The 144,179-nt window shown below is 39.6% G+C and overlaps 1 protein-coding gene and 1 long non-coding RNA gene across 2 annotated transcripts; both read left to right on the forward strand.

Moving 5' to 3' along the window:
- The first annotated feature begins 33,531 nt into the window (after positions 1 to 33,531).
- RpL17 (ribosomal protein L17) lies at positions 33,532 to 108,907 on the forward strand. The gene is made up of 5 exons (XM_067137080.2): positions 33,532 to 33,586; positions 33,806 to 33,896; positions 64,453 to 64,587; positions 89,497 to 89,692; positions 108,690 to 108,907. The coding sequence occupies exons 2-5, from the start codon at positions 33,816 to 33,818 to the stop codon at positions 108,833 to 108,835; spliced, it is 558 nt and encodes a 185-aa protein (XP_066993181.1). The 5' UTR covers positions 33,532 to 33,586; positions 33,806 to 33,815; the 3' UTR covers positions 108,836 to 108,907.
- On the forward strand, positions 85,931 to 87,196 carry LOC137497008 (uncharacterized). The gene is made up of 3 exons (XR_011017585.1): positions 85,931 to 86,035; positions 86,139 to 86,288; positions 86,385 to 87,196. It is a non-coding gene; the product is annotated as an uncharacterized lncRNA (long non-coding RNA).
- Positions 108,908 to 144,179: the final 35,272 nt, after the last annotated feature.

A 144,179-nucleotide genomic window follows, 5' to 3' on the forward strand; every position in this document is an offset into this window, starting at 1 on the left:
ACCCTAATGGTGCGTGGTGTGACTATCCAATCCGCAATTTCTATCTTTCTAATTTTCCTTATCATATCTCCCGAACACAACACTAGGTCGATCACACTTCCCCCATTAGCTGCTATATATATATGTAAATTTCCCATTTCTGTCCCCCTCGCAGAAGCCATTTAAAATATAGAATTTCCTTCCTCACAAAACTCCATTAGCAACCCTCCATGACTGTTTCTTTCCTTGTCTTTGTTTCTTTTTATTACCTTTAAGCTTAATTCATCTTCTTTGCAAAACATTGGTTATAGTTCCCCTACCATGGCGTTCCAATCCCCAAGTAGTAATATTCCATCTTATTCGAACTTCCCCCTGATCATACTGGTTTCCAAGAGTAGCTCCTCCAAGAGTTTATCATTAGCGTACGGAGATCCCTTTAGGGCGCCAATAAATGCAAGCTATATGTATATATCTTTATCTCTTTTCCGTCCTCCCTTCCTATGTTAAATCTTAAGCATAACGCTTCATCTAGATCGTTATCAATGTCCTCTACCAACTCATTAATTTTAATCAGCACCGCTTCTCCTCCAGGTGCTCGTCCCTTCTTCTTTTGTTTTTTCTTGCTTTGCATTTAACCGTGACCCCCGCCCCCCCCCCCCCAAGTTATCTTCGTACACGGTGGTGTCCAAGCCTCCAGTAATGAGACAGTATCATAGCCTTCCATTACCTTTATCACTTCGTTATGATTTATTTTGCTTAGCAGGGCTTCGATATTTATAAATCCTATTTTCAATCTAGTTATGACTTGTCCTCTTTTCTTCCTCACTTACCCTATCTGTTTTTACTTCTCGTCATCATTAGCCTTTCTCCGTCTACCAGCACCCCTTCATATCTTGACGATTTAGGGCGTTCTTTCTTATCTTTTCCTTCCGTATCCTTATTTTGCTTACCCCACAGGTCTTTTAATATCCTGCTTCTTCCCTTCAACAGCTTGTCTCTCCCATTTTTATCGCCCTTCGATCTACTTCCTTCCTTATTGTGCCCATTCCCCCTTTGTTTTATATGATATTTTCCTTGGGTGTCGCCCACCCTTACATCCTGGGACCTTGTGTTTGGTTCCATGCTACACTGTCCACTTGCCCTTTCGTTGGATTCGCTTCTAGTCTCGGTTACTCTCTCCTCTTCGTCTGTCGCCTGTCTTCAGTCTTGTCTTGAACCCAGGTCCCCTTCTTTCAGGTTCTCTTCCATAACTTTCAGCTCTGCTACAGTCCAGGAAAGTCTCCAATTTCCGTTGGATACCCACAACCGTTGCCCACTAATATACGCTTTCAGCCCCTGCGCTCTTGCTCGCCTCTGCTGTCTCTTCAGGATCCTTAGGACCTCACTGTCTTCTCTCCCCATGTCTCTCTTAATCCAGATTTTCATTCCTTCTAGGTTTCTCGGATTTATTATCATTATGTCCGTCATTATTGTAGAAATCAGTTGCACATTTATCGGCCTCCTGACCTTCACTTTCCCTACTCTTGCCACTTCGTCGATATCCACCTCACTGAAGTTTATTTTCATTTTGTTTTGAATAATGTCCAGTACTTTATACAAATGTCTATCTTCGATTCTGCCCCCTCTTCCTGCACTCCATATATGAAAAGGCATTTCTTAATCCTCTCCTGGGTTGAGCCCACGACCTCTCTCTTCAATAGCACCTCTTCCTCTTCATGACTTGTTACTTTTATCTTAATCCCTGAATCTCTTTCTCAAGTTTGCCTGTCTTGGTCTCCTCCCCTGCATTAATCCTTTTCACCTAATCTCTAAATTCCTCTTGTCCTTTGCTCAATTCCTCCAACTTCTTCATTACCTTTTCCGTATTGTTTTGCTCCTTCATCACCTCCCGAATTCTCTCTATATCCTCCCAATTCAAGTTTCCGCTCGGGCCGGGCTTCAATTCCACCCCCTTATCACCAACCGCACCGCTATCATCGCCGCCACCAGAAGTATCTCTCCAAACTTCGCCTTTCCATCATTACTTGCCATCTTCCACGTAGATAACTTCCACCTCCTCTGTCAGCTCCCGATAGCCGCCCGGTATTGTTCCACTCCCACCATATCTTGCTTGCACTCCACTATTCACACGTCTGCACTTGTCGCTAGCTGATATACGTCTGGGGTCAAATTCCAAATTTTTCTCCAAATCCCAACATTCGGTAATGTCTTCCGTCCCAGTGTTAACCCTTTATTGGGCAAAACCCTGGGGATCAAAATATATTACTTATTTGATTAAATGCCATGTCATTGGGGTCTTCTGTTTAGGTTTTAACCAAAATCTGAGTCAATACATTGTTTGATTATGCGATATGGGGTGGTAAGTATTTTTACCAGAGAGCATTTAGGACTTTTTTCCCATTGAGTGTGCACTGGTAAATATATTTACCACTTTGCTTACATGACTACTTTCCACTGTTTTTTTGCAAAATAATAGGTGCAAAATGCAGATGGAAAGCATGGAACAAGAAGTACATATAATTATAAATGTCACACTGGCTCTGAAAATTGCACTAGAAACATGGGGGTCATGGGGTATGTGATGAAATTGATGATAGCTTCTTCTGAGAGGCCTTTGTTCGTAAAAGACATTGCTGGAACAATATCACAGACATAGAACTAAGGCACATAGTTCTCCTTACAAACTATACGATTCAAAACAAGCCATCGTCTAAAATTAATTTCTAAGATCGTATAAGAATATCTTACAAAGTAACATAAATATGCATTCAGGCAGGCAAGTGCCTAGGGGAGCGAGGGGAATTTTGAGGTATATCCCCCCAATACTTGTCTGATTTGTCAACAGCTCCCCTGTGGAAAGCCCTGATGTCAGCCACTACATGAGGCAGTCTGTTCTTACATCCATAATAACCCTAAAATGTATATTATTATTATTACTTTCTATTTACGCCCCTGACTCAGAGGAACTGAATACGATACAGATGGACTAAATTTATGTTTTTCCGAAATACACTTGAAGTGTTGTTTGGATATAAATCCAATTTTCATAATTTAGGAAGCTAATATATCTTGTGACTGATAAAACGTACGTCAATTACCTTACATTCCTGTTGCGTGTTTTCATATTAGTGAATATAACATGTTGTCCAGAATAGTGTAGGAAAGGGCATATGTAAAACATGTAACTAGAAGCTCTGAAGTCTATTTTCCGATATTTATATTACCAATTGCATTGAAAATGAGTACGTTATTAATTTGCAAAACGAGCACACTATTTCCCCTTTCATGGTACTTTATGTGTAGACCAATGATAATTTGGACAAAATCTTCCAAAGTTAACCACAAAATATGCAATCAATGTTCACAAAACAATCAAAATTTTCAAAAATATACATTGTTGTCTTATTTAAATCAGGGAAACCTAGTATCTCGCTTAAAATGAGCTTTATTTTACGGTCAACACAATGCTTACACGAGTGAAGTTCATGTAACGCTCTCTGGTAAACATATGTACCACTTCCCGAAACGGATTCAAACAGCCGTGAAGCGCGAGTTTCGGAAAAACTGGTAAATATTATTACCAGAGAGCGTTACTAGACTAGAAAGCAGACAATTACGGCCACTTAGGGTATTACCATCTAAACAGTTTCTATGGAAACCCAAGTGGTAAATATATTTACCAGCAACCTATAAAGGGTTAAACGCGGATGAAAGTTCTTTGTTGTGATCTTCTTTCGCATCACCACGTGACACTGTTGGTGTTTCCCCGTCTTTGTTTACGTTCGAATTAATAACTTCCAGCTTTTTAGAGGCCTGATAGGATATAAAATAATTTGTTATTTTCTTCATCCTTCACAACTAACCACACATAAAAACTAACAACCTAACTCGCCACTAAACACTAGCTTACGTGCTTATAAGAACGAAACTTCCTTTTCACGAGTGTTAGAGTATGTGCAGTCAAATCGTTCCTTCAAACATTGACTTCGCAGGGAAATGCAGCGTCTGAAAGAGCGTAAAGATAAGTCAAACTGAGAGTGGAGTCAGTGCCTCAAAGCTAGGTACTTTATCACCTGACCAAGCATAAGCTATTTACATCTCGGAGTCAGCGCGCTTATCTTTTATAGGGAACGAGTCACCTACATCAATTTCAAATCCTATTGGCCGTGAACTTGCACAAAAGAGACAGTAAGTGCGAAGAATCGCTCTCAAGATTGTTTAACGTGATCTTTCATTTCCGCGTCGAGTCGACATATCTATGTTGCTCTAGCGTGAAAACTGCATTCCGTTCAAGAAATTTATCGCAACTCAGCAAAAGCCTAAATTTACTATTATCTCTCTTATTATAGCTTGTACGGAAAAACACGTTCAGACAAAATGATTAGAAATGTTATATTCTACAACTTTTGTTATGTCGTATTTTTCAATAAAAGTGCTACTAAGGCGATTATTACAAATTGTATTATAGAGCGATGTGACAATATGCACATCTCAACAGAAAACCGACTTGGCTTGATCGAAGGCCCGGTGATTGAATTAAACGCAAACTTCAAATGCACAATCATTTGGTTAGCAGTCTGCAGTCTGCAGTCTAAGAAAAGGAGCCCCAGGCAGAGATCCATCTTTTGGGTAATGTGACAGTTGTGTTATTAGAAAAAATTCTATCATGGAACAACCCATTCTTATCAATAGTTGCAAAGAGTGTGGAAAAACGTTTCTCCGAAGCTATTACAAAAGTCATGAGATGTTGCGTAAGACAACTTTTTAATGCAAACACTGTATAAAACAGTTCAAATACGCTTACAACGGGCAACGCCATGAAAACCCAAACGTTTTCAAACAGTTACTGATTTATTTTAAAAAGAACACCCCTGCGAGATATTTTTAATTCTTCGTCTGCGCCTGCTACAAGTTCGGTTACTACGCACACATCTCAAGTTAAAGAGAAGCAGTATGATAATTAATACCTCAACGTTTCTTTACCATCAAAGATTTATAATTGTAATTCATTTTCTAAGTCGACTTCATGTTCTGTCGCCCATGCAGACATATAGAGAACAACAAGAGAATGATGATTTAGACGACTACGACGACGACGACGACGACTACTACTACTACTACTACTACTACTACTGCTACTAAAGTGCTGCTTTTGAATGGCTGGTGTTGTTTAGTGCTCCGTGTATTTGCTTAATTAAGTGGTGTTTTAAAGGCTGTGTATGGATAAAATATATTGCGATTATAAGTGGAAGTGCTGCCCTTCAGAACGCGGTATTATCTCTCTTTGAAGAGCTAAAGAGGCATCCCTTTTCTGACAAGGTAAATAGGTCATTTATATTCCTTTAAATGATTTAAGGTTATGTTCTCCAAGAGAAAAGAGAGTAGAGGTACTGAGAATAGCAATGTCAAATCAAAAGAGGTTGAAATAGATGTAGAAAACCAAAGAGATACTATGTCGGATGAGGAGCTTGTCGTAACCATTGAACTACAGAGTACGAAGACTACAAACCAAAGAGTAGGATTAGAAGAGATGCTACTAGAAATTGATAAGTTAGTCAAGCATAGTGAAGACGTATTAGCATTAGTTAAGATGACTCCTAATACCAAAGCGGAGATAAAGAAAGGTATTAAAGAAATGGGACAAATGGCAGAAAACATTCATAGTCGTTCGTGGGAATGGGAACAGTTTGATGTGAATGAAGATCCAAAGGCTAGGAGTGATTTGGAACAGGGCACTACCTCCCGTAAGAAAATAACCCGTGATGTTGGGACACAGGCGCAATTCAGTGACAGAATGCTAGATATAGGGCAGACCTTCTTGGAAGCTACGTGCTTTGACGAGTTTACGAAGCTATTGGATAAGGAATGGCCTGACTGTGTTTACAGTAACACGCACGTCATCTCTGGAAATACAGGGAAATTGACTGATTAGGATATGTCAATGGTTGTAAATCCCAAACATCTTACAGAGGAGGATGAAATTATGAGAAGCATGAAGAATATGCATACAGAAATCTCTGACTTGCTGAACTCTAATCAAGGAGGAAGGTAAGGCGGAATTCCTGCGCACTGTTACGCAAACCTACACGAGTCGAAGAGGAGAGCGGGAGGATCTGCGATATGTGTATGTAATACCATATTCAATTAATCAGGATGGAGTAAATGACCTGCAGAGCCTGTATTCATGTCTCACCCACTGGAGAGAGATAATTGAGACTCATACAAGAAAGAAGGTGCTGATAACTATCCCGGATACCCTTGATCGGAATTATATAAGGAAAATCTTGGAATGGATGTTTCTTAAGAGTGATATTGAAATAGGGTGCTTGGAATCGGGTAAAACACAGGTAAAAGAGGCTACTTCTGTGGGATTAACATCGAAAAAGAAATCCATAAATGATAATACTCAGGAAACAGTTATATGCAGAGCTGCGGGCAAAACGTACGCCGAATTGCTTAAAACAGTAAAGGAAGGAGTAAAAATCGAAAAAAATGGCGTTAAAAAAACGAATAAGGAAAACAGCAAAGGATGACCTTATACTTACTGTAGAAGGCAAAGGAAAGGCTGACGTATTACAACGTGAGATAACTAAAAACGTCAAGGAAATAGAGGATTCAACAAAAAGGAAGGAGACAACAATTCTAGTGTAAGGTATGGATCCGGATTTAAATGGAGACTATCTTAGAGCAGCTCTCTCCTTTACTACATTAAAAAAACACGATACGCCTGTAAACTTCCATTTAAAAAGTAGTTAAAGAGATTACACGGTAATAGTTAACAGTCGCTGTATTGTTATTGATTATTGTCGCTCCTCATATTCAAATATTGCATTGTTGGCTTCAGTCGTGAACAAAGGGAGTAGTGTAGTCAAGTAAATATAAATAAAAATCAGCTGACCTTGTATTCCAATCATTTGTACTTCTGATTAGGTAGTTAAAGTATCCGTAATTTATATTTCGCTCCCTCGATCTTTCAGTATTTATGAGCGGTTAGCTAATAATAATAAAGTTCATATATCCCAGTAATTGCAGTTCAAGTCCCTGGAGTAGTAGGAGTAGTTTTGATAGAAATATTTGAGAAATTATTATTGTACAGAAACGTCGTATTTTTCAGTAGGCCTAATTAAGGACACTTTTATTCTCCGTCCCGTGGAGTAGGGAAAATAATAGTAATCCACCAGCTGTAATAATCACATAACCACATTTCAGTAAAATCGTAGTGAAGATAAGGTATAATATATTAGATAGTATCTTGCCCGTTATATTCGTGTTTTTCTTCGTGTACGGCAATCCTTTTGATACTTAAGCATTTAACCAAACGCAGTGTAGTGTAGATACATTGTAGAATAGATACAGTACATTTAGATAGTGCCGTATCTTGCCTGCTATATTCATGTGTTATCTTTCGTGTGTATCTATTAGACCGTAATACTAATAATAATTTGTCTAAGCATTTAGCTACGTTGGTAATCTTTGAGTACAGTATTTCTTGCAAATTTCATTTCTGTTGTGCTTATTAGTGACATGCGGTACCGTTATCGTAATTAGGATACGTCTGAAAGTAGTTTAAAAATTACTGTAGTGTACTGTACAGTAGCATACGAGTAATATCGTATTAGAATTGAGTGTGCTTATTTTATTATTGTAAAATTTTGTATAGTACTGGTGTAGTAGAGGTATCCGTAGAAACTCTTACTAAAATACTGTTGTTGTAATTAGGATAGGCTTAATTGCAGTTTGGAATTGTGTAGTTCTTGTGTATTACTTTCGATATTCAGTAATTAACAGCAGTTTTTATCCTGTTAGGTGTTGTAGGATAAAAAATAGAGCACGACTAAGTAGTATTGTAGTGTAGTCGTATGTTAATAACCTTATTGTAGTGTGATCTTTGAGTACTATCCCAGACAATATATCCCTCCGTTCATTTACTTTTTGCGAATAAGTTATTTTATTTTTAATTTTTTCCCCGTAAAGAATGGCTAAGGAGCGCGAGTGTACGAATTGTGGGTGTGACGAGGCATTGAGGGGTATGAGGGAGGAGTTAGATAGTTTGAGGGAGATAATTAGGATTCACACAGAAGACAGGAAGGATGATAGGACTCCCTCAAACAATGTACAGATTACAGTATGTGTAGAAGAGGGAGGGGTAGGAAAGGGAGGAGTTGTAGAAGAGAGGTGGTCTAATGTTCCAAGGGGAAGGAGATTGCAGGCTAAGGGCTCTATTCAGGATCAGAATTCGGGAGAGGTGTCTGTGAGAAATCGGCACGAGTCACTCCAGGTAGATCAACAGAGGGAAGATGAGGGACAGGGAACTGTTGGTGAGATGTGTGGAAGTAAGAGGAAGGGAAAATGTAGGAAAGGGAAATGTAGAGTAGAAGATAGGGAAAGACAGGTGGAACAGGGTCATGGGAAGGAGAAAATGTAGGAGGAAGTAGCTTCTTCAGCTATCAGAAAAGATAGGTCTGACCAGGAGGGGAGGGGATCAAATGAGGTGGGTAGGGTCGAGGCTCTGGTCATGGGGGATTCCATCGTGTGTGGAGGAAAAGGAACCAGGGTAGAATGTTATCCAGGAATTAGGTTGAGGCAGATGTTGAGGGAAGTAGGAGAGGGAGGAGGGGAAGGAGAAGGTGGTAGTGTTTCACATTGGTACCAACAACGTAAGGCAAGCTGATATAAGTACCAACATAGTTGGAGATGTGTAGGATCTGGTAAATGCAGCACGGGTGTTTAAGAAAGCGGAGATTGTTAATAGTGGAATACTGTGTAGGAGGGATACTGACTGGAGGGTGATTGGTGATTTAAGTGAGACTATTGAGTGGGTATGTGGGAAACTAGGAGTGAAATTTCTAGATCCTAATGGATGGGTAGGAGATAGGGATCTGCGCTTAGATGGCCTTCATTTAAACCGCAGTGGTACGTATAAGTTAGGAAATTTGTTTGGAAGGGTAATAGGGAGGTACATTCAGGGAAACGGGATGGCCTAGGGAGCGGTGATAAGGGAACAGGGAACTGGAAATCAAGTAGGGATGACATAAAATTGTTAGTGTTGAAATGTAGAAGTATTGTAAAGAAAGGAATAGAATTAAGTAATTTAATATATACATATTTATCAGATATTGTAATAGGAGTTGAATCATGGCTGAGAAATGATATAATGGATGCAGAAATTTTCTCACGGCACTGAAGTGTGTATCGTAGGATAGGAATGGTGGGAGGGGGAGTGTTCATTCTCGTGAAAGAAGAATTTGTAAGCTACGAAAACGTTAAAAATGGGACACATGAAATTCTAGGTGTAAGGCTCATTTCTAAAGATAATAGGCAACTTGATATATTTGGAGTGTACAGATCGGGAAAGGGTTAGCACTGACGCGGATTCGGAATTATTTTATAGGATAGTCAGCTATGTGGCAAACGACATGGAATTAAATGTGATTGTAGCGGGAGATCAAAATTTGCCAAATGTCAATTGGGAAGGAAATGCGAAAGACAGGAAGCATGACCAAAAATGGCAAATAAGTTAATATGGGAAGGACAGCTGATTCAGAAAGTGATGGAACCAACCAGAAGGAAAAATATCCTGGATGTGGTGCTGATAAAACCAGATGAGCTCTATAGGGAAACTGAAGTAATAGATGGTATTAGTGATCATGAAGCTGTTTATGTTGTAGTTAAAAATAAATGTGATAGAAAGGAAGGTCTTAAAAGTAGGACTCTTAAGGCCGGTCTCCACTGATTAACATTTAACAACAACATGTTAAATGTTAAAAGTGTTAAATGTTAATTGGTGACACCATCAGCATGTTAAATGTTAAATATCAAATACTGTTTCATTTAACACAGTGTCCACACTTAATAAACATGGTAAACTTGACATCCTTTGTTTATATACAGGTAGTTTATCATATCAATTTATGGTAATACAGTTAGGTGGTGTCTAGTATTTTTAAATAAGGGCAATTGACTCAGTTGAAGAGGAATTGGCCTTTGTTCTTGCCACTGTTTCTTCTTGTTATGATTTAGAAATGCAGTCTTATTAGGCACATTTCTTCCCCTCACTCTGCTCATTGCTTCAAAAGCAAACCACTTTGAAGTATAAAATTCGTTCGCTCCCGATTACCCAATTTTCTGAACTTTCTGCAATTCTCGACTGTACTGGGAGCAGAGGGACGCTAGTTTTTTTCGATTTACTCGCGGGAACAATTATAGATATTTTCGAGTTCCTGGAAACTGTCGGCTTTCTTCGCTTTATATCTGTATTCCTCTGATGAGACATCCCACAAATAAGGCCTTTCTAAAAGGCATATCATTAATTAAGTCCAGAGTAATCTCCTCGCTCTACTCCATTTCTGACGATACCGGTACATTTTAGTATAAATGCAGAGAGAACGACACACGTGTGCGTACTGTATTTGTAGCTTATAACAAAGAGAATCAGTGTTGCAGATTGTTGAAATTATAAACCTTTTTCATGAGGAGCACGTCGTTTGCGTCGTTTAGACTATGTGTTGGCATGGAATCAGCATGGAAGTTGCCGAAGCTGTGCCAACATCGCACGAACAACGAATTGACTTCTACATGTTTTCCACTCGGAGCGGAAAACACGCCAACATGTTAAAAGTGTTAACTCAACATTCTGAGTTAACATGCAAAGTCAATTGGAAGACACAATCACAATATATATGTCAACTGTAACATGTTAAATTTAACATGTTGGTGTTAAATGTTAAACGGTGGAGACCGTCCTTTAGGCAGTACCATATGGTTGATAAAGCAGGCATGAGGCGGTTTCTAAATAGTAACTATAATCGGTGGAAAACGGTAAATAAAAATGTGAACATACTCTGGGATGGGTTTAAAGAAATTGTTGAGGAATGCGAAAACAGGTTTGTACATTTATGTGTGGTAAGGAATGGTAAAAACCCACCTTATTATAATAGAGAAATAAAGAGACTAAGAAGGAGGTGCAGACTGGAAAGAAATAGAGTTAGAAATGGCTGTGGAAGTAAGGAGAAATTGAAGGAACTTACTAGAAAATTGAATCTAGCAAAGAAGGCAGCTAAGGATAACATGATGACAAGCATAATTGGCAGTCATACAAATTTTAGTGAAAAATAGAAGGGTATGCATTGGTATTTTCAGGCAGAAACCGGTTCCAAGAAGGACATTCCAGGAATAATTAATGAACAAGGGGAGTGTGTTTATGAGGATCTTCAAAAGGCAGCAGTATTCAGTCAGCAGTATGTAAAGATTGTTGGTTACAAGGATAATGTCGAGATAGAGGATGAGACTAAGGCCAAAGAAGTAATATTATTTACATATGATAAAAATGACATTTACAAAAAGATATCAAAGTTGGAAACTAGAAAAGCGGCTGGAATTGATCAGATTTCTGGAGATATAATAAAGACAATGGGTTGGGATATAGTACCATATCTGAAGTACTTATTTGATTATTGTTTGGTCGGAGGAGCTATACCAGATTAATGGGGAGTTGCTATTGTAGCCCCTGTGTATAAAGGAAAGGGTGATAGACATAAAGCTGAACATTACAGGCCAGTAAGTTTGACATGCATTGTATGTAAGCTTTGGGAAGGCATTCTTTCTGATTATATTAGACATGTTTGTGAAATTAATAACTGGTTCGATAGAAGGCAATTCGGTTTTAGGAAAGGTTATCCCACTGAAGCTTAACTTGTAGGATTTCAGGAAGATATAGCAGATATCTTGGATTCTGTAGATCAAATGGACTGTATCGCGATTGAATTTTCTAAAGTATTTGATAAGGTAGATCATGGGAGACTACTGGCAAAAATGAGTGTAATTGGACTAGACAAAAGAGTGACTGAATGGGTTGCTATATTTCTAGAAAATATATCCCAGAGAATTAGAGTACGTGAAGCTTTATCCAACCCTGTAATAATTAAGAGGGGAATTCCTCAAGGCAGTATTATCGGACCTTTATGTTTACTTATATATATATACATGATATGAGTAAAGGAGTGGAATCGGAGGTAAGGCTTTTTGCGGATGATGTTATTCTCTATAGAGTGATAAATAAGTTACAAGTTTGTGAGCAACTGCAACGTGACCTCGAAAATGTTGTGAGATAGACAGCAGGCAATGGTATGTTGATAAACGGGGTTAAAAGTCAGGTTGTGAGTTTCACAAATAGGAAACGTTCTCTCAGTTTTAATTACTGCGTTGATGGGGTGAACGTTCCTTTTGGGGATCATTGTAAGTGTCTAGGTGTTAATATAAGGAAAGATCTTCATTGGGGTAATCACATAAATGGGATTGTAAATAGAGGGTACAGATCTCTGCACGTGGTTATGAGGGTGTTTAGGGGTTGTAGTAAGGATGTAAAGGAGAGGGCATATAAGTCTCTGGTAAGACCCCAACTAGAGTATGGTTCCAGTGTATGGGACCCTCACCAGGATTACCTGATTCAAGAACAGGAAAAAATCCAAAGAAAAGCAGCTCGATTTGTTCTATGTGATTTCCGACAAAAGAGTAGCGTTACAAAAAGATTGCAAAGTATGGGTTGGGAAGAATCTAGAGGAAGAAGAAAAGCTGCTCAGGTTTCCGAACCTCCCCGGTCTTACGGACGTAATATTGATCTGAGATTCTTCAACAGCAGCTTCTCAATCAATCAATCAATCAATCAATCAATCAATCAATCAATCAATCAATCAATCAATCAATCAATCAATCAATCAATCAGTCAATCAATCAATCAATCAATCAATCAATCAATGTATGGTGTATGTTTCGAGCTGTCAGCGGATGGCGTGGAATGACATTAGTAGACGAATATGTTTGAGTGGCGTTTATAAAAGTAGGAAAGATCACAATATGAAGATAAAGTTGGAATTCAAGAGGACAAACTGGGGAAATATTCATTTATAGGAAGGGGAGTTAGGGATTGGAACAACTTACCAAGGGAGAGGTTCAATAAATTTCCAATTTCTTTGAAAGACTAGGTAAGCAACAGGTAGGGAATCTGCCACCTGGGCGACTGCCCTAAATGCAGATCAATATAGATTGATTGATTGATTGATTTATTTATTTATTTATTTATTTATTTATTTATTTATTTATTTATTTATTGGTTGATTGATTGATTGATTGATTGATTGATTGATTGATTGATTGATTGATTGATTGATTGATTGATTGATTGATTGATTGATTGATTGATTGATTGATTGAGAATATGCTGTTGAAAAATCTCCGATCAATATTACGTCCGTAAGACCGGGGAGGTTCGGAAATCTGAATGCTACCGTAATCTTGCCAACGGAACCATCGAAAATACTGTTAAAGAAAAAGAAAATAAATGTGGGATGGGCATCCTGTATGGTGTGAAGGAAAGAGTTACAGTTTCAAGGTGTTTTAAATGTCTTGGATTTGGACATAAAGCGCCACGCTGCGATGTTAATGATGACCGGTCACCGAGCTGTCTAAATTGTAGACAAGAAGGCCATTTGGTGAAGGATTGTGTGGTCATTTCGTTTTGCACCATGTGCCAAGTGGAGAGCCACCGCTCAGATCAAATGAAATGCCCTACTTACAGGAAGCTAATATTAGAGGCAAGGAAGTTGAAATTAAACGACCAATAATGGACATACTGCAGGCGAATCTCATGAGGAAATCCAAGAGTCATTACATTATGTATGCGACAGCGTTGGAAAAGGAAGTAGACTTAGTACTTGTTAGCGAGGCAAACAGAAGGCGAGTAACTGAAGGTGGTTGGTTCACGGACAAAAGATGTGATGTAGCTGCATATTTTTAAAATGATAAGGTGGAGGTGCTAAGCATAAGGCCAGAAGAAGGGTATTTGTGTATTCAACTTCAGCAATATCAGATTTATTGTTGTTATATCTCTCCTAGCATCCCTTTTGATATTTTCAAAGCTGAAGTAGATGTAATAGTTCAGGACTGTATGGCGTCAGGTATTGAATCTATCATTCTCGAAGACCTAAATGTCAAGTCGCCTCTGTGGGGGGCACCAACTGCAGATCGTAGGGGAGAATATTGGGCAGAATGGATAGCGACCCTAGACTTGATGGTTCATAACACTGGAATCTTACCAACTTTTTCCAGTGGGAGCTTAGAGTCTTTCATAGACGTCACCTGCTCAACACAGGGTATAGCATCATTCATTTTTGACTGGGAAGTTATGGAAGATGAATCTCTAAGCGACCATCGTTTTATTTATTTTCAAGTTAAGGGATCGAAAATCCTTAATGATATCACGAAAACGGTGTGGAACTACAATTGGGAAACTTTTAAAATTGCAATCGAGTGGATGTCACAAACTGTATATACAGTGCAACATACTCTAAAAGATGTAACTGCTGTTCTTAAGGATGCTTGTAGGATCAGCCGATTGAGGGGATCAACAAAATATAAAACACGAGTTCCTTACTGGTGGAACAATGAAATAGACATGCAAAGGAAAGACTGCAATCGCAAGAGACGAATTCTTACAAGATCTAGGAAAAAATCAGACAGGTCAACTTAATACAATTAGAAGCTGGCTATAAGGCATCAAAGAGGCAACTAATGAAGCTAATAAGGATGCTAAGAGAAATCTCTGGCAAAAGCTATGCGAAGATCTAGACAGTGATATCTGGGGGGCGGGATATAAGATAGTGACCGGTCGAATAATCAACAGGGTACCAGTTCAGCTCCCAGCTGATAGAAGGAAAGCCATAGCAATGGAGTTGTTCCCCTGTACTAATGACAGACATGAAACGGAATCAGATTTTTGTGTTGCAGAACCGTTTACTGTGGTTGAGTTACAAGAGGTAGCACGCAATATGAAGACTGATAAGGCACCAGGTGTAGATGGAATCCCACCAGAAGCCATCAAGTATGCAGTTGAGGTGGCACCTGGTTGGATCTTATCAGTCTTCAATGATTTATTAAAAAGCGTGAATTCCCCGATGAGTGGAAAGTAGCGAAGCTAGTGCTGTTATTGAAGGCAGGGAAACTATCATTAGATCCATCAGTGTACAGGCCACTTTGCTTATTAAACACCTTGAGCAAACTTTATGAAGGATTGATTAAAAGTAGACTGGAGAAAGAACTTGAACAACAGGTAGGACTTTCTTCGAACCGGTTTGGATTTAGAAAGGGTAGAACCAAAACCCAAGCTATTGAGAGGGTGATTCAAATACAGGCAGAAAGCAGTGAGAAATGGGCTGCCTTGATAACGCTAGATGTCAAAAATGCTTTTAACACTGCTTCTTGGAGCATTATTTTGAGAGAACTTCGTAGGATGAACATTTCTCGGCATCTACAACAAATAATCGTTAAGTACTTCAAAAGGACGAAGAATACGTCTTCATGATTTAGAAGACCTTGAAATGAGTGCTGGCGTTCCACAAGGATCTGTCCTAGGACCCACCTCGTGGAACATTCTATATGATGGTGTTTTACGCCTGCAGCTGACAAAAGGGACAACATATATTGGCTATGCAGACGATCTTGCAATAGTGGTAATAGCAGAGAATGTAGAAGAACTGACCTTCCGAGTAAATGAATAACTGAGACGAGTTAACCTTTGGATGGTAAATAATAAATTGAGATTGGCTCCGCATAAGACTGAGGCTGTAATTTTGAAAGGTTCCAGGAATTGGAAAAATGTCCGTTTCTTATTAAATGATACCGTCATTATCCCAGGGAAGTCTGTACGATACCTTGGGGTTCTTATTGACAGGAATTGCACATATGGTGCACATGTGAAGGCAGTAACCCAAAAGGCAGAGAGCCGTGCGCGTAGAGGCGCGCGGCTATGAGCTTGCATCCGGGAGATAGTAGGTTCGAATCCCACTATCGGCAGCCCTGAAAATGGTTTTCCGTGGTTTCCCATTTTCACACCAGTCAAATGCTGGGGCTGTACCTTAATTAAGGCCACGGCCGCTTCCTTCCAACTCCTAGGCCTTTCCTATCCCATCGTCGCCATAAGACCTATCTGTGTCGGCGCGACGTAAAGCCCCTAGCAAAAAAGGCAGAGAAGAAGGCATCAGCATTAGCCAGACTTATGCCTAACATCGGGGCACCAAGAACAGTTAAGAGACAGATTATGTGCTCTGCAGTATATTCCATTTTACGTTATGCTGCACCTATCTGGCACAATGCACTCAGGAGGAAGATTCAGCGAAGAGGTATGGCAAGAATACAGAGGAAAATGCTGCTCAGATTTACCTGTGCATATCGAACTGTTTCGACAGCAGCTTCACAAGTTGTAGCTGCCAGTATTCCCATTGACCTCCTCGTTGTAGAGAGAAAACTTTGGCATGAAAGGGGTGCGACTATATCTGGTGAAGAAAAGAAAGCCTTGAGCAACCAACTCTTACTAGACTGGCAAGACCGATGGGATGGCACAACCGATGTTGGCCTATGGACAAAAAAGCTAATACCCGACATAGGAGACTGGCTTAAATGTAGACATCGGCAGGTAGATTACTATCTGTCGCAGATCCTGACAACACATGGAAGATTCGGCGTATACGCCATGAAGATGGGAAAGACGCAGGGCGATGGTTGTCGGTACTGCCTGTACAATTGGATCTATCAGAGTATGCCTCGATGCTAGAGCCATTAAATAGCGCCTAGTACTCGAGAGTAACCAAGCGCCTGCCATTAAGGACGTAATGAAGAAGTTTGGAGGCATGGAATACTTCGGGACTGTGAATTCAACCTCATCATCTCATCATATACCATTGCATGCTGTGTCAAGCATGCTAACAGTGCTCATGTTCGATAACCAGGCACACATTTTTCAAAGAATTCCGTTCGGTTTGATAAACTCAATCTCTGCGCTCATCCGAGCATTGGAAAGGTACCTCACTCAATAAGTAAAAGACTTCACGATACGCTACATCGATGACATCAATTTTTGCTCTAAGATGCTAGGACACCTAGGAGGATCAATTTACTGTTGGCAGACATGGACAGATCCAATTTTTTCCAACGGAGCAAGTTATTTCTCGGACAAAATTGCAGCCATACAAAATTTTCCTAAACCAGCCTGAGTGAAGCATATCAGAGAGTTCTTAGTCTTATGCCAGTTTTTTGCAGATAATTGCATTGCTTACACAGAGACAGTATCACCTTTAAAAGAAAACTTGAAAGCGAATAATAGATGGAGATGAACCGATGTACACGAGGAGGCATTTAAGAAGACCAAGGAAATGTTGACAAATTCAGCCAAACTGGGATACCCGTCTCACAGCAGGGGATTTATCATCCAAACGGATGTCCCTAATGTTGGAATTGGGGCCGCTCTCTTCCAAGAATCACCTGAATGCAAAAATAAGATCATATATCTTGCTTTCATGAGTAGAAAATTGAGGCCTCATGAGCTGAAATTGACAACCGTGGAGCCTGATATGCTATCTATTGTAGGGGCATTAAGCCAATGGAGGAAACATATTTAAAGCTTTCCTACTATCACAAGAACATGCTATAAAGCATTGAACTTCATATTGAAATCCAATGTAGGGAGCGACCGCATTTGCCGCTGGTCACTATTTCTGTACAGCAGTTCGGTCTACCTTTAGAGCACTGTCCTGGAAAGCTAAACATAATAGCGGATGCTCTTAGCAGAAATCCTAACCCAGAATAAGCTATTATTAACCTAGAGCTATTAGATGATGGAGACCAGAACATCAATGATAGACTACAAGATACCAGTCTAGAACAGGCTAAGTACCCACCTGATCGTTTTCTGATAGATTACTTCAAGAAGGAACTCGAACCCGGAACTCCAAGGTTCATTGAGGCGCACAAGAAGGCCACATCATTTCATTACTTCAATAACCTACTACATATGTTCATTGGGGTCTTTAAAAGTGGGAAATATTACAATATGAAGATAAAGTTTGAATTCAAGAGGACAAATTGGGGCAAATATTCATTTATAGAAAGGGGAGTTAGGGATTGGAATAACTTACCATGGGAGATATTCAATAAATTTCCAATTTCTTTGAAATCATTTAAGAAAAGGCTAGGAAAAACAACAGATAGGGAATCTGCCACCAGGGTGACTGCCCTAAATGCAGATCAGTATTGATTGAATGATTGATTGATGAATTGGGGGTCACCATTGGACATCATTCCCAAACCAGATAGAGGAGTTACATTATGTGTTCAATAAAAATGTGGGCAAATGAGAAGCTCTTGCTACAAATCACCCCGTAAAGTGAATTGATAATGTGTTGTACAGCCTACGCGATTTTTAATATTTTTGTTAATTGGACTTGTTCAAAGTATACACTTGAAAGTTTATTACGAAAGTGCTACAACCCAGACTATATATCTACACATCGCGGAACATATAGAATGAACTGTCTTAGTTTCGGTTTTTAAACAGCGCCATCCGAATTTAACACAATCATCTGACAAGGGAACTTTCAAAAACAACCTATTTTGACGTCTTCATCATACATGTATCGACCCAGGAGGAGTGCATACACAATTTGCGTTTACGTCTGAAGATATTATCTGATTTTGATCTGCGTGCCAACCGAGCTTACTGTTCTTTATTTGAAGAGAGAATTGAATATTTGGGCCATATTATCCAGCATAATATCATTAATAAGTCCCCAGAAAAGGTTAGTGTTTTCAAAGACATGCCTCATCCTACAAAATTGATGAGCTATGAAAATTGTTGGGGCTAATCACATACTACTCCAGGTTTATGCCAGATTTCTCCACGATGCCATATCCATTACGGTGCCTGCTCCGCAATGGTTAACGTTACATAAGTGGACTTCGGAATGTGAAGCCGCATTCCTCAATTTAAAGGCAGAGTTGTGTAGCGATAGGGTCATAACGACCTGTGATCCATAATTACTAATAGTTCTGACGTCTGATGCAAGTCCAATAGGTGTTACCGTTGTCCTTGGGCATTTAACTGATGGAGGAGAAATGTCGATTACTTATGCGTTATGATCGCTGACTATCAGAACAGAATTATTGTCAACTCAACAGAGAGGCTTTGGCAATTATTTTTGCTCTACACCACATTTACGCCTATGTTTTTGGCAGGTACTTAACACCAGTGACTAACAATGAGACGCTAACATGTATTTTTAAGCAAAACAAAGCTCTACCACAGATGACATTTGCTCGTCTATTACGATATGGTTCGTACTTGTCAAGATTTGATTACATTGTTCAGTTTAAGAAGTGTGCAGAGAAAAAAAACGTTGACTGTTCATCTCGAATTCCCTGCAACATGCTCATTCATCAACAGATATCTCTATAGGAGGTGAAGTTATCCAGTTATGTATGCACCTCATGTTTCAAATTTGAAGCGAACGAATCACATTTCGCACTAACCAGGTTGAAACACGTAAATATCATGGTTTGAGTAAACTTGTTCTTGATTTACAGAATGTACAGATGGTTCCTGAATGTACGCTGAATGAGGGTGTGCTGTTTAGACAAGTTAGAGTTGTTATCCTTTCCAGACTAACTGATCAGGTTTTAAATGAACTTCCATAGACTCAGTTGGGCATTCCTCAATTTAAAGGCAGAGTTGTGTAGCGATAGGGTCTTAACGACCTGTGATCCATTATTACTAATAGTTCTGACGTCTGATGCAAGTCCAATAGGTGTTGCCGTTGTCCTTGGGCATTTAACTGATGGGGGAGAAATGTCGATTACTTATGCGTTATGGTCGCTGACTATCAGAACAGAATTATTGTCAACTCAACAGAGAGGCTTTGGCAATTATTTTTGCTCTACACCACATTTACGCCTATGTTTTTGGCAGGTACTTAACCCCAGTGACTAACAATGAGACGCTAACATGTATTTTTAAGCAAAACAAAGCTCTACCACAGATGACATTTGCTCGTCTATTACGATATGGTTCGTTCTTGTCAAGATTTGATTACATTGTTCAGTTTAAGAAGTGTGCAGAGAAAAAAATACGTTGAGTGTTCAGCTCGAATTCCCTGCAGCATGCTCATTCATCAACAGATATCTCCATAGGAGGTGAAGTTGTCCAGTTATGTATGCACCTCATGTTTCAAATTTGAAGCGAACGAATCACATTTCGCACTAACCAGGTTGAAACACGTAAATATCATGGTTTGAGTAAACTTGTTCTTGATTTACAGAATGTACAGATGGTTCCTGAATGTACGCTGAATGAGGGTGTGCTGTTTAGAGAAGTTAGAGTTGTTATCCCTTCCAGACTAACTGATCAGGTTTTAAATGAACTTCACGAGACTCAGTTGGGCTTCATGAAGAAGAATGAGCTGTCCCGTCGCTAGCGCTATTAGCCTGGCCGGGAATTGATGGAGGCATTGAATGCCTAATAAAAGGATGTTAAACATGTGCATTGACAAGAACAAATCCACTAAAATCTCCAGTGAATCCGTAGGAGGAATGTAGGTGTCAGTAGATCATTCTCGACGGCCTGTGCGATTTCGTGGTCTTGTTTTCTGATCCAACTCAGATACTTAGCTTTTCCTTCTCGTCTGTATTCCTTACCTGATATGTTCACAGTTTCTAAGTGTTTGCTTAAAATTCAGTGTGTAACATGAGTCTAAGTGGGGGAGACTCTAATGTATTTTCAATCCATTGAGTACGTTGGTATCATCAGCGTAAGGACACACAATTGAACACTCTCTGAAGTGAACTCTTCTTTTCATTGGAATGCCGCCGCCAGTCAGGAGGAGGGAGAAGCCGGCACTGCAGCGGTAGCACCCACCACCTCGCCTTCACCAGGTCGGGTGGAGGGACACGAAGACGTGGCCTCTTCCCCTGCCGAGAAGAGTCCACCGCCGTCAGGAAGCACACGCCGTCCCCGTACCTGGTAGAAGAAGACGGCCCATCAGGAGAGAGCTACCCAGGCACAGCCCAGTAGTGTTGGCTACTGAATGCATGATTCGAAGCAGTGTATCGATTCATTCAAGTGTCCGAATGAATTGATTCACAGGAACGGCGAACTCACGGCACACGATTCAGCTAACTCCCAGCGAACAGTGCTGAGTGGTGCACTCACGGCTCACTAGCGGGATACTGGACGTTGGCGGGGAGCCGAGCTTCCGCTGCAGCGAGACAGTGAATCGTGGCACACCAAAAGAAATGTGCGCAAGCACGGTTCAGTGAGACACAAGATACACACGGCTCCTTATCGGTACACTAGAACCTGGTGGAGAGCCGAGCTTCCGCTGCAGTGAGACATACAGTGAACCATGGCACAGCGAAAGAATCGTACGCAGTCACGGATCAGTGAGGCACAACACACACACACACAGTTCATTATCGGTAAACTGTACATTGGCGGGGGGAGGAACTTCCTATGAAGCAAGACATACAGAGCCATAGTACACTGAAAGAACCGTATGCTGAAATGGACTCCCGAGCTCAGCTCATTTGAAAATAGTACCCACTTGCATTCACTCTCCTCTTCTTACAAGGAGGTTTAAATAATGGATGGATTTGTTTGCAGTCTTAAAAGGTAGTCAAAATACAATTCCAAAGTAGCTAGTAAGTAGGTGGGCTATTATGTTATACTATTTATTATTTTAATGAATCCTAGTATTATAACTTAGTTGACACTTGACAATTAATTAAACTCGACTCTAGCTTTCCCTATGACTATGAGTCATGCTCATGACCACTCAAAAGTACCTGGTTTGTATTGGAAAGTACGGCTCAGTTCTCTCAGTTCGTATGTCACACCGTTGCACAATATTCCAATCATATGTGGACAGTAAATATCACTGCATATATAATAGATTTGTGACTTTCAGTGAACTGTAGAAAACCATAAGTTAGTGTTTATAATTTGAGTGATTATTATTATTATTATTATTATTATTATTATTATTATTATTATTATTATTATTATTATTATTATTAACAACTACGTGATTTTTTTACTGTAGTATTACAATATAGTACTGCACAACTAGCTATTTTTTCCTGCATTTCTTTTTGAACTTACCGGTACTTGTTTTGTACTTACCGTGAATACAATGAAATTTCCAAGTTCTTTGAAATCATATAAGAAACGACTAGGCAAGCAATTGATAGGGAATCTCCCACCTGGGTGAGAGCTCAAAATGCAGATCATTGATTATTGTGTGTACAGATGTTTTTATTTAATGAAGTTGTCACTGTGGGGGGAAAAGCCTTGTAACATCAACACTCGATACGAAGATGTGGCTGCAGGAGCAACCTGAACCTCAAAACTAGACGACCCATAAGAAAGGATTTCATAGTATGAAGACCAGATGGCAGCAGTGAGAACTGAATGCTGTTGCTGCTGTCTTACCAGTACATAGTACACAGATGCAGTAGGAGCGGTGACTCTAATGTGCCGTGAATCGGATCACTGTAATGATTCAGTAACGTGTACGGAATCAAATGAATCGATTCAGTAAAATGAATCGAATGTCAAATCACTAAAACACAGGACTGCTTCCAGGAATGTAGTCGAACGAGGAACCAATCAGGAGAGGATCTCAATGGGAATCAGCAGTGAAATGAGATCAAGACGTCCACTTCAGCAGCTCCTGCTATGTTTCCGCTCTTTGAAGTGGGGCCACTGTTAGCATAGGTGTGGATTCCACGTGCGTTGCAACCGCTGTGGTGGTGATCATCACTACACGTGCTGCGCCTGACTTAGGGAGGCGCCTGTGTGCGCTATCTGCGCGGTGGGCCACCCGGCAACTCATCGCATTTGCCCGGTGTGCAGGGCCACGACCCGGGTGAAGAAGGAGGCCGGGATTCATAACACGCGAACCTCAAGCGGGTCCAAGGCTCGGCGGGCGTTGTCTCATTCTCTGGGATTGGAGACTGAGTACGAGGGTCCTCAAGGTGACCCTGCGGTGCTGCAAGCCCTTGAGCTTACCACCGCAAGGCCCGTGCTAGTCACAGCAATACCCAGAAGAATTGTTCCCCTGAATAACTGGACTGGCGAGAAACGGGATAATGATTTGTGCATGATGTCTGGTCTCAACTAACAAAATTAGCTGTACCTTTCCAGAACACATCTTTGCATGTGCTATTTATAGAATGTCAGGTTTTACATGTACGCATCTTTCTATTTCTCCCTATGTGGTTTTGTCTTGACGCTTATTATCCGATTACACCGCTATTGTACCTTATAACCACATTTCGCCTGGTAGTATGCTGAGCATGTGGTCAGCAGATATCAATGCACTATCAAACTCCGAATCCTCCCTGTATTCTCCTTTTTCTTCGAACTAACGGCATGTCGGTGGCAATAGGGATTATAGTCGATCGCCACGCGGGGATGTAGGGAATGGAGGAGTTGAACGGATCCCCCGAAATCAAAAGCCTAAGTTTCAGTCCACTTCCGACCATCGAGATGTTAATAGCACCCCAGATGCCCTTAACGATTTGATCTATATCAAGAATTTATACAGAAAAGTTGGTACCGAGCTCGATAGCTGCAGTCGCTTAAGTGCGGCCAGTATCCAGTATTCGGGAGATAGTAGGTTCGAACCCCACTGTCGGCAGCCGTGAATATGGTTTTCCGTGGTTTCCCATTTTCACAGCAGGCAAATGCTGGGGCTGTACCTTAATTAAGGCCACGGCCGCTTCCTTCCCACTCCTAGCTCTTCCCTGTCCCATCGTCGCCATAAGGACTATCTGTGTCGGTGCGACGTAAAGCAACTAGCAAAGAAAAAGAAAAAGTTGGTAAATGTACCGCGACCCCGCTGATCGGGCTGAATACCACGAACTAACAATTTAAATCCGCATTAGATGGCTGGATCGCAAGGTTAAATAATGGGAAGAATTCTGCCGTTCCCACTTGGAACATGAGTCAGACGGCATTTTCAGGCATACAACCCGCAGTCTGACTCGAATGGCGTGCAATTCACGGCTGCCAAGAACTTATATTCATACCGTATGACAAAGCTGAGGCCTTTGCCGATTCCAATGAGGATAATTGTATGTCTCATGGTATTGGTTTTCAGCCCGTGTAAGGAGTCACAAGTTAAGTTATATTATAGAGTTAAGTGAGAGGTAGGGGCGGGCTTACATGTGGTCCGGCTTTCCGTCCATGTACGGGGCCGCACAGTAGTGTTAGTTTGTTAAGATGGGTGACGTCTCGCATGTGGTCTTATTATCCGCCCGTGTGAGGGGTCACAAAATAGTCTCTCATGCGAGATTAATTATCCGCTCATGTAAGAGTGGCCACATATCAGTGTGCGTGTTTGTATTCTGGTTAAAATTGTTCATCGAACTGTAATGTTTGATGTTTAAATAAACAAATACTACCAACGCGAGGTTTCGTCGCCAGCATGTTCCACCACTAACACCAACCATGATGCAGCCCGACTTTAAGGGGAATCCAACATGATCTGATCGTCAGCCGGCGATTTCCAGATTCATCGCAGCAAGTTTAATTATCATTGTTATATTTCTTTTCACTTTTCAGTAGTGTTTAATATGAAATCCTTCTTTTATGTAGAATTCGCTATTAGCTTACCGGTAAGATATTTTGCATATCTTTTCAAATGTATTAATTTTAATTGTGTTGGTCAAATGGTCATGTGTGAAAAGTAGGACTATTCTTTGAATTTTAGTGAATTTGTATATTGACAGTTTCCTTCAGGTTTAATTTCTATCTTCGGAATAATAATCGCATGTTAAAATTGAATGTCCGCTACGTCAAGAGGTTCTGATATTGTCTTAAACACAGCATATTTCATACTTAATGTGTTTTTAAATGTTTACTCGAGTTTCTGACGTGATCGTACTAGTGTTAGGTGATCCTTCAGAGTATTTCTTTCAGCTTAAGGTTAAATGTTAATAATAATAATAATAATAATAATAATAATAATAATAATAATAATAATAATAATAATACCTACGTGATATTAAAGGTGTGTTTCAAACCTGATCGCTGCTTGTTATTTAGGGTTCTCATTTACAGCTAGATGTGCGCAGAAATTCAATCTAATTCTAGTTAGTGTGTGCAATACAGGTTCACCCGTGATGGTGTTGATTAGTTAATTGATATTGTGATAGTTAAATTGGGGAGACTTATTATATGTGATCACTTGTCCGTTGTGTTGAAGTAATGAGTGATAATAATAATAATAATAATAATAATAATAATAATAATAATAATAATAATAATAATAATAATAATAGAATACATACCCAATCAGTAATATTAATCACCTAATGTGATATTTTTTAAATTTGGTTAATCACATATTGGTGCGAGGAACTTTATTCAGACTAATCTTTGAATATAATCGATGCTGCAACCCACGAGAACATTTTCTTTGTAAATTGAGTGATATCCTCAAAGCTATTCTGACCAGTGAGCTGTTAGCTTTGGGACAGTAGTGGAATAATTTTGGAAATATAACCTTCTAATTTCATAAACTACCGTAGGTTTAAAAACGAATTTAAATGTAAAGAATCGAGACCACGTGTTAAATTTTCGCCTAAAGCTCGTGTACATTGTATGCATGTGGTTGTGTGTAAACGCAGTGTATTTGTTGTACTGTGGTTTATTCTGACCAATTTTGCATTATCTATTGGACAGATTTTTTATGTTCTGTCCTGATTGATACTATGCATCGTTGGATTGGAATTTTTTTGGAAATATATCTGGAATTATTATTTGATTGGAATCTAAATTCATTTATTAAATGTTAATGAAATTGAGATAGGAATTTCATCTTAGACTTACTGGAAGATGTGAAACCAAAAAATTCCCTAATAAAATATAATAAAATCTGTAAAGTAAATGTGTGAATTCAGAAGCTGGAATTAGGTTATAAATGTCCATTAGAATGATTTAAATTCCCAAATCCGACGCGAAATTATGGTAGTCCAGTTCATGAATTAAGAGGAAAAATACCCAAATGCATACATTTATTAGTTTCCTGTAAATAGCCAGAGTAGAGAGCTAATGGTTATCAAGAACGAAGAAGCAAGAACTGTTTTATTTATGGATACAAGAAGGTGTTAGAGAAAAGAAAGTGGACCTAGTGTATTGCTCCCAGATAACCAGCTACCCAGTCGGTGAGGTGGACAGTTCATATCAGCGGAATAAAAGCAAATTAGAGCATTAAAAGATATGGAAGGATTTGGAAGTTGTAATGCAATTGCCACAGGAATACACAAAAACTTAAATACCTCTTCCTATAATCGAATATTTGCCCCTATTTGTCCTCTTGAATTTCAGTTTTGTCTTCATATTGTAATCCTTCCTACTTTCAAAAACACCACTAAAACTTATTCGTCCACTGATGTCATTCCACTCCATCTCTCCGCTGACAGCTTGGAACATACCACTTAGTCGAACAGCTCGTTTACTTTCTCCAAAGTCTTCCCAGCCAAATTTTGCAACATTTTTGTAACGCTGCTCTTTTGTCGGAAATCACCCAGAACAAACCGAGCGGCTTGACTTTGGATTTTTCCAGTTCTTGAATCAAGTAATCAAGTAACGGTAACCATCCTCTAGTCCGGGTCTTACCAGAAACTTATATGGCCTCTCCTTTACATCATTGCTACAACCCTTAAACACCCTCATAACCATGTGCAGAGATCTGTACCCTTTAATTACAATCATATTTATGTGATTACTCCAATGATGATTTTTCCTTATATTAACACCTAGGTACTTACAGTGATCCCCACACGGAACTTTGTTGCAACGTCTTCTCAATTCCTCAGCACTCACTCGGCACATCCGCACTCACTGGTTACTCAACCAAGACTGGAACGCGTAGCAAATACAGTAGAGAAAATACGATACACTTCAGGATTTAACCTTGTTAAAATGGGAGACAATTGGCAAGGGGCGCTCCTAGTGGCGTGTCCTAGAAATTCGCGCTGAATTCAAATATCAATGGAAAAGCATATACGGAAATGGATAAATAAATTACGTCCAGAAAGAAAGTGTTAAAATATTAACTTGAAAGTTGGTAAAGCAATTCTGGATAAACGAATGAAGAATGACTTAACAGGTTATTATTTAAAGACTGAAATTAGACATATAATCAAGATGTGAAACGGACTGCTGTGAAAGGGCTTGGTCTTTCATTTATGCATTACTTGTTTAGCTCTAGCATTCCTTCCTGAACTTTTACGGCTATATTTGTCTTTTTTCTCATTTAAAAACATTGTATCATCACATTAAGACACTCATCAATAAAAATATCGGCACATTCCTTACACACATGATTCAATTAATTAACATTTAGGAGCTGGACAATTTTCCTTTTAACTTGGAGCCTACTAACAGGAAGATAATATATAAATTTAGCCTCAAAAACATTCAACATTTCCCTATAAGCAATACTTGCCATTACATTAGGATAAAGCGAATTTGCATTATCATCTTGTTTCAACAAAATATGTACATTTTTTAAGTCACCCATATTTTCTTGAGTGCCTGACAACGCATTGCGGCATTCCCAATGGAATAACTTGGAACAAGCAGTCACACACATATGCACATCCATTTTCCTGAATTGAACCAAAACCCACAGATCGCACCTACAACAACACATCGGCATTGAAGGTTAGCTGCTGCAATAGACAATAAAATAAGCTTATTATATTTTAAGCCAGTTAAAATATGGGTCGCGCAGGTCGGAAGTTTAGGAAGTACTATAAACATCTCGTGTCACCTGAAGAATATGTATGCAAACACAGAAAGACCGCGAATCCTTCTGCATTTCATAGTTATTGTAGCCAAACACAGCACTTATCTTTCCATTCATGTTGAGAGGAGTTAAAAAGGAATAACACACGTTACTATTTACTTACATCAACTTACTGCAAACCCATAAATATCGCCAAGAACTTCAAAAAAGTACACGTGCTCTTATGACAGAATCATTAACTCCAGGCCACTCTGCTAGACAGAGCTATAATTGCTTTCCCTCGATATCTCGCAGAGTGTCGCGTATTGTCTCTACTGTATTTGTGCGTAGTTCAACTAGATACATAAGCGTTTGTGTTACTGATTAAATTACTGACAAACCAATTTCTGAAGAAATGTCAATAGGTCATCGCTAACTGTAAAATTTTTCTTACGAATTTTTCACGTATTGGTTTCCAAATACGGAACTTTGTGCCTAAATTTTCCGTCGATAGATTAATGCATTGAACACGATGCCCTAGCGTTGCTCGGGCTCCGTCATTTACTGCCATATACGGTGCCCGATCGGCGGTCGAGCTTGGTTTCTTAACTAATAAATAATCGCTTGCTGGAGATACATCCAGGTATCTTCCCGTAAGCATGAATGACAACATTACAGTAACGCATACTGCTGCTAAACGGGAGCACTTACGTTCGCTGGATAGAACACGAATGCTTGTTTTGAAGAGTAGCGAGAATGTATTCCGCGCGCTTTGCTTTCCAGCTCTTTGCTACAATTGCTTCACGTTGTGTTGACCCGCTCAGAGATAGTGCTATAGAAACCCTAATAAACTGTAATTCAGGATCCGAACTGGATGACAGTGATGATGATGAAGGATCCGTCAGTTATTCAGGTAAAGATACATACACAATTATAACGACAATATCAAAATATAAACAGAAATCCGCCAGTAGCATACATTCTGTTTATCAGCTAGCTTGTAACTGCATTCCGACTTACGGTTTCGATATATTTTGGTATACGGTACTTGTTATTTTTCAGGTAATGAAGATAATGATTATGAGGTTCGGGATTTCACTGAGCAGTTCGTCAGGCCATTTCGCCCTCCGAGGCGACAGTTCGCACCTGCTTACAACTGGTCGGAGGAAGATAGCAAGCAATCTCTTCCAGATTTTCAAGGATGTGTGAACGCTAATCAATCAATCAATCAATCAATCAATCAATCAATCAATCAATCAATCAATCAATCAATCAATCAATCAATCAATCAATCAATCAATCAATCAATCAATACTGATCTGCATTTAGGGTAGTCGCCCAGGTGGCAGATTCCCTATCTGTTGTTTTCCTAGCCTTTTCTTAAATGATTTCAAAGAAATTGGAAATTTATTGAACATCTCCCTTGGTAAGTTATTCCAATCCTTAACTCCCCTTCCTATAAATGAGTATTTGCCCCAATATTTCCTCTTGAATTCTAACTTTATCTTCATATTGTGATCTTTCCTACCTTTAAAGACGCCACTCAAACTTATTCGTATACTGATGTCATTCCACGCCATCTCTCCGCTGACAGACCGGAACATACTACTTAGTCGAGCAGCTCGTCTTCTTTCTCTCACTTCTTCCCATCCCAAACTTTGAAACATTTTTGTAACGCTACTCTTTTGTCGGAAATCACCCAGAACAAATCGAGCTCCTTTTCTTTGGGTTTTTTCCCAGTTCTTGGATCAAGTAATCCTGGTGAGGGTCCCACCCATACACTAGAACCATACACTAGTTGGGGTCTTACCAGAGACTTATATGCTTTCTCATCTACATCCTTACTACAACCCCTAAACACCCTCATAACCATGTGCAGATATCTGTACCCTTTATTTATAATCCCATTTATGTGATTACCCCATTGAAGATCTTTCCTTATATTAACACCTAAGTACTTACAATGATCCCCAAAAGGAACTTTCACCCCATCAATGCATTAATTAAAAGTGGGAGTTTTGTGTTCGATTGCTTTTCTGTGTTTTTCGGTGCAGACGTAATAAAATCTGTAAAAACTGAATCTACCTTATATGCCTCTGTAAGTATTGCGGAAATGCGGCGAGCTGCAAAATTCAAAGCCGTGTTCTACTTGAAATAAGTGGACCACAGTGAAATTATTTGAACTGTATTATTTTTTCGCCATAGTGCTTCATATGTGTATTGTGAAATTGCCAAAACTAAGTGATTACTGGAGTAATCATCTCGTAATTCAAACCTCTTTCTCTAGGAAGTTACTGAGCAGGGATCAATTCTTGCAAATTGTAAATATGCTGCACGTAAGCAATAATTTATACCCAGAAATAAGCCTGGCCATGATCCATTTGCATAAAATATGCCTATGTTACGATATTTTAGTTACAAAATGCCGAACTTCATTCTACCCAGAACGTAAATTGGCAATTGATGAAGGCCTGTGTCCATTTCGAGGCACAACATCGTTTCGCGTGTATATGAAAAACAAACGGCATGAATACGGGATAAAATTTTACATGGTTTCTGACGCCAAATCCGGTTATGTAGTACACATAAAATTGTACTCGGGAAGGGCCGGAATTTAATCACAACATTGGTTCGTGAACTTCTCGGTAATCTATTAGGGCAAAGTCATATCTTCTATATGGACAGATTTTCCACAAGCCCGGCGTTGTTTTGTGAGCTGTGGAAGGAAAAAATCCTTACGGTGGGTACCGTAATGAAAAATAGAAGGGGGCTTCCAAAATATCTCATGAATTTCCCACTGAAGAAAGGAGAATTTTCATTCCGTAGAAGTGATCAGTTGTTTTGTTTAAAGTGGTAGGATCCGCGTGATGTGTACGTGTTATCGACAGCACATAGCGTTTCGGCCTCGACAGTCAAGGTAATATCTAGGTTTGGTAGAACGTAAAAAGTGAAGCCAGACGTTGTCTTGGATTGCAATAAAAACAAACTTTGTGTGGACCACAACGACCAGCTACTATCTTACTATCCATTTGGTAGAAACACTTTGAAATGGTGGAAGAAATTATTTTTTCATCTCTCGACCGTGACACTGGTCAATTCCTTCACTGAAATCGAGAGACAATAATAAGATTTGTCATCTGAATGACTACATGAAAGCTCTTTCAGCTGCATTTGCGGAGAAAGGAGAATAGGAATTCAGAACTATCTGCCGTTGCCACCATCTTCTATCAACCGTCTCGCAGCTCGCCATTTTCCAACGAAAATACCATCAACAGAACATAAGGTAAGGCACGTGTGTGTAAAGTGTGCTCAGAAACATCACTAAAAGAGACTGGAAAACGATCTAGGAAAGAGACGCGATGGTATTGTGAAAGCTGCGATACGCCTCTCTGTTTACCTAAATGTTTTGAACGTTATCACACGAAGTCAAGATTTTATTAATTGGGAATCTAAGAAAAGATTATATTGACAAATAACACCCTTTTTTCTCTCATATAAGCATAGTAATAATGTACTAATATAAAAATGTTAAATGTTAAAAGTAAATATGAAAAAATATTACAAACGTGAATTGAAGTTTAAAAAACATCATAAATATTTTGGCCCCCTGTCATATTCCGGTGCAAAAAATAAAATAAATAAATGAAATCAGTGCTGAGGCAGATAATTATAGTTTCAAATACAACAAGAAAAGTGTTGAAACTATAAAGTCTCAAAGTGTGTCTAAAATGCTCAGTATACAGCAGTTAACAGGTTACAAATATGCCACTGTTCAATGTGTTAACAGAGTCATCCGTCAGTAAAGAGAAGGACAGTCCAGAAACACCACGATAATAAGTGAACTGTTTTAAATAATTTATATAAATGAAAAATTCCGAATTAAGTCACATCAATTTCGATTTAGAAACGCATCTTCAGAGTAAGCTTATATCTATAGAGTTACACTAGCGCATCTGAGTGAGGATCATTCCAAGCTGCACTAGTCGTCTCACTTAGGACATCTTATCTCATACCCTTTACATCTGGTAAGGTTGTGGCATGTTAAGGGCCCCATACACGCGCAGACTTAGTCGGAGTTAAGTCTGCGCAAACCAGTCTCTTCAGACATGTCTATGTGTGTATGGCTGATAAGTCTGCCGAAAATAAGTCTGCAGGCTAGTCTCTGACATTCTGGCGCCGCTTGAATTCAGCCGGAGACTTTGCGGCAAAAGCTCCATGTCAGAGTTGCGGCAGAAGATGTAAATGTGGTAACCTACAAATATGGTAACTGAATTTTTTTTTTGCGTTTCTTCTTCGTGCAGAGCGCTATATTGTGTCCGAATATCAACTCATCTTCCATACCGACTATCTAATTAATTTCAATCCATATACATTTTTCAACCATGCGAATCTCAAACAGAAAACAGCTGAGCGCGTCGTATTCAACTTCCTCGGTAAATAATAATTTAGCCTGAGCGTGTGTGGGCAACTGCATACTTCCGACTTACCTTCCGGAGGCAAGTCTGTGCAGGTAAGTATTCCAGAAGCCAGTGCGTGTATGGGGCCCTTTAGTCGTTTTTTTTTTGAACTTAGGGAACAAAATACGGTTGCGTTCCGTGTTGGTGTTGTAATATATTGCGCAGGGTTGCCACTTCTATTACTTTATTACTAGATCTAGTACTTAATGGACATTTCCAGTATGTTAGTTCTTTTTATGTAAATCTAGTACCTTTTACGGAGGTAGAGTAGAAACTCTTCTAGTGCAGTAGAAGAACAAGAATGAAATTGATAAGAAGTTTCAACGCCAAACGCCCATCTTTTCATGTTGAGTTTTGCGAACATATGTTTAGGACGTTGGATTTTCGTGATCCTATGTTAAGAAATCCTAGAAAATTGCATAAGAGATTGCAGTTTCATCCCATTAACTACCGGTATATATTTCCCTAATATAATAATTAGAGAAAGTGTTTATGAAGTTAGATAGGAAATGGCGGTTAGCCAAGTCCACAGAAACTTAAAAATCTTTGCCCTCTATCGAACATAGAAGCTCAATATCACCCGTAAAATCACACACATTTAAAGAATATTTCTATTGAACTTGTCTGTTTGACAGACGGGCTGAGACACTTAAATGAGTCACCACTGAAAAGTATCGTTTCCTTATTAACAAACAAGACCACAGAATCACTGAAAGAAAAGGAAGAATTTATGAAATTTTGGAACTATGTGTTCTAAATGAAAAATCCTGTAGGTGACGGCATCTTTCCAAATTTGACGAATTTTGTGAAGGCAGTGCGCTGTTTACCACATACTTCTGCTCCAACAGAACGGAATTTTTTCCCCCTGCTTTTACTGTTAATAAGACCAAATTGAGAAAGGAACCCCTATCCTGTATGTTGAATGGGCTCCGTATAACAAACTAGAAACTAAAACACTTGTCTGCCCAAATTCTTCATGTTTCAAAACAGTTTAATCGAAGGATTAAGAGAAGAGAAAAATGTGAAATGCATGTGAATATATTCTAAAAGACAGCCAACGTTTGGTTAGCCTAGTGTGTGAAGACAAAATATGTGCTCGCGAGTGTGGGTGAGTGTGTGTGTGAATGTTGAACAGAAATGCGTGAGAAAATTCATAGTGTTAATATTCTAAACATAAATAAATGACTCTCAACTCGCAGTCAGCTTGAAACTGGAAGATTTAGTATGGTGGTGAATGAAACTGCAACATTGCTGCTTCCCATCATCGATATCTAAACCGGTACGGTATGTTCTGATAATTACACATTTCTTATTTAATAAATGAGTAGTGGTATTTTTGATGGGCATACTTTGTTTTCTGTACTGCCTTTATGAACCGTACTTCATTACAGTATATATACGAAAGAAAACGATTTAGTACCTTTTTCCATAATCTAGTACCTTTTTAGAGGAAAATTTAGTACGGACATTTTCTGAAGGTGGCAACCCTGATATTACGTCCTTTCCGGTAGACATCGCTCTGTTGAGAGGTTAGATGTAAGTTGTAACGTGAACGTTTTTAAGCTTTAATCATCCTTATTTCGATAAAATATTCTGTAGTGGTGTGTGGTATTATATATAACTATAGATTGTTAGTGATTTAGATATTATAATATTTTATGCTGAAATAGCGATGATACTAGGTTGGCTGTGAATGTAGTGGCATGGATGGATTTTGGTTCTCTTGACATACCGTGTGTTTTTATTATTTCGCAGTGACCGAATCATGGGGCGATATTCGCACGAGCCTGATAATGCAACGAAATCGTGCAAGGCGAGGGGTTCGAATCTACGAGTTCATTTCAAGGTTTGTTTGATTTGTTCCTTGGTTTGTTTTTTAGTTTTTGCTCCTTTACTATGTTCTCTATATTTTGGTATATTAGGTCATTTATCTTCAATATTTGCAATGTGTTAATATGAAGGTTTTTCTTCCGTGTCTTTCATATCTGCTCGAGATTCGAGTTTTCAGGTGAAACCTAATGTAGATCGCTTTCTAATTGTTATACTTGCCGGTTGGCTTACCTAATTTATGGGCATCAAATCCGTTAATTTGGTTTATTAAGTAAGACTAGGTATACTAGATTAATTCGATGCTGAAGGGGTGCATTAATTACTCGGAATAACATTTTAATTCTAATTCCAGACTAGTGTTGAAACTGGTGTCTGCTTCAGTTCTCCAGTCTAGTCTGCTGTTTCCACTGCAGACTTGTTCTGCCTCAAGATTCATCCTTTGCTTAACTTGGTTTAATTTAGACAGTGTCAAATTGGGGCTGTGATTTTGTTTACGGGGTAAATTACTATTATTGGCATATACTGATAATCTAGTGGTATACACTATTTAATGAGTGGTGCTGTGGTGACAGAAAGAATGTCTGAAAATGTCAACTGTGGAATTAAAGCATTGTGGGGACTGCTAACCAAAACTCCTAATATTATCTAATCCACACTGCCGTCTATTTCATAAAAGACTGGTATTATAGGGCCGAATTCATAGACAGCACTTATACATAAGTGCCCCTCATAAGCTAGGTTTCATTTCATATTACCCACTTAATTGCTATAAGTGGACCTCCCACATGCACTTAAGTGACTCACTTATGTTGCAGCAAGATGGAGGATAATTATTTTGCTGAATGTTGCATTTCATTCACAGAATGCTTTCCGTGCACATAGAGATGGAAAATCCTGTCGAAATGTAATGTGACCAACGATGTAAAGGAGGTTTCGTTTTAGTAAAGCGAGAGTTATGAATATTCTTGTTCCTTTGAGAGAGTGAACATAACCTCTGGAGGACTCTCTATCTCACCATTAGTGAAGATATTGTTTTGAGATTTTATGCCACCCTTTAATTTTAGGTTATTTTTATTAATAGGAAAAGCACCCGAAAGGGCATATACAATATGATTACGTCAGATTTTTAAAATTATCCTTTCCTAATTTGCTAGTGTTGTGATAGTGTGTCTTTGTTCTTTGTTAGCGTTTGTCCATGATCTGTCTTGCATTGCATCAGTACTGTAAAATTCCAAGTCGATGTCCATTCGTTTCCTTTGTCTAGCAGCTAGAAGTGCTTGGTAAGCATCAGTAGATGGCGGGTTGAGCTTATACCTGATGTCCTCTATGAAAGAGGTCTCTCTTTCTAATTCATAGGCAAGTCTTGATGGTGCATACTTCCCTATTCGCAGGCAGTGCTTTATAAATCTTGCTTTCACCTTTCAAATTCTCTCGAGGTTCTTGTACGTTAGATTTTCCCATATTAGTTCTATGCCATATGTTATTGGTGTTATTGTGGCGATATTATTAGTGTTATTGTGGCGTCGAAAAGTTTCATAGCTGTATTCAGCGATAAGCGATGAAGGTTCTTGAGTCCACATGTTTTTAATAGCCGTTGTCCTTTCTTCCACATGGAATGATCGACCTGTTGTCTGCAGGGTAATGCCTAGGTATTTAAATTTATTAACCACGTCCATCTCTTCGTTCAATAACAGTGTGTCCTTTGGTGATGCTGTTCCCCCTTTTCTGAATGTCATCTGTGCTGATTTCATGTTTATCTCAAAACCATTCACCAGTGCCCATTTTGCCAGGGCTTTTAATGTCTTCTGTAATTCCTCCTTGTTGGGGTCTGCTATGACCATATCGTCGGCGTACATCAGGAGAGTTGTCTCCATTGCATTTTGAAGGATATTGGTGATGTTCGCTGTGGCTATATTAAACTGTTGGGCTGATGGGGTCCCCTTGTCCCTGATTTTGTTAATGTTTTTATTCCATCATCTACCACAATGTCGTATGTCAAGATGTCTTCTATTATTTTACTAATGTAGTGTGTCTTTCCAATCATGACATTATTTCAGGTTATTTTTATTATTATTATTATTATCACCAGCATCATTACTAGCATTTCACTTAGTTAATTGGAAACGTGTTACAAGTTGATGAGTTATCAAGACTGTAGGCCTATGGAATAGTTAAGAACTAAGTTATACTGAGTTATAAGAAAAATGAACGTGTTGCACTACCACCATTTATTTTAAGGTTGATAAGGCTAGATATTCTACATTTGGATGAATATGTGTATAAGTTTGAGTACCTGGATAACTATAAACATATTAAGAAGAAAATTAGGCTGTGGGCACTTTTATAGTTTGCACTGTCCACAAGTTTTTCCCACGTAATTCATATTCTGATGTGAAACTGCGTTGGTCTGCTTGTTCTATATTATGTGCATGTATAGTCCGCACACTTTATGTTGGTGCATTTGTGTATGGTGGTGAGGAGTAAGGAGTCCCGGTATCGATAGTGCTGCCAACCGAAGGAAAATGAAATCTGAATTGAATCGAGAATATGATCTATCGATACGAAGTTTCTAAACCGTTATCATCTTAAGCCAACAACTATGTCGCATACACATTATATAACATTATAAAACATTTCTCAATGCGAATCTTGTTCCTAGCATGAATTCTATACTTTGGCTTTGTTGTGTAAACAACAACAGTACTAGTACGTAAACTGTACGCCAGATGTCGCACAACGATGCTTAAGCGATTCATAGTTTGTGTTTCAAAGGTTGCCAGTACGAATCTCGAAGATCGCCGAGGTCGACCGATTCAGCACTAGGGTGTAAATGCACCAACATAAAGTGTGCGTATAATACTTAGACACAAGTTCTTGCAGGTGCCGTCTCAGCTCGCTGTTTTGTTATCCATTCTGATAACCAGATACAATACAGACGATCTTTTAACCAAAAAAATGTATGTCCTTCGATGAATAAAACACAATAATCATCCCACTATTCGGTAGCCAGAACTGCTTGATCCAGGAAGCATGGGCATAATATACACCATTGCCACATCTCCAGTGATACTTACTGTATCAATGATTGTGATCTTTTAAGCGCTGACTATGAAATGTAAACTCATAAGTAAATACTTATTATAAGTGATCCCTTATTACTTAAGGGTTTCACTTGTGTATAAGTGCTGACTATGAATTCGGCCCATAAGCTATTATTATAAGACTACCGAAAAAAACCCAGTAGTTGACAAGAGTTTAGGGGTTCAAAAACAATAAAGGCAATCTAATCCACCTATTCAATAATTGCTTTTATGCAGATTAAGATTAAAATTAGTGGTAAATTAATAAATACCATTATTACTAGAGAAATACGTACATAAATACTTTGCTACATTACGGCTATGAATTCTACTAAATCACTGCGCTTCAGTATTGGTTAGTCCACACCAAAGTTAATATTGTTAATGAAACAAAGTTAATAAACCATGTTATTGGAAACAGTTCTCAACAGGTTAATAAACTTTTGTTAAACTTCAACATTGTGTCCACACCAAAATAACTGTTTGTGAGGTCTTTTAGATGTCAAGGAACAATGTTTTTTCATTAGCATCCTGACAGCAAATATAAGATCTGTTGTTGATCTTCCAGGCCTAGCCATATTGTTCCTCTTCTAAAAGTGGTTCTATAATTTCTCGTAATCTATCCTCTATGATTTTTCCCAGAATTTTTAGTCCACGAGAGAGTAGTGATGCCACGGTAGTTGGTACATTTCCATCTGCTGCCTTTCTTGAATATAGGTACAATTATACATTTCTCCCAGTCTTCTGGGATGGCATTTTGCTGCCATACTACATTTAGGAGTCTATATAGCCATTGGATTGCTGGGGTTCCTCCTGCTCTCAACATATCCACACTTAACACATTTATTCCTGCAGCTTTCCCTTTCTTCATACTATTAAAGGCTCTTCTCTGTCTCCAGCCATGTAATTGGTGACTCCATATTTTTGCTGGGCTCTTCACTTTTTCCAGATTCTTCTCTGTTTTGATTTAGTTTGATGCCTCTCCATTCAGGAGCTTGTCAAAGGAGGTCTTGAATTCTCTCCTCATTCTCGAGTAATAATGGTATTTATTAATTTACCGCAGACTTTACAGTTGATTTGTGTGAAAGGAATTATCCTTCATTTAGGACAAAAATTACAATGAAATTTCATGGATACGATTTGTATAGTACAATGGGTCAATGTTATCTAGCTATTTTTAATGTTTTTCATGTAGAATAGGACTTCTTGTTAAAAGTATGCCAAGCATACATTCTATACTGATTCTATAGCATATTTTTACTTTTTTGAATGTTCCTTGCTATTAAACTTTCAATGGCTGATGATGGCACAGTGGATTGCCGAAACCGGTCCTAAAGATGTATTTTACAATAAGTTAAATAAATATGTGATGTTCTAAACAGACCATTATGGTAATGTATTGAATAGGTGGAACCTTTAGCTTTACCAAGCATTGTAAAATCTTGAGTCAATACGGACAAAAAATGAAGTTTTTAATACTAAATAAGCCCTTCCAACTGACGACGCTTCAGGGGAGTTTCTTGTTCGTTTCTCATACTTCGTCTACTTCAGATAATAGACCCAAAGAAACACCAGGCTGAACACGTGTACTATCCATCTTTAACTGCACTTACGGTGCAAACTCAACAGCTGCATGGCGGAATGACTCTGGTAAGGTGGCCTGGAGCGGATGGTCTTCAACTAGACAGCACTGTACCATCAGCATTGCCAATCCATGCTCGGAGGTAAGCGACTCTCGACCATCTGTCGCTTCGCTGTTCCCATATCTGACGACAGCACATTTTCCTCACCCCGCCCAATTTGGTGGCCGCAACAGTAGACAATTATAAACAAATGGTAGAAATAATTTAGCAAAGCGGCCCTAGGCCCCTAGTTTTGTAAGGAAACACTATTGGTCAGGACGGAAAACGATTAATCTGGACGGTTAGGATTCTTGCCGTGGACAAGACGATTGGTCTGGATGGTTGGGATTCTTGCTGTGGACAAGATGATTGGTCTGGGCGGTTAGGATTCTTGCCATGGACAAGACCGTTGGTCTGGATGGTTAGAAGCCATGAAGCGGCCCTAGGCCCCTAGTTTTGTGTGGAAACAAGATTGGTCTGGACTGGTTCTTGCCGTGCGGGCGGTTGGTAACGCAGTGTATTTATAAGCATTGATGGCAGTGACCAATGAGAGTGCAAGAAGCTACGTCAGCTATGGCCGATGGCGGGTGCTGCTCTTTATTAGGTTATAAAAGTAAATGTACTTCTCGGGGCGGGATGGTGGGTTCCTAGACATCTCAATGAACACCTCTCCTCTAAAAGGAATTCCAAGTAAGATTTGCATTTTCGCTTCCTTATAATATAAACTCTGGGCTGCGAAAGGTAAAACTATACCATTGTCACTTTCTTCCGAACAATCACTATGGACATCATCACTTTGTGCACTTACTGTATTTCATGGTCCAAAGTGCTTGAACAGTCTGAAACAGAATCGGTCATTAAAAGATTGATGATTTCTTCACTGCCTTTACTTACATTGTTCCGCGCACTCATAGCTGCTGACGAAAGCCAGCTACTGGCCAGACAGCTGACAGGAATTATGGCGGACGGGTGAAGGATAACAAACATACAGTAGGCCCAGTATTGGTGGCTATGTTTTCAAACAATGCTTAGAACAGTCAGTACATAACTAAAGGTGTTTGTATTAGTAAATGCCCATTTATTAAAGAAGCACTTGGAAAGAGTAACGGGTAAATTACCAAGTCTACAAAAGTTGATTACCGCAGCGAATGTTATAGGGAAGTAAATTGCCAAAAGTCCACTTTGCAACAAAGGAATTACTGGCATTAGTGACGGTAGTGATGATGAGCAAGTAGTAGTAAGACGGCCAAATCATTTCAGGGATAGAACACTATACCACCTGCAAGACATGTATGACTATAATGAATGTTTTAGCCTAGATTTTGCAAAATTTACTTTCCTGTTGCATCAAATAGAGGGGGTATTACAGCACCTTACCAACAGAACTCTGGCTCTTAACACCCTAAGTGCAAACACAAGTGCAAATAACATTGCATTGATTGACTAGGATGAGGAGCACAATATTACTGCATTAGTGACATGCATGGTGTTTCTAAGGCTACCGTTTGTAGAACGATAAAAAACTTTGTGAGAGCTGTTAACACGCATATCCTACCTGATCTCTTGTACTGGCCTGATGATGTTTGTCAAGTAGTCAGTTGTTTTAGTTAGCAGGCATGCCTCTTATTTCTGGGGCTGTGGATTGAACCCTCATTAATATGGATGTGCCAAGAGATTTTGAACCTGTCTATGTTGACGTACACAGAAATCTATATAAGTAAAGTTGTAGGGGTTCTGTGTCTGTAATTTAGTTTGTTTTCCCAAGTTTTTAGATATTTATCGGTTTTGGGTCAACTGAAGACCGTATCAGTACTTACTTAATTCCTCTCGTTCCCACTGGAACGTAGGGCATCCGTGAAACGTCTCCATTGTGGTTGTCGACTTGCCAATGCTTTAACTTCCTTCCAAGTCTTCCCTGCTTCAAAGCCTCCTCTTCCAGGTCTTCCTAGAATGACCCCTCCTCCATCCACCTTGCGGATTCCATTCCAATGCTGTGCTTTCTATAGATCCCGCTGGCTTTCTCAAAGTATGACCTATCCATTTCAATTTCCACCTCTTGATTTCCACTGCGACTTGGTTTGTTGTTCTCCATAGCTCGTCATTGGAAATAATTTCAGGCCATCTGATGTTTATGATGCGCCGTCAGCAACGGTTTATAAATGTCTGCAAGAGATTGATAGTTTCACAAGCATACAGAAGGACTGATTTAACATTTGTATTGAAAATTTTTATTTTCCTTTTCCTTGAAATGTTATTCTTCCATACTGTATACACCTGCATGAAGGCTCCATTTGCTTTCCTCATTCTGGCTCTCACGTCCTCTTCCACCCCTCTTGTCACTACACTTCCCAAGTAGGTAAATGTTTTTTTTAACCTCTTCAATCTCTTCTCCTGCCACAAACATCTTTCATCAATTTTAGCATTTACTCTCATTTCCTTGGTCTTAACAACATTTATACCGGGCGAGTTGGCCGTGCGCGTAGAGGCGCGCGGCTGTGAGCTTGCATCCGGGAGATAGTAGGTTCGAATCCCACTATCGGCAGCCCTGAAAATGGTTTTCCGTGGTTTCCCATTTTCACACCAGGCAAATGCTGGGGCTGTACCTTAATTAAGGCCACGGCCGCTTCCTTCCAACTCCTAGGCCTTTCCTATCCCATCGTCGCCATAAGACCTATCTGTGTCGGTGCGACGTAAAGCCCATAGCAAAAAAAAAAAAACAAACAACATTTATATTGAGTCCTGCAGCCTCTGCTTCCTTCCGCAATCCTAACTTGTTTCATATCACTAATTCTTGAAGACAAAAGACAAATATCTGCAAATTATACATCTTCCAGTCTTTCCCCCATTCCCCATTGTATTCCTCTTTTCCTTCCACCGAACATATTTCTCATAACATTATCCAGCACATCTGAAAAGATCGTTGGTGAAAGAACGCATCCCTGACGAACTCCACTTGTGATATTCACATAATCTGAGAGTTTTCCCTCGTGTGCTACTTTACATCTATACCCTTCATACATTGCCTTCATGAGATTCAAGATCTTATCCGGTACTCCATATTTCGCCAAGGTCTTCCACATTAGGGTCCTATTTACTGAATCAAACGCTCTTTCGAAGTCTATGAATATCAAGTACAGTGTGGCCTGCCATTCATTACTTTGCTCTAGAATTATTTTTAGCATATTTATTAGATCAATGCAGCTGCATTATGTACAACCAGCTTGTTCTTTTTGAAGACGCTGCTCAATTGAGTCTTTTACTCTCTTTAGAATTATTCTAGAGAGAATCTTACTTGGTATGCTCAGTAGTGTTATTCCTCTCCAATTCTTACACATTGTGGTGTCACCTTTTTTTGGGGAGTTTCATGATCAAGCCCTCTTTGCAATCGGCTGGAATTTTCTCTTCTTTCCATATTTTCCCCAGTAATGGTAGCAGCAAATTAATGGTGGCCTCTTCATCCACTTTTAGTATTTCTGGATCTATATTATCTATACTTGCTGCTTTACCATTCTTTGTTTCAATGCTAACCTAACTTCATGCCTTGTTGGGGGATCTAGCTTTATTCTTGAGTCTTCACTATCTAAGCCTTCATTTACTTCTTGCATTTCCTGCTCATTTCCATCATCATTGTTTAAAATTTCTGAAAAATACTCTTGCCATCTTCTCAATTGTTCCTCTTGTGATAGCATATTTCCTTGCTTATCCCTCACTGGTTTACTCTCTCATAACCTCCTCTGCAATTTGAGCCTGCTGGTCAATCTATCTTTTATCGCTTCTCACACTCCTTTTAACCATTTTGTCAATTTCTGAATATTTCCTTTGGGCTTCTGACTTCTTCTGTCTCCACGAACCTACTCTGCTGGCGTAGCAGGGGCAGAGGTGATACTCCCAGGTGGCGGATAGGGGGATCCTAACCGGCTTGCCGGCGAACTTGAGGGAAATAAAATACCTCTCGCGGACCAAACACACTACCCCCTGCGGGTGGGGGACGCACATGTAGAACACACCCGCGGTATCCCCTGCCTGTCGAAAGGGGCGACCAAGGGATGATTGAATTAGAACCATGAAACTACTTTTGATTTGTACCATCCTGCGGGGAACACCATAAGTTGCCTGTACTTGTGAGTAGTACCACTAAATTAGGTACGAAATAGGTTTGTGATTCGTAGCAGTAAAAAGGCTGGCCTGGGGGTTTCCAGTACCCGAGCGTCGTACCCATGTGAGCAACACTGCGGGTCTGGGCGTAGCCTGTGATTGGTGCCCACTATGTGAGGAACACACAGGAATACCGGCACCCGTGATCATCTAGGTGAGGAGCCTCGTCGGTTTGCGTTGGCTGTGAGTGGCGCCATTGTGTGAGAAACGCCAAAGGTCTGCGTTCCCTGTTTGAAGTAAAATACTTGAGTAGTACCATCTTGTGTGGAACACCGTGAGTCTTTGCTACTTTTGATTAGTACCCCAACATGACAAATACCATGGTTCTACTTTACTCGCGACATGTACCATTCTGTGGGGCCTTAGACATGGATCTTGCACCCCTTTAGACATCAAGCATCATTGTGCTTTATAAGTGGTCCCTTGGTCAATAATACTATTATTTACGATCTTTTTTTTTTGAGTCTGATCCATTGTTTTTGTTTGTTTTTTGTTGGGTTCATGTCCATCCATTCATTCTTCATGACATTTTTTATTTTGGTCAGTGGATGAATTTGTACTTTTATTTCATTTCGTACCATTAGGGGCCGATGACCTCGATGTTAGGCCCCTTTAAACAACAAGCATCATCAACTGCTGTCTTGTTCTGCTTTGGTTTCTTATGGCTTTTGTCTCTTTTTGTTTTTCAATTAAGTCCCATGTTTCTTCAAACATCCAGTCTTTCTGTTGATAGCTCCTATAACCAATTACTTTTTCACATGTTTGTATATAAGTGTTCTTAACATTTTCCCCAAGTTCTTTCCACACTCAACTTTCAAAATTTGAAAGGACTTCAAACTGATTTTTCAACTCCAGACTAAATTCTTTTCTCCTCTTTTCACTGTTTAACCTTTGTATGTTGAACCTCTTTTTTTCTTGTTGCAAACTTCTTTGATGCAGCCTTTATTTTCAATTTAAACTCTGCTTCTACTAGATGATGATCACTACCAACATCAGCTAGCTCCTCTTCTATTCCTCACATCTGTCAATGATCTTCTAAATTTCTTGCTAATAGCTACAGGGTCGATCTGATTTTCTGTTTTGTGATCTGGCGATACCCATGTAACCTTATGGCACCTTTTGTGAGGAAAGATTGTCCCTCCAATCACCATTTCCTGGCTGACACACACATTTACAAATCTATCTCCATTATTATTATTCATTTCATCTAATTCATATGTTTCCCTATCATATGCTCTAGTCACTCATTATTTGATCCAATCTTCGCATTCATATCACCCATAGTAATAGCAATATCTCTTTTATTGATATTCTTCATAGTTTCATTCAACTGATAAAATTGATCCTTCATGTTGGCATCAGATACTTCTGTTGGTGCATAACAAACTACTATTGTTACATTCGAATTTTACCTTGAAATCTGTCATCATTCTGTCTGAGATGGGACTCCAATTAAACTGTTCTTGGATGTCCTATTTAGCAACTTACCCGCTCCATTTCTCAGTTCAGCATCCTCCCCAGACTGTCCAGAATAAATAAATGTATTCCCATTTTGCGTCATGATCTCTCCAAATTTCCAAGCCATAATTTTGCATCTCTTTCTCAACTTGTTTTAGTTTACCTTCTTTGTCAAAGTTCTAACATTCCAACAACCAATTTTCATTTTCCGTTTTGGGCCAAAGTTTGTCATCAAGGTATCCATCTGGTTTTGTTTCACTTCAGTTTCTTTAATAGGTAGATTTAAAATGTGCGAGTTATTAGCCCACAGCACCCGAGTTTGTTAGTAGGGCTGCCACCTGAGCCTCCAAGCCTGCCGTTTTCTGTAGGGGTTGTCACCCTTAGCCTTTGAAGATCCCTCTTCACCACAAGGCAGTGGTTTCCCCCATTTCTTCAACCCCAAGGGAAAAGGGTTGCCTCGTCTGCCAGATTTGCCGTTCCAAAGGTCGCCTTCTCCGCCGCATCTGGCATTAGCTGGCCATACACGGACAGATTTTTTGCAGGCCTTGCCTTTGGGGCCAGATCCGACAGGCCGCCTGCCAGGCGTGACCTTCAGAGACTCGGCCTGCTGCTTGCCATCAGCTGTGACACCAAGCCTGTCGTGTTGTGCAACATAATCTGTCAACATTTCAGACCCTCCCGTTAATGGAATGATTTCTTTGTTCTCGGCAGGCCACACCTCATTCGCTGGCCTTTCAAGGTAGTTTGAAATCCTTCCCGGTCGGGTCTGCCGTACTTAGAACTGTGCGATGGACATCGAAGCAGACAGTGTCCAGAGGAAAAGAAAAATTGCTGTTGCAGCTGTTGGAATGTGCATTTTGCTATACCGGTATGTTAAATCGTGCAAACAGAAAAATCGATCGAAGTGGGTGAAATCATGGATAGGAGAGCGAGACAGCTTTAGTCACATGAGTCTAATACAAGATCTGAGAGAAAATGAACTCGTCCGGCTCTTCTTTCTCGTCTTGTCAGTCTCTATAAAACTCTCCCCACCAATGTCTCCTGTTTGCTTACTGACATGTCTCCTGCATGCCTTTACTGGCAGGACTTAGTGTTTACAGTGCCCTATGTCTTCTGGTATGGGCTAGAGCAATTTTGTTACTTGTCTAAGAATTATTTACGAATGGACCACAGCGATTATGATATACTGTTAGGTAAGCATGTACGGGTGAGTTGGCGTGTGGTCAGGGGCACGCGGCTGTGATCTTGCATCCGGGAGATAGTGCGTTCGAATCCCAATGTTGGTAGCCCTGAAGATGGTTTTCCGTGGTTTCCCATTTTCACACCAGGCAAATTCTGGGGCTGTGCCTTAATTAAGGCCACGGCCACTTCCAACTCCTAGGCCTTTCCTATCGTATCGTCGCCATAAGACGGTGTCAGTGCGACGTAAAGCGACTAGCAAAAAAAAAAAAAGTAAGCATGAGTGGATTTTTCCCGTTATTACGTTAAATGTTTGATCTGTCTGTCTCGTCCTTGGCTTTGACAGTATGAAAGTGACTGAGGTATGAGCGATGCTAGTAAGACCATTCCTTATGCAGACAGTCCCTGGTATGAATGGTATGAAAATATCAATCATAGGGTCAGTGGGCTTGGCAGATTGATATGTGAGCAACTTCTGACTCGGTGAGGAAAGCAACGGGAAGCTACCTCACTCCTCATTTCCCTAGTATGCTTCTTCAGTGATGCCTAGCCTATCTATGACTGCTGTTGGCATAGCTGTGGAGGATCAAACCAGTCTTCGGGCCGAATACCAAACATACATAACACATACGTAATGACTTGGTTACCGGGCGAGTTAGCCGTGCGCTTAGGGGGGCGCAGCTGTGAGTTTGCATCCGGAGGTAGTGGTTCGAATCCCACTGTTGGCAGCCCTGAAGATGGTTTTCCGTGGTTTCCCTTTTTCACACCAGGCAAATGCTGGGGCTGTACCCTAATTAAGGCCACGGATGCTTCTTTCCAACTCCTAGCCCTTCCCTAACCCATTGTCGCCATAAGACCTATCTGTGTTGGTGCGGCGTAAAGCCACTAGTAAAAAAAATGACTTGTTTTGTGTAGCTATTACTGGAGAAGTCTAGTTGAAAGCACATTTAATGTGGATATTTTAGCTTCTAAGCTGAAGGAGGGTACTGAAGAACGCTTGATTGCGACACCTCATGTTTTGTCAGAGACACGGCCGCTCTTTATACATTTCCATAAATTTCTCTAGCAGTGCCTTCGTCCACTCCATGCTTTCCTTACAAGAGTCTTGATCTGTGGGGTGAGGTCTTTCCGTAGAGGCGCTGATAACAGGTCTCGCCTGTAGCAAATAACGCCTCGAACTGATATCGCTCACTAACGAGCAGTCCTAGCCTGTCGGAACACATCACAAAAGGCCTCGTCTGTCACAATTCCTTTCCGTGTATGGCCAGCTATTGAGGACTTCAACAGAGCCCCGTTAGCCGTCACTTTTTCAGGGTTCCTGAAGGACCTTCACAGCTACCGTAGTGGTCCTGGGGCATACGCAGTCCCCGCTGTACATCACTCCTACATGCAATCCCCTACTTCATGCCATTGCCCACCTCCCACGATGTGGACGAGGGGTTGGACATATGGGAGGCAGACCGTATCAGGGGTTTTTATTTTTCGAGTCTGTTCCACAATCACGGCGAAACGACTCAATGTATCTCGACCAAACTTCATATTTAGAGTATATTCATCTCGGGGAAGGTTTTGGTATGCATGTGACTTTAAAAAACTCTGATTAGACGGGAGGTTTATAGGAAAACCAGAATCGTTTTCTTCCATTTCTCTTATACTAATGATTTGCTTCAAAATCCGTGGACTGTATGTGAAACGTCCCCTCATCATAAACAACTTTTTGTTATGAACATAATTTTGCTTACTCTTCGAATGATGGAGAAAATCTATTTTCTGCGGGTCTCGTGCTCTACATTGAGTGCCCGACAGACCGACAACGAACCTACAGGTTACTGTGGCAACATCTCTGACTGCTTGCCAGCAGGGAAGTGACATATTGCCATTTATGTCATAATTCCTGAAAACTCGTGGTTGTTCCTTGGATAGAAAGAGAGGCGTCAATTCGCCATTCTGCACGATATTGGTGGAATAACGTTGGAGGATAGAATCGTTTTTGAATAGCAGTAATGGTCGTTAATATTTGAACAGAACAGCGGAGTGCAGTCCATTATTTCATACCCTGAGGTGTTGTTTGGCATTTGCTATAATTTTTACTGTATTTCTATTCTATTTCTGTTTTCCGCTTTAATTTCTTGCCTCTGCCTTGCTTCTTTAGGCTTAAGTAATAACACCTTAAATCATCTTATCTGTTTACCTAAGAATCCCTGCGCCAAACTTCTTCTCTGTTACTGCCTTATGTCCATAACCTATACCATCACAATTTACTAATTGACTTTTTTTTTTTTTTTTTCATTTTCATTTTCACATCCACTTGGTATTTACATATATATCATCTGGCTATCCTCAGTAATAATCCCATTTCTTATTAATTTCAACTTTAACTATTACTTTCTTCCTTTACTCCGTATGTATGTGAGTGCAATCTCGAAACCGGGACACACTTTTCTTTGAGGAAAAATTCCAAGGTGTTCAAATGCATAACTTTTGGCCCCAGAAAATATTGAAATATGGATGCAGTTTTAATGACTGTGCAGACATTCATTTTGGGGTAATTGGTGGCTAAACGGCAAGTCGTATCACAAATCAGATAGCACAATCGCCGTTCAATTTGGAGAAATCTACAACTTTGGTCGTATGACTTATTGTCGTGCCTGATTGTTGATACTTAAGATAGTGCTGTATTTCTGGATTATAATCAAATATCTCTCAACTCAATTGTGACTGGCATTAGGTAAAGCGGCCCATCTTTGTAATGAAAACTCCTTTGAATGGGGGTTGCTAAGTGAGCTTGCCGTTATAGTAGAAGCTCCCGAACTCTGATGTGATTGGCAGTAGGAAATGTGGCCTGCCATTATCAACAACTTCCCCAATGCCTACCTTACATCTGAAACAATGTAGAGTGTCCTCTCTGTTTTGTTTCCCGAATGGTGCTAAGAGACATGCAATTTAAGAAAATCTTATTCACTGCCATTACAGTAATTTACGGAGAAAACCGTATACAATGTAGAATACTGTAGCGAAGCATGGGTACATTTGCTAGTCATTCCATAAATGTGATGGTTGTTTCTGGTGTCTGCCACAACTTTTATTATGCCTACGCAAATTGGCCAGGTAGTGCAAGCGATGGCAAAATTTTTACCTAACGGTGAACTTTTCCATAGGATGGAAGGAGGATGGCGACCATTTCCAGGAGCGATCCATTCAGGTGACTTGATTTATTCTTTCAAACCCTGCTTAAAATCACCCATAATTAGAGTTGAAAGCAACCAGGCTCAAAGAATATTTCTATGACCACAAAAAACTACGAGAGTTGTGAGTGTGCATTCGGTGTCTTAAAAGAGAGATTTCCTTGCTTGAATCATTTCAGGCTTGAACCTGAATAGTGGAGTTTTTTGTGTGTTGCTCTCCAAAATCTGAGGATGAGAACGTCTACAACTTACAGCATGGAGATCGAGGACAGGCTTTGCAGTGAGTTTCCTTTGTTACTGTTGTGCTGGACTGTTCAAACAGATCGGTCTTAAATGTGTACATTTTCCTTAAAAGACTGTGGTATTTCAGATGTTTGTCTTGCTTCTTGCTTCTTTTAGGCATGTTGGTGTTAATATTCAGTCACTAGGCTGTACTCTTAACTTACTTGGAATTGCTTCCTTGAACAGCATTACTCTTACCCTACCTTTGCATAACCTAGAAAGTTCATACCCAATGGCAATGCTTTACTGTCATGTGACACATATTAAGAGTGGTTCATTTTAACAGTGATTTTATGAGCCCTATAATTTATTTATGAAACCAATTTAGGAATGCTACTGAAACAAGTTTTATAACTTCTTAATTAAAATTAGAAGCTTCTAACTTTATAAAACAAAAATGTTATTATATAAGCTATTAGGAGCAAGCGTCTTATAATACACTAGTGTCCAAAAGTTATTAAGCATAATCACTAAACGAAGCCGTACCGCCTGACAGGAATGTCAGAGATTGCCGAACAAACGGAAGCTGACTCGCACAACTTGTCCATGAAAACAGTGTCATAAAGGTTGTGATAGCTAAGGTACACCTTTGACAACAACTAACAAAGCTTGACAATGTCTTCCACAACAAAATACGCTGTTAATAGGGTGTATGGTTACCCCTAATGGTCACATATATTTCGCAGCGACGTGGCATGCTCTCTGTCTAATGGTCCAAGTGCTCTTGTGGCAGTCGATCCCATTCCTTCTAAAGGGCAATGCGAAGGTCTTGGAGGGTCCTTGGTGAAGGCTGACGGGATGAAATTCGCTGCCCCAATGCATTCCAGGCATGTTCTATGGGATCCAGATCTGCAGACCTCGCTGGCCAGTCCATGCAATGAAATTCATCCTCCAGAGCAGCGCGGTGCAGTCAGGCATTATCCTCCATTAAGAGGAAGTTTGGACCAACCACACCTCTGTAGAGTCGAACATGTGGTCTCAGTACCTCATCCCTGTATCTACGAGCATTCCTCGGACCACCCATGAAGATGTGCAGGTCCGTACAGCCATTCAACATAATGGCGCCCCACTCATGACGCCACCATCACCCCCATACTGGTCCCGTTTCATTATGTTCCTGTGGTATCGGCTACCCGGTTCTCTCCAGATTAATGTGAGACGGGAATCATTCTGCAATTTGAAGCGGGATTCATCTGTGAAGAGCACATGCCTCCATTCACTGTCCAGTTTCGATGTTGACGGCTCCGCAGTAAACGGGCCCGTCTCGGTGCTGGAGTGAACGGGACGCACACCGCTGAACGTCGGGCAAACAGCCCTGCTGTTCTGAGCCTCTGGTACACAGTTTGCCGGGAAACGGCAACCCCTCAGACGGCTGCAAGCTTTGCCGACAATTGTCCTGCAGATGCACTCCGATTTCGTCGGGCTGTTAAGGCCAAATATCGATCCTGCTGTGGGGTGGTTACCCTTAGTCGACCTGGTATCTCCTGTGTCTCAATCTTCTCCAAAGCCTGGAAATGACACTTTGTTGCACATTCAAGGATACGGCAACTTTGGTCTGTGTCTGGCCTGCTGCCAGGCGGCCAAGTATTCTACCCTGCACAACGGTCTAAATGGCGTCGTCATGCCATTATGTTGTCATGTTCACCACAAGGCTACACTCTGCACACTATAACAGGGCAAACAGGACTAAGGGAATGTGGGGCACAGGCGCTGGCTGTGTTTACCTTGCAGTTACGCCGCTAGTCAAAGCAGGGAACACCCCTTTCCTATACAAAGCGAACATGTAAGGTTGGTAGGTGCATATGTCATGCGATTTGCGGTCTTATTTCCTGTTACCCTGCTTACTCGTAACTTATGCTCAACTTTTGGACACTTAGATATGTTTAACATTTATGAAACAGGCCCCTAGTATGCCCTACCCACTTTCTATCACCACACTTCATGATACGAATTATCAAGTTGCTGAGTAGGGGAGGATGAGGGAATGACGCCACTTTAAGGATGTCACTTCGTGTTGATATATTTTAGTGTAGTCAGAAACAAAATACAGAAGTTCCTTAGTTTGTGCAGTATAAGTAAATTAGTTAACTTAATTTATTGGTAAAACTGTAAATGCGGCGGTATTGCCCATGCAGCGATTACAGTTCCATCATACTAGTGGGGTAATAGCGCCGTCTGCGAATTTAATGGATAGGCCAACATACTGATAGTCTTGGATGCCAAACACACAAACAAAAGTCACAAACCTTCGTTTTCAGGAAAATTTTGACCACTGCATTCTGCTTGGGCCCACTTAGAGCAATATATGCTTCTATACCACAATTCATTGTTCTTTCCAATACATAGATTCTTTTTTGCTTCTTCAAATGTGGCTTTCATAGGTACTAAGTCTAAAATGATGGTTTTTAGGAATGGAGGAATAGCCCGTGTCGGCAGAAATCTTTATCAAGAGGAGGAAAATCAATATTACGCCAGATTTTAAATATTTAGTGATCACATTGCAAACAAGTGGTAAATGTTATATAAAGCATGTAGCAGAGAAGGCAACACAGGCAATAGTGGCAATGAAAGAAATGGGCTATATTAGATCCCTTAGTCTATAAACTGCAGTGACATTATTCAGAACTAAAATTATGCAGGTACTGACGTACGGCTTTGAAATTTGGATGTACTTTACTGTAAAGAATCTGTACACAGTAGCGAGACTGAAAGCACTCTTCATCGAATGAATATTCGGAGTATCAAAGATGACAAGATCAAGACTTACCTTCTGGCAAGAGAAAGTTCCCTTGCCGAAGATCTCTGGATACATTTTACTTTACTGAACACGAAGGCCTCTGAGAGGTTACTGACATCTCTACAAAGACGTAGAGAAGAAATTTGGCCAGAATTTTATGGCACCGGAGCTATGATAGACCGGAATTGGATTAAGGCAAATTTTAAAATGAAACGGATCTTTACGAGGATGGCAGTGCATGGATTCCATCACCACCGGGCGGGTTTGCCGTGTGGTTAGGGAAGTGCATCTGTGAGCTTGCATCCGGGAGATAGTGGGTTCGAACCCCACTGTTGGCAGCCCTGAAGATGGTTCCCCATTTTCACAACATGCAAATGCTGGGGCTGTACCGTAAGGCTACGGCCACTTCCTTTCCACTCCTAGCCCTTTCCTATCCCGTTGTCGCCATAAGACCTATCTGTCGTTGCGACGTAAAGCAACTAGGGAAAAAAATTCCATCCACCACCACATTTCACGAACCAAACGCAACATGCGAACGCAAATGTCGACTGTGTGGAAAGGGCTGCGAATGCTATCGCCTGGAATTGTGTGTTAAAACATCAAAGTCACTAAGCGAGTATGCAAATCAAACTAACTAAAAATGTAATTATGTAGTATACTAATCTTCTCTTACACCATGTGGCTATTTGGCTGTATTAATATTGTATATATGTAAGAAATTCTCTTTAAAAAACCCTAAACCCAATCTGGACTAGCCAGCTTTGTCGTCCGGTTGAAATTATGAGGAATCCATTTGCTTCTACCAGATCAAATGCGGGATGATGGAAGTTCTACGATGGAAAAGCCATAAAACATTATGTGATAGGTGCAACTGGTGATCACGAATTTCTGTTATTCAGAAAATAAGGTTTTAACCCCAATGCAGGTTTTTCTAATTTACTGTCTTTGAGTCCATCTCTTAATATTGTCCTAGGTATGTTGGTCTTGGACACCCTTTTAACAGCTTGGCAGTCATTCACTGCTTTAATAATTTTCGGCAAATCCTCCGCAGTCCATTTATTCTTTTGTGTTCTTAGTCTGTTTTGAGGCATGTGCAATTAAAAGAATATAATTGCGCCCACCGGAAAGTTGCATGGGCGAATACCACTACCTGTGTCGGCATTACCCCGTTAGCACATGGCTGTCTTTGGATCGAAATGGCACCTGACCAACAAATCGAACAACACAAAAATTTATTATAAAATACTTATTCATACAATCATTAATTTAAACTACTCTTAGCTCAATTTATTTGGTGTCACAAAATAAGATGATAAAAGGATGATTTTAGATTGTTAATCTCCAAGTGAAACGTGTTTGCTTACAGGAAACTGACATACCTTGCAGTGTTTTGGTAGTCATCCGCTAGAAATCACGCTTATTTGCACACATGTTCGACGGGCGGTTATTCAGATTCAACTGGGGGCAATTTTGCCCACGGTGGCAGAACTCCCCCACCGTCCTCTACAAGCACAGCTGGAAGAAAGCACATTTATCAGAAAACCGTTGATGCTTGTAGCATTATATTTAATGCAAAGAATTGCGTTCTTTGTATGTATTATTGAAGTAGAACTTTTTTATTATTTGGCAATGGGATATTTTTGGATGTGTGTGTCTGTGCTGTGTACTGGGCCCAAAGTTTGGTTGGATACTGAACAGTTCCTCTATCAGCTATCACAGGTGGTCTAGGCGTACCTGAAGAGGTGTGCATTGAAAATGAGTGTTGCAGTTTCCTATTGCTTTCCTCTAAGCCAGAAGTATACATATGTCCAAGTCCACTGAAATTGCGCCTACTAACTGTCCGCATTAACGGCTTTTTCACACCGCTCATAACACACCGACTGAATAAGGAACGGCACAAGGGTCCTTCCGTGTGGAAGAACGTTACAATCTGAAGTATTCATTCAAAATAGTGAATGTTATTTTCGCTTATTTGTCATAAATTAGCTGTAATACCCCCCGTTGACGGACAGTCGCATAGCATATGCAAAGTTAAATCCCAAGTTACTTTCCGCCGATATTCAAGCATGCTATTTTACCTGGGATGCAACGGTAATCCCATCTATCAGAGATGAGTGGCAGCAGAAGAGACAAAGCACATTACAACAGACAATGGTCAATGTAATGTTACTGTTAATCAGTTATGAGCTTTTGATATGGAAGGCCTTCACGTTAAATTTTCTTCAGACTGTGATATTAGGGTATCTAATGTAAAGCGAGTCCTTCCTTCTTTCATTACTCCCTCTTATCTGATTCTTCAAGGAACTGTTCCTTTATGGGTTTTTTTTAATTTTTAATTTTGAAAATCATCTACAATTTTCCCTGTTACAGGTTGATGACCTCACGGTTTTACACCTTCAGACATTAGTGACAAAAACAATTGCCACATAACACAAACAATATTTCCATGTTAACGATGTTCTGCATTGGTATGAATTAACCCTCCGACACTTGTGCAAAATTTTGTAACAGGGACTCGTGTGGTGTAACCCATAAATTTATTTTACTTTTTTGTTTATTTAATTTCTTTTCATGCTGTATTTAATACTTAGGAATCTCACACTCAGTTCAAGCCGTTTTATATATTTTCAATTCTATAATAATATAAGTAAAACAGTGTCATTTCCAATTATACTTATTTGAAAAAATAGCGTAAATTTGATGACGTGGGCGATTCTTGGTTTGCCAGAACTTACTAAATATTTTGTATTTTGAACAGTGGTCTGTTGTGAATAGTTTAGTACAAAAATATCAAATGAAATAACTAAATGAGAGCTGAACTATAATAAAAACAAACAAAAAAGATTTTTCAACCTCAAAAATCTGTTAGTGTTTTGAATTTATCTTTTGTTTGTCCAACCTTTGTCGTGTTTCTCTACGAGGTCGTGTATGAGGTGAGATGAATCTGTCATGGCAAGTTTTATGACCGGATGCCGTTCCTAACGTCAACCTCATCAGAGGAGTTAACGAGATGAAATGGATGACATGACATATGATGGTATGAAGGGAGAGGGTGGAACCCGGTATTGGCACAACCCTACTCCTGTTGAATAGCACCAAGGGATCTGCTCAAGGCTTAATGTCGCTATGCAACGGACAATCGCCATCAACAGCATCATATGCCCCCGCTCCATTTGAGCACCGCAGAGCTTAGAATTTTATCCAGGCTTTTGGCACACGATCTAGTGATTAGAAATTGTATACCACCACTTTGCCATTGTTGTATCCAACAATCTTGACATCCTGCTCACGGAATAAGTCTGCATTCTGTAAATCCTCGCATATACACTCCCCTTGTTCATTAATGGTCCCTGGAATGTCCTCCTTGGAACCTGGCACTGCCTTGAAAGTACCTATACATACACTTCCACTGTAGGATGCTAAAAGGTTAGGTTTTTCCACCTATTCAATACATATAAATTTTATAAATTAGGAATTTATTATTGATTCCACTTGACATGTTTCGCCCTTCATTGAGGGCATCATCAGTCAAAATATCACCTCAAGGTAAAAAATCAGGTAACTGGTTAGTAGTTGACATGTACAAATTAATACATATTATTAATACAATTACAAAAATTAAGTATGGGAAATAGTTGTACAAAAGTGATGGTTGAACATATAGGTTTATAGATGAAGAGTCGGCACCAATGCCTAAAATTAACATAGTAGAGTTCGGCAGTGGTGCTCTGGAGAAACAGTTGACGCAATCATAGGAAAATAAAAAGTTAAAAAATATTTACATTAAAACAATTAAGGGAGAAAAGGTGTAGTGTTAGGCGTCAATGTTTGTAACCAAAAATTAATGTCAAAGGTTGGTAACTATACAGTATTTACATTGTTCAATTGAACAGTTGAGATAAAGTTTTAAAAATATTTACATTATAACATTCAGCGTAAATGTTTGTAATAAAAACTAATGTCAATAGTTGGTAACTATATAGTAATTACATTAACTAATTGAATAGCTGAGAATTTACAAATATATACATAATTACACAAGAGCAGCTGGTGTGCAAGGATAAAAAATTTTTAGTACCAAGTGCGTCCTGATGTTTTAGAGGTTGGAAGAAGGAATTAGTATTGACATTTCAGAAATATGTAGAGCAGTTTATTTTAGTTAAAATCACCGGGGGTCGGGAAATATTTCATAGGCAAATGAGGTTTTATAGGCATCAAGCTGGAAGTTTTTCAGTTGCAGTGCCCAGATCGGTACGGAGACTGGTCAGTGTGGATGGAGATTAATGGGTATTCCGTGCGTTTACCTGGAGGTGATATTTTGACTGATGATGCCCTCAATGAAGGGCGAAACATGTCTCAAGTGGAATCAATAATAAATTCCTAATTTATAAAATTTATATGTATTGAATAGGTGGAAAAAACTAACCTTTTAGCATCCTACATTCAGTATCTTCAATACGGATAGCAATGATTTTTATCACTTACACTTCCACTGTTAACTAAAATTCATATGTTTTTCGACATGTTATTCTTAGCTAACTTTTTTTTTTTTCCTCATATCAATTTCCTAGTAAGTTCCTTCAGTTACTCCTAACTTCTACAACCATTCCTGACTAATTCTGTCCACCCTGCACCTCCTCCTTGGTCACTTCATTTCTCAGTTATCGTGGATATTTACCTTTTTTAGCATTCCTCAACAATGGTTTTAAACCTATCCCACAGACTTTTAGGTTTTTATTTACCATTTTACACGGATCATAGTTCCTTTTTCAAAAATAGGGTCTGTCTTATCAACCTACTGCCCAATAGTCCTACTTCTACAACTTTCCTTTATATCACATTTAATTTTAACTACAACGAAAACACTTTTGTGATCCCTTATACCATGTAGTACCTAATTTTCTTTAAAGATGTTATCAAGTTTTACCAGTACCGTGCCCAGAACATTCTTCCTTCTAGTTGATTCCATCAGTTTCTGATTCAGCTGTTCTTTCTGGATTAACTTACCATTTGTTTCAAGCTTCCTGTCATTTGCATTTCCTTCCCAATTGACATTTGTTAAATGGAGGCCATCTGATACAATCACTTGTCTTTCTGCTTCATTTCCCACGTAGTAGATTATCTTATCAAATAATTCCGCATCAGCTTCAGTGCCACCTTTTCCGGATCTGTTCACCCCAAAAACATAAAGTTGTCTATTATCTAGAGATGAGCCTTACACCTAGAATTGCATTTTTCTCATCCTTAACTTTTCGTAACTTACAAACTCCCCCTCCACTGTTCCTATCCTGTCTCTACGATAAGCTCTCCAGTTCCGTGAGAAAATTTCAGTACCAATAATATCACTTCTCAGCCATGATTCATCTATTATAGTATCTGGTAAATAGAGATCGGGCCAGCTAGGAAGGCAGCCGGTGAGGGGAAGTGTGGGAGTGAGAAAGCAGAGCCGTGGGAGCGAGAACGCAGACTTCCCCTTCTTGCTCGGTGTTGTGGCGATGTACAGTTGACCCGAAATATTTGTTATAACTGACATGTAACAATCCACAGATTTTCAGTTAGTGGAATTCCCTTCCAGCTGTAAATTACAGACACATCTGGCCGAAATGAATTTATTTAGAAGTATTAACAGATGATACATAGATTCAAGGAATTAAAATATAATTTAACCTCGGACTATACAGTACTAGCTGTCAATCTTTTTCGTGTATCAATTTGCGTATTCATTGTTTTAAATTATAATTAGATATAAAATTTACTTTTTTCAACGCTGTAGATGTACGGTTTAGACATTGTTTTGGTATAACAGCAGGCTTCATAACCTGAGCCACATCATGTAAAATTTGTGGATAATAATAATAATAAGATATTATACATCAGGAATGAAACGCACTACAAGAAAATTAAAAGAACTCTCAGGTACTATACGAAAAATAATTTTTTTACGGTCCTCTTCTCAGAATGAACTCTTAATAGATTAACCAAACGAATCTTTGACTTCTTCTGTAACCGCAAAACAAACCCAACTGGTTTAAATAAACTGAAAAAGACCTAGTAGAATTGAAAATTACAGAAAATTCACTATTCGATCAAACAGCTAAAGTAATAACTAAAGACGAAAATATAAGGTTTCAAGACAAATCTACATTAAAAGCCAAATCTATTCTCAGGAGACGATAAACAATGAAGAAATACTGGGCACTAAGAAAAGAACAAAGCACAGAGAAATGATTAATTCAACGTACCCCAGAGAAGATGAAACCAAATAATAATTACTTTTGCCACGAGCGAGAAGCAGGGTTAGACTATATTATCGTTTGTCCCTAGCTCTCTTGTAAAATAAGAAATGTGAGTTAATGATGATATATATAACAATATAATGTTTTTCAGGTACAGAAACAAAATATAATTCATAAAAGGAACACCGTAAAGGGTCTACATATGCTGGATATATGAGGTGTTTGTATGTAGGTTTCATCCGTGTACACTATAGGCCAATCCTCCGTCCGATACTGAGCATTATTTTTTCAAATAAACAAATATCTTGTATTTTGTCATGTTTTTCCATTAGGATGCGCTTGTTAGTGTTAGATTTTTCTAACGATGTCCTAGTGATCGAAGCATTCGCTTGAGACTAGTATTGGATCCTTTGAGCTTTAAATCTAACTTTGCACGAATTTTTTAAACAGTAGGTAAACATTTTTCAATTAAATAAAATTTATTAACAACACGACGCGGCACCTTCGTCAAAGTCGTCCAGTCCTGTAACATTCTGTGTTTTCATTCTTTTTTTTTTTGTTTGTTTGGTGTTTCAGACAGACTATCCACATGTTTTCCTAATTACATCGCTTTTCATTTTTCGCTCTTAATCCGTGCCAGAGAACTTTCTGACATTCCAACAGCTGCTGCTACTCTTTCCTGCACTTCCTTACAATTTATCACAAACTTTTCTTCCATTGCCTCCCTTCCCATAAAGTCTATAACGTTCTAGATTGCTGCGCGAGTCTCACTCTTTAGCATCTTTCGATGCAGGCTACTTTTAACGCCTTCCATACTGTCACAGACAGGCCTAACGTACACCACCACTAACCACAGTTACTAAAGAACGAGAAATTTGAAAGCAGCGCGTGACAGCTGAGTGTAAACTTATGCACTGAACTGTCCTTTTAGCAGGAGCTCTGTTAGGACTGGATGTGCTACGCTGGATCGTCTAAAGAGCGTGTGCGCGATGAGACGTCTTCCTAGCTGGCCCGATCTCTCTCTCTCTCTCTCTCTCTATATATATATATATATATATATATCTAGTGGCGAGGGTAGGAATTGTGCCAGCTGCCGAAACCTGTTTCACTCCTCTGCGGGCAGTGATTAATGACGGGTGACATGAAATGATATTGGAGTGTGTGGCTGGAATTAATGATGGTAGGGAAAACCAGAGTACGCGGGGGAAAACCTGTCCTACCTCCACTTTGTCCAGTATGAATCTCACAAGGAGTGACCAGGATTTGAACCACAGAACGCTGCGATGAGAGGCTGGCGCACCGCAGCCTGAGCCACGGAGGCTCTTGGGCCAGATGAAGTACTTGCTTTTATGTTGTCTGTTGTAAGAGGCAACTAAAAGGAGCCTCGGGTGCACTCAACTTGGGAGCGTTGGTTGGCGACCATGGGGCCCTTAGCTGTGTCCCGGCATTGCTTCCACTTGTGACGTACTCCTCACTAACCCTTCGCAGTCTAATTTTCTGTCACGTTCCAACAGTATGGTCCAAATTAATTTTGCACATTTTTACCTAGTCAGATTAAACTCAGAATTTTTATTAGTGATTATATTATTATTAGTATGATTATTACCATACATTCTATTGCATAGGAATTAGTTTCCATAATAATTTTCGTCGTCAGTGCAGGAGGAAAGAACAACAGAATAAACTGAAGTAGATGGATGCATCTAGGCAGAACCTGTGGTCCTCTAGTTTTCTGACCTGATGAATAACTTAATCTAGGTGGCTCACCATCATGAAATGTTACATTCCGGTGAACACTATTGCCGATTAATATTCCCATTTGTATGTGTGGAAGTATGTTCAGCATCACTTTTACTGAAATTATCAACCCTGACCTGAGAAGCGTCATCATTGGCGTGTGCCGTATCCCCTCGTCCACCCTGGCCCATTACTTTCGTGTGTCTTCTTGCTTTTGTAGCAGTCACTGGAACTTCCTCTTGCGAATCTTCGGAAACAGCATATGAAGGTCCGGGATCATTCCGTGCTTTTTTTACACACAGATCCGATCGCTGAAGTTTCACTTGCAATGCTGGAGCTCACTACACCTTCATCTTCACTTGACAGTTCTCGAATCACTGCTGTCTAAATAAACGTGCATACGTATTTCTTCATATTTTACGATTTTATATCGCAAATTCAACAGAGAGAATTCGCTTTCACAGATAAACATGCCTAGTACAACACGTGTGCAGCACTACTCACTGTAAACACAGCTGACAGGCTGTGGATAACCACGACACATGGCTACATTATATCTCGTATTATATCCATGGAGATAACGGAACGGCTTCTTTTGTGTATAAAAATTTGGTCTATAAACTCCAGGGATATCGATCGACCTCAATCAGGTCAACAAACTTCAATAAATAACCTCTCGTGTAAAACAAAACATGTCAAGGTGAGCTAGACGTTAGACCGTAAAAGGTTAATCTATCCTATCAAACCTCCCTTGGTCAACTCTTGTTTTTATTTTTCTGACCCTGATGGTATCAAGGCCTAGGGGGTCTTCTATTTTCATGCCTTTTGTGGCTCTAGACTTTTTTTGGTTGATACCTTCATTTTTTGGAGGTGTTGGGTTCCTCTACTTTTTTTTCTCTTATTAGTGTTATATGGATGGTGGTTGGCTGGTGGATATAATAGTTTTAAGAGGAAGTAAAACTAGGCAACCATTGTCTATCATCACTAATCAGAGAGAAAGCTTTAAAAAAATGATACTGGCCAAAGAAAGACAAGGGCCATGAAGAGTGTGAAAATAAGTCTACCTAGGGTTCACAACCTTATACCTTCAGAGTCATGAAAGAGAGTTGACCAAGTGAGGTCAGATAGGATAGATGAAAGTGAGGAGCCTGGCACAAGTAAATGGAAGCAATGCCAGGACTCAGCTGAGGGCATTGTGGTCGCCAGCACACACTTCCAAGTTTAGATCATCTGGGCCGCTTTTAGTCGCCTCTTACGACAGGGTGTTATTCTACCGCCCCCACCCACGGGCAGATGGTTGCCTAGTTGTACTTCTTAAAACAATCACCACCACTACTACTTGCGTCTGTTGAGAAGTAGCGGCGGCTTGTAGGTACGGCACAAGTTACAGATACTATACTCTTAGTTACAAACATTAGTTATGACAGACTGCAAGCTCTCTGAAACAGATGCATGTTCATTATTAAACTGTTCATTATGCAGTATTTATTGTTAATGTGTAACTAAAGCACAATTACACTACCACTTTGAAACTTGGAACTTCGCGACAGCGCCTCAGTTCGCAAGAGTCACTGCGGATGAAGCAGATATTTATCATCAGGCCTAGCATTCCTTTCACTCCATCCACGCGACTTCTCGCTAGATGGCCATAGTGGCTTTCATGTAAGTCGAACAGTGAATGGTTACTCAAAACTGTTTTTCTGTATGTTGGACATGACCTCACTCAATTTCTATGTTGTCTACCGGAATATTGTTATGAAAAGGATGTAGTACACTGATTTCAGAGTAGATATAGCCAAAGAAATTTATAATCGTGTCAGTCTTCCACAACAATGAATTTCAGGGAAGCCTTCATTGGCTGATAATCCCATTGGTTTGGACTCTTTTCCATACACATATTCCACCCACTGTAGCAAAGCAGTTCCCCTCCAGAGCCTGTAAAATTTGCACAAAGCACAAGAAGAGAGCTGAAGTGAGCTGATTGTGCCAAAAATGCCAGGTTCCACTACATTCGGAACAGTGTTCAGAGGCTTTCCACACTTGTTATGATAGGTGTGATATAGCATTAACTCATACATTGTTTTCATGTATATTTAACTCTTTAATGCTCTCGTAACTAAGAAATTTTCATCATGTGAAGAGTCACTGTATTTCCTTCAAAATAACCCCACTCCTAATGCAGTTTCACACCAAAGAATATGCAGAGCTCAATGGGCTACTTTGCAAGTAACTGGTATTTTGCTTATTATTCAAGTGTTCTCTTGTAAAGTGTGTTGTTACTAAGGGTCTTACTGTTCAATAAAAAATAAAATGTGTTGCTATAATCGTCTAGGCTGGAGTTTGAGGTTTTACTGAAAATTGTTTTTGTTTTTTAGGAACATAGTTGAAAATAAAACTTCTGCTCAGATATGGAAGGTACTTTGCATCTATTTTAAAGCCTATTAAATGTTTCTTGAAATATTGTTTTAAAACTCGTTTGAAAGTGAATAACTGAAGTACACAAGAACCTAGTTTATCCAACCCTCATTAATCCAGATGTCCGGTTTATCTGGATCAAAAATAATAAAAATTTACTTTTACTTGTACAGTATTTCTTTTACGGGATCAACTCTTCTTGAATCTCTTTTCTGGCAAGGATAGTTAAGTAATTCGGCCACGATCTATCAATGGTACAGTCTCGGCATTCGCTTGAAATTGAGAATGGTTGAGGTAGGACTCAAACCCACATTCTTCTGAACGCAACGCACTACTAACGTGCCTCAGCACGTGGAGCTATGCTGCTCGGTAAACACTGTTTAGTCATTTCATCAATCACTTTTTTATTGACTGTTCTGCTGACATGGAGTCTTGACACTCATCTGCCTCAGCAGATGTTATCTCGGGTTCACATCTTTGCTCAGTAAGACCCACTGTACAATTGCTGAAGACTATGAAAGAGGAAGGGAATGAGTAGTCATATCCAGTAGTCTGTGAGAGACCACATCAGTAGCTGAAGGATAGCACCACGTACAGTTACAGTATTTTCCTGTGCAGTATTTTATTATTTGAGTAAGCGTGAAATGGCTTCAAACCAGAAGAAAGTGGTTGTTTCCATGGGCAAAAAGTTGGAAGCATTGAACAGGCTGGACAAAGGAGAACTTTTGATTAAAATATTGCTGTAGATTATGGCGTAGGGACTTCACCTGTGTCTGATAGGAAGAAAAACCGAAAATAAACTGAAGACTTTTGCTTTAAAATGATGATGAAAGATAGTTCAGAGAAGCGTGCCACAGTAAAGAAAGTAAGAAATTAATCTTTAGATGACGTATTATTCATGTAGTTTATGAAAAAAGAGAGCAGGGTGTTGCGATTTCCGGACCGATTTTACAAGAAAAGGCGCTTAGTTTAAACAGCAAGCTAGCAAATGGACATCTTGACTTCATAGCTAGTCAGGGTTGGTTGAAAGGTGAAAAGATTTTCATGGCATATGCCAGCTTTCAGTGACTGGTGAAATTTTTTCAGTAGATAAAGTCACTGCTGACAGTTTCATAAAGGAAATTCAATACATTATTTGCTCCGATAACTTAACGCTGGATCAGATATATAATGCCGATGAATCTGGGTGTTTTATTGCATGCTACCAAATAAGACACTAGCGTCTACAGTAGATGAATTCGCAAGGGGTTATAAAAGAAGTAAAGATCTCATTACAATTCTGGCATGCGCCAGTGCATCTGGAGGACATAAATTTCCTCTCCTGTTAATAGGGAAATAAAAAAATCCCTGTGCTCTTAAAAAAATGTGAATCGATCTCCCTAGCTGGTTTCTTACACATCCCAAAAGAGTACATGGATGGACAGTGAACTTCCAAATACTGTTTCCAAGAAGTCTTAGTGCTGAATGTAAAATGAATTTTAACGAAACTAGGTTTGCCACTGAAGGCCATTGACAATGCGCCGTCACATCCAGGAGTGGAAGGATTGGTCAATGGTGATATCATTGAAATTTCTGCCACCTAATGTAACAGCTCTGTAGCAACCAATGGACCCAGGGTGTATTGAAAAACAAGCGGTTATACAGGAGGCAGCTGCACAGCAAACTGATAGAACAAGAGGGGGAATATGGTGTAACTTTGGTATTGAAATCAATGAATATGAAAGACATTATTTATATGATTGCATCTGCTTGGGACCAAGTTAGTGAAATGACAATTAAAAAGTCTTGGAAACATCTATGGCCTTCTATCTGTGCGTCTACCACAGAGGTTTGTGAAGTTGTGGACTCTTCTGAGTCCCTTGACACATTTGCACGCATTCCCGAAAGCTTGGACATAGATGAGAACAAGGTAAATGGCTGTAATTCAGGCTACGGCATAATGACAAATTATTTCCTCTTTTTCCTCGGCAGGTAATGACGAGTGCGATGGTGAATTCGAAAATGAAACCAGCGCTCCATCGGAAGAAACAATGACTCGTGGAGAGGCAACAATGCAGCTGGACAAACTGATGGGCTGTTTACAATCCCAGCCTAAACCACACCGGCAGAACTGATGTTAGTCTTCGTGATTGTGCTACATGCAAATGCTATACAGATGTAAAACAGAAAAAACTCGCACGTTATTTTAGTGCATAAAAGTCGTAAATGTAAGAAAAATGTTCTTGTATTTTTTTGTACTGTGGAAAAACTGTAGTACTGTACAGCTTCTGTTAATAGATTATTATAACGTACTGTGTTTGTTTTTTGAGATTTCCTGATTTTCAATAATCCGGATCAGTTCTGGTCCCATTTAATCCGGATAAATGAGGTTCTTGTGTACTATTAAAGCTGTAGCCAAAGAAATATATTGATGTAACATTTGTGCTCAGTTTTCGAATTTATGAAAAACTAGTGATTTTTAACTTGCCTATTTGTTTCTTTTTTAGAATACAAGAGAAACAGCAATGGCTCTCAGAAGAATGACCTTGAGGCGAGCTGTGCGCTATTTGAAGAATGTTGTTGAGCACAAAGAATGTGTTCCGTTCCGTCGTTTCAATGGTGGTGTGGGACGATGTGCTCAGGTGTGGATATTCGGTCTTCAATCTTATTGTATTAGTATCTGTATCCTGTGTCCTCTTCAGTCCTAAGGGGAAATTTTCTTTTGAAGTCGGTACTAGTCTCCTAATTATATGATTTTAGATTTGTTATTAGTGTGCTAGAAGTTGAAGCCCACTGTCAACAAATGCACGTGGCAGTTGTCAGTTCTGGTGCATTGATTGGCCAGTATTTGATTTATTTAAATGACTAGATGTACTCGCAGATTTGTTTCAGGTCCTTCAATCCTAAGCTATATGAGGAATATTTTGACAGATAATATTACAAGGCAGAACAAGCGTATTCTTACTTAATTACAAATAACTTTATTCAGTACGGGTGGTAAAAGTCATGTAGTGTTGGTTGGCAAAGATTCTGAAAAGTGGAGGAAGAAGTTTTGTTTTGAACCTCTGCAAATATGAAAAATTTTGAGTATTGTTTATGGAATGAGTTTTTTAATTGGCTCTTGTATTATTGATCCGGATGTTTATTTACTACAGAAGTTCAATACAGTCTAAACTGGTTAAGACGTCCCTCTCTAGCGCGTCTCTCTGGTTATTATGCCATTATTCTGAAGTCCCAGGATGTGTCCTATTGAATACAAGCTCTAGAAACCTGGGTGGCACATTACGTCATTCGTTAGTACGTTCGTAACTCCCACCATAAGCATTTTAAATTATCGATCCCGGCCACGTTGCAAGCAACAACTGGCCTGGGTAAGGATTTGGTAGAGAACATAATTTCACGGCTGTGGAGCGCGTTGGCGTACAGCTTAAGGGGGAGTCAGTACCAAGCCAGTCTTATTCTCTTTGCGTCTGACGTGTTGGTACTTAATTTTACGTTCGTGAGGCCTCTTTCAGACGGTGCGGGTTCGGTCAGCTTCTACGCTTAGCTGCCGGTCCGCCTGGGCCTAAATTAAGAACGGATTGTTCAAATAGAATCTTTCAGATGATGCGGAGGTGAAGAGAAAGTGCACGGGAGAAATTTTTGAGCAGGCAGTCCGTGATGATTCACGGTCCCATGCCCACTGTTACTTGTTATTGGACATTAGTTTTTATGCATATACCGCAGTCATACACAACAGATTGACCGTGCTTGCGACATCAGTACAGAACCCGATAGTGTACCTATAAGAAGGTAGAAATGGATTTAGACGATAAACAAAAGTAGGCTCGCTCTCACCCATTTGACATACAGTATTTATCATTTTCAATTTAAAAGTTTTTTGTGTGCTTTTTTTCTTTTCCTGTGTGATGCAAAACAGTCGTTACGGAACCCGAAATAAACATTGAGAACTTCAATGTCTGAAATACCAGTGGTCTCGTGTTTGGGAAAGCATATCATCATTTAGACCCGCTATTGAGAGAGTATCTTCAAAATTGTACCCATTTTCTCTAACGAAATGTAAAGGACACAACATGTGAACTATTTTTGTATTTTCTTCTTAAGTGTAAATGAAGACTATGATGGTACATATTATTACCACACTGAAAAGTGTGTTGAAAATTATCCGTTGGAAAGTGCGGGAAGTTTTGCACCATTCAACCCGTTATGTAAGTTAGCGGAAGCTGGTGCACCCACGCGTACACACATGCGTTTTACTCCTGCGCAGTCTGAAAGAGGTCTGAGTAACTTATGTACATAAATTGGACCTACTGTACAGCTGACATGTTGGTGCTTACTTTTATGTTTGTAAATGAATTGTGTAACAACATAGGTAAATTTATTAGGCCTACTGTACTTATGCATACTGGTTTGCTGGACATTAAGTTATGGAGAAGAAAAAAACTAGACAGTTTACAGATGATGAAAAATTAAAGTTTATTGAGAAAGAGAACGCTAAACAACACGTGAAACGTGGAAATCGCCCAGATGTTGTACTTTCCAGTGACAACATTAAAACATAATTGTAAGCGTGTAGTTCTCGTTTCTAAGAACGTTTTTCCTTGAAGTTTTGCTGTTCTGGTGTTCTTAAAATGTATTATTTATTTCATTAATATTATATTAATCGTAAACACTTGTTTCTTTGTTTTTATCATAATTATTTTTACGTTCAAACCTAACCTTAAATTTAACAGTGAAATAGTTTTTCAATTTTTTTAGCATGTTCCCTCTTTGACTTTTTTTTGGTCCCTACAAAAAACATCCTAACCAGTTTTGACTGTATTCAAATAAAATCTATCCAGCAGGGATATGGAAACTTTAGATAAGTTTTTTTCCCGACAAAGGCATTTTAATACCAATATAGTTGGTCTGTTATTGGACATTATAACTTTTCCAGCTAACTCATTCCTGGTTACAACTGTTTCGCCCCAGTGTGCTAAGTTGGGCTATTCAGTTGGTAAATAGCACACCTACCAAGACACATGGCTAGTGCATACCATGGAGGCCACTGCGTAGGGTACTTGGAGCCACCGGCAAGTGCCCATGCACTGTGAGAGACTTTGTCTCATTTTCAAAAATTGATGCGTGTCTGGCCATCAGTTGAAGACATTTTACATTGTGTGTCCACGAGAACAGTGAAAACTATATCTACCATGTCTCAAGATAAGAGGAAAGTAGGTCCATCGTTCAGGTCTCTTTGAAGGGATTGTTTGGGCTTTGCGGTCCTCCCAGTACTTCTTCAGACGCTCCGATCTCCGTGCCCTTACCTTGGCTGAAAATTTGCATGTTGTTGGTTTGTTTCCTGTCGCCGGGTTTTATTGTTGAGAGGCAACTGTATTATGTTGTCTTCGTATTGGCCACGGTATAGCAACGCACTCCTACTTACTGAAGGGAGAAGCCTCGCCCTGGTGCATATTTACGGTGGTCGTCTTACCTTGGTACACATCCTTATGGAGTGTGTGGACCTGGCTGATCTGCGCTGTAGTATATAAAATTTAACAGGAGTACTATCTCCCTCAATCCTATGAGATGACAAGCAGTCGGCAGACCTCATCCATTTTATGAGAGATGGTGGCCTGTTATCTTAATTTTTATTTTATTATCTACGTCTTACTCTGTTGACTGTTTTAGTTTTTGTATATTTTAACGTTTAATTTGGATGATACACAAAATGCCATTGTAACGGACACTAGTTTAACGAAATGTTCAGAGTAGCGAAATTATTTTTAGGCCCCTTAACTTTTCTCTATTTAATGTGTGTTAAAATATTTCATTGTAGCGAATTTCAAACTTTCAGTACAACAAATTAAAATGTAGCCTTTTTGCTTATGTATAACATCTTTTTCCTTCAAAATATAATGGAAATTCATCCCGTTTTAATCACCGCATATTTTGCATGTCCCTATACAGCTAATACCAGGCGGCACACACTATACAGCACACAGGCGAAACTACCCGATTACAAATCGGGGGAAGTTAAGCAAACACATTACAGTTCTGACGAGCGGGTTGCCTACTCAACAGCACAAGATGATGATCTTATTCAGTTTTGGTGTACCAGTACTGAACGTCATTATGTAGGATTAATTACTTATAAATGAAACGCAAATAAAAAGTCTGTACTTTATATCATTACTTCATGTACATATATGTATCCTAATTTTTCTCTTATTTAATACAGTATTAGGGTTTTTTATATGCAAATTCATGTTGAAATAGCATAGATTCGTCATCAGGTTTAACAAGGGGTGAATTCTTAAGAATTGATTTATTTCAGTATAACAAAATTTCACTATAACAAATTAAATTCTGAGGTCCCCAAATATTTGTTATACTGGTATTTTACTGTACCGCACTTTCTCGAATGATTAATGCCCTTACATAATTTACTCATCCCAGTTTTTATGGGTCCGAAGTGGAGAAAAAGAAATGTTCCTATATTTGAGACACCCACTTTTTCAAACATCCATCATGAAGCTACGGATGTGTTTCAAAATGAATGTCAGCTGCTAGAGTAGCAGCATTCCTATTGAAAAACTGGGCATTCCAAATACTGGGCACCGTGCTGTTATCAGCTGGTAGGAAATACCATTGCACTAGTTCAGTGAGTGAATCAGCGCAGAAGTGGCTATTGACACACTATTCCTGTCTGGTACAAACATATAAAGTGTTTCGGGTGCGGAACATGTGCTTTCCTTGATCTCAAAACTGTTTATTAATCTACATTGAACCGAGCTTGATACCTGCAGTCGCTTAAATGCATCCAGTATTCGGGAGATAGTAGGTTCGAACCCCACTGTCTGCAGCCCTGATAATGGTTTTACATGGTTTCCCATTTTCACACCAGGCAAATGCTGGGGCTGTACCTTAGTTAAGGCCACAGCCGCTTCCTTCCCACTCCTAGACTTTTCCTATTCCATTTTTGCCATAAGACCTATCTGTGTCGGTGCGACATAAAGCAACTAGCAAAAAAAAATCTACATTGAGCAAGTATTTGAGTAATACTGCATCGTATAAACTCACAGTGATCAGTTAGGCTGAAACATACTAACAAACAGTTTTTAGATCACAGAAAGCCCTTGTCTGTACCCGAAACACTCGTAAAATATGTTTGTGCCAGACTGGAATAGTGTGTCAATAGCCACTACTGCGCTGATTCACTCATTGAAGTAGTGCAGTGGTATTTCCTACCAGCTGATGGCAGCACGTTGCCCAGTATTTGAAATGCCTGGTTTCGCAATAGGAAGGCTGCTCTTCGAGTAGTTGACATTTATTTCGAAACACATCCGTAGATGCGTGATGGATGTTTGATAACGTGGGTACGTCAAATACGGGAACATTTTTTTTCTCCACTTTGGACCCAAAAATATTGGAATGCATAAATTATGAAGGGCGTTAATTATTCGAGAAAATACGGTACTTCAAAAACTAATGTTACAGATATGAAAATTTGTAATTGGAATATCCTTTAACAAAGAAATGTGTATTTTTTTTTCTTTGCAAAATCCATCTAATGTGGTGGGGGTGGAAGGAATGAAAAACGGGTTGAATATCTTTTATGAGGATACTTCTATCTAAAAAACTGAAGATGTTATGGCATGAAAATTGGTACTTTGAATCTCTTGTAAAAAACATATTTTTTTGTTTTTAGAAATTCCACTTAAGTTGATTCTTGAAAAGAAGTGAAAAGGCAAAAGTTTCCTACATAAGCAAATTAAATTTTGGGGATACATTGCTCTTACAATGTAGGCACTCACTAAGGAAGGGTATGAAACAGGGGCAAAATCGTGAAAACCAAAATATTCATTACTCTAAAACTGTTTTTCGAACAAATTTGAAATATCGCTTAACGATTGCTCTTTTATGAACTAGATGTTAACCCTTAGCCCTAGTTTTCTTCTGAACACTGCTGCCACTCCAGCTCCATTTAACACCTTGAGTGCCGCGTGAGTCCGCTGTGGACTCTGCGCACTCTGTCTCGAGCCCCGTGGTGCCATACTGTCATCACATTTGACATGTAAACGTATGTTAAATGAAAATAGGTGGCCAGTACATCATGAATCTATTCTTGGCCTGTCCATTTGCGAGTCCGATGTGGCACCACGTAGTCTGTACGTCACTGTAATCTATCACCCACAATAAATAAATTATGACATTATTTATTGTTTTCTGATCGTGTCATGTGATCAAATAACAAAATATTGTACTGTATAGTGTACTCATTGTTCATTGTCTCATATCAGGGTCTAGGCCTATAGACAAATTGAAAACATAGGACAAAAAAGTTACATGAATTTTCTAGAAAAAATATTTGTAACTGTCTAATTCGCAATCACATCACAAAATTGGTACACTTTTTGCATATGAATTTAAAGTATAAGAAATGAGACTTTCTGAAGAAATATGATTCAAACTGTGTTTTACAATCACAATCACACTACAAATCTGTGCACTTTGAAGAAACAGTCCAAACAGAAGAAATTTTCACAGGTTGGTCATTTGAACTTAGACTGTAGAGTCTTCCTCATGGCATGTGGCCTTCTTGATTCCTGATGGATCTCTTCATAACAATTACTGCATCTCTGTCTTCCCTGCCAGCCTACATCCTCCAGCCGGTGGGGTAATACCTGTTTCTTTGGTACTTGTGAGGGAACGTGAAAATTTTTGATACCGGTACCTGTTAACTGTTCAACAATGTCCTCTTTGAACTGGGTAACAGATATACTCTCATTCCCAAGTTGATTGGAAATATAGATGGCATTTACTATACTTGTGCTGATCAATATCTCTATAGCTATTTTTTGTACCATTTTACTCCGTCTCAGGGAAGTACTATAGCTCTTTTTATGATCTGATAAATCAATGTACGGTTTGTATTTGTTATACTCTATAAGACTCCGTGGTTTTTGCTCTTCACCATCCCTCCTCTGAATAGTGACCATCTCACCAGTGTGTTTAGTTGTCAAAATTAAGACGTCTCTTTTATCGTGCCATTTCTGAACAACAACATCAGTGTTACTCTCCTGGGCTCTTGTCTTTCCTCTTGCTAACTTCATTTTAGTAACATCAGTTGGATTATACTTCCGATTAGATTTCAGTGTTCGAAATATAAGAGTTTTATTCTTTAGTAGTTCATGAGCTAATGAGACAGACGTATACCAGTGTGTCAGGAAGGTGAGAACTGTGCTAGGATACGTGGTGACACATTGGTCTCACGCGGCCTATACAGCTGGAAGGTAGTGTCAGTGGCCTATACAGCTGGAAGGTAGTGTCAGTGGCTGCGTGAGACCAATGTGTCACCACAATTTTGACACAATGTTATGACTACAATTTTGGCCCAAGGTGACTAAAAGGTACATTTCTGTAATAAGGTGCACCATTTTATACTCTATATTAAGAAAAGAAAGAATGGCCTGGATGGAATTTTTTTTCTACAGCATACGTGGCACTTACGGTGTTAAAAATCTGCTTGCAGAGGGATAACAGAGAGCACAAACATATTGACAGCATATTTATAAAAATCAGCTAAAGCAAACGCAAAATAAATATAATACAAGTACAATACAGTATTCAGGTTCAATTTTCAGCATTTTCAAACCTAAAATTCTCATTCACTTTTTGTCTGTAATAGTGCATTGTGTGAAACTTCCCAAAACACTCGCCGGGATGTAATCCAGGCTTTTTTCTGCAGGTGTTGCTGAAAAGAACACTCGCATCGTAATTTAGGCTTACTGTTCATTGCCATATTTAGGATTACGCCTAAAAATGCTTTGAATTCAGGAAAAGTAACATCTATCCACGACCCCCTAATAGACTTGCGTGTGAGGGGCGTAACCTTTTGAATGTTTACACTAGCATACCGGTTAGTCTCGCTCACAGTTTCAGACAATAACTCGTCAGTCAAAGGTAATAATTGGAAAAAGTTAAGTTCATTCAACCATGCGGTTGTTTATAACCTGACGTACCTGTGAATGAGCTTTTGAAATCCAAGTCATTGTCGCGGTATTTCCTCCATCCGTCAGAAGAGATACCAGCCTTGCCATTCAGCATAATTTTCTCATTATCGGGATTTTTATCACTCAACTCACCAACACAATCTCATTCCGCAATATCTTTCTCACCATTTAATTGAAAATCACTTCCACTATCGCTGAAATCGTCACTTTCACCTAAAAGTCTGGCGATTTCTTTCTCACGCTGCTCGAACGACGCCATGTTGCTTAGCAATGTTTGTTTACAAACTCGCATGGTCTGCAAAGAATGTGCACAAAGCCTGATTTCAAAGAGATTCTAGCTATACATGGCTTCAAATTTTCGTCGAAGGTTTGCAGTACCTTACTGTACCTGTAATTCATGCACGCGTAACCCGACAATGGAGTTATATAGGGAAGAATGTCATCCCGACATAGGACCTATATGGAATATTCTCGTTGTCGGGCATGGCCCGCCGCGTGAGTGCTAAGGGTTGAATAACTCAAGTTTAGGAACAATATTAATTTCTCTGAAACTGTTGACATACAAGGTTGAAATTTCACATGACTGTTGCTCCTATATGTCTTAGATTTTAAACAAACCCTTAAGGGGTTTTGACCAGGAGGGAGGGGCAGAAATGCATAAATATTCTTATCTGAAACCGAATGACATGAGATTGAAATTTCACATTACGGTTGCCCTTATATGGAATAGACTTTAAATAAGATGTCGTTTTAGAATACTACAACCCTGGAGGGGGGGAGGGGGTTGACTGGAGGGGTAGGTACTGCCCCCGTTTTACCGGGCAGCTCAGCCAGTAAGCAAGAGTCCCAGAGGCGGAACGCTCACTTACAGGCAACGCTAAATTATTGAGGACAGGGACAACCTAAGGACTGACGACAAATGAAACACTAAAAATGGGTTTTAACATTTATTAAAATTAATTAGCACTTTCCAAAATTCAATTAATATTTCCAAAATCTTGAATAAAATATTTAATTCTTCCCTGTTGGAATTCACCCACAATTCTTCATTAAATTGCATTCTGCAAAGATCCGAAACTGAGTTTTATTAAATCGTATTAGAAAATTAATTAACTTATCTGAGAAAATCCTATCTCAAAATATCAAAAATCTGATTTTTCGTATCAGTATTTAAATTAACAATATTCTGTTACTCAATCTTAAATGAATCAAACGTTCACTTCTCATGAAAAATCAAATAATCATTTCTATTAATTAAATATTATTCTGATTAATTATTTATGCTTCAAATTATTTAATTAAATTACTTTGAAGTCCTATATCCAACTCCTTATATTTTCAATTTAGAGTTATTTGACCTAGTGTTGTGCACAACTCACAATAAAGACTTAAAATTCTCACTGTGTAAGGTTAAACGTTTTACATTTCGTGAGCTTAGTTCATTGACGTGATCCTTGCTTAAGTATTTTTTCTCGAAGCAAGGATCCTAATCTGTCTTATTTTATCATAAAATCGCTTAAAGATTTAGAATTGAGCCAAATATGCTCGCCACAAAACAACAAGAAATCGAAAAACATTACGCGCACTGCGTACACATATCATGACGAAATATCACCATGAAAAATCACATTTACCAAATATCAATCATTCATCCATCTCACATTCAAACTTAGGTTCCCGGTAGTATTATTAAATAGATTTATCGAAACTTATCTCTTGATTTTTATTTTTAAAAATTATTTGAAATATGAGAGTTTCCCAATGACGATATCAGATAAGGGCTACCATTGCGATCGTCTGGCGTGTGATTGTAACAGGATTATCACTTTTTCAACGAAATAGATTCCACAACGATGTTCCAGGATAAATTTTCGGTAGAAATCATCATTAAAAATTCCATAGAATTGCCACAGTCATAGATAAATAAGCATTCGCGCATACGGTCTATGAGTCACCTTCGTTATTTTTAATCTCCTATTTTCTCAAATTATCGATCAATATGTGCTGCATAAGAAGTTATGTTCAAAGACATACTCTCTTCCTTAAATGACTCATGTAATGGACACACAAATAAAATCCTATCTCAAGATCCATTTATAAGTCTCAAAAATACCACACAACAGTAAATGCAAAATTTGTGAACATTCAAGTCACGACCAATATTCCAGGTCTACATCTACTTCAATATAGCACACATTAATCACTTATAAGCACAGTAACACTTACACTCATGTTAAACATTCTATTAGACCGTAATAATGTTTATTATTATTATTATTATACGCGCGCGGTCGCGTCATCGTAGGCTATGGTTTAATGAAATCATAGATGGCTCTATCCTATCTCGAATCTATGATGAACCACAAAACATCAAGGAAAAATCCTAAATTCACTGAACACGTCGATATTCTGTCCCAAATAATTAAAAAATTATTCCAAAATTATTTAATAAATTAATAATTTTTATCGCGTGGGTCAAATACTTTTTCCACTTTCCTCGACTTATTATGGGACAGTGAGAACATGTCACGAAGCACTCACTCAAATAGAATGAAATACAGGTCCCAAATACTCTCTCACACGCATCAAACCTACCAACACCAGTGAAAGAAGAGTGAAATTCCTAACTGCAAAGACTTAGAAATGATCTCAAATATTCAAGCAAGGACTACGTCTACATAATTATTACAACAGAAAATAGAGAAAAATATAATTTAAAATCTTAGCTGTAGTAGACTTGGCTTCTGGACTCGGTTGATGATCAGTGAATATTTAACCGGACTTCATCTCGGATATTATTCTCCCCTGGGCTGAATTATGCCTCACATTTTAATTACACATGGCTGCAGCAGGCGAAGACTTAGGACAGTTACAAACTCCGTCGTAATGTTGAAGTTCCATTCTTCCGAAATAATTCAGGACTGCTAGTGATCTTCCGTCTTCTGGTGAAAGCTGAAACTAAAAAGTTTGTTTTAGTAATAGTTCCCAACACACACTTGATTCTCCAAGTTGGCACAGTTTTTACGTACTTTAAAAGTTCCTCAGATTTATAAAATTAAGGAAATCTGAACTGTGGCGTTTCCAATATTTCCCGTATCTCAAAATTTCCTCAGAAGCAGAAATATCATCCTTCATCAAATGAATGCTTATAATTTTTAATATCGTATATGTCGTCTCCAATTATTCATGTGCTCTTATAACACGACGACGAGTACTTGTACGAAGCAATTTATTCACGTAGAAAGCTGAAGACAAAAGAGCGCAAATTTCCCCCGATACATGGGTATTTATTTCTTCAAGACGTAGGTATGTTTGTCAGTTGAATTTTATTGGCTGAGATTTAGCGATCGGGCTAACCTTGCGATCCAACAAAATCTCAAAGTATTGATCGCTTTTGGTCTGGTAAAATTCATGTCCACGTGCTACTCAGCTGAGGTCTACAACAAGGCACAAAAAAACCATGCTTGCACGGCGGGGGAAAAACCCGTTCTGCGGCTGGCTAGCAGAGACAGTGCAGAGTTGAGCTCTCCTTCCTAAATGATAATTTTATGCATTGTTCCACCCCAGTAATAAAATATTCTTTCCATACAGACCAATAACCAATTTTCAAGGGTACAGTACCTACCTCTTCCTCTGCACGGTTGGTCTATTCTTTAAAAATTCAAACCTTTCAAATTATGAGGGCAAGTTTATGAGTATCTGCAATCAATTTTTATAATTTATTACGAAAAGATAAACACTTTTTTAAATATCATTTTTTCAACATGCACATGGTCCACCGTTTCACTCGCTTTTTGATACCCTGTGGAAAAAAGGTTTTTAGTTGCACAGCAAGCCGCCTATGCACCACTTCCTTCACCTGTTGATCGGAGCTGAATCGATGGCCTCTTAGAACATTTTTAAGTGGACCAAACGAATGGTGTTCCGACAGGACGAGATTGGGACTGTATGCAGGATGCTTAAACACCTCGAAACGCAACATCTGAAGAGTTTGAGCAGTGTGGACGGTGGTATGTGGACGCGCATTGTCCTTCCGACAATTTACCTCTGCGTTAGTTGTGAATTGCTGGTTTCAGCTGGTTTACCAGCTTACCAACGTGACGTTCACTGTTTACTGTTTCCCCTTTTTCTGGTTATGTTTCAGGATTGGCCCTTGAGAGTCCCAAAACACTGTGAGCATCACTTTTCCTGCAGAAGTTTGAGTCTTGAATTTCTTTTTGACTGGGGTTCCAGGATGTTTCTATTTCATGCTGTAACATTTGCTCTCTGGTTTGAAGTGGTGAACCCTTGTTTCATCTCCAGTGTGAATCCATTTCGGAAACTCTTCACCTTCGTTAGCATTACGCTCCAGTAGGTGCTGATAGATTCTCACATGATTGTGCTTCTGCTCCTCATAGAATTTTTTTGGAACTCATCTCGAACAGACTTTGTGAAAGTTAGGCCTTTTATGTATGATTTCATATGCGGAATCATGGCTAATGTGCATATGGTTTGCCACGTCATAAACACTCGTCTGTTATTCAGGATCATATCACGTACTTGTTCATTATTTTCATCAGTTACGGCTGCAGATGGAGGTCTGGATCTTTCCTCATTCTTCATGCTCGTGCGACCCCTTTTGAACTGTTCAGTCCACTGGTAAACACTTCGCTGTGGCAAAACATTGTCCCCGTATTGTGCTGAAAGTCTTCCATGAATTTTCGCTCCTGGTACACCGTTAGACCACAAAGAACTGATTATGGAATGCTGTTCTTCCTTGTTGCAAGCAGAGAGTGGCGCAGCTATCTGTAAGTCTCAACAGTGCAAGCTGTACTGATCTGATAACACTGAAACCTACCACACGCGTAGACAATGGTGCCATCTAGCGGCTGGTAGTACACAATGATATAGATCCAACCTAATGACAATTAGAGCAAAATTGCAGATACTTGCTGACTTGCTTACGTACTATTCAAATTCCGCAAGATTAATACATATACTAGACCTAAATAATAATGGAGGTTTCATCCCATTTTTTATCGGAGATTGGCGCTGCCCTCTACCAAAGTAAAATACTGCCTTAGATTTGAAATAAGAAGTGGTCTTAACCCTTTTGATGCCAGGCTGTAATGTAGTGGTTGCGCTAAAAATGCCAAGACAGTTTTAATGAAAATGCACACACTAAGGAAAAATATTTTCCTACTTACATTCTTGGAGGTAAATCCCTCTTTTTTTTTTTTCACAGCACATAGGTGAATAGAGAACACACAAGTGTCACTGTAATTGCAATAGCGTTTCATTTTTAAATTTTAAAAACGTTTGAATATTATATTATTTCTTGAAAATTTAAATTCCAAATTTGACCTAATTTGATACTTATATAGTATAACCTTGTTAACTCGAAGTCGTTGGGATGCAAAAATCGAACTTCGAATTACATGATTTCGAATTAACCGCAAACACGTACTTCGGAAATGCCAACCCTTGTTGTGTCACAATATATTCTAAGACCCATTACTGCATGCAGTTAACCTTCATTCACAGTTTAAAGCTCTCAAATGCCATGGAATAAAAACTATTTCCAAAATGTATCCAACAAGGTGCATTTACAGTATTCAAATAATGCACTTGGATAACTCGCCAACAAACATAACCTCACGCAATAAAATCAAAAGAAAGAAAACATTATTCAAAGACGAGCAGAAATCTGTACTGGCTCCCCTGTACAAGTGCTTTATTCATTGGATTACTGTACTGTATGCATTTTAGCTGCACTGTGCTTGGACGGAAAGTACCCGATGCCCTTAAAACATCACGGCTTATCGAATTTTCTTATAACGAGAGGAGAAAGTCTCTCGTTTCCGTCCACATAACAACAGTACTGTGACTATACTTGTACGATTTCCTGCCAAGGCACTTCTAAGACCCATTAATGCATGCAATCACCTTGATTCTCAGTTTAAACGTTTCATGCCATGGAAAACACTATTTCAGAAATTTATCTAACAAGGTGCATTTACATTATTCAAATGATGCACTTGTATAAAACAATGGCAAACATAACCTCGCACAATGAAAGGAAGAAAAACACTATTCAAAGACGAGGCAAAATTATGCTGGCTCCCCTGTGCAAATGCTTTATCTTTTGGATTACTGTACTTTCAGCATTTTTAGATGCCTTGTACTGGCATGAAAAGTGCCCGACGCCCTTAAAACATCGTGGCTTTTCGAACTTTCCTATGACGGGAAGGAAGTCTCGTGTGCACTGCATAGCAACACAGTACCAGTATTATACATTTCCCCGCTGGCAATTCTCTCCTTTAAAACCACAAGTCCGTTAGGACTCAGCATTAAAAAAAAATGCAGTTTCATCAGCGCTGACAATATTGTTTCGTGCGTACGAATTGATTATAAGCTGTAAGCCACGCTTTTTCGCAAACTGTCTGCATCGCCAGTGTTCGCGGTTTCTACCTCTGCGCACACTGCCTGCTAGGCCTATGTGATATTGTGGCGTTCCTTAAAACGCCGAATACAAAATAATTATGATTCCGCTTGAACATAGCAGATGTGAAGCACACTGTAGACACGCCGAAGTAGGTGAAAGTATGCAAAGTTACCCCTGCACATTCCAGAAGACGCGTTCTTTCATGTTAAAAATTAAATAACTGGAAAGGAGGTTCAACCTATTCAATACTCAAAGGAAAGAAACGTAGCAATCACATTTCTATTAAAATGGGACCGGTTTCGACCTTAGTCTAGGTCATCATCAGCCATAAAAACATATAAAATGTTTATGAATGTTGGAGGTCAGTTCCACACTCTGTTAGGCACAAAGACACGACACCACATTCTGTCCTGCATAAAGTCACAACACTACTAATCAACATACGAAGATCAAAAAGGCTTGAATTCGCAGACGAACAGATCTGTAGTAGAAAGCCGCCAGCTCCCGGTGACCAGCGCGGCACACTCAAGGTCACGCGCTGCGGCCAAACACCAAAGTAGAGTGGAGAACGTTTCGAAGGTCCAGAACCTGTCACGGCTGCGGGAAGCCAATTACGTATATAAAAATATACGACGCCAATTAGTACAACTTTGAGTATTGAATAGGTTGAACCTCCTTTCCAGTTATTTAATTTTTAACATCAATAATTTCAATACGGAACAATGAGATTTTTATCTTTAAATGCGTTCTTTCATCAGATCAAAAATTAGATGGATGGCTTTTCCGGCGTTTGCTCTATTAACCAGCGTTTCGTCTTAGGTCTGACACTAGACTCTTCAGAGTGGGATGTGTCAGACCTTACCCACTGACGCTGGGGTGTATGCAGGTGAACTTATCAGAAGCTTATTTATGAAGCACAGTCTGATGACTGCATACGGGAGATAAAACTCCACAATGGAATTAATGCCCGCCTAGCAATTCCAAATGGAAATTCTAAGTTCCCATGAAGGGGGATTAGATTCTTTTCCACCAATAGAGCATATAAAAAATCAGATCAAAAATTAGATGGATGGCTTTTCCGGCGTTTGCTCTATGCAGTTATCCCGTATGCAGTTATCAGACTGTGCTTCATAAATAAGCTTCTGATAAGTTTACCTGCATACACCCCAGCGTCAGTGGGTAAGGTCTGACACATCCCACTCTGAAGAGTCTAGTGTCAGACCTAAGACGAAACGCTGGTTAATAGAGCAAACGCCGGAAAAGCCATCCATCTAATTTTTGATCTGATTTTTTATATGCTCTATTGGTGGAAAAGAATCTAATTCCCTTCATGGGAACTTAGAATTTCCATTTGGAATTGCTAGGCGGGCATTAATTCCATTGTGGAGTTTTATCTTCCGTATGCAGTTATCAGACTGTGCTTCATAAATAAGCTTCGGATAAGTTCACCTGCATACACCCCAGCGTCAGTGGGTAAGGTCTGACACATCCCACTCTGAAGAGTCTAGTGTCAGACCTAAGACGAAACGCTGGTTAATAGAGCAAACGCCGGAAAAGCCATCCATCTAATTTTTGATCTGATTTTTTATATGCTCTATTGGTGGAAAAGAATCTAATTCCCTTCATGGGAACTTAGCGTTCTTTCATGACGCTGAAGAAATTTTGCATTTAACCCTTTATAGGGCAGGAGTTTTTTTTGTTGGTTACGAGTATATTTTTGTGTTTCTCTTAATCCTGAGTTGCAAACGAATAGGTTAGGACAGTTTTTAAGGCAATTTGCTCCTAAATTTGTTATATACGAATAAAAATATGGTGGCTAAATATTTAGCCACCATCCATTCTGACCCACAACTTTCTGTACGTGGATGGTGGCTACTTATTTAGCCACCATCATTATATGAAGTCACAATTTTCTTTCATTGGTAAGAACTTTTACACAATACCGCAGGACAAATACAAATAGTCTTTACAAATTTGGATGAACCTTGATGACAGACTAGGAGAATTTTCAGGATCATCTTGTATGTCAATGTCATCAGTATCCATGGGATCAGCTGATTCAATCTCTGACACATTATAGTGCAATGCAGAATCATTGCTGCTTTTAGAACAAGTAGATGTATCCATCACCCGAGTTCTGTATGCAACAGAATCTTCAGCCTCACTATCCGCACATTCCTCGGAGTCACATGCTTGATCTGCTGTAACAGCGTCTAGTAAGTCAAATAGCTCGTCTACCGACATCTTATTTACGTCCACGTACTTCACCATGACATATCTTGAAACAAAGATAAGAAAATATGGTTAGACAGATGTTCTCTGGCAGCTGGACGCTGTTATAGTTATCATTTGTAGCATAAACATAGGCCTAGGCCTATGGTTAAAAGTGAGGTTATGTTTTGCCACTTGCCAACTCTGATAAAGGCGATAATATTATCTGAGCGGATAATTTCCCATACTAAAGTCTCATATTGGTTACAAATATGTTTATTTCTACATGCATTTCTACCTCACACTATTCTATAAGTGTTTTCTTTATAATGTAAAATAATTAGTTGGCAAGCGTAGTATTGTTTGGCGCAATGTCAACAAAACAACTTCATAAAGTAATATACTTGTAAAGAGATCTGCTTACTGTTGGCAGAATAGACTGCCTGAATATCAACTGAAGGCACTGATATAGCCATAACTAGCAATTCAAATTCTGTTTGTTAGAAAATCAGCATCGAATTCTCTCCAATACAGCATAACCACGTTTTTCCATGGAGCCTCAATGGATGGTGGCAATATCCTTAGCCACCTCGATTGTTTTGTAATCACAGTTGCTTGCACAGCCTTCATAATCTTCTTTGCGGCTTACTATTTAGCCACTATCCGTTCAGGCATGTGGCTTATGGCGAAAAAGGCCAAATTCATTGCAATTTGTTAAAAATATGGACCTTTATGTGGGGTGGCTAAATATTTAGCCACCACCTATAAGGGGTTAAATTACTCTGTAAAACACTATTTTTTTCAAAGTAAGGGCGGTTTCGAATTAAAAGTCTGAATTTTGGTAACGGGATCAGCATTGTTCTTTGAATTACAAATTATCCTTATTTTGAATTAAACGATTTAAATAACCTGCAAAACTGTACCTCATGTTTCCGGGAACGAGAGCTGTTTCGAATTAGGCGAGATTTTGAATTAACCAATTTCGAATTATCGCGATTCTACTGTGTAATTATTGTCATGGGCATGATGCCTTTGTAAGAATATTCACTTAATTTTGAATAAAGAACTAAAGTTTTATGTGATTCTTGATAGTTTTTGAGAATAATTAAATTTTACAAAATGATGCACATGCTGATTAAATACACAATGACCTCCGGTATTAGGCGGATTATCTGTGTCACCTGTAACTTCCTCCCAATCACTGTTTGTAATATGAACAGAATCTGAGGAAATATCTGTCAGTTCTCATACACTATCAGAGCTACTTGAAATTATTCCTACCTGCATCAGAGATACAGTAGTCACATGACATTGCCTTGGCAGTGGACTTAAAAAATTTCAGTTCTCAGCAGATGCAAAGTCGTCGCTGTCATCGGCCGATTATTAATCACACACTAATGAATCACTAAGTGTTAAAACATTGCGTATTTCGTCCTCTTTCGTATACTTAGCCATCTTTACACTATCAGAGTTTTTAAAAAAACTTGCACACAAGCGAGATAAGCGACACGAAGCGGCAGAGTGCAGGGCTACCATGCGCGAAACTTGCAATGCATCGAAAGAAAGCTTCACTAAAACTTCACTGATATCAGTATTGCACGTTATCGATATTTTCAGACAGTAAAAACTTCAGTCCTTCCGTTGGTATTACTTATGCTGCCATCGTGCGGCAGGGAATAAAGATGCAGGCAGAAGAAGAGAATGGCCGATAGATTGGCCCCCGGCATTTTTAGCAGCAGTTCGTATGTCCGATAGATCGGCCGCTGGCACAATAAGTTAAAACAATACACCCCTAGCGGGTTCTGACTGGGGGTGAGGAGTTATGACAAAAACGTGCAATTATATGAAACGTGGTTGGAACTTGAAAGGGCAGTGAAAGCAATGACCAAAGGTAAAGCAAGTGGAAAAGACTAATTCAATGCGCTGATATGATTAAGGCAGCAGGAGGCATTGGACTACAGTGGCTATACACAGCCCTCAATGCCATACAGAAGGTTGAAAGGATACCTGAAGATTGGCAACAAGGAAGCCCTGTACCACTGTCAAAAAAGGAAATGGAAAGGAATGTGAAAATTATAGAGGTATTGTAACGGATCAAACACCAGAACAACCTAAATTCTGACACGATAAATTGTCGTTATGACCTTGCTCCTCAGTGGCGATCGTAATTAACATGCCCACGAGTCACGATATAGATAATTAACAACTGTTGCAAGCTGGGCGCCAGGCTTCAAAATTAAATGTAGTTTGAAACTGAATTTAGATCTTAAAAATACTAAACTTAATTTAATGAGACTATCCCGGTCGTGAGCTATAAGGCTACTGACCATTAAATACTATGTGGAAAAACATAGGGAAACTACTGAAAAGTAAATTATATAACGATGTACAAAGAAAAATGTTTTATTCCATAAAAGGATGAAATTACATAAAAACGAGTTATTCCCAGAATTGAAAATTACCGACTGAGATTACAATTAAACACAACACGCGCGGACTTGCGATAACAGGGCTAACTAATCTTGATCTTTTCGTCGTCTGCTTCCGGGGTTGATAGTTGTCGTACCTCTTCCAACAGCGTCATCCTCGGCATCTGCTTCATGGAATGGATTCCACCGCGAATCTATCGCGCCCTATTGAGCTAAGTACCAAAAACATAGTACCGGCCTTACAATATGAAATTCCACATCGAAATTAATTGGATAGAGAGGACTGAAGTCATCCAGTCCCTCTATATTAGATGAACTTGTCTTTCTAAATAATCTGAGCAAGTCTCATAGAGCCGATAAGAAATATTGAGTGTAAGCACATCATAAGCAGTGCACTCAGATAGCAGAGTGACTCTCTAAAAGCCTGTGGACTACCTAAGAATGGAGAATCAAGAAAGCTGGATGCAGAATAATCTTCACCACGCAGTGTAGATCTATATAAATCCTCTTCACATTCCCACTTCCTCGATGTCACATGACATGTCGTTCCAATGAGAGCTGATGTATGTCGCCACCCTATCGATACATAGATCAGTGTTTGTCCTCGACAGAAAAAGGCCTCCTGTTATGTGCACGTGATATGGGGTGATTCAGCGTCCCAACAACAAAATTAGGTCTCTCACTCTTGCTGTTGCATACGTTTCCGAGAACCGTCCAAAATTAACCTTCCTGGACTATTGCGAGACACCAAGTAGCCTGTTAGCACAAGACCTATTGCCTTAACATTTCGTCGGAATATTCTAATATCTTACAATTAAAAATTATTTCTCGTTCTTACGTACCAATTACATAAATGATGGACGTTAATCATGAATAAAATTACATGTGATGCATATATATATATACAATTCGGGTGGGCAATTGAGTAATGTAAATGTCGTGGCAACCACGATATTACAGTATAACCCTATTATCACATGGGTTAAAAAAAATGGAGAAAGTCATAGACAATAGAAACACAGAGGAAGAACAATATGGCTTTAGACCGAATAGATCAGCAATAGACATGATATTTATAGTGCGAACGATAATGGAAAAGCATCTGGAAATGAACAAGGATATCATCTTCATATTCTTGGGTGTGGAAAAAGCTTATGATGCAGTTAAGACATGTATGGGAATGCCTACTGAAAAGGAATGTACCAAAATCATTAACTAACAAGATAAAAATGTTGTATCCTGAGAATAAAAGCAGTGTACAAGTGTGGAGTGGTGACTCTGAAACATTTTATACAAAAAAAAAAAAAAAGTCTCAAGCAGGGAAGTGTCCTGATGGATGAAATCATAAAATGTCCAAAACTGAGTATCAGTAGTGATGAAGTGAATGCTTTGGTATTTGCAGATGATGTGATGATTTGGGAAAAGGGAGAAAAGGAAGTACAAAGGAGACTGGACATTTGGAATGAAAATCTGAAGGAGTTTCAAATGGTAATTAGTAAAAAAGAAAAATGTAGTCTTGCACTGTGGAAAAGACAAAAAGAGAAGCCAAGTGAACATAGATGGAGAACGGTTAGAGAATGTAGAACAGTTTACGTATCTGGGTAGCATTGTTAATGGAAGTAATAAAATCAACCCTGAAATTAATAAGACTAAGTAAAGGTACAACATTTTATCAAGTCAGAGAGCGTTATGGGATGACAAAGTTCCCAAGAGAACGAAATTAACATTATATAAACAGTATTTCATACCAGTTGTAACATACAGACTAGAAATGATGGTAAGAATAAGAGAGAAGATAGTAAGATCCAAGCAATAGAAATGAAATTTTTAAGAACATCGGTTAAAAAGACAAGGAGATAGAATTCAAAATATTAAAATCAGAGAAGAGCTAAATATAGAATCATTAGTACAGAAGATACAAAAAGCAAGACTGAGATGGTTCGGACATGTAAAAAGAATGCCAATATAAATGGTCCGTTATTGGACATTATACATTTTCCAGCTAACTCATTTCTGGTTGCCTGCGTTTTGCCCTCGTGTGCTAGGTTGGGCTCATCAGTTAGTACCTAGCACCTGCCAGTACTAGAAAATAACTATTTATGCTTTGAGTTTAATATTTTTTACATCTCTGCAGATGGTATAAAACGCATACTGAGAATTATAAGGCCACATCTCAAAAAAAAAAATTTAAAAGTTTTATTCAAGTAATATCATCTAGTCATGCTCTATTTAGTGTAACATGGCCATACATATATTTTAATTCTTTTTCACCTTAGGGCAGATAATTCCTTATAACATTTTGGTTTCTTAATCTTAGTTGTGAGAACAATACAGCCACATTTTGACATATGGCTGTATTATACTTGCATTCCATATCAACTCACTGTTGTGCAGGTACATATCTTAAGTTGTGGCATTATTACACTCACATTTCTGAGTGGAGGGCTCTTGTTGCTACAATGTAAATCCAGTTTCCTTATTGTCATTAACAATGTACTTATTATTTACATTGAATTGGAGGGAATTCCTTAGTGACTAGTAGAGAAACTTCTGTGTGTTGTGTTTTGCCTTATTCAGTGATTTTGGATGTATCAAAATGGACATGAACAATACAGGATTATCGCGAATAAGGAAAATGATGGTGGTGCTCAATCCTGCTGCAGATTGTCATTCAGAGGTAAGCAGCCACCTGTAAATATGATTAAAATTATATCTGGGATTTATCATAGCGGTAACTGGAAGTATATGTATGGGTTTAAGTTGGTTGTTTATTTTAACATATTTAGTGTACTACTGAAAAAAACCAAAACTGGAAGCAGTAACTTTGTACCCTGTTGCTGTTTTCTGTACTTGTACATTTCTTAAATATTCACGAAATGATGAGGGAACGCAGAGCATACCTAAGGCTGATTAATTTGTTATAGATTGTTGAACACCAACATGGAACTGAACTTGATGAGATGCGAAGTATTCCTGTAGCACCTACAAAGGGCCAATATTTTAAATCCAGATAGACAGTGATGATTTGCAGGCAAGTTGAATTCAAAAATCTAATATTCATTGGATAAATCACCTGGGTAGTAATATCTGTGTAAACTATAATAATGTTAATTTTTATGTTTTGTTACTTGTAGATAAATGCCGGTGAAGAAAAGGTTTACACTGATCTCGTGCCTGTGAAAGCAGCTCATCTCCCTCACAGTATCACATTACCACTTGCAACATGCACTAACTGTGAAGGGACAAGTGGATCTTTGTGCAATACGAATACGAAGGCCTCAGAGGTACATTATTATAAATAACATGCTATATGTAGTTCTTTCAAATTACATCATTACAACCAAGCGAAATACAGAGGGTCTATTTTTTCTCTTTTGCAGACCAGTTCACAAGAAGAGAATGTCGATCGAGGGAAGTAGAGTGGGGCACTGGAAGAGTTTGTTGTTGATAGTGATATCTCAGAATTAGTACATTTTGAAGAGCATGATGTGCCTGAAATAGAAACAACTGAGGATTCTACTGAGAGTGAACATGCAACACTTAGAGTAGAAAGTGAAGTAGCTGACAGATCACAGAGCAAGTAAAGGAAACGTCAGCCAGAGTTATGGAAAGCGAACATAAAGAAATCAAGAGTAAATTTTGGTCAGGCATACCTCACTGTAACCAATAAAGAAATAGTTGCAAAATCAGTTAGAGGTGTTTGTGGGAAAAAGTGCTGTCTTCAATCTCCCACCAAAATTACAGAGGAAAGACAAGCAGAAATCAATAAATCCTACTGGCAATTAGGAGACCATGGCTTGCAGCCTAATTTTATGGTCAGTCACTCCCCAAAAGTGCAACCAAGGTACAGATATTCAAAAGAAGGCAGCCGGAGGGGATGTAATATTGCTTCCTACTTTATTGTGGACGGAAATAAAATAAGGGTCTGTAAGCAGTTTCTTATGAAAACTCTTGATGTAGGAGATAAGTTCATAAGGAACTGCTGGAATAAATTTGATGAATATAGAGTTTTAGTGAAGGAAAACGCGGAAAACACACAAAAAAACATGAAGTTGATGAGGTGTTGAAGGAACAGGTTAGAAACCATATGCACTCGTTCCTCAGAACAGAGTTTCATTATCTTCGAGCTCAAATAATAGAGTATCTAGATGGGGGCTTAACAGTTGCTGAGATGTACCGACTGTATCTGGTAAATCAACCAAAAGCAGAATTCCTTCAGTGAAGCTCAATTTATATAGGAAAATTTTCAATACAGACTTCAATCTTTTTTTTTTTTTTGCCAAAGAAACATCAGTATGCGCTCTGTGAAAGTTACAAAAATGCCAATGATGAAGAAAAGGAACAGAAACGATCATTGTATGAAGATCATTGCAGAAACAAACTTCTAAGTAGAGAAGAGAAGTCCAAAGATAGTGTTCTTGCTAAGGAAGGGTCATTGACTGTATCATGCTTTGATTTTCAGGCAGTCCTTCAAGCACCATGTGGTGATATTTCAGTTTTGTACTATAGGAGAAAGTTGAATTGTTATAATTTTACTGTTTATATCGGAAAGAAGGAAGGGTACCGTTTCTTTTGGAACGAATGAAGAGCTAATCGTGGAGTCAATGAAATTGGAACTTGTTTTGACTTTTCTAGAACAATATTGCCAGAACCAACGTGTTGTATTTTATTCAGATAGGCTAATGCTGGTGGACAAAATAAGAATAAATTTATAGCATCTTTGTACCTCTTCGCTGTACAGACCCTTAGTATTCCACAAATTACCCATAAATATTTGATAGCTGGACATACACAGAACGAAGGAGATAGTATGCATTCTACAATCGAGAAGCAGAAAGCAAGGAGTTCGAAATCAGGGCCAATTTATACACCAACACAGTGGGTGCCTCTGATACAGTTAGCTAAGAAAGAAGGAAAGCCCTATGTTCTAAGAGAGCTTGCGACGGAGGACATTAAAGGTTTTAAACAACTGGTGAAGAATTTGAGTAAGAATTTGTCAACGAAGATGGCCAGAAAGTGAACTGGAATTCGCTCAAAATCATCAAAACATGAAAAGATTCACCCAATGTTCTGTTCTACAAAACTGACTACGAAGACCAGGACTTTAAAACAATACACGTAGGAGGAAAACTGCGGGACCGTTGAAGATTACCACTTCTGGAACAAGCTTATTCATGTCCACCCAAAATATCTTTGAGCAGGCTTCTCGACTTGTGTTCAACTGGTGTCATTCCCAGAGTTCATCACCAGTTCTTTCATAGCCTACAAGCTCATGATCAAAATGAAGAGGACAAACAAGTGGATCTTATGGAAGCTGATGTGAGGAGCTGTAGAATTATGTTGACAAAATGATTGTACTTTGAATACAATAAAATTGGTTTTGGTTAAGTTATTATGTAGTAAATGTTGCAGAATAAAGTGTGCTTGTGATCATTATGCAAGTTGGTATTCATACTTTCCATTACAATTTCAAAATAATGTTAATGAATCTTCTAGCTTGCTGGTATTATAAGGCCACAAGTGCAAATGTTATTAATAAAAATCCATTATCTCGCATACAATTGCATAAATCAAAGCGTTTGTATACCAAAGTAAAAAGTATATATGCCGAAGTAATTGTAATAAATAGTTGCTTTGATTCATGAATAATCTGATTTTATATACAAGAAGCAAACTTTCAAATCTCTCTCCTGTAAAATTTACCTTTTTTGAGTTGTGGCAGTGTTATTCTCATTGTGCGAAAATTACCTATGGACACTGCTGGAAATTTGATATTAGCATCCGCATCCCCTCAATGTGTGTTAGTAAATACTTTTTCCAGGCATTTCTAGTATGATGATGAGCTTGAGACTACTTTGAAAGTTACGTGGTCTTTACCACAACAAGCAGCTAACTCGTGCTCCCACATCAAACTCTACGAGGAGAGAAATGATGTCCTGGTTGACAGAAACAGAATCCTCTTCCACGAGGACATGTTGAGACCCCAGTTATATTCATTAAAATTAAGAAACCAGTCCAGTGTACTTGATAGTATTTTAGCTGAACATGGTCATAACATATTACATCTTCCTCCATACCATCCAGAATTGAATCCTGTTCAGCTGATATGGGCAAGTGTCAAGAAGAAAATAGTACGACGTACCATCCTTGTGCAGTTGCAGAGCGCGTTGGCTATATAACTAGATTGGGATTATCTATTTACCTGTAACATTGGAAGTAGTCTCAAACTCAACATGATACTAGAAATATCGGGAATAAGTATTTACTAACACGTTGAGGTGATGCAGATGCTAATTACCTTTAATCAAAATCTGTAATTGACATTTTGAACAGGAAATTCTGATAATTCCCAGTTAAGATCACTTCCACTTTTGTGTATAATAGAATTTCACTAATTCTGCAATTTTAATTTGGTGTGTTATTTTAGAGGTTAGTACTAATGCACTTCCCTAAATGTTAAGTAATTATATTTTTATTTAATTTCCTTTACAGGCTAAGCAGTGGGGCACAACACAGGGTCGCTGGCCAAAAAAATCTGCTGAATTCTTGCTTCAACTTTTGAAGAACGCTGAATCTAATGCAGACTACAAGGGGCTTGATGTTGATCGTCTTGTAATTGATCACATTCAGGTGAATCGTGCTCCATGCTTGAGGAGGAGAACTTACAGAGCCCACGGTCGCATTAATCGTACGTTAATTTCTGATTTATAGAATAATCCTTTAGTGAATCCTTAAATGCACCAGAGGTTATACAGTGTAACTGAGAGAGTTGGCTGTTGAGTTTGGACCAGGTAACTTTTAACTTGCATTTGGGAGACTGGATTTGATTCCCACTGTGGGAAGTCCTGAGGTCTGATTTTTGTGGTTTCCTTATTTTTCACACTAGGCAAATGCTGAGAGTGTACCTTAATGCCACAGTCTTTCTTCCGTGTCCTAGCAATTTCCTATCCTATTTTACCTAAGAACCTGTCTGGATTGATGCTGCATCAAACCACTTAAAAAAATGTAATGCTGTAGTAGTGTCCACCAGTAGGCTCAATTTTTATTAGAAACTTGTAAGACTTAATTGTAACTTCATTATCTTAACAGATTTCTACAAAAATTTCATAAATTTCACCATATTTAAGGAAGATAATTAGTTATCTCTGTCACGTGTGAATGTCTTCAATCGCCTCGCAATCCAGAAACCAGTTTTACATTTAAACCAGAACCCACTTCCTTTCCTTATCATCCTGCCATCTTTTCATAGGCCTAGTTGTCTCAGTTGGTGGCATTTTCTCAGAATCTGTTGTACTTATCGAAGTGTTTATTTGTTGAAAATGTCTAAAGAAAGGAAGAAACAACAGCAGTATTTCCTTCATTAAGTCAGTGGGTGTCAGGTAAGTGGCTATTCAGTAGTTCTAAGTTTAACAGAAAGTTAAATGTGAAGAAGAAAAACCCGACTTAAACACTTCCTTTGTTAATACATTTTCAGATGACCTTTGTAAGGCTTCACTGTGCAGCAACACTGCATGTTATGAAGCATGTTTAAGTACCGTTTTTAAATATGGCCACTGCAGTGCTTCAATCGTTGTCCAGAGCATGGGCGCTCGGTACGTACTTCTGTAGGCAAGCCACAAATGTGGAAGCATTCACCTGTATTTACGTTTGTGCGTATTGAAAATGCCTCTGACAATTAGCTGTCCCGCCGAGTGTGAAGTACACGCTGTGATTCGAATTTTAAATGGAAAAGGCATTAAAGCTGCTGAAATTCGTCAGATGAGTGAAGTGTATGGAGAACATACTATGCACAAAGGGATGGTAAGAAAATGGGTTAGAGCATTTAAAGAAGGCCATTCTATTGTCCACAACGAGAAGCGTATTGGGTGACAGTCTGTCAATACTGAAGACTTGATGCAAGAAGTTGATGCAAAAGGTTCAAGAAAACCAGGTGCTTTAAGATTTCGTCATTAAGTTATAAGTTGGTTGAAATTTCAAGGAGTGTTCTTTGTGAAATTGTCAGGATGCTTAGATTATAGGAAGTTGTACTCACACAATCCAAAACAAATGACTTGTTCTGCTCACAAGGGAGATTCTTTTGTTTCATGACAATGTGTGATCGCACACGGCTCATTGAACACGACCTCATCGCTTCATTTGGTTGGGGACAATTTGATCATCCTCCGTATCGTCGTGACCTAGTGTTTAGTGACTACCACCTGTTCCTGCGCCTGAAAAATTTAGGAAGTCGACTATGATGATCTAAAAAGGACCGCGCGGCAGTGGCTGGCACGTCTGGCGGCAGATTACTGTGCGGATAGAATTCAGAAGCTGGCTTCATGATATGATAAGTGCCTTAATATGCCTGGAATTTACGTTGAGAAGTAGTTTAACCCTTTATAGAGCACGAAGTAAAGAGTTCAAAAAATACTATCTTTTTTCATTTTTCTACAACATATGCTATCACTTATCATTAAGAAATATTACAATGAATACAACTTTACTTCCTAGCTTTGAAAAGTGGTGGTACATATGTGTACCAATATCCTATAACCAATGCTGTACTTAACAGGTGGGCAGTGTTACATATATCTGAATCAGAAAGACAGTGAGTGAAAAAGTATTTGCTGAAATTTTTTCTTCTTCATTACTGAGCAGTTCATGGTCATTACTGTCAGATTTGTCAGAATCTTCTGAATTATTTACTTTACTGGAAGAGAAATTTGGATCTGCTACTGAATCGTCACTTGATAGGTCTGAGGAAGTGTTCTCATTCTCAGAAAGCAGTGTCTGTTGAAAGTTTATCTGTTTTGATGTACTTTTACTTGTTGGCAGTGTTGTAGTGGTGGTATAATCAAGACTCATAGATCGGTCTGGTGTAGGCCTACTTGGTTAACCTCCAATGCAACGCCTTTTACATGGTGATCCTGTGGGTTTTAGTGGCAGCAAGTCTTCTGCTTTTTCGTCTCCCTCCTCTGAATCATATGCTTGACTTTCAATGCGAACTTCCAACAACTCTGCTATTTCTTTGGAATCAAGTCACTGCATGGCCTAAAAATAATACGTGTGTTACAACCATGGCACTGTTTACTTTATATATTATCTTAGTGCAGTGTTGAACTGTCTATTGCTGTGGTCCTATATACAGCCTATAACACAAGTTTTGATATAAAAGTGGTAATAACACTAAATTCATGGTAAAATTTTTTTTAAATGAATTATTATTGAACGTCTCAGTCGAAGAGGATGTGAACAGGTCTCAAATGTAAAAGAATCTCTAAACTCTGGATATGTGTTGAAACAAAATTTAAAAGTGGAATACCACGATAGGGTGTGTGCCTCTAGTAGTTTGGAGGCAACATGGAGCTGCCGATCAGGACCGATCTTGTTCTCCTGAAAATATTCAAAATTCCCTAGCGGTGTATTCCTCTTCCCTTAGCAGGCTTTTCATCCGGCATTCGGATGACAGTAGTGATATTCATGTTTTTGTTAGTCCCTATAAAGCGTTCCAACCTTAAATTGCAGTACAGCCGTAATGGGATAATTCCGTCTCTTTCCTTCTCCCATGTTTTGTGGGTAGCGCTGTCCTACTCTAATGCAGCGGGTTTGCCAAATATCCATAAATCAGAATGTTATCGGTTAAAATGGATAAATATCGTGTTATGTACAGAATTTCAAGGCGCATTTGATGCCGTTAACAAAAAAAATGTTAAAAAAATAATTTAGTGTGAAAATGGTAATACAGTAGAACCTCGATAATTCGAAATCGGTTAATTCAAAATCCCGCCTAGTTCGAAGAGGCTCTCGTTCCCGGAAACATGAGATACAGTTTTGCATGTTATTTCAATTGTTTAATTCAAAATACGGATAATTCGTAATTCGAAGTATGTCGGCCCCATTACCGAAATTCAGACTTTTAATTCGAAACTGCCTTTACATTTTAAAACAATAGTATGTTACAGAGTAATTTCAACTCGAAAATTATCCGCTCCGGATCATAATAGAACGCGCTTTCCGGAACGTGGAGGGGTAGCTTTCCGCACTTACACTCACTTCGGTGGGTCTACAGTGCGCTTCATGATTGCTAAGTTGAATGAAATCGGAATTCTTTTGTATTTAACCTTTTAAGGAACGCCGTAATATCATGCAACAGGCAGTATGCGGGAAAAAAGAATCCGTGAACACTGGCGATACCGACAGTTGACGAAAAAACGTGACTCATATAATAAATTTGTAGGCACCGAACAATATTGTCATTGCCGGTGAAACTGCATTGCTTTATTTTAATGCGAGCCCAAGCAGTCTTATGGTTTTAAAGAAGAAATTGCCAGCCGGGAAATCGTACAAGTGTGAGGTATGGGGGTCATAGTAGTGCGTTGCAATGCTCATGGAAGCGAGATACTTTATCCCCTCGTCATAGGAAAGTTCGATAAGCCACAATGTTTTAAGAGCGTCGGGCACTTTCCATGGCAGTACAAAGCATCTATAATAAAAATGCAAACTACAGAAATCCAAAAAATAATGCATTTGCACAGGGGAACCGGCATAATTTATCCTCGTCTTTGAATTGTGCGATTTTTTTTCTTTCATTGCGTGAGGTTATGTTTGTCAGTGATTTATCCAAGTGCATTATTTGAACATTGTAAATGCACCTTGTTGAATACATTTCGGAAATAGTTTTTTCCATGGCATTTGGAAGGTTTAAATTGTGAATCGAGGTGATTGCATGTATTAATGGATCTTAGAATACTTTGTGACGCGGCAAGGGTTTACATTTCTGAAGTACGAGAGAAGTGCCACGGCGGGAAATTGTACAAGGATAGTGTCATAGAAAAGTTTGATTTTAAGAGCACACAGAAAATACAAGGCATCTAAAATGCATACAGTATAGTAATCCAATTAATAATGCACTTGCAAATGGGAGCCAGCATAGATTTCTCCTCGTCTTTGAATCGTGCTTTTTTCCCTTTCTTTCGTTGCGCGAGGTTATGTTTAGCAGTGAGATATCCGAGTGCATTATTTGAATGCTGTAAATGCACCTTCTTGGATACATTTTGGAAATAGTTCTTTTTTCATGACATTTGAAAGGTATAAACTGTGAATCAAGGTTAACTGCATGCAGTAACGGGCCTTAGAATACTTTGTAACGCGGCAAGGATTGGTACTTCTGAATTGCGAATTGGCGGTTAATTCGAAATCAGGTAATTCAAAGTCCAATTTTTGAGTCCCAATGACTTCGAATTAACGAGGTTTTACTGTATAATGGGAAGTTTCGCCAAATGCAAAATCTTCATTGCATAGAACTTATCATGCCATAACTCCTATTTTATATTCATTATTTTCCTAATTTTTTCACTGCTGGTAAAGAAACATTTCAGCTCGATGTAGATAAGTTTATTTTTAAATTTAAATAACAAAATGCAGTATATGCGTTTATTTTCAGTCATGTTCAGGGAATTTTATGTGTAGGCACGAAAAAGTCAGTCGCTGGCCAGCGTCTTTCCTATTGAATTTGCATGGGGGGTCAAAGCGAAGCAAATGGTCTTCAGATGTGGAAGTTATTTTTAAAACAATTCCGAAGTTCCTATCTTGCTTAGTTATTAATTTTTGACAGGAAGAATATCTCCTTGAATTTTGGTTTCGCGCGTGACTCGGCTGTCTGGCTGGTTGAAGTACCGGTAGTGATCTCCCAAACATGCGCTTTTAACATTTCCAGACAGTTGCATGCAGTGCAGTGCTCATTTCGTCAGTAGTATGTATAATAGTGATTAAATACATATCAGTGACATATGTACAATTCTTGAGGGAAAGTGTATTTCGTTTGTGTGGTTCGTGCTCGTGCATGGGGATCTAATTTCGAAGAAAATGTGCAGAAGGATCATGGCGTGGTTAAAGCAAAGCAAACGCTCTTCGAATATGGAAGTTATTTTTAAATCATACCTCGAAGTCCCTGTCTCGTTATCTCTTAATTTATGACGGGAAGAACGTCTCGTTTGTTTACGTTTCACGAGTGACTCGGCTGGCTGAGCTTTTAAATATACTGGCAGCTGTGTGCAGTGGTGTTCATTTAATCAGTATTATAAGATTGATTAAATAAAGATCGTTGATATATATAATATTTAATGGCGTGTGGCGTATGAAGAGGCCGAGTGCAGGTCTTTCCAGTGTTGACACTGCATAGGCGACCTGCGCGTCTATAAGAATGGGGCCCTACCTGTGATGAATTCTAATGCTGAAGACGGCACACACACACACACACACACCCAGCCCCCGAACCATTGGAATTAACCAATGAAGGTTATAATCCCCGACCCGGCCGGGAATCGAACCCGGGGCCCTCTAGACCAAAGGCCAGCACGCTAACCATTTAGCCATGGAGCCGGACAAGATCAGTGATAAATGTATAGTTCTTGAGGACGAGTGGATTGTGTTTGTGTAGTCTGTGTAGTTGTCCGTTTGTGCTCGTATGTATAGTTCTTAGTTCGAAGAAAGTGCAGAAGGATGTATAATGGATCGTCAAATTAAAAAGAAACGTTCCGTAGGTAAACTCAGGGGAAAAGAACGCAATATTATAATGAGTGTCCTTAATTATTTTTTAACCCCTCAGCGTCGCAGCCATTTAAATAGCTTCCTACCCCGCGGCCGGATGAGATTTCAACTACGCGCGACTGAAATACATCGATTCACTTAAAGTGTTACTACAAGTATAAGAGTAGCCCGATTTTCACCAAATTTGGAATTCCTTATGACAGAACTATGTACATGCAGATAATTACATAATTGTTTCACATTTCCTTAGTAATTTAGTTCCATGTGATAGAGTTCGAAGCACTCTGAGACAGGGACTCAAGTCACACTCCTGGCAGCAGTACACTGACGTCTTCTTTCCGCCGTGTTTTGAACACAGGATACAATGTCTCTGAGGTTTGGATTTCCAACTCTTGGGTGCTAATTTACTGATAAAATGTCTTTCCTGCAACCTTGGAACTGTATTATCTGATGCGTGCCGGCCTTGAATATTTCGTTCCCCACCCTCCTGAGCGTATTTTGTAAACAAACCTTTCACCAGCTGAACCCGATAAGGTAATTGCTCAATATTTGTCTCTGTGACCTGTGTGAGTATTATTAGAGAATTTAGCAATCAGAATTCACCGTTGAAAACTTCTTTGACCTGTATAATTATCTATAATCTCTTACACGAAATTTCCAAGTACTGTTCCCTCCTCATCGTCACTCTCATCATTTACCACTGCTACATCATCTATTTCGTTATCACTGCTGGTTATACTGTCACTACTGCTTCCGACTAAACTTTCATCTGAATTATACAATATTTCAAGCACGTTACTGTCAGTCATACCACGGCTGAGCGTGGCGCGTCACACGGACTGGTGAAGCTGCAGCGGGACCGAAAACAGCAGGACAAAACTGAATGAGGGGAATAACATTTATGACGAAACAAACCAACTCGATACTTATTTCAGATAAAAGGTCGAGACAACGTCTTTCAAACGAGATATATACCATGAACAATTGGTTCTCATATCGTATGACAGAAAGCAGCACTAACTCGTGGAGAGTTACGAAAATATTACAAGCTGAGAAATAAAGACAAATATAATTAATAAACCGCACTCCCAATGTACACACAGAGCAAAGAACATCACACAAAAAGACAAACTTCTCAGTTCATCATTTCTTTATTTTATTCTGTGGGAAAGAATGAAGCAAACAGACTTTAAAAAAAGCAAGAGATTAGTGCTCAGACTTATTTGACAAATAATTATCCTTGCAAAAACAACTACATTATAACGATTTTTCAATTCTTATTTACAACACTGATAAACACGAAACTGTCTTCTTGGAAACAAAACAATTTGCATATCAGTAACTCTAAAACTCTTCGCGCTATAGCCGTAAATGTGAAACCATGTATGGGTCTATACCACGTATAGAGGTCGGCGGCTACGGAAGAAAAGAGGGTCTATACCACGTATAGAGGTCGGCGCTGAGGGGTTAAAGACTATGAATATGAGCAGCGCAATCAGTGAAACAGCTAAAGCTACAGGTTGTTCCGAAAGTACAATCTATGCTATAAGGAAGGAACACACACATGGTCCTTTGCGAACTCTTGAGAAAAAAAAAAGAGAGAGAGAGAGAGAGAGAGAGAGAAGGACGACAGAAAAATTAAATATGATGAAATTGTTAGAAGTGGATGCATCGGGTGGTTCACTCTCTTTTATTTGCTAACATACCACAGACATTGAACGTGATTTTGAGTCACGTAAATGGAGAAGATTCTTTGCCACGATTTTCCAAAACTATGTTGTATCGCTTCTTACATGGTATAGGCATCTGTTATTTAAGACGGGGTAATAAAGCAGCTGTCACTGAATCCGATGAAATTATTAATTTGAGACACAGATATCTCAGCGAGATAAAATGTTGGAGGGCACAAAATAAAGCTATAATTTAACAGATGAATCGTGGGTAAATATTGGGCAGACAGTGACAAAAGAATGGAAGGATACGGCAGTGAAAAGTGCACGGCAGGCCGCTTTTGAAGGGGTGAGTTCGGGACTTAGGCCACCGAAAAGCCGAGGACCGTGATTTGTCTTAGTCCACGCAGGTAATGAACATGGTTTTGTTCCAAATGCTGAACTAAAATTTTTATGCCATAAAAACATAAGACAGTTGGGAAAATTACGTGAACGAAGTAAAGAAAAATGAAAGTTTTGTGGAAAGCAGACGAATTACAGGACGATGTCGACGATGAAAAGTTTTTAATACGACTTTCTTCATCGTCCGGATCATCCTCAAGTTCATCTACCGAACCCGTTTCATCCAAAGCGGGAACCTCAGGCCTTGCAGAAATGTTAGAAGGTGTACGTCCAATGTCTGAGAGCAACGCCAGTGATTAAGGTATGTTGTATTTATTTTACCATCCTACAAATATTAATTTATGAATGAATGAACTTAAAATTACAAAATTACAAACGAAAAATGTGGAACTGTGACGCCCTGTTTGAGTCACACTCAAGCGTGATCCTCGCGAGTCGATTTCGCAACAGCGCGCTCCATCTACGCTGTACTGCAATTTAGGGTTGGAATGCTCTTTAGTAAACTTGATGAAAATAAGGGAGCACCTCTTAGTTCTACATTAGAGACCTTACTACCAAGTTTCTATCTGTCCTTCTAGTTCTGTTTTAACATCTTCCACCTGTTGTTTACTAGTGCCTTCTACCATCTTCACTTCTTTTCGAATGCCCTATTTTAGCTCGGATACATCTCGGCATATGCGCGTAATCTGAGTATGCGTAATATCTAATTGGGATGAAAACTCTTTATCAAACTCTCCCTGTCCACTCTTTACAAGACTGACTTTGTTACTCTTTCAATGTCAGTTTTAAATGAATCTCTAAGATTCTCCCGATTAACCTCTTCAGTGGCACGCCCGAGAAATTCTTGGTTGGCGTTCGCCTGCCCATAACGTCACCGCCCGAGAAATTCTCGTTTAGGTGCAGTGTTCATTTCGCGATCGCCCAATAATTTCTCAGGTACTGTAATCTCTTTGGAATATGTTTTCCAGCATTCTCAACAGATGGTGGGAGGATTTTCGGCTGTATTCATGAAGACTCTGGCCTAAAATATGCCTTATCTTCTCTACTTTACATATACAATCTCTGGCCAGCTGACGAGGTAGACAGAAATGGCGAGCTCAAAATAGAAGTTTGTCTGAAGACAAAATAAGGAACTACAGTAAAACCTCGTTAATTCGAAGTCATTGGGACTCAAAAATCGGACTTCGAACTACGTGATTTCGAATTAACCGCCAATTCGCAATTCAGAAGTACCAACCCTTGTCGCGTTACAAAATATTCTAATGCCCGTTACTGCACAAGTTAACCTTGATTCACAGTTTATACCTTTTAAATGCCATGTAAAAAGAACTATTTCCAAAATGTATCCAAGAAGGTGCATTTACAGCATTCAAATAATGCGCTTGGATATCTCACTGACAAACATAACCTCATGTAACGAAAGAAAGAAAAAGAAAGAACAAAGCACGATTCAAAGACGAGGGGAAATCTATGCTGGCTCCCATGTGCAAGTGTTTATTCATTGGTTTAGTATACTGTATGCATTTTAGATGCCTTGTATTTACACAGAAAGTACCCGATGCCCTTAAAATCGAACTTTCGTATGTGACTATCCGTGTACGATTTCCCGCCATGGCACTTCTCTCGTACTTCAGAAATGTAAAGATTTGCCGCGTCACAAAGTTTTCTAAGACCCATTAATACATGCAATCACCTCGATTCACAGTTTAAATCTTTCAAATGCCATGGAAAAAACTATTTCCGAGATGTATCCAACAAGGTGCATTTACAATGTTCAAATAATGCACTTGGATAAATCACTGTAAAACACAACCTCACGCAACGAAAGAAAAAAAACAATTCAAAGACGAGGATAAATTATGCTGGTTCCCCTGTGCAAATGCATTATTTTTTGGATTTCTCTACTGTATGCATTTTTTGATGCTTTGTACTGGCATGGAGAGTGCCCAACGCCCTAACAACATTGTGGCTTCTCAAACTTTTCTATGGCGAGGGGATAAAGTTTCTCGCTTCTATGTGCATTGCAACGCGCTACAATGACCCTCATCCCCCACCCTTTTACGATTCCCTGGCTGGCACTTTCTCCTTTAAAACCATAAGACCGTTTGGGCTCGCATTAAAATAAAGCAATGCGGTTTCATCGGCAATGACAATATTGTTCGGTGCCTACAAATTTTATTATATGAGTCACGTTTTTCCGTCAACTGTCGGCATCGCCTGTGTTTGCGGATTCTGTTTTTCCGCACACTGCCTGTTGCGTGATATTACGGCGTTGCTTAAAAGGTTGAATACAAAAGAATTCCGATTTCATTCAACTTAGCACTCATGAAACGCGCTGTAGACCCACCGAAGTGAGTGTAAGTGCGGAAAGCTAACCCTCCACGTTCCAGAACGCGCTCTATTATGAAGCGGATGAATTTCGAGTTGAAATGACTCTGTAACATATTATTGTTTTAAAATGTAAAGGCAGTTTCGAATTAAAAGTCTGAATTTCAGTAATGGGGCCGACATTGTACTTCGAATTACGAATTATCCGTATTTCGAATTAAACAATTTAAATATAATGCAACACTGTATCTCATGTATCCGAGAACGTGAGCTGCTTCGAATTAGGTGGGATTTTGAATTAACCGATTTCGAATTATCGAGGTTCTACTGTCAGTTTCTGTTAGCGGTATTTCAAAGGGCCTGTTGACGAAATTACAGTAAGCAGATTTCTTTTGTAAAATGGGATGTAAAGAATCACTTTTTATTGTGGTCAGTGTAAAAAAACATGTGGGACAATCAGGAAGGAACTTCATAATTAGATATCATGAACACGTCAATGCAGAGAAGTACAGAAGATTCTCTGCTATGGGAGCTCAATCAATCAATCAATACTGATCTGCATCAAATGATGTATTGGTATTATAAATTTACTCATTCAGGACAAATATTTTAGGTTCCCTATGGGAATCAACATCAACATACCACTTAGTCGAACAGCTCTTCTTCTTTCAATTCTTCCCAACCCAAACATTGCAAGATTTTTGTAACGCTACTCTTTTGTCGGAAATCACACAGAACAAATCGAGCTGCTTTTCTTTGGATTTTTTGCAGTTCTTGAATCAGGTAATCCTAGTGAGGGTCCCATACACTGGAACCATACTCTAGTTGGGGTCTTACCAGAGACTTATATGCACTCTCCTTTACATCCTTACTACAACCCCTAAACACCCTCATAACCATGTGTAGAGATCTGTACCCTTTATTTACAATCTCATTTATGTGATTACCCCAATGAAGATCTTTCCTTATATTAACACCTAGATACTTATAATGATCCCCAAAAGGAACTTTCACCCCATCAACGCAGTAATTAAAACTGAGAGGACTTTTCCTATTTGTGAAACTCACAACCTGACTTTTAACCCCGTTTATCAACATACCATTGCCTGCTGTCCATCTCACAACATTTTCGAGGTCACATTGCAGTTGCTGACAATCTTGTAACTTATTTATCACTCTATAGAGAATAACATCATCCGCAAAAAGCCTTACCTCCGATTCCACTCCTTTAATCATATCATTTATACATATAAGAAAACATAAAGGTCCAATAATACTGCCTTGAAGAATTCCCCTCTTAATTATTACAGGGTCAGATAAAGCTTTGCCTACTCTAACTCTCTGAGATCTATTTTCTAGAAATATAGCAACCCATTCAGTCGCTCTTTTGTCTAGTCCAATTGCACTCATTTTTGCCAGTAGTCTCCCATGATCCACCCTATCAAATGCTTTAGACAGGTCAATCGCGATACAGTCAATTTGACCTCCAGAATCCAAGATATCTGCTATATCTTGCTGGAATCCTACAAGTTGAGCTTCAGTGGAATAACCCTTCTTAAAACCGAATTGCCTTCTATCGAACCAGTTATTAATTTCACAAACATGTCTAATATAATCAGAAAGAATGCCTTCCCAAAGCTTACATACAATGCATGTCAAACTTACTGGCCTGTAATTTTCAGCTTTATGTCTATCACCCTTTCCTTTATACACCGGGGCTACTATAGCAACTCTCCATTCATCTGGTATAGCTCCTCCGACCAAACAATAAATAAGTACTTCAGATATGGTACTATATCCCAACCCATTGTCTTTAGTATATCCCCAGAAATCTGATCAATTCCAGCTGCTTTTCTAGTTTTCAACTTTTGTATCTTATTGTAAATGTCATTGTTATCATATGTAAATTTTATTACTTCTTTGGCCTTAGTCTCCTCCTCTATCTCGACATCATCCTTGTAACCAACAATCTTTACATACTGCTGACTGAAAACTTCTGCCTTTTGAAGATCATCACATACACACTCCCCTTGTTCATTAATTATTCCTGGAATGTCCTTCTTGGAACCTGTTTCTGCCTTAAAATACCTATACATACCCTTCCTTTATTCACTAAAACGAACAAGTGAAATAATCAAGCACGACGTCGCGGAAGCACAGCTAAGTCTCCCTCCTCCCTCACGTGACGTACTAAATGACGCAACTCCTCTTCCCTTTTCTCCTATGGATTGGACGAACAATCAAACCATGTCGCATCACTACTACACTAGGTTGTGCACAAAGGTAGATCCCCAAGGCAGCGCAGATTAAACATCTTTCTAAGATATGACGTATAACGTGAAGCAAGCTGCCCTAACCAGATGACTGCCATTTTTAACTAAGAAGATACCAAAGAACTTTTACCAATTAAACAATCAACACAGCAAATATTTTTTCCATAACCTAAAGATGAACGATTGTGCTTATTGTCCAATATTTTTCATCTAAGTTTTTTTATACAGCTGATGATGACCACTAAGTGGTCGAAACATGTTCTGTGAATGATGTTTATTTCATTTTGCCCAACGCAAGAAAATGAACTATTGATAGGTGGTTCTTTAATTATTCTTGTTGATTGTTTTGAACTGGTTATAACGTATAACGGTTTATGTTGTAAATTTGATAGTGACCCAAAAAAAATTCATTGGGCCTATACTAAAAGTGCATTGAAAAACTTGAAAATAAATCTCCGCATGCAAGGGCACAGTTAAAAAATTCTTACGAAATTGGGAAATTTGTTGAGTTAGTGTTGATGGGAATAATACAAAAATCTGAAATAAAAATGTATTGCTCACAGGACAGTATTCTCAAACCACCAATATTTTAGAAACCATATCACAAGCTTACTGTAAAAAAGTGTAAATAGAGTGTAAAGTAAGATTTTATTAACCTTGAATAATATATGAACGTGTTCCCTTAATAATTGTTACTCATTCCTTGCTTCCTAAAAATAAATTATTTCCTCCAAAAAAATCTCACTTTTCTGGCACAGGTCGCCTGCCAAAACCAGCCACTGAAGGGGTTAAAGGCTATATAAACCTGGGCGAAGGATAATTGTGAATCTTGAAATTGAGTTCTTGAGTCTTCTACTTCATTAGTAATTTGCTGAGAGATTGGAAGAATAGCTTGGATGTCATCTGTACCAGGAAAAAGAATGTCTGTCTTTGGGACCACTGACACTAGCTTGAAGAGCATGGAATATTTCTAAGGGGCTGGTACGGAAGCATTGGAGTTGGTACAGAGAGGGGTACTAGTTCATTGAATTTATATTTCTTTGAAAATTTGGTGTTATTTATCATTGGAAAGAAATTCATATCACCTTTTACGCAAGTTGAGTTGATGTGTTGTAGCAGGCTGGAATCTCTGGACTCCTCGATGGTTACTGGACACGAACCACACCCATCCTGGATGTGAAGTTCTCGAATTTCTGGGTGCACATGTTGCGGGGTTCATTCTCTCACGATAATACTGAGGGGTAAGGCATGACGCGCACACAAGTCCCTTGTATGGCGTTCAACTCACTGGTAGCACTGTTGACCTTTAAATACTGCATTCATTCGTTGCAGGTGGGATATGTCAAAATGTAAATGAAATTGATACTTAAATCTTGATTCAAACACCTCGAATCACAAAGGTTCATAAATTATCACTTGAAAGTAAAATATTTAAACTGAATATCTGACCACATGTTGCACTTCAGCCAAATTCATGCTTGGGAAGATTGTGTATAATTTACAATGTCTAGTTCACGACGCGAGTCTAATATTGGCATGACAGACTGGAATGTTCTATTAGATCACTAACCTTTATCATCGCAGTTTCTAACTTACTGACTTTGTCAATTTTATAATCGGAACACAATGTTCAGTGCAATATTGACAGTTCGTGTAAGTTCAAGACATATTAGCATGTGTGTGATAAAAGAAGCAAATTCAATGGCACTCGGAAATGTCCTATACCGTCTGTAAATAATTATTAAAATTACATGAACTTGAAGACTGTTCGGCACTGTCGCACCGTGCCCCATTGGTTGAAAAAATTTTCACCATCAGAATGTTGGCCGGCAGGGTAGGGGAGGTGGTGGTATACAATTTCTAATCACTAGATTGCGTGCCAAAAGCCTGGATTAAATTCCAAACCTCTCCGCAGTGCTCATATGGAGTGAGGGCATATGACGCTGTTGATGGTGATTCGTCCGTCGGATGGGGACGTTAAGCCTTGAGCAGACCCCTTGGTGCTATTCGACAGGGGTAGGCTATGTGCCGGCACCGGGTTTCACCCTCTCCCTACTCTCATATATCACGTCATTCATTTTATCTCTCATTAACTCCTCTGAGGTTGACGTCAGGAAGGGCATCTGGTCATAAAAAACCGCCACGACAAATTCATCTCACCTCATACCCGACCCCGTGGGGAAACGGGACAAGGGTTGGACAAACAAACATGAACTTGAAGACTGTTCGGCACTGTCTTTAATTAATCATTAAAGTTACTTGAAAAATACTCAGTTCTGCTTCCACCACAATTGAGCACTAGAGATGCAAAGTATTGTCCGGACATAGGTTCGGTCTGTCGCACTTTGCAGAGCTCCACCTGTCACCTGTATCGTAGAGACGTTGGAGTATTACTGACCCTGTAGCCGGGATCGCCCTACTTTTATACCTGGAGCCGACAAAGCATGTTGAGACGTAGATATCATCCCCCTCAATAACTCTTGAAGTACATGGTGGGTTTGCTTGAATTTGGTAGGTTGAATCTGTTATGATGGCCTCTTATGTTGGCAGTGTAAAAATAACAATATCTTAACTCCAAATAGACATTTACACGTGGGTTGGAACATTACAATATATATGGTCACGCCTTGCTGCGTGAAGCTAGCTTGAGGCAGCTACGTCACAAAGTTTGGCAGGCTTGCCTATCCTCCACCTCGCGCTAAGTTTATACTTCAAACTCGCTTTCACAGAGCGGGTGTTTCCTCTACAATATCAAGTAAGCATAAAGAAAAAGGGAAGACACGTAAATAGGTCCGCCACAATAAACATAAAGAACAAAATACAGAACATGGATCACATAGTACACTTAACCTGGCATAACTGTAGCAAGCCAAGGGAAAGGAAATCTAAACAAATATCCGGAGTTCGAAGGATAAGAATCCAAACATTTTAAGTAATCGTGTACATTGACTCCAAGCAGAGAGTTGTGTAGGGAAAATCATAAATCTTTTTGTGGTACCCTTTAAAAGATACGAGAATCATGTCGTAGCCTAGCATCTCCATCTTTTTTACCCAAGCCTTCTTCATACCTTGTAGTAAGAGGGCATACAAAGCAAGTTTTATATTGAAAGAAATGCTTCGGCAATTCATAATTACATGTGGTGCCATCTGTCTCATCGGGAAGTAGTAGACGTCAAGTTAGAGAACATTTACCATTTTCAATTAACTGACTTTTGACATTGATATCTGATAATAAAATATGAAGACAATTAGGTGTGGGTGTGGCACAAATACAAGCTGTAGTACGTCTATGCACTGGACAGCCGTCATGCTGATACCATATGTTTCTCGTAATGTGTAGTGGAACGTCTTATAACATCTGTAGAAGTTTGTTAGGAGGTTGAAATGCTTTTGAGAATATAGTGTTCTTTCTATGAAAAAAGGCCTGTGAGCTGATGGTTCACTATTCCACACTACACATTTAAACTCCATGGACACTGACGTTCCACCTCACAAAGCCAATGGGGATTGTAATGGACCAGAAGTGCATGTTTCAGAGGTTTACTTGGTCAAAATTTGTAAATGTTGCTTCATTACTAAACAAGATACATGATAACTCTGGTATATATTGTCTTAATGCCCATGTCCTAAAGTTAACATGATTCTCTAAATCATTTTCATACTACTCTTGATAGAGACATTATACAGATGGAACTTACGATGGTGGAGAACACGTACATTTGTTGACTCGTGTCACTTCGTGTGATTGCACAGGAACCAACCCGCAGGTCTACAGCAACAGCACTAGAATTTTTTTTCACCCTCTTCTCCAGTCACTTGCTTTCCTTTTAGTTCTCTAGGTGTTACACTTCCAGTTTTTGTAATTGGTTGAAGAGGTTCACAAATAATTGTAAAGATGGGTGATGTCTATTGGAATATCATTCCAGGCATACAGTCTTCCACCTCGTCCTACTTCTTGAATTATCGCTGATTAACTGACAATGAAGTCGCAAATCAATTGGTGTACTGTTATGGAAACTAACATAAGGAGGTCATAGCCTCGTAACTAAACAGTTGAATGGAGCAAACAACTATCAGTATTCACAATTTTCTAACTACCGTATCATGTTATGGCCAAAAAACATAACAAAGGTTATCTCCAAGTGTTCAGAGATACCTATAAAATGACATTTTCGTGTATTTTACAGTCTAATTAAGGCAACTATTATGCGTTTTGTTGTGTGTGTCGGTGTGATATACAGTGGAATCTCGAATCACCTCGGGATAAATTTTTTTTTCGAGTTATCGAGATATAAAGAATACTGTTCTTGAGCATGTATATGTAGCACATAATTGAATCATGTATTTACAGGCTTTTACTGAACACATTATTGTACGGCATCACATAACGCTTATTATAGTACGGTAACTTTTTAGAAGACAGGATACAGTACATACAGTAGTGAAACAAGAAACAGCTCCGTTACCACCTTTGGAAAAAAAAATCGGTCTCTTCTGTTTGTTGTGGTTAACCTTTCCTCCCTTCACGTTGAAACTTCTCGTCGATACTACACAGCCGAGGTTCGTTAATGGAACTTGTCATCCGCAACTTCTGGGCTTGCTTTTGTACGTGACTGGTAATCCATTGACACCCGAGAAACAGCAAGACTTTGCCAATTTTCCAATCACTAGAAGTTAGAGTTTTTTGGTTCCCGTCGTATTAGTTCCCAGCTTCACTGTAACCCTTTCTTTACTTGCTGACTGTTCTTCACAGATCACAAATGCTGTATTGCACAGTTAAGGTTGCTGGAAATTAGAGTTACACAGAGTATTTTTTGCTTCAAGGGAGAAAATGTTCGCTTCGAGAAATTTGTGTAACCGAATTTCGAGTAATAGACAAATAAATACACGTGAAGAATAGGACAGAAACGGTCAGAAAATTTAAGTACTTCGAGATACTGAAAATTAGTGTAATGGTGGTTCGAGATATCGAGGTTCGGCTGTGCATGTATATGTTGTAAATGAGTGATTAGGTACATTAACTTGTAGCCATTTTTGTTTTGATTTTAGTTAAAGATTTTAAATTTAATGTTCAATTCACATTGTAACTGTAGATATGTATGCCTTTTGTCCTGTCCTTTTTTTTCACTTAGACCATGGCGCATATATGTGATGAAATCCAAGAATTAAAAAATCTTCCTATTTTTTTATTTCTAAAAGTTGGCAGCTATGGAATTTAAAATCTGTTAGAGGCATGTTTCAGTATTATGTTTAACACAACAGTCCGATCTTACTTTCAACTGTAACAATATTATAAGAAAATATTACTCACCGCGACGGAAGCGTCATCCACTTGAGTGTATACGGAATGATATTTCGTACGCAGCCATACGTAAGGCGCGAAACAGTGTTTTTCTTGTTTTCGTGCTGTGCAGTATCAAACAGTAAACTGTAAACAATTTTCCAATATAAGAGCAGCACATATGGGTTAATAGTGTATTCAGTAGTACGTTTTCCCGCGTAACACATTCTTATTCCTTGGCTCCTGCAGAAACCTCTTAACGGGGTTTTACTGTATCTCCTCGTTTAGTTCCGTACCTCTTATCTTTAAATAATTAGAAACATAGTACCCATTGTAGTTTTGGCCTCCCTCTACTTCTCTTACCCTCCATGATCAAGTCCATTATTATTCTCCTAGGTAGCCTATCCTCCATTCATCTCACATGACCCCATCACCGAAGATGGTTTATGCATACTGCTTTGAGTTCATTCCTTTCTTTATAACCCCATTGAGAGTATCCCTCCTGCTATTGCTCCCACCTGTTTGTACCAGCGATCATTCTCGGTACTTTTATGTCTGTTACTTTTAGGGTATGAATAAGTTACCCTGCGTGCACCCAACTTATAGATAATTTTTAATATTATATAATAAAGTACTATTCCTACTGTAATGATCATTCTTCTTGCTTTCCAAGCTTTTTGGTAGTTATATTTCCTTTTTCAGTGTCAATGAAACAAAACTAATGTCTTCTAATTGAAAACCTGACATACTCCTAATGGACAATTAAAAGTAGACTGAATTATGTGAAATAATCTTCTAATATATAATTAAAAGTAGTGTCTTCTTTATATGAAGTGTTGGTAAACAGGTTCTTTCTGAATTTTGACTGGCTTTAATCGGGAGTCTGATTTTTACCACGAAAATCCTGCCTAGATCAGGATACCTGGCAACTCTGATCTTGTGGCTTGTACAGATTTAACTATTTCAGTCCAATGTAGTTCAAATTTGTAAAAAAGTAATCGTTTCTTTAGTCCTGTGCCCAGAGGTTCATTGGAACTCCAACAACTCCACTTGAGAGGCATACTGTGGAAATGAGGAAAGTAATTTGAACTTGTTTATTTTGTGTGTTTTTTGTGCTTGTCAAATTGTATTGTTTCTTCATATGTATTTCAGAGTAGTTGCACTAAGTGAACTTTATCTAATAAAGACAATTTGTTTTTGCAGCTTACATGAGTTCCCCGTGCCACATTGAAGTTGTTCTAACTGAGAAAGAAGAGGTAGTGGCTAAAGCAGCAGAAGAGGAACCTACCAAGAAAAAGGTATCCAAGAAGAAGTTAGCTAGGCAGAAGGAGAAGATGATGCGGGATTAAGTTAAGAACTTGCATATTGTAAATGAATGGACATTAAATAAAAGTGATGCTTCGGAAGAGGCTTTTTCAAAATGATGATTTTTCATAACCTGCTACCTGAAGATTGATGAACCTCATTAGTGCTGCAGTTTGTCACGTCTCTTTCTGCAACATCTAGGTACTGATGTTACTTTTTAGGTCAACATTGATGTGAGAAAGGGGAACTCCTGAGAGGATTTAAATGGTGATGTGGTTGTTAGATGAACATAGTACTATTAAATTATTCCAACCTTTTGCTGTAGATTCCCATTTCCACACTAGGCAAATACTGGGGCTGTACCTTAAGGCTATGCCTGCTTCCTTCCCATTTCTACCCCTGTCCCATCCTTCCATCACCAAAAGCCTTTGCTGTGATAGTGCGATGATACACAAGTAGCAAAATATTTTGCTGTGAAATTTAATTAGTGAAATATTCATCTGTATCCTCAAACCACAGTATTGCAGGATTGATGTGTCGAAAACATCTTCAAGGAAGCAACACCATTGAGTAGTGATAGTTGGGGTGGATGAGCTTGACATGGATTGGAATTAGTTACTTACACAACATATAATTACAACCATAAACAAATTGAAGCAGCTGCACAGTAATGAAATTCTGGAGACGTGAATTTTGTTGGCTTTTTACATTTGAAAAGTCGCTGTAATAATGGTGGCGAGTTTATATGTAATTTTTTGAAAATCACAAATCCAAATCAGGGACTGCAGTTCAAGATAATTCACTGTCGGAAGCAGAACTTAACATGCCTGATGAAGGCCAATGCAATTTGGCTGAAAGCTTGGCTTCATTAAATAAATATAGTGGCTTTAATCCAGTATTCATTTACAGTAAAAGTCCGTTATAGCGAGAATTCATAACAGCGAAAAATTTACTCGCTATAACGGATTGTCTTTATATCCGATTTTTGTTTAAAAGTCGGAAAACCCTTCATGCGCTTTAAAATCGGTAAGAAACGGCAATCAGTTTGTTCAAAACTTGCGTTTCCGTAGATGATTGAAAATTTTCCGGCAATACCTATTCCATGCATCTCTACAATAGAACGATCCATCAGGAAATTATTCTTGCTGTCTTTAAAACTGTTACTTTTACGCAGCGTCAGATATAACCGGCTGCCGCTACATGCACGTCTCGCTTGTCGGGTTCGGCCAAATTCAGCGGCTAGCGATATATTGGCCTAATCGTGAACGTGAAAGTCAACGAACGAGTTTATATCGCCACAGTATGGTCATTCCGCCCTTGCGTTTTTCGTGCACATACCTCACAATTTCATCTTCGACTTCTTTGAAGCGTCCTTGTTGTGGACCACTGAATGCATTTATTGTACAGTACGCATTTTTTTAGCTTTTTGTCTTCACGCTAATGCTAAATACTGGCTTTAGTCAGGCCTATGCCGTATTTTCTTGCGGCTGCACAATTATTCTACATTTCCGTTGTTTAATAAACATTAACTTATAATTGGCATCATAATATTGACTAGAACCCGTTGAAAATTTGCCGGCAATACCTTTTCCATGTATCTTTACAACTATCCATCACGAAAATATTTCTGCTGTCTATAAACCTTAATTTTACTAAGCGTCAAGTACAATAGACGCGTTATGACTCTGCCACTGAGTAGCCATGGCTTTTCTAGAATTCGAAGGGTCGCATGCTTTGATGTCATTCTGCAGACTTGAAAAACACACAGGCTCTGTACAACCGGTTGTCGCGGCTAGCGATGTGTGGTAAAGAGGCGGTCGTTTATTGTCAACGAGTTCTGTGCGCGTGTGAAAAGCAGCAGCATGGTTACCGCGGTAGTTGCCAGTGGTATCCATTAACTTACTGTTAAGCCGCGAATGCAACAACCCTTGAGTTTTCGCAGATTCTGAGAAAAAAGTCTTGGATTCGGAGAAATACGGTATCACTCCAGAGATTTCTGTGGCATACACCTCAGCTTTCTTCTGCAAGAAGAGTCACCTAACCTAACCGTATATGTAGCCTATCATGAAAACATATTTGAAACGCATGTAGAGAAATAACCTCCTCGCGAAAAATTTACATTTAAATAGCCGTAACTAGACATGAGACGATATGAAATATCCTCTGAAATCAGTGATGTACTCTGCCATATCTTGAGGTGTATCACATTCTTACTTAATTTCCGTATATAACATTAAAATTAAGATATCGTTTATTTCAGTCTTTATTTTTAACGAGTTAACTGCTATCGGCCACGTTATTTACGCATTTATTACGAAAAGGTGTTTTCCTCCTTCATTTCGAATTTTATTTAGAGAACAGCAGTCAATGGGTATGCCTTTGAATGTTAATGAGAGAGCTCTCAAATGCACAAAGTGAGAAAACTATACCGTACCGAAGATGATCGATAGCATTTTGTTGCAAACGTTTCAGCTTTCTTATTCAAACGGCGTCACGTATCCTAACTTAACTGTACTATACGTATGATGAAAACACACTTCAAGCGCCAGTAGAGAAATTATACATTTCTCGCTATAAATTTTCATAATAGCCTTTCCGTAATTTAACCAGACGCGACAAAATACAAAGTAACCTATGAAATCAATTAAGCACTCTGCCATATCTCGAGGTGTATCCCATTCTTACTTAATTGCAGTATTTAGCCTCAAAATTAAGCGGTGGTTTAGTCAGCCTTAATTTTTAACGAGTTAACAACCATTATCGGACATGTTATTTACACATTTATTACGAAAATATGTTCTCTTTCATGGATGATTTCGAATTTTCTTTACGGAACAGCTGTCAACCAATATTACTAATCGACTCCGACATCGCCTTCGAATGTTGACGAGAGAAATTGCTAGTGTACACAGCGAGGAAACGATGCCGAAGGTAATCGATCGCATGCAATATCATTGCTGGGGTGCATAAATATCGGTAACGGAAAAAATCGTGCGCGCTTAATCGCTCGTAATAACGGATGCGCCAGTGATAGGGTTCTCGCTGTAACCGAAGGACGATACACAGTTTAATATAGGAATTTTGAAGGGACAGAAAAAAGTCGTCACTATAACGGAGTTCTCGTTATATGCCGTACTCGCTATAGCGGACTTCTACTGTATTAACATTATTCAAAGTCGTCCTCAGCCTGCAAATACAGGGAGTATGAACACTTCTCACTTCCTGTTCGCAGGCTGTAGGAATCCCCGAGCGAGTGCTATATGGCTTGTGTCTTGCCTGGCGTGATAAGAAGTGTTGACAGCTGAGGCAGCGATTGCTTGGCTTTGTTGCTCAGTTGGCTAATAACAATTCTACTTTTAAAATGTGTTGTAAGGTTATTGCGATGGTTAAGTACTCTACAGTGCAGAGAATTATTTTTGCTCGACTGTTATTTGCACAAGAAGAAACAAGTTAAACGGTGCCTACAAGAATTCTGTCGACAATTCCCAGTTCTACAGTACCATCAAAACATTACGCGTATCAATTTGCTCACAAGTGGCCAAATACTGGATGCGTAACTAATAGGAAAAAACAGCGAAGGAGAACAGCTCTCACACAGGAGAGGTTAAAAGATATACAGGCCAGACTGCAATTCAGTCCACATAATCCTCTTCGGGGAATAGCTCAGAAAACTGATATTTCAAATCGTTAGCACGGAGTGCATACCTGCCAACTTTTACAGTTTATTTGCTGCGTTTTACAACTTTGCAGACAAAAATTTGAAACTTTAACATGCGATATCACCCCACTTCCCTGCAATCAATTGTTTGCGTGGGCTGAAGGAAAGTCCAAGATAGTCGATAATTCATTCTTTGATATGATTGGTACAGTGAAACCTCGATTCTCCGTTTTTCGAGGGACCATGAAAATAAAACGTACAACACGGGAAAACGGAAAATCCGGGAATGAATGAAAACCATCAACAATTTGGCTAAACATCACAAAAATTAAATATGTATAATTATAATCTTACAAAAACTCCTAAACCAAACCAAACCAAACCAAACTACAGCCCCATTGGGACTTTGCCTGCCAAGCGACCGCTGCTCAGCCCGAAGGCCTGCAGATTACGAGGTGCGCATGGTCAGTGCGACGAATCCTCTCGGCAAATATTCCTGGCTCTGTAGATCGGAGTCGCCATCTCACCATTAGATAGCTCCACAATTAAAGGTATTCACGTAGGCTGAGTGGACCTGGAATCAGACTTATATCCAGGTAAAATTGCCTGACCTGGTCGCAATCGAACCCGGGCCCTCTGGATGAGAGGCGGGCATGTTAGACCGCGAAACCGCATTAATTACCGGTACGCGAGTTCAAAATCTCGGTACTTTATATTCAGTTTTACAGGGGAATCTTCGTCAGTTTCCCGTGAAAACTTCTTTCAGTTCAGCATCTTTGATTAGGCTAGTCAAACTTCGAAAAATCTAATAACGCCAAGCCAAACGACAATCGACCACACGTAGTTTTTAATTTTCTCATCTGATAAAATAAAGCACATTAGATACAAGAGCACCCAAAATGATGGCGAAATCCGTTCATTTCTTAATCTTTCATTGTAATTTAGTCTCCGGTATACTGTTCGTAGTCAGTTTCTGGAAATCTCGTACCGCGCAAATTAGGCCTACATCGACTTTTAAAGGTTATGTTGAACTCGAAAACATGGTTTCGAATGTAAGTATCGATTCTTAAAAGTTCTCGAATGCATTATATTCAGTTCTGCGCGTCACAAATCCAATCAAATTGGAAAGATAAAAGAAATGCAAAAACTTCAGAAATTACGGTTATTCGCGACCTTGAGGTCATCTGGAAAGCGCGCTCGCTGCACATGTCAGTACGAGTTTGAAATTATACCAACCATTTAAAATGTAACGTGCGCAAATAAAACGACTGCAGTTTTTGGCATTTTAAAACGAAAACGTAACATTCCCACTCTTACATCAGGACCTAAAGAGTAATAGGCAATCCCAAGACCTCCCATGGCTTTCTTTTTTTTTATATAATGTAGGGTGCAACATCTGTTTTGGTCTCGCTAACATATCATGTACGATAATATCAAAAGGTACTGAATTTGTGTTAAGAAGGAGCAGTTTCGATTCCTGCCTGAAAGCCAAGTTACTCTGCAGTGCCCTGAGCACAGTGCCGAAAACCTCCTCGGCAATATGATCGAAAAAATGTAAAAATATAAACATCTAACCCTGGACATAATATGGACGTTTTATAAGTGCGAACATATGACGAAACTCGTTCCGTCTTCAAGCAGAGCTGTCGAAATGCGCCGTGTCTCCTTGCAGTTGTTGTGGGGACCCTCTGCTTTATGATTTTCCGACATTCTCTAAACAATACCACCCGAATGCGATGCTAAGATGGTCTCTTATGCAAGTTCACCGCCGATCGCTTTTCTAGTACCGGTACAGTACTTGCTTTAATTATCGCAGTGACGGGGCGTTAACGCCAAGATCCATAAATATGCCATAGCCGTCCTTTCGTGAGATACAGTTTATTAAAAAACGATTGATCGAGGATTTAGCATTGATGGGACTGGAATTTTTGGACGGTTGATCAGGGAAAGCGTTTCTTCGAGGAACGGATAATGCGGGACTTTTACAACGTGATTTAATTACGATGCTCGCGGGACCACGTAATTTGAACGCATATTCCGGGAAAACGTATTTTCCGGGAACGGATAATCGAGGTTCCACTGTACTTTTAACCGTGTGATGTTTGTGTCGTCATTGGAATTGAATTTAAAGTCAGGGTAACAGTTCTTCCATGTGAATCTTAGGTGTCGACAGGCTCTGCTCAGCAAATTTTGTTCCGCGATTTTGTGTTATAACTTTTGTGCTTCGCAGTTTCCTGTATTCCGTGGACTAACTACATTCGTTCCATGTAATTAGCGACCTCATTATTACCAAAGCAGATAAAGGCAGTAGAACTGTCATAATGGATAAAATTGAGTATGTCGCAAAAACAAAAGATTTCTTTAATAATAGCAATTTCTCAACAGTCAAAAAAGATCCCACCCGAAAGATCCAACGTTTACTAAAACTTTAAAGAATACTTCCTATCTTGTCATGGATCAGGAAAAATTGAACATGAACCCAGGTCTGCCCACTGCAGAAGCCCTCCCCAAGATTCATAAGGCCGGTATCCCCATTTGCCCATAATTAATTACAGACTTAGTCCTTTGTACAAATTATCCCAATTCATTCAGAAGTTCCTAAAGAAAAATTAACTTCTTATCTAACAAATCCACCAAAAATACCACAGAATTAATAGAAAAACTTTTGAAATCCAACCTAAACATTCCCTGGAGATCACCAGGGATACAGATAAATCCCTTTTCTTTTCATCGGTGAGAAACTAACTTTTGTACTGCCTGTGACTACATCAACTACAAGTATCCACTCAAGGATGATGTGTTGAAGCATGCTCAAGTTGCTAGGTCAGACAAAATTGAAGATGCACGCTTTTCTTCCATTTGTTTTTTCTTGGAAAAGTTTCCTATCATGTTATGCAAGGAAGAGAATGAAACTACAGATGAGGTGGTGAATGAGCTTAGGCAGTTCACAGCTCTTCAGGTAGATGACATTTTGGCTGCAAATCAAGATGCTGCAAGTGATTCCAGTTGGGCACAAATATCAAGAATTCGTGGTGCCGATGGACGTCTTAAGTATAACCAAATTTCTAGAGTAATGCTCTATGTTCTCACCATACTCTGTAGCAATGCAGTGTGAACATGTTTTCAGTTTTGTGAAGAAAAATAGAACAGAGTTGTGATCATCCATGTCCAATGAATCTCTGGAGTCTGTTTCTACTTTGAAGGCCAGCAGTTCTGGTCCATATGACAAATAATTTTCTCAGGACTTTTTGCAGGAAGCTAAAGGTCACAACTATGACTTTCAAGTCGAACTAGCATGTGATTTGCAGTGTGCCTTATATTATTTCTTGCCTGTGTTATGTTAAATAAGTTTTATTGTGCAAGGCCTTTTTCTATTACTGCATATCTGCTTAATTTATCAAGGATGCCGTGTTATGTATGTTCCAAAGCAATATTCACCATGCCTGCTGCTGTTTAACATGGATTTCTTCTTGATATGTTCATCTACAAATCATTGGCCTATAATATGATGTAAGTAGATATTTCATTGAGATATCCTGTTTAAAGCATGAATTATTGTATTATGTAGCCCAGAAGTATTTTCGTCAAGCCGGGTATTACAAGTGACTATTCTCATTTTAGAACCCGTATTGAAGATCAATTATGATGTAAAAATACAATGGTTTCTTACAATCCACCTATTCAGTACATTTTTTTAAAATGCTATTTGTTCAGGTCATCGACCAATGTGGATCGTTTGCCTTTACTGGCACCATATTGTATGACCCTGTGTGAAATTGGAATGGCGGTAGTGTGGAATGTTGTGTGTGAGGGAAGGAAGATTAGGGACGTCACAAACAGCCAGTCCCCTGGCCAGGGATATCAATCATTACAATTAAAAAACCCTGACCCGGCCGGGAATCAAACCCAGGGCCGCTGGGTGACGCGATGCCCCCTACACCGCGCGGCCAGACTATTCAATACATAATTAGCTTAGTTAGGATTACATCCTTACTAAATTGTTGTACAAGGTACTTATTTTGTTCTTCTTCTGAGCAGCATCAGCCACTATAGTTACTCTAGGTTGATTACGACCTTGAACTTTGAAATAATTTATGCTACTTTACAAACATATGTTATTTTACCAAATTCTTTGGCTATCTTAATTCAATGTTCATGTATGAATCTTAGTTATGGATCTAAAACACTTTACTGTTATGTACATGTACCTTCCCATTCCTAGGCCTTTCCTATCCCATCATCGCCATGAGACCTATCTGTGTTGGTGCGATGTAAAACAAATAGCAAAAAGTCTCAAAAAATTGTTCTTCAAGCTAAAAACATTAATAGTCTAAAATCTTGAAGATAACATTCTCTTAAATATAGAAAATGAATGAGACTATTAATGAACTTATTAAAATTTTACTTGAGATATCTCTAAAATATTTTGTTTGTGTTCATTGGAACATTTAAACATCTTTAAAACTTCATGGTTCTTCATCTTATGAATTGGGTTTATCATGTCTATCATAAATGATATTGTAGTTCCTCCGTATCATTTACTTAATGCTGGAATGACTCTTTATATGTCAGAAGTTTGTCTTGTTTATTCCTAAAGTGTTGTGTGCTTGTATGGGGCATTAGTCTCAAGGGATGCTCTAACTTAAAAGTTGAAAGTTGATGTGAGCACTCCAAATTTAGACTTGAGCTTGTCGATATATCTGTAACAAGGAAAAATTTTGTGTAAATATTTTCTATTAATCTGTGTGAGCCTTGCGTTAAAAGGAATTTTCACTTACCCCTCTGACTGTTGCCTATGGGCCGATTGCAGAAACTGTTTAGACGATGTCTACGGTTAAACAGTGCCTAAGTATGGCTGCCGCATTGCAGAGATGTTATTTATCACTTAGACATTGTCGAAAACCGATGTTCAACCGGTCATGTTTAAACACTGCCAAGAGCACTGTTTAACCCCAAATGAGAGGAGTGAATCGCAATCAGAGGTTATGTTCCATGAAACATGTAATTTGTATTATGTTGAGATGATTCCCCAAAGAAAGGTTAGTCCGACGGCCTCTCTGTGGGTCGCCCGCTGCTAAATCGCAGCAATTCATTTGACATGTACGGGGAGATAGATCTTAACCCGGGAACGCCGGAGTTTTCAATTTTCGTTTTTTTAAATTTTTGTTTAATATACCCAGCATTCACATATCAGAGAACATTTAAAAGTCATTTTTCTAAAAATTGAATCGTTGGTTTTTAAATGAGGGCCTGGTACCATACGGTACCGCACGGCGCTTGACATAGCTTTTGGTTGGAACATAAAAATTGTTACCTCTTTAGAATACCATGGAACTGAATGCTTAATATTGTTACAGAATATCACTTACAAATTACTGAGCAATAAACAAAAGAAGAAACGGTGTTTATAGGTTTATTTGTGATATCCCTTTGGAATTCCGAAATATAACATTAGCTCAGACGTGACATATCTTTAGGAAATACGAGTAATATTATTTCAGCTTTTCTTATTTAGTCACCCATTTCCACTCTTCACTAGTTTAGAATGGCAAAATGCTGTTTACACAAACGCCCACACTACACGTGACGCATTCTGTGCGGCCGCGGAATTCGCATTCGTTCGCCGCACAACTCCTGCTTTGGTTTGTCGGAGCGATATAGTGATGTACGCCATTGAATCTCAAGGTGTCAGATACACTAAGAAGTGTAAACAACTGCATTTATTTACCTTAAAATACCACCCAAATATATATGTCGTAATAAATATTTTGCACCTACCCTTTTCTGATTGTGGTACTTACACATAGCTACTTAGAAGGAAAATGCCGATGAAATTTTCATTTCTTCGGGGTTATTTTTCGTTTGTAAAAAGCATATACCGGTAGTTGTTGACTTCAGAGCACAAGAAATTCATAATTTCATCGTAAAGAAAACCCTCATATTTCGGTCGGCATCATATATCGAAAAGTGGAAAATTTCGCACTAGGGAATTGGAGTGAAATTGGGCCATACGCCATCCAGGTATCTGGTGGATGAGGTGATGATTTTGCTCTCTTCCCGGGCCATGAATCATTATCGGACATGGATTATCTACTCCTGTGCGGAATTTGTTGCTTTAGCACTATTTCTGCTGGTACCCGTGATTGACCTCCCGTAAGGTTATCTGCGAGACCCCCTTCATCTTCCTCGGATAATACCTTAGATTCCAGTGGTTCAGTATGTCATGCCGTTTAATTTTTAAAAGTAAAATATACAATTATAGATTTTTATGACACACATAAATCATTATTTGCAACTACAGTATGAATTGTTACCCTTAGAAGTAAGGAGGAGAAAGTAAACAGAGAGGCATGGTAAGCGCCGTGCGGTACCATACGGTACCAACGGAATAATTTGTATCATAACAGCTGACACAGGAATGCTGACCAATTGCTTGTTATTTCAATTCATGGACTTATATTTCAAGACAATAAATCACATGATACAAAATCATATTCTCAATATTTATAAACAAAGTAAAGCAACTTACTTTAGACAGGTAGTCATTTTTATTCCTCTCGACACGATCTCAAATTACAAGCAGTTGTTGCCGCAAACAAATACTCAAATAAAACCTTTTGTTGATTTTAGGCATTGTAGAGAGTATCTCCTTGACAATGTAAAGCGAAGTTGCCAGATTTATGGCGCGAGTAAGGATCAGTATGAGAAAATCAGAAGTAAGGCGCACTGGTACTATACGGTACCGCACGGCGTTGCCGGGTTAAAATAAGGTTTCGCTTTTCGAGAGACTTGTTTCTTGAGACTGACCAAGGGACAGTCTGGTAATTGTCAACTAGAATACAATTCTTGGAAACCGATATATTTCATTGTATACATGGGTTAATTTCCATGGAATTATAGGTCACTTCGACTACATAACTACGTGTGGCGATCGTCAGAGGGCTGTCACATACATAAACCGCGATGGATTCGCTTATATTTACTGCCAGGTAAACACATAATAGTGAAAACTAAAACGTAGGTTGTATGGGTTTTTTATATATAATCGTACAAGTTTTCGGCAACTATTACATAGGAAAAGGCAAGTGGTGGTGATTATTGTTTAGAGGACTGGGGAAGAAGAGTCGTGGCCATAATAACAGCCCTAGTATTTGCCTGGTGTAAAAATAGAGAAACTACGGAAAACAATATTCAGGGCTGTCGATGATGCGTTTCGAACCTACGATCTCCCGATTACAAGCTACATCTATATGGCCCGTACAACACACTCGGTTACACATTACTATTGCTTCATCTTCCCTTCGTCGAAGCTACCGTATTTATGAGTAGATTACACTCACTGTAAAAACGTTATAATCAAAGTTACACTTCCCGTACGGTGGCGTGTCGCTCTAGTGTCGATAATATTATGAGATTTAATTTCCACCGAAAGCGATACTCTTATCTGTGGGCAAGTCATGCTCATGCTTAGCCATATTTGAGTAATGTGTAGGAAGACAAACAGCTGACTGGCGTTCGGCGCGCCCACCGACGAATTTCATTGGTTGCGACAAGCAAAGAGTTGCGTGAAAGATACTTCTATCTCCATTTTCAAACCAATATTGAAACTTTAAGCGATATCTAGTTAAACATCGACTGAACATTGTTTATGCAATGGAATATCATGCTTGATTTAGACGTTGTTTAGGTAGACATTGTCTAAGGCTTAAAACTAGTCATCGTTTCTGCAATCGGCCCTATGTGTCTGGTAGTGTTTACAGCTTGGTGACAAATGCTTGTCGCTCCGTTAGCACTCCTCGTATTGTACGAGTGAGTGCGTTTTGGCAGGGAAGTGGAACTGGGCGGCTTATTGAAGGCTGGTGTGGTTTGTGGAGAGGAATGCCTAGAGGGAGCATAGGGAGGGGTTGAGTTTGTGTAGTGGGATTATTGATATTTTTAGGAATGAAAATGTTAGAAAATTTATTTATATCTGACTTAAGTGATTGTATTAATTTTGGTAACGGTTCTAATAAGGGATTCTTTACTTCGATCTCATCATTTAGGTTTCTATCTTTGTTAAACTGTTGATCTAAATGAATGTAAATATTCTCTAACTCCATAAATTTTCCTTTTTTGATTTTTCTGATCATTCTTAAATCTCTCTGTGGTTGTGAAACTGTGTCCAGTTTCTTGCATGTGAGCTTTCATTGCGGAATGTTGATTCTGTTTTGCTGCATGTTCTAGGTATTGTACCCGGAAAAGTGTTTGTCTTTGAGGCGCTTGATATTAAATTAATGAGCATGGATTCTATCTAGGGAATGGCTTTATCATTGGAGTTGGTACAGAGAGGAGTATAGTTATCTTAAAGTTTTTTTTTTTAAATCTGAAATTATTGATTATTGAAAGCAAGTTGATATCACCTTCGTACAGCAGCATGGAAGTGTTGTGGCTGGTTAGCAACTCAGAGTCCTGAGATGGCGCCGGACACGGCCTGGGCGGGGACCACGCCTATTGGATGAGAAGTTCTGGACTTTCTTGGAGTTCTGGAATGTCTTGAAGTTCTGGAATTTCCCGAAGTTCTGGATGCACACATTCAGAGTTCGATTCGAGATGTGATTGATATGTGAGTTTACTGCACGGCACTCCACACATTCATGGCACTGCTTAAAGAGATACAACCTTTCAATGATTGTTACTACACTCTTAACATTGAATTGAAAACGTCCTGCAATAATCACTCGGAGAACAGGATGATTTTGAAAAGCTTACAGTAAATCAGAATGTTCTGTAGGATTACAGTCACCACAGTTCTTAACGCATAGTTTCTGAAGATTTAGAACACATTGACACATTGGCAATGGACTGAATAAATGAAATAACACTCTGAAACTGTTCCGTCAGTAGGCAAAGCGAGTAAAAAAAAAAAAAGTCATAAATTATGGATTCACTCAAAATGCTGGAAAGTTCTATGCTTTCTGGAAACCTGACATGCGTATTCTGAGTTATCACAGTCTTTAATGAGGATAAGAATCTAACACAAGTCCCGATGCAGCACTTTGAAAGTATTGAATATTTTCACAATTAAACGTAATGTTTGAACGTCCCTAAGTTTCAAAATTCTTCACAGAACGTAAATTCGAGGGGCACTTGGGAAAAAAAGTCATATCGTTCACACGAAAGTTTATGTTGGTAGGACACAAGTTCAACCTACACGTTCGGAAAATTTATATGTTCACGAAAATACAAGTTTGAATAAGTTCCAACGTGGTACCCAACACTCATGAAAATTCTAAGTTCTTTCAATCATCGTCGGATAACCAAGTAGCAGCGTGGCACTTAAGAAACTGACAAAGTCCCTACGTGGCACTTTAAGAAAATAAAGTCCAATCTGACACTCGAAGAATAACAAGGTTTCTATGTCACTTTAAGAAAATAAAAGTCCAATGGGACACTCGAAGAATATGACAAAGTCCCAACACGACACCTTGAGAAAATAACGAAGTTCCAACACTTGATTGCTTTTTTTTTTTTTTTTTTTTTTTTAGAACATACATACACGCAACAAGTATATGCATAATAAAGTGGAAGGGTTTCAGACAGTTTGCTTTTTTTAAAATATATTGTACAGCTTTTACAAATTTTCGGGGATTGTCCATTATCCGACGCCTGGGATACCAGATATGAAGACAGACAGCGAACGGTGAAAATATTTAACCATTGGACATTCTTCTTGTAAAACACTTAGAGATCTGGAAGATATACGGGAGGTTAAACCATTGTTTCCAGAGGAGTGAAACTGAAATGAGAATTTAAGCCGGAATGCATGGTGGAGAAGTGGAGGTTTAAGGTCTGGTTGGCTGCGGCCTGTAGGTGACGGAGGACTAAGGAGCGATTGTAGGGGTGAATGTTGAGTAGGGAGAGAGTGACAAAACGAATGAGATCTACGGTGGGTCGTGAGAACAGAGCGATTGGGCGATGTGGGCGGGTCTATGGTTCTAATAGGGGCTACCAGGTCTGGGCGATTATGGGGAGGGGAAGGGCGGCTTCTACAACGGCGGGAGTATACGGGGTGAGTGCCTCCACAGGTATGACACTGGGGTGGTTGGTGGGTGTTGGGACATCGGAACGTAGCGTGTTGCTGGTTACAGTGTCGACATGATGGGCGTTGGGCAGTGCAGTGCGTGGTGAGATGATGATTGTAGGTGAGGCACCTCTCACACCTGATCGATTGGGGAGGCGGTGCACGTGAAGGTTCAACTTTATGGTGGTGACGGTGAATCGAGACTCCGCTGGCAGGTACTCGGTCGATGTCTGCTGGTGTGGGGAGAAGAATCCGGACCATGTAAGTTAAACCCGTGGCGTTCCTGATCCGGAATGCCTTTTTCGCCGGGAGGCCTTCTGCGTTGAGCTCGGAGATGATTGTATATTCAGAAATAGAGGGGTCGACGCCGCGAATGACGCAACTAAGGAGGCTGTAGCGTGGTGGGGGAGGTGAAGTTTTGAGAGATGGCTGTGGGAGGGGTTGAAGGGGGTTGTTGGATCCGAGACGTTGAGCGCCGATGGCCGTGGTGAGAAAGTTGGCAGCAGTGTCTCCGTTGACCTGGATGATGACTCCATTTGTAGTTTTACGGATATCCGCTACGTCTTCTCGGCGCATGTTGTAGCGTAATAGGGTGGAGAAAATGGCATGGGGTGAATGGAAGTCAGAGGAAGGACTAGTAAGTAAGAAGGAATGAGTTCCTGCTGGGGCGGGTTGGAGGAAACGGGAGCGAGTAATAGGGCGTCGAGTACCGGAAACAGCAGATAAAGTAAGCTGGGGAAAATTGGAAGTGGGGGTGGCAGTAGTGATTGGAGGAGGAATAGCCTGAACGGAGGTGTCCATGGGTAGCGATGGATCAGTTCGTGCCACTGCTGATGCGTGTTGTTGGTCTCGTTCCTCGGGTGCTGGAGAACTTGGTGGCAGACTCGAAAATTTAAACTGAAAGTTGGAGGCATTCCATTGTGGAGCTGGCGTCGTTGGGATGAATCTGGCCTGGTAATCTGGCGCTGCAAAACTCGACATGACCGCCGAGTGGTAGGCGACTGCGACTGATGGGCCGAGATCCGTGATGGTGGTAGTGTTGGTACTAGTAGTAGCCGTTGTAGTAGTCAAACAGTGAGGAGAAAATGGAAACATGGTGTTCACGTATGTTCCAGTAGACTGGCAGGACAATGTAACCACCCTGGGTGGTGTGGTAGTTCCTGGCGATGGGCTCGTCCTGAGGTGAAACCTCCCCGATTTTCGTTGTCCACCTGTTCAGTTCACTTTTTCAATAGGGAATGCCCTACGTGCCTGACTTGCGGTGATTGAAAACCGTTGGACAGGGAAGGAGCCCTGAATTCGTAGGTCGGGTGGTCCTTTTATACCCGTTCGCATGGAAGTGTCTAGAACCCGGGTATTATCTGCCCTTATTTCTCCTAAAGTATTCGGTGGATTTCCGTGAAATCTTGACAGATTGCGTCCATAGTAATGGTTTTTATGATGGCAGTGTCGAAATAGGGATAGTTTAGCGCAAAATAGACTTTTGCGGGTAAGCTAGGACATTACCATATATGGTACGTATAGCGTGCTCAAGGAGGTCACGTCACTCGCTGCGCACGTCATTGAGTTCGGCGGGTTGCATACCTTCCATCTCGCGCGAAGTTCAATAAACATACTTCGGACTTCTCTCGTAGCGGCGTTCCCGGTACACTTGTCTTTAAAAGGTCCACATTAGCTTCATGGTAGGTAAAATCTTGTTCGTTTAAGTTAGAAGCATAAGATGAAGATGTAGTCTTGTTTGATTACAATTCTGACAGCAGTAGCGGTTCCTTTCTTGTCTATATTGTGCGAGTTCCGAAACAGCACTTCCCAACCACAACAGCAATAACTGTAATACCAGACACAATATAGACAAAGGAACCACCACTGCTGTCAGAATTTTAATCAAACAAGACTACGTCTTCATCTTATGCTTCTAACTCTAGATTTTACCTACCATGAAGCTTATGTGGACCTTCTAATGACAAGTGTTGAATTATAATACACCTAGCTATTAACCAACTAAATACAATACATCATAGAAACATATCATTACTTACAAACATAGTATCAACCGACTTAAATCTTTGATTAACAGCACGATAACTACATGAAGAAAGCACACGCAAGAGATGTAGTAATAATAATAATGTTATTTGCTTTACGTCCCACTAACTACTCTTTTGCGGTTTTCGGAGACGCCGAGGTGCCGGAATTTAGTCCCGCAGTTCTTTTACGTGCCAGTAAATCTACCGACACGAGGCTGTCGTATTTGAGCACCTCAAATACCACCGGACTGAGCCAGGATCGAACCCGCCAAGTTGGGGTCAGAAGGCCAACGCCTTAAGCGTCTGAGCCACTCAGTCCGGCGCAAGACATAATTAAACTCGCCAAATTTTAGACTCGAATCATATTGTATCATTCACGAACACTACCATCAACTGATATATTTCATAGCCACAAGACTTTACCAAGAAATGAGGAGATAAATGCAAGACATAAACATTAATCAGCGCTTTACATACGTTTTTAGTACATTTTAATGTGTTTTATGTGTTTGTACAACTGATTAGCTCTTAAGTTTAAGTTTTTTAGAATCACAACTTAAACCTCAAGGTCATTCATACTTACCGCAATTTAAACGATAAATCATTATGCCCCATTAGACATATCCGAATATGCCAATCAAAGATGGGAACTTCCTTCAAATATTGTAATGTGATTTATGCAAAACATCAACATTAGCCAGCTGATGATGGCCAAATGGGTCAAAACCAGTATTATAAGAACTACAAGTATGATGAATTGTATTGATCAGGTGAAATCCTTTCTTTTCCATATATGTGTAATCTATCAATACGGACATGATGCTCGTAAGTAATGATAATTGCTGGATTAGTAAAAGTAAATGTTGCAAACTTGGACTTATTGGTTTTGTCTGGGATGAGATTAGTAGCCATTTTCAGTTTCATCTTATTGATCATTTCTGTTTTACGTTATGCGCCAAAATATTTACAGTAGTGATGGGCAACGCTCGAGACTCTCGAGACCTATCCTCCTGTAGTGCAAGCGGTGCGACGTACCAGTAACTACAACTGTAAACTTGAAAGTATATCATTGGCAGTTATTGCGTGAAATAACGTTCTCAAATGAAAACGTGTGAGCCAATACATTTGATCAAAAGCCTGGAAATGTACGGTACTGCATGTTCAGCTATGAACCCCTTAATACCATTAACGAAAGTGAAAACCAAATATCAGTATCTTATACTGCTCACGGCTCATTTGAGGTGGACATCTTAGCTGAATAACCCTGCATAATTTGTGAATAATTGTAGATAGGTTGTACACATACTCTGGATGCTAGATGCGTGCGTTATTCGAACTTGAAACGAGGAAAGATGTGCTTTGCCACACACGCAACCCCCATTACTTATGCGTGGAACGTGTAATCTAAAATGCCCGACTTTGCTCCCAATTCCTTCAGCAAGGGAGATGGGCAACGCTCCAGAGGAGTGCGACAGGCCTCGGCGGCCGGCACAATTCCCATCCTCGCCGCAAGAAGGGGGCTTCATTCATTCCATTCTTGACCCGGTCAAACGACTGGAAACAGGCTGTGGATATTCAGATGGGCAACGCTCTCGAGACGTATTCTCGTGAGTTGCGAGCTGTGCGACGCGACGTCCCAGTAACTACGAGTGCAAGCTTGATAGTTATCATCAATAGTTTTCATATGGAAACGTGTGTGACGATAAATTTTGTCAAAAGCCTAGCAAAGCACTGCATGTTGAACTATGCGCTCCTTAATACCATTAATGAAAGTGAAGACAGAATGCCAGTATCTTAAACTGTTCACGAGTTATTTCAGGTGGAATTCTTAGCTGAATAACCCGTATAATTAGTTAATAACTATTATTAGGATGTAAACCTACCTGCATGCCTCACATTCGTCGGCAGGGTAGCTTCTTGTGATCCAGACCTGGCCGGAGGTGTTTTGCTTTTTTTGCTAGGAGCTTTACGTCGCACCGACACAGATAGGTCTTATGGCGACGATGGGATAGGAAAGGCCTAGGAATTGGAAGGAAGTGGCCGTGGCCTTAATTAAGGTACAGCCCCAGCATTTGCCTGGTGTGAAAATGGGAAACCACGGAAAACCATTTTCAGGGCTGCCGATAGTGGGATTCGAACCTACTATCTCCCGGATGCAAGCTCACAGCCGCGCGCCTCTACGCGCACGGCGGAGGTGTTCTGTGACGATGGCTCTTCATTGATATTAATGCGTTTGTACGTGCCGGATCATCCCAGAAGCATTTCTGCCGACGTATTTTACTTATTTTAAACAAGAAACACAGCAGGCTGTGTTATGTCACATCTCTTCAAAATACCGACATCCACGACTTGCGTTCCATTTCGGACATCGTCTTCTAGTTTTGCGTAAAACTAGTACAATTTCACATTGCACCGTCATATATCGAAGTACCTAATTATGACGGGAATATTCTATAACATTGCAAGGAATTATTTGAATTATTTCCTTCGTCTCCAAAATATCGGTAAGCACAAGCAGTGGTCATGTTATTGAATGTGGGGGTCTGATAACGATGTGCACTTACCTGTCGAAAGAATTTGAGCAAACTGAAGCATTTTAGATTACACATTCCACTCATGCGTAATGGTGGTTGCATATGCAGCAAGGCGCGTCTTGCCTCGTCTCGAGTTCGAATAATGCACGCCTCTAGTATCCAGGTACGTGTACCTACAGTAGCCGTCAGGTTCTGTACTTAAACCACTCATTCGTGTACCTACCAGTGCTTACAGTGCCAGAATGCGTATCCTTTTTAATTATGTTATACTGCGTCAAAATAGACATCGGTAGAAATGAACGCCCTAGTCGCTTGTTGACACGTATTTACGAAATGGAAAAGGCCCGTGGTTGGCTATTTGCATACTCGGCACAAACAACATTCAGCTCCGACTACCTGTAGACCTACGACACGCTGCTCACCGCACAATGCGGGGACAACGCTCTCGAGATCTCTCGAAATTTCTCGCGAGAAATAGTGCCTGCGCTAGTCTCGAGAAATCTCGAGACCTAGTCTCAGACTGCCCATCACTAATATATAGTACTCATTTTCGCGCATGTGCACGCTTGAGCGTCTGCGTGTTGTTACATCGCCATGATGACTTGTTAGTTGTGTAAAGAACGTTGTTCTCTGTGGTTGGAAGTGACAGTGCGTCTCGCGACGGAGGAAAAAGTGTTTATAGTGGAGTATTATTTTCGCTCATACGGAAACGGTTATAAAGCCACCACCTAGCAACACAGTTACGCTATCGTTAAAAAGTTTCGTCATAAGGGTAGTGTATTATCAACGCAAGGGAAGGTCTGATAGACCAGTAACTGTGTCCACAAATGAAAGTCTCTACGTGTATTCAATCAGGTGTTGCAGTCTCCAAAGCGAAGTCTTCGACGAACAGCCCTGAAATTAAACATCAGCCCTACGTCACTTCGGCGATTGTTTAAAGACATGGGTGGATTTCCGTACCGAATACAGGTTGGCAACGATTGACGGAGCACGATAGGCATATCAGAGTGGAATATTGTCCACGATTTTTGGCCATGGTGTACGAGGATCCAAATTTCTTGTTCAAAGTGTGGTTCTCCGACGAAAGTCGCATTCACTTGGACGGTTTTATCAATCGCCAAACAACTCGCTTTCTTGGTTTTGAGAGGCCAGAAACCGCTACATAATGTGCGTGTGACAATTTGGTGTGCAGTGTCAGGAAACGGTGTGCTAGGTCTGTATTTCATAGAGAATGACGGTGCACCTCTTACTGTTAACCAGGAACGCTATAAGAACATGGTGATCGGGCTATTTATTCAGGATCTAAGAAGGTTTTGTCGTGCCAAGAACATGCAGATGAATAGACAGTGGTTCCAATAAGACGGGGCGACCTTCCACACCGCTCGACAGACTATGGCTATGCTGCAAGAAACCTTTCCAGGACGAGTAATTTCCCGCGGGGCTGAGTTCCCCGATCTCACACCACCTGATGCTTACGTGTGGGGAATGTTAAAAGGAGCAAATTTTCAATTGTCCAGATCTGCCCAAAACTGTGCCTGCATTACGTCAGAAGATCATCTCGTCCTTCGGGACTCTGCAGCAACCTATGTTCCAGAATATGTTGGAAAATCTGCGTGATCGTTATGAACACTGCCTACAGCGCAATGGAGCACATTTTGAACAATACACTATCATCTCGATAAGTAAGGTAATGACAATAAAACTAACAAAATTTCCAGTACTGTATATTTTAGTGCATACTGTATAACCATTGATTAAAGCTAGGCCCTTTATGAAATTGAGCTCCTTCCTGGAGGGTAGAATCTATCATCCCTGAAAAAAAAAATGGTTAGGGCAACAGGCCTACCGACTTCCGAGGCCCTTAAAAGAGAAATATTAAATATCTTGGTGGAGGAAAAAAGTTAAACATGATAAAGATAAATATAGCTTCATCTAGTTTTCACAAGTCGTGCTGAGTAGTTCAGACGGTTGAGGCGCTGGCCTTCTGACCTCAACTTGGCAGGTTCGATCCTGGTTCAGTCCGGTGGTAGTTGAAGGTGCTCAAATACGTCAGCCTCGTATCGGTAGATTTACTGGCACGTAAAAGAATTCCTGCGGGACTAAATTCCTGCACCTCGGCGTCTCCGAACACCGTAGAAGTAGTGAGTGGGGCGTAATGCCAATAACATTAATTACATTTGCATTTTAACAAGCTGAGCATACCAAGCAAGAAAAGTGTCTTGGTGACATTTTAGTCGTTCAATATAAGAATGTCTTTGGGTGCTAATATTTTAAACACCATCACTTATTTTTAGCACCAGTAATGTGTTTTTACGTGTGTGCAATTATGTTATTTATTTCATCAATATTATTATAATTATTATAATTGAGCATAGTTAACTTAAAAGAATGAGACCACTCCAACAGACAAGAATTTGTTTTGTGTAGAGATATACATTTGTTAAATTCACGTTGTTTTCTTTCATTATGTACAGTATGGTGTATAGTTCCGATGTGCAATAGTACATCGCATACCACATACCACCACAAACAAATTGTTTATAAATGTTCCAAAGGACGCTAAAACTAGGGAGAAATGGATTTTGGCGAGCCGAAGAAATGCTGGTGATATATCGGAGAAGTGTAGTTTATTTCTTTGGAGATCATTTTAACGTAAGTTGAATTTGTTTGAATTTACAATCACATGTCAGCTGTTCTAGTGGTAAAACTTTACAATTTAATATATGATACTTTAATTAAATGCTTCAATTACATCTTGGAATATGAAAGTAATAAACAGTGCATTAATTAATTCTGATTATGAAAGCGTTCTCCAAACCTAACTTAAGTTTTGGGTGATCCGTGTCAAGGTAATAAATCAAAGGGGTTATGAACCATATTGACAGCTCTAATTATACCAGTTTATCTTGGCATGCGACAGTTATTTATGTCGTTAGTGAAGAGCTTACATTTGTAAACAAATTTAGGCTATAGCTAAATACTCGATAATATAACAAAAAGTAGGCGTGTACATCAAGGTCAGCCAACTGCGTGTACGTGTGATGTCAGGTAACACGTCACACACACTGCTCGGGCAGCGAAAAGAAGTACTTAGTACTGTAACTGAGAAGTGAAGGCTAGATGGGCGAGGGAAATCACAACGTCATTCTTAGGAGGATGCCCAAGGGCTGCAGGTATGTGTAGTACATATTTCTCTCCACATAATTTATTGTAACGTAACTTTGTTATGAATTAACATAAAAGTCATAAAGCAACTTTATTTCTACATATACAAACTAAACTAGCTTTTTCCGGTGAATCTTCGGAACTGATATTGAACACAAAATTGCTGTGTTTTACAGTATCACCCGCTGTAAAAAAAATAGGGCTAATAGTGAAAAACAGCACAGTTTTACAACAAAAATAGTACAGAGAGTAATCTGTAAACTCAAAACATACGTTTTATCTCATGATATCGATACTCGGTTGCCACTCGTGGGTTTCCTTGATTTTTGTAGTCTTGTTTCGTTTACTAGTTTTGCAATAGTTGGAGTTAATGTTTGAGGAAATACTAAGTTTAAGAGCACACTTCAAATCGTGGCCTGACAACTGGCTTCAATGTTTTGGTGTTGTTGATTTATAGAAAAGATTCGTTCACAGGCATACGTGGAACCGAAAATACTCAACATTCTCGCTGCAAACCTATGCAATCGGGGAAACCTTTTTTTTTCTTAAATATTATGAGCCCAACTACTCCAGAATTGCGCCCTAACATAGAAGGTGCACCATCTGTTGCTATTGAAACTAGTTCGTTCCATGGCAAAGAAGCATTTTCAACAACACTTACAATGCAGTTGAAAATGTCGATGCCTTTCATGGTATTCTTCATAGGCACTAAATCCAGTATTTCCTCCAGAATTGTAAAGTTTTTGTCAACCCCTCGTATGAAAACGGCTAGCTGGGCCATGTCAGAAATATCTGTGCCCTCGTCAACTGCTAAGGAGTATGCCCGGAAGCTTTTTGTCAGTTCTAATAATTGTAGGTGGACATTATCAGATAGGTCTTAATTTTTGTCGACACTGTGCGCGGACAAGCTGGTACCGTAGCTTCGAACTCTTGAATGATATTTAGACAAAACTCCTCACCTGCTAGAATTAAACATTGCTTTACGAATTCACCACCACTGAACGGTTTAAGTTTCTTTGAAATTAAATATGAAATTTTATAACTCAGTCGAACTGCTGACTCACTGATCGAATGCTCGACATGGTTATTTAATTTACCTTTTAGTTCTGTAATTACACGTACCCTTTCCTCGCCTTGCTACTGATCATAATCTGCAGCGTGATACAAACTGTAGTGGCGTTGTAAATTATATATTTTTACATACTGTAGCTCTTTTCTACAAACTAAACATTTAGCTGTAGCAATCCTATCATTTTCAACAAATAAATATAGATCTTCCCATAAAGATAAAAAGATCGGAGGTGTAGATAGCTTCTCGCACCGTGATGTGCCCGGTTCGTCCATACTTATGTACTGTGCCACTAACACTATACGGCTTGAGGATATTGATTGGTATGTCAAAATCATAAAAAAAACCTTTTCGGAATTTGATCCTAGATTTAACAATTTGGAGTGTCTGGAAACTTATTTTCAACTTTTAACCACGCCATTTTCAGTTGTTGCAAATAACGTTGATGTAGACCCACAGTTAGAGTTATTAGATTTACAGTGTGATAGAGAACTAAGAGATAAATTTTTAAATAAGAAGGATTTGTGTGGCTTTTTGTGAAAAGTATCTATAAAAGCCGTAGCCATCAGCATGTATGACACTTCACGTGTTTACTACAAAGCGAGGCTGTCTCTTCGTCTCCAGTCTGACAGCGGCTCCCCACCTTCTGCGTTCTTACGTCACATGGTCTCTCCGTCGTCACACGGTCTCTCTTACATCACACGCCAGCCAGTTGGCCGACCCTGATTTATAAGTTTTCTGCCTCACTGTCTGCGCAGGATTCATTTGAAGTCCAAAATATACCACTCCGATTATTACCCAATGTACAGACCTCGAATTTAACTATACCAGACATTAGCATAAAGTATAAATACGTGAAGTGTATCCTGTTTCTCACAGCACACTATGTGTTCTTTCGTCTGCTAATTCAGTCAACCTGTACGATGACGTCAGACCAATGAGATCGCGTACTTGCGTCACGTGTCATTTTCGTACTTTAATTTAGATTTTTATCATGTTTGGAGTTATTATTTGTACATTCTGATCACATTTTTGAATTCTGATTGAAATTTTGAATCAGATTAGCGTATTTTAAATTAAAACCTCGGATCATGCATGTTCCCTATTATGTAACATTGTGACGGGACAGATTAGGCAAAAGTTACTGACGCAGAACCTGTAACCATTACAACAGATGGGTGGACATCAGGGAACAATGAAAGCTTTATATCTGTCACGGCTTATTTCATTGACATGGAAATGAGGGAATGGGGAATTTTCAACAAAATAGTTGGTATGGTTAGTGAAAATGCGGAGAAAATTGTGGCCACCGTACGTCTAACTGGTTGGAGGTGCATGCCCTGCTTTGCTCACAACATAAATTTAATCGTGGACTCCACAACTGAGCCCATCAAGGACTTGATTGTAAAGGTAAAAAGCGTGGTAGACATTTTTATGAGAAGTCAGAGGCAACCACAAAATTAAGGGCTATAGAGGAGCAATTAGGTGAACCTGTTCTTAAATTAAAAGTGGACGTCACCACTAGGTGGAATTCTACCTATGATATGCTGGAACGTATGATTAGTGTTAGGAGCAGGGGCGGTGCGTGGTATTGTTGCAGTGTTGCACAACTCCCAATAATTTTACACTTCAATGAACGCTGCTGGCTTCAAATCAAATTCAGGGGGTTTGCTTTCTTATGGCAACTCCCTAGCGGACAGCGCGGCGCAATGTACCTCAGCAGGGACGAGCATAAGTCTGTATAGCATCAGGTAGCATACTCGCCAGTATCGATATCAGGGAGTTGCACGAGACTAGCAAGTCCCCTATCGAGAAACAGTTCCAAATGTCCCCTTTAGATTGCGGCACTCTGCGGACATTACTTCATTCCTACTTTCTCTCCTCTCGCAAATGTAATTTCATTTCAATTTTTTAAATTTACAATTTTTCCTTTACGTTGCACCGACACAGACAGGTCTTACAACGACGATGGGGGGGAAAAAAGAGCTGGGTGTTAGAAGGAACGACCGTGGCTTTAATTAAGGCACAGCTACAGCCTTTGCCTGGTGTGAAAATGGGAAACCGCGAAAAACCATCTTCAGAGCTTCCGACAGTGGTGTTCGAACCCACTATCCCCCGAATGCAAGCTCATAGCAATGCGACGCTAACCGCGCGACCAACTTACTAGGTAATTTCTTTTCCACGCCATACCAGACCGCCCACAATATTATCGACATTTTGCTTCAGTGAAAATCAGGAGGTCAAATTTTCAATTCAAGTGAGGCAAAAGTAACTGTGCCAGGCTGAGTGGCTCAGACGGTTGAGGCGCTGGCCTTCTGGCTCCAACGTGGCAGGTTCGACCCTGGCTCAGTATGGTGGTATTTGAAGGTGGTACGCTAGCCTCGTGTCAGTAAATTTACTGGCATGTAAAAGAAATCCTGCGGGAGTAAATTCCGGCACCTCCGCGTCTCCGAAAACCGTACAAATGTCGTTAGTGGGATGTAAAGCCAAAAACACTTTTATTGAGAGTAACTGTAGTTATAGTTATAATTAGGCTCTTATTTCCTGGGTTGAAATTGCAGGATATATTTCAGTTTTATTAGAAATGTAGTTCATTACTTAACGATAACAGATTCTCTTTGTTATTTCTGTAAGCTATAAAAATGTGACGCTGAAAAATTTGGTGCAACACCCAGCTTCAGATACCACCAGCCGCCACTGGTTAGGAGCGTACTCACGACAACAAAAGCTTTGAATTATCCTACTCTTGGTAATATTACAAGTGAGGATGATGCCATAATGCAGAAAGTTTGCGAGTTCCTTCGTGTTTTCAAGGACTGCGCGAAAGAAATGAGCAGTGAAAGACAAGTCACTGCCTCAAAGATAATAAATTGTTGTTTATGGAGCACTGAGGAGGTGGTGCCTAAAATATCAGGATGAAATCGAAACCATTTCTAAAGTAAAATATATGGCCAAAAGTCTTGTGGAAGCCGTAGACAAGCTATTTAAGAACATCGAAGAGAACAAGATTATTTTTACAATATTTGTTTTACGTTGCGCCGACACAGATAGGAGTGGGAAGGAAGCTGACATGGCCTTAATTAAGGTTCAGCCCCAGCATTTCCCTGGTGTGAACATGGGAAACCACGGAGAACCATCTTCAGGGCTAACGATTTTGCATTAGAGAGCAAGCCTAACTTCACAGTCTCTATCTTGGAGGGACCTAACCCCACTTTTATGGCCAGATGCCCTTCCCGACGCGGATTTTGCATAAGAGAGCAAGCCTAACCTCACAGTCGCTATCTTGGAGGTACTTCACCTCACTTTTACGGTCAGATGCCCTTCTAGATGATAATAGTCTCAATCTTGGAAGGGCCTAACCTTACTTTTATAGCCGGATGCCCTTCCCAACGCTATCTTGAGTAATAGGGCAACGCGGATTCTCGCGACGCCATCTCGAATAGTAGGGCAATGGGGATTGGCGTAAGAGAGCAAGCCTAACCTCACTTTTACGGCCAGGTACCCTACCCGATGATTTGCGGATTTTTCCGACCCCATCCTCAGTAGTAGGTCAATGGGGATTCACGTAAGAGAGCACGCCTAACCTCATGGAGGGACCTAACCACACAGAATCCAGTTTTACAGTCAGATGACCTTCGCGGCGCCATTTTCGAGCGGCCTAACTAGACCGTTGCCATCTTGGGTCCAGTTTCACGGCCAGATGCCATTCCCGTCACCATTTTGATCCTCCCGCGAGAGGGGGCACGTATGACCTAACCTAGTTTTATGGCCAGATGCCCTTCCCGACACCATATTAGAAGACTCCACAAGGCCCAGTTTTATGGTCAGATGCCCTTCCCGTCAGCATTTTTGGGGCATAACTACACCGTCGCCATCTTCGGCCCAGTTTTACGGTCAGATGCCATTCCGTCGCCATTTGATCCCAGCAGAGGGGACACATATTGCTAAACCTAGTTTTATGGCCAGATGCCCTTCCCGACACCATCTTGGAGGGACCTAGGTACACAGTCGCCATATTGGGCCCAGTTTTACGGTCAGATCCCATTTCCGTCGCCATTTTGATCCTCCCACCAGAGGGGGCACACATAGCCTCACCTAGTTTTATGGCCAGATCCCCTTCCCGACGTCATCCTGGAGGAACCGAACTACACAGGGCCCCGTGGCATGGTCAGATGCCTTTCCCGTCATGATTTTGGAGGTGATTAACTACACCGTCGCCATCTTGGGCCCAGTTCTACGGTCACATTTCCTTCCCGTCACTATTTTGGAGGGGCTTAACTGCACCGTCGCCATCTTGATTCAGTTTAACAGTCAGATGCCCTTGTCACCATTTTGGTGGGGCCTAACTACACAGGGCCCTGCTTTACTTACAGATGCCCTTCCTGTCGCCATTTCGGAGGGGCCCGACTAAACAGTCGCCATCTTGGGTCCAGTTGTACGGATAGATGCCCTTCCCGTCCCTATTTTTGGAGGGACCTAACTACACAGTCGGCATCTTGGGCCCAGTTTTACAGACAGATGCCCTTTCCTCATTACAGACGCCATTTTGGAAGGGCCTAACTACCCCGTTGCCACCTTGGGCCCAGTTTTACGCCAGATGTCCTTCCCTCCTCATCTGGCCTAGTCCCCCTTGGAGTAGTCACAGAGCTGTTACGTATTAAGCGCGGGCGATTTAAAAATTCCGGTTTAACATGCAACGATTATGTCTACGTGGTTATGCATGTTTAGACTTGTTCGTTATCAAGGTTACTCATTAGTAAACTCATTCCTTTATAGATGGTATAAGTGTGTTTTTTTAGTCTCTGAGATACAGTGATAGAGAGTAGAGCGCTTTATTCCATCACGACAAGAACATTAATAATTGTACAAGGATTTAAAGTGAACGGCAACAAATTTGTGTTCATGGAGGTGGCTGTGTTGGATTGCACAGTGATATGGGCGCCAAAATTCGTTAGTTTAGTATTTAGCCCACATTTCCCTTACTGTTTGCAAACATATGAAGACAAAAAGCAAAAAAATTAGGTCTGCAGTGGGAAGAAAAAGGAATATCTTATCGCTTTCTATCTATGATTGTTACCGTGGCTTGGTGGAGCAGCAGAGGTGGAAGAAGGTGCCGGGATGAATGGGTCTAACTACAAAGTCAAAGTTAATTTAAAATTTTAACACAAGTTATATTTTCAGAAGAAACAACAAAATTATAACAACGTTTCACATGGTGAAATAACAATTTGGAAACAAGACTTAGAAAGATCCAAGATTTCAGAATTTTAGCACTCTTGGGCTACAAGCCCTAGTATTATAATTTTGAGCACCTAGCTCAACTTTTACAGGCGAGCACAAATTGTTCAAAGGGCAGAAAGCCCCTAATCCCTGGAGCACTTGCTCCCAACTTCAAATATCAGGCCTCCCAGAGGCACAGTTGCCACACTAGAAAAGAGCTGACACGCTCTCAGTTTTCAAGCCTATTTAAGGCAATACCAGAAACTTACAATTATTTGCCATCAAGGCACAACTTACAAAAAAGAAACAGGGGCATCTTATTCCCAATCTACTGGGCCTTAGCAGAAACGAACAGGTTAAGTAAATGGCCCGAAACACCAAATTGAATGGAGGCGTGTACTTGCACTCCTAAATATGCATTCTTAAAACCTAAAAGGCACAAGGCCGATGAAACAGGGGCTATTCCCAAACTATGGGGGTGACTCGAATAAAAATAATTTAATACATTACAGAAAGGAAGAAAACCAGTTACAAAACGTAGTCACCTCAAACCAATATGAAGGGGAGCTCAAGAAGGTAAATCACTCTATCCCCGAATTACAGTTACAGATTTTATGAAATGTTCACATTAGCCGGCAGAATTTACATTTTAGAGAAGTTGGTTACGTATTAAAGTTTCGGACGTATCACTCGGGTTAAACTGCGAAGCTAGCAAGAAATAAAGATGTTAAACGGCCATGCTGAAAGAGGCACCTCCCGCCTCCTGCTTCACATACGCACACTTGGTTAGATATTGATCAAATGGCCAAGAGACGTGAAAATCCGCAGTTTATAAACCCTCGAGGAAGGTTCGAGACCCTTCATGAATAATCAAGCCACACCCTCTCAATTTTATTGGACCATACAAAATGTACACTCAGAGTCGAAGTAGAAATCCAGGATTGGTCGGAAATTAATTACAAAAATTAGCGATTGGCTGGATTCAAAACTGGCGGAAAGAAAAGATAAATATCGCCAACCCACAAATGAATGAACGAAATTTAGTAAAGAAACAACTTATGAATACAAAATTTCTTCAAAAAAGGTCTTTCACTTCGCACCAGGGTGGATGATTATAGTTTTTGTAGTGACATCTGTTGTAGAAAGTCCAAACTTCTTGATAAATGGTAACCAAAACATGTTGAAATCCACACAGTTCTGGAGACTTTACAATCACAAAATTAAGGTAGTGACATCTGAGTAAAATTTAAGGAGGTCTAGTTCCAAGTTCACTGTTCCTCCAGTAGAGGAGGTTTTATTGGCGCAAGATTTAAATGTGCGGCGTAGAGGTGTACCTACCGGTAAAGACCCCCCCCCCCCGCAAATGCCCTTCCAAGGGGTGACGCAGAAGAATTTTTAAAATAATTATTAATTAACTATGAAGAGAGAAAAAAATTCTAAGTTTTTTTGAAGTAGTGTCTGTTGCTGCAGAATGAGAAATACATATGAATATTTTTGACGCCAAGTCTTGCCGCCGCTGCCACATCCAGTTGAGGTCGCCCGGACCCCTCAAGTACATTCAGATACACCTCTACCGCTACTATGAGAGGGGTAGTGGTGAAGGACGCCGCAGAACAGAAGTATATGTATAGTCCCCAGATGAGTTGGCGGTTGGTGCGCCGCACTTCAGCCTTTGCCGGGAGAAGGACTCCGGCGCGCCGTACACAGGTAGACATCACGAGAGTGGAGTGGGCCCGTACCACACCTCAGTGGCGGTACGGCGACGAACGACTGCGGGGCACTGAAACAGTAAGATCTCGGCGACAGAAAAGTGTTGTTGGAGACTTGAGAATAGAGGGTACGATCTTTATTGGTGATTTTGAGGAACGGGCGGCGTGGCAGGTTTTCTTGCCACCGTGTGGATATGCAGGAGGCGGGGGCTAGGTAATGGCCACTCAGGAATGGACAGCAGGAAAACCGGAGGGAAATATCGTACATTTAGTATACAAATAGATAAAATACAACCAAAGTGCAGAAGGCCTTAGATTTAAAGGAAATATAACCTGCAAAATTTCTAGCAAAAGTTAAGTGTCAATGAGCAAACAACAAAAACGAATTATACAGGTTTTACTTGGGAGATGTGGACCCTAAAGATCCTCTCGGTTGCAGGATTGCTCACCAATAATGTAACAGGAGTCAGAAAATCTAAAATGATGCACGGCCCATGAAATCTGGGGGCAAGCTTGCCCGCGGGAACAAGGTTTTTAACCATGACTTGATTTCTAACTTTAGAATGTTGGGCCTCCGTCCACGATCATATCTTTCCCTAATCTTTTCATGAGAAGCTTTAAGATTGGCTTAGCCTTCTTCCATAGATCTCTAATGTTATCTGGATCTATTGTCTGGTAGAATATCTCTGGTAGAGCGGCGCGTTAGGCACAAATTTAAACATCAATGAAGCAGGAGTGAACTTATGAGATTCATGAACAGCAAAGTTCAAGGCGAAGGCCAACCAAATGCAGGGATGTATCCCACCTGGAATGATCATCATGATGAAATGCAATGAGCGCCGATCTCAGATTACGATTGACCCGCTCAGCGAGAGATGGTTGAGGATAATACGCCGAAGTAGTTACATGAGAGATGGACAGATGAAAACAGAATTTACGGAAGAGATTGGAGGTAAATGCCTTAGCATTATCAGAAACTAAATATTGGCACGGACCAAAAGAAGCAAATATGGTATTTAAACAAGCAATAGTGGAGTGAGCGGTTGCCAGCTTAGTAGGAAATAACCAGGAAAATCTTCTGAAACCATCTACACACACAAGAATTAATTTGTTGGCATTTCCCTTTGATTGGGGGAAGGGTCCTATGTAGTCGATATAGAGGCGTTCCATGGGGCGCGACGCTTGATGAGAAGATAGTAGCCCTAGCTTAGTGGACAAGGTGGGCTTAGTAAGCCAACAAGATTTACAAGCTTTTACCAATTCACGAATTTCACCGTCCATACCTTTCCAGAAGAACATCTCTCGGAACTTTTCTCGAGTTTTGAAGATGCCTAAATGCCCGCTTAATGGGGTCTCATGGTAGTACTTGAAGATCATAGGTACAAGAACAGCTGGAACCACAACTTTCATCTTCTGATCATGCCTCGACGGGCAACATAAAACTCCATTCCTCAACACATAAGGGACGACATGTTCCCCAGAAGAAAGGGTTTCCATAATAGGAGCCAGCACTGGATCTTCACGTTGATATTTTTCAATGTCCCTAAACAGCATGGGGGCATCAGTTAGAATGGCGTTTACACCAGGAGGTATGTTCTCGGGAAGAGAAGAACTTTCTTCCAATTCAGAGGACTCCCCATCATTAGCAAACATGCGGCTTCATCCATCCGCAACAACATTTTCCGATCCTCGAATGTGCCTGACATCAAACTGGAGAGCAGAAATCCTGATGGCCCATCGGGCTATACGACCAGTACGACGCGGTTATCCATTTCCAAGTCGAACTTGACATGTTCCAGATAGAGGCGGAACTTCTCTAGTGCAAATAAGACTGCCAAACCCTCAAGTTCATAGATGGAATACTTCTTGAGCCAATAGTGTCCTAGATGAATAGGCACTAGACCGGTATGAGACATGAAATCCGCTCCTAATATAATGGGGCAAGACAATTGCTTAGCCACAGACAGTTTAACTTTCCAAGTAAATTTAGAAATCCAAGTTTTGGCAAAGATGAAATCTAAAATTTCTAATGGAGACGAGTTAGCCGAAACGCATTGAACCGAAGACGAACAATAATCAGAAAATTTACAGACAGACTTTAATTTAGAGTACCATTCAGCCGAAATAATGGAACACACACTCCCAGAGTCTAATAGAGCAGTAATCGGTTCATTATTCAACTCAATTTTCAGAAAAGGTACACGTGCGGGGGTCTCCGCCGCAATCTTAAGACATTCTTTAGGGCATTCTACTGCCGGTTTAGAAGAACTTCTACCCTGTTCCAAGCTTTTGGAGGCTTTATCCGGGGCTGAGCCTTGGAAGGATGAATTTGCCGACTCAGCCGATGCCACTAGTCACTTTTGATTATTTGCGTTGGTGGAAGTTGCACCAGTTGAACAGGAGGGGGTGCTATTAGCATTAGGGCAATTTTTGGCGATATGGGAAAACGAGCCGCATTTAAAACAGCCTTAGGATGGCCCTGCTCCGTTCTTTGTCCCACTGGATTTAATCAAAGGACACTTGTACCGGAGATGATATGCCGACCCACAAGCATAACATTTGCCGGTTATGGCAGTTCGGCGGGATGGAGGCCGAAAATTACTCGAAGACGGAGGGGGCTCCTTAGCGACATGTAAGGTGTCGATATACCGCACTACTTCGGCTGAGACAGCCATAGCCTCTAGTTCAGCGAAAGTTTGAGGACGCGACGCAAAAAACAGATATTACCTCTAGGGTGGTGAAATCCTTTCCACAATTGCCTGCACAATTTGATCTTCAGGGAAATGAAGAGCAAATACCCTAGTGTAGAACTAGGCGAGATTTTCATCCAGTCGCTGTATTCTGTAATAATACTTTTGTATTAATGAAGACATTGCTCGAGCGGGAATGAAATTAGCTAGCAGATGGGCGTGGAAGTCTTCGATAGATGATTGTTCAGCAATTGCTCTGACTATTTTGTCCGATAGGACACCTATAGAGTAAGGGTAAATAATTTGAAGAATTTGACAAGGGGAAAGAGAAAACACTAGAGCCTGATCCTGGAATTCAACTAAAAACCTTAAGTGCAATGACACCATAAGTGGAATTAATGGAAACCTTAGAAATACCCCTAAGCAACCTCGCCAAAGGATGAGGCAAACTACTGAACCCAGGGGACATAGTAGGCAACGGCCTAGGGGGCGAAGAAGCTTCAGGCACCGCATTATTTAAGAAGAAAGGTGAAATAGAGGTACGACGATCAGACTCATTCCCGGATGGGGCGGATGTTTGTTGAGTTGCCGCAGATTTTCTACCTTCTTCACCCTTGGAAGAATCCTCCTCATTAGCAATGTTTACCACAGTGGGCTGGTCGGTTTTGGGAGCAGCTGATCCAGTTAACAATTGACTAACCTTACTGGACATTCTTGATAGATGATCAACTAAATTACTCGCCACCATAGCATGATCTTCCTTTAATTTTAGAGACAATAGATCGCTCACCCTGCTATAAAAATTTAATAATCTTGCCTGCACTCTCTTAAGTTGATTGGGCGATGGATCACTTACTTAAAAAAAATTAACTACAGATACTAGCTCAGTAGTGTTGTCTGTGATCGTGGAGAGAGCTTCATCAATATCTTTCTCTCCCAAAGTTGGAATACTAATTGGCAATTCAAGGGATTCCTTAAGCTTGGTGGTATCGGCCGCAACCGTGCCTCCTGATTGAACATTTCTAATAGCCAATTCATAAATCAATTCCCCCTTGCGCAAGTAGCCGGGATCGAGGACTTCGCGAGGGCCGGACATGATGACAGAAACTTTACAAATTTAGAAAATAGGAAAAGAAAATTCCAACGACTGAGAAAATTATTAGAGTACAAATCGAATCTAATGTTTAGCCGTCAAAAGGGCCTTGATTGAGACCCATTCAACCACGCTCTGCTACCACATGTTACCGTGGCTTGGTGGACCAGCAGAGGTGAAAGAAGTGCCGGGATGAATGGGTCTAACTACAAAGTCAAAGTTAATTTAAAATTTTAACAAAGGTTATATTTTCAGAAGAAACAACAAAATTATAACAACTTTTCACTTGGTGAAATAACAATTTGGACACAAGACTTAGAAAGATCCAAGATTTCAGAATTTTAACACTCTTGGGCTACAAGCCCTAGTATTATAATTTTGAGCACCTAGCTCAACTTTTACAGGCGAGCACAAATTGTTCAAATATCAGGCCTCCCAGAGGCACAGTTACCACACTAGAAAAGAGCTGACACGCTCTCAGTTTTTCAAGCCTATTTAAGGCAATACCAGAAACTTACAATTATATGCCTTCAAGGCACAACTTACAAAAAAGAAACAGGTGTATCTTGTTCCCAGTCTACTGGGCCTTAGCAGAAAAGAACAGGTTAAGTAAATGGTCCAAAACACCAAATTGAATGGAGGCGTGTACTTGCACTCCTAAATATGCACTCGTAAAACCTAAAAGGCACTAGGCCGATGAACCAGGGACTATTTCCAAACTATGGGGGTGACTCGAATAAGAATAATTTAATACATTGCAGAAAGGAAGAAAACCAGTTACAAAACGTAGTCACCTCAAACCAATATGAAGGGGACTCGAGAAGGTGAATCATTCTCTATCCCCGAATTACAGTTACAGATTTTATGAAATGTTCACATTAGCCGGCAGAATTTACATTTTAGAGAAGTTGGTTACATATTAAAGTTTCGGACCTATCCCTCGGGTTAAACTGCGGAGCTAGCAAGAAATAAAGGTGTTAAAAGGCCATTACCTTGTTGAAGAACTGCTGAAAGAGGCACCTCCCGCCTCCTGCTTCACATACACACACTTAGTTAGATGTTGATTAAATGGCCAAGAGACGTGAAAATCCGCAGTTTATAAACCCTCGACGAAGGTTCGAGACCCTTCATGAATAATCAAGCCACACCCTCTCAATTTTATTGGACCATACAAAATGTACACTCAGAGTCGAAGTAGAAATCCAGGATTGGTCGGAAATTAATTACAAAAATTAGCGATTGGCTGCATTCAAAACTGGCGGAAAGAAAAGATAAATATCGCCAACCCACAAATGAATGAACGAAATTTAGTAAAGAAAAACTTATGAATACAAAATTTCTTCAAAAAAGGTCTTTCACTTCGCACCAGGGTGCATGATTATAGTTTTTGTAGTGACATCTGTTTTAGAAAGTCCAAACATCTTGATAAATGGTAACCAAAACATGTTGAAATCCACACAGTTCTGGAGACTTCACAATCACAAAATTAAGGTAGTGACATCTTCTGAGTAAAAGTTTAAGGAGGTCTAGTTCCAAGTTCACTGTTCCTCCAGTAGAGGAGGTTTTATTGGGGCAAGATTTAAATGTGCGGCGTAGAGGTGTACCTACCGGTGCAATGATCATGAACGCACATTTGTCAAAAGCAGATCTTGTTTCTTTAAAGGGTTGTGAAAAGAAAGAATGGTTGCGTACCTAGCATGAACATGTGAAATTATCGACATGCATGAATTAGGATGTCCATTATGTAATACGCTTCACAAGGAGCATAGTGGAGAAACAAATAAACAGTCTTTACGCCATGTGTGCATGCTCTTTGAATAGATGGGTTGCAGTGCATGCCGGGAGGTGAACAACATATGTAAATTGCAGTGTAGAAATGACGTCAGTGTGAAACAAACATTTGTAGAGTGAATACATCATGCCATTTCTATCTGGTACTAAGTATAAGGCAGTTGAAAAGGCAATCGTTAAGTTTCATGCTGCAAAAAACTAAACACATTTACTGAAGAAGAGTTGAATGCATTACTTGAAGACGGATCAGAGTTTGAAATAATTTTCAATAAATTTAAAGTGGAATAAATGCACATAGCCTACAATCTCGTCGGTTTACCAGCGATGCCACATGGTCAAAAGGTACGCTACCTTCCACAAGATGAGAAGAGA

Source organism: Anabrus simplex, chromosome 1 (assembly GCF_040414725.1).
Source record: "Anabrus simplex isolate iqAnaSimp1 chromosome 1, ASM4041472v1, whole genome shotgun sequence".
Lineage (NCBI taxonomy): Eukaryota > Metazoa > Arthropoda > Insecta > Orthoptera > Tettigoniidae > Anabrus > Anabrus simplex.

Excerpts from the sequence above, each read along its gene's own strand:
- RpL17 (XM_067137080.2), top strand. The coding sequence starts at position 33,816 with ATGGGGCGATATTCGCACGAGCCTGATAATGCAACGAAATCGTGCAAG. Across the intron at positions 64,588-89,496 it reads GTGTGGGACGATGTGCTCAG|GCTAAGCAGTGGGGCACAAC; the intron begins GTGTGGATATTC and ends TTTCCTTTACAG. Across the intron at positions 89,693-108,689 it reads AGCCCACGGTCGCATTAATC|CTTACATGAGTTCCCCGTGC; the intron begins GTACGTTAATTT and ends TTGTTTTTGCAG.